Source organism: Lepisma saccharinum, chromosome 26 (assembly GCF_977018435.1).
Source record: "Lepisma saccharinum chromosome 26, izLepSacc3.1, whole genome shotgun sequence".
In the NCBI taxonomy this organism is placed as follows: domain Eukaryota; kingdom Metazoa; phylum Arthropoda; class Insecta; order Zygentoma; family Lepismatidae; genus Lepisma; species Lepisma saccharinum.
The window spans coordinates 37154788-37298966 of record NC_139254.1 but is presented as its reverse complement, the minus strand read 5'-3'; the positions used below and the strand labels follow the sequence as shown (position 1 = coordinate 37298966).

General features: G+C 36.9%; 1 protein-coding gene across 2 annotated transcripts; it reads left to right on the top strand.

Moving 5' to 3' along the window:
- The first annotated feature begins 84752 nt into the window (after nt 1–84752).
- LOC145979499 (uncharacterized) lies at nt 84753–135723 on the top strand. Of its 2 annotated transcripts, none has more exons than XM_083112433.1 (8): nt 84753–84873; nt 102555–102722; nt 108459–108550; nt 119537–119687; nt 122366–122562; nt 124766–124876; nt 129882–130029; nt 135364–135723. In XM_083112433.1, the coding sequence occupies exons 1-8, from the start codon at nt 84789–84791 to the stop codon at nt 135390–135392; spliced, it is 981 nt and encodes a 326-aa protein (XP_082968559.1). In that variant the 5' UTR covers nt 84753–84788; the 3' UTR covers nt 135393–135723. The 2 variants fall into 2 exon arrangements, with proteins under 2 accessions (XP_082968559.1, XP_082968560.1); XM_083112434.1 differs by lacking the exon at nt 84753–84873 and adding an exon at nt 92754–92842.
- The last annotated feature ends 8456 nt before the right edge of the window (nt 135724–144179 follow it).

The window sequence follows — 144179 nt, the reverse complement described above, 5'->3', positions numbered from 1 at the left end:
TAAAAGAAAGGGGAAATAATCCATCGTGCATGCCCTGGAGAAGACGTAACGTCAAACTCGACGTGTGTAGTCTAGAAGCACGAGTGACACGGCTGCAATCAGTGCAATGGAGTATACGATAGAGGAACTGGCTGATGTGTATGGACGAGCAAATGGGAACGGTAGGGAAGCAAAAAGGTTGTATCGGACCACGTATCCACGACGCAGACATCCAGCGCACACCATGTTTCCCAGACTTTTCCAACGATTACGGGAAACTGGGCAATTGTGACCTCAATTCCACGAGCAGGGAGGACGAAGAACTGCAAGGACACCGGACCTTGAAGAAGCAGTGCTGGATCGGGTGGAAGGACAATCATCCGTTAGTGAACGGGCTGTGGCACTTGAAATTGGTGTGGCCCATAGTACTGTTTGGAAAGTTCTGAGGTGCCAGCAGCTGCACCCTTACCATCCACAGCGTGTCCATGCCTTCCGACCAGCTGATTTCACACACCGCGTCGTGTTTAGTGAATTGTTAATACGGCGCTGTACACTTCAATCCCTGAAGATGAGAATGGCGTTAGTTCTCGAAACCTCGGAAGCCTATCCAGAAATCACCTGGCTGATATCCCGAGAGAACTTCTTCATCAGCGCTGTGTTGTCGACACTCAGTTTCATGCCTGTGTGCTTTTCACTGATGAGGCATGTTTCACGAGAGACGGGTTACTGAATAGTCACAATAGCCGTCTATGGGCCGATGAAAATCACCGTGCCACAATCGTGAAGAGCCATCAAGAAGACAGATTTGTTGTAAACATGTGGGCGGGCATTGTCGGCAAACATTTAATAGATCCGTATCTTTTACCCCCACAATTAGCTGGACCAGTGTAGACTGTCTTTATGAGAGACATCCTCCCCGAGTTATTGGAACATATCCCACTTCTCATTCGTCAACGCATGTAGTTTCAGCATGATGGGGCCCCAACTCACTTCGTAGCTGGTGCTTGTAATAATCTGACTCAGAACTTTCCTCAGCGGTGGATAGGGTGAGGTGGACCTGTTGCTTGGCCTGCCCGTTCACCTGATCTGCCCTCACTTTTTTTTTGCGGTATCCTGTGAATAATGTAGAGGTACTCTTGGCAAGAATCCTTGTAGCCTGTGATCTGGTCCGAACGACTACTGGGACATTAGAGCGGATGGGACAGAGCTTACTGCCTGTATCGAGGCAGGGGGGCGTCACTTTGATCAACTGCTGTAATAATGGCTGCAGTTACTACTCATTAAAGCCACTACAGTGATTCTTTGTGCTTGTTTTCCACTTCCCCAGACATATTTTAAGGTTCCCCTCCGCGTTATGCGTGGTTGCTTGTTCTTCGAGAGTTTTGGCTTGTAACTTTAGACTGGGCCATTTCCGGACCAGGGTTCCCTATTTTATTGCGTTCGTTCCCTTCCATCATCCCTGCAATGTGTATTACATAGATATAGATATAACAGGTAAACATGTAGTCTTTCAAGATTTGTCCCAATTGAATCAAATCTCCTCCAAACAATTGCGCAAGGCACAGCACACTTTTCAGGGAGACCCTACATCGCCTAATAAACCAACTGCAGCTCACAGCTATTCCCAATTTAAGTGCTTGTAACATTGGTACGGACAGCAATGTTGCAAGCAGTACATAATTTGAAAACCTCGATTTAGTACATCCAAAATGTTTAAAAACAGATCCCAACGACATCGGTCCTCAATTGGGGTGCGATTGCGTGATTATAAATTTGAATTTAAATTAGAAAATGGTTGTGATAATCAGGGGCAGCTATAAGGCCGAGCGACCCGGTCTCAGCGCTAGTATGGGGCCAAAACAGACGGGTCCTCCTTGATTGGCGCCAAAAACTTATTTATTTTTGTCTTTAAATTTGTTTTATGTCAACTTTATTCACAGAATGGCTAATCAGGACTTGGCCCAGAGTAGAAAGTGGGATCGGAAGCAGTATGTGCCTTTACCGAATGCATGGCTATTTGTTTTAAAAATAGTTAGCTGTATTACTGACAAGAATTAATTGAAGTTACTGCTGCATATTCTGTAAGTATGTTGAAACAATTTAAGCTAATGGAATACTGTTATTTTGGTGTCATTATTTAGTTAGTAAATATACACATGCATACAATATAGTGATCTTTGACATTAACACTGAAAGCGTTTTAGAGATAATGCTATCATTTTTTGGTCATTTAAACTGTAAATACGTTACATGTTCATGTGTTTAATGGAAGAAGGTAGAAACTGGCAGTACCAGGGTAGACAGATATGGAGGGGGCAGGGTGAAGAGTAAGGTGGCACCAAAAATCTTTCTAATAGACTGTTAGTACAAGTTGAACGTCGCAAGCAGCAACAGGGCTTTCTTAGTATTGTTGTCAGTCGTGTGGAAAGGTAAGAGCTTAATATCGAGCAACGGTGTTCAATAAAGTTTCATGTTAAACTCTGAGACAGTAACAAGAACACTTTTAAAAAACAATGAAGCTAGTCTGTGAGATCCTTGAATCAATTTCTGCAAATGTTGCAGGCAGGGCCAGGATTTCCTGACAACTTCACGATGTCTGACTAGGGACACATCTTGTTGTTCGAGAGAGTTAACAAGCCTCCACGATGGTGCAGTGGTAGCGTCGTCGCCTTGTAATCAAGGGGTCCCGGGTTCGATACCCGGTGGAGGCACAAGTGGTTCGGATCCCACTTTAAACTGTAGGTCCAGTCCCGATTAGCCTTACTGTGCATAAAGTGGACTTAAAACACCAAATCAATCCAATCCAATAGAGAGAGTTAACACATAGAATTGCCATTTCTGAAAAGCATAATAATTCCACCAGCAAAATTTGCCAATCCCAAATAAAATCTTACTGTGTCGAATCACCACATACGGTATGGTGCTGGTGCGTATTTCTTTCGAGACGCAAGTGGTTACGGTCCACCCCATTTCCCGATGTGGTGAGGTAGCTTGGCTGGCAAATTTTCCAGATCTAGCCGTTCCAGATTTATCCTTCTGGCACTTGGAGTGTCGAGTCTTTGATACACGGTCAGTGACAATCCAACATCCATGATGAAATCGCCGTTTTTGCTGTCGCTATTCTGTAGAATGCATTCCAGCGTAGCTTTGTGGCTCCGCTGCAGATGTTCTACAACAACGACAGCACCCCACCCACCTGCGTGACTGTCTGACAATTTTGTATTTGTAAATCTATGTTATATTTCGTATTAAAGTGTTTGACAAACGTTAAAATCCCGTGGCGGAGTGGTTAGCGCATCTCGCTTCGACGCCAGGGGTTTCGGGTTCGAATCCCGGCCTGGGCATTGATGTTTGTGAGTGTCCATTCATCAATTTCATCATAACACCACTCATCCTCGTCTTCGCAAATTAGCCAAAAATGGCACAAAAGCGAAGAAAAATAATGCAAATCAATAAAAAATAAATGTTATAATCGGGCGTCCCTTATGAACCAACGTGCATTATGAGGTTTCGAAGCCCAAATACGATCCCAAGATCAACATTGCATACATATTAACATTTACGATGTGCACAGTGAGAAGAAAAGCATAGTGGCTTACTTGACCTATCAAATTACCCAGAAACAACATTACGGACGTGATGTCATGAGAAGATTAACCTACTTGGCACAAAAGTTGTACCGGAGAGATTCCGTCAACAAAATAAAGACAAAAGTGAAAGGTGTTGATCAGAAACTTGTCGAGAGGCTTACCTTTGATGACTTTGAGAATTGTTCATTGAAGCATACAACTCTGTTGGAACTCGAATCGCATACAGTGTGTGGATCGGTAGCGAACGGGACACAACAACACATTCTTTTTTTATTTGTGGGAATAAGTCATGTACGCACCCAAATCGGAATTAAAGTTTTGGACATCCCAAATTAAAAACCTTTTAACTTTATTTGGAGTGGCGTGGTGCAATTAGGTAGCTGTCCTCGTCTTTCATTTCATTGGGAGTCTTCTTTAACACGACCTCTGGGTGAGAACTAATGGTTCCAATTGACTATTCGGAGCAAGAAGCAGTGTCGCCAATTCGTAGCTCCAGATCTTGGAGTTTCGAGAGTGATTGTAACGGTAACACTTTGCAAATTCGCTTCCCTTCGTTTTCTTTCATTCTTTTTCTTCTTCCTCTTTATTTTCTTTAATTATTTTCCGAAGCAAAACTTGTAAGCCAGTATGGCATATGAGAATAATCTCCTTCCGCTTGGCAAGAACTTTCCTCCATTACCGAATATGGCAACAATGCACATTTACAATCATTTATTTCTATCCATGCTGTACATTTTACAAGGTGAACATGCAGGGAAAACACTTAGGTCGAATGAAAATAAACCTGTAAACATGTAAGATATCTTAACAAGACTTGAAGAATATAATCAAATTAAATTAATAAAGAATAGGTAATATAAAATAATTTCAAAATATTTGCACAACATTTCACATAACATACCTGAATTGCTCGGAAAATTCGTCAGTCGCGGTAGGTGCGAAATAAATTTTATCTTTTAATAGCATCTTGAAACGTCATCGTTGGAAAATATTAAAGCAGCTTAGCAGGTGAAAAGATTCATCGAACCCACAAACAATCTGAAACAAATTGATTTCATGCTCAACTAATTCATTAGCTAAAAAAATAAGAAACTGTAGGGATACAGATTTCAAGGGTGACGTCTTATTAATTTAATAATAATATTAGCAGGCGCCTCTGCAACTGTTCCATAAGGTCAATGTAAGCAAGCAAGCCTTTTGAAAAGATTATATAATTCTGCAAGTTATCGCTTCCTCATGTTACTATCACATTGTGAGGCATATTGATTTTTGCACATTGCACAGTTCATTGCAAAGTATTGTTCAATATATATTTTGCTTACACTTTCTGTAATGATGTCTCTCTGTGTTCATACTGGACAGTGATATTCTCCAGGTGGATCACTGCGGAATGTAGTGTTCCTAACCTTATAAAAGTTCCCCTATTTCCAATTTCAACATGAAGAATCACAAATATGCTCTACCATATGCAGTTTCTGACTTCGTGTTATAAGCAAGAATGCAAACCTTTCGCCACTAACTTTCTCGGCTAGTAAACGAACCTGTAGTCAAGTACCCTCTGCTGGTGCCCAAGAGCGATGTTGCCATATCAACGATTTCTGGACTTTGAAATATTTCATGGAGGGTCAAGGTAACTTTTAGAGAAGTACACCTCTACATACTCTCTTCCGGTTTAATGCAACCAAAATATAACTTTGCATTCGAGAAACTAACAAACTAACAAAAAGAAAGTCCATTTGTCAGCCCACTCATCATAATTCAAGAGGTTTGTGGTATTGTTAGCATGTGCAAATTCGATTGCAAAGTGAACATTCTAATCCCTTGAACATTTTTTTACATAATTAGGTTGAGTCGATAAATAAGATACATTAATAAGATATTAGTTTCCTGTATAACACTAACATAAATATGCTATTACATACGTTACGGTAGCTGGTGAAAGGATATGAAAAATAAGAAGGAATGACAAGGTCAGGTTAGTCTCTGTGCTCCAGGGATTGGTGAGTTCAGTATCCTTAGAGATTGGGCAATGGCCTCATCGGCTTCGTTCACTGCCTACAAGCCTCCCTATCCCGCATCATAGCTATGCCACTGTACCTTAGCAGTCCAATTTGATATAATTTGAAAATCTTATCTATGACTATTGTGCTACGATTTAACGCAATGCTATTTAGAAAAAAGAAAGATATGCATGAAACACACAAATACATTATTATTTGCTCGTCGTGTGTTTTTGATATTATTATAAGTATAGTATATTTCTAGTCAAAACTATTTTTTTTTTGTTATTACAAGAACTCTCTCAATTCCGAAAATATTTATTGGGGGAAAGTTTTTGTACAAGATTTTTGATTGTCGCGTGCCTGCACGGGTAAAACAAATTGTAAAAAGCTAAAATGTAACTAACAGATGGCAGCACTAGATGAAGCATGGATTTCGTAGTGCTTAAACGATTTAAATAAGATAATGGGAAACGAAAACCAAATGTATATAGATATTTGATACTTGATTTTAATTAACCTGACAACAATGGATTATGATAATGGCGCAAGAAGGTAATGATCGCCGTAATAACCACGCGCTTTGGCGTCAGAAGATTAAAGAAGTCAGGAAACCATTTCAAATTTGTGTCCTTACTTTCTGGTTGAAAAGGAATTTTCCATTAGAATTTTTGGTTGTTTCCCCTGGTGGGGAAACGAGTTGCGCATTTTATTGCAGCACCGGGTTAAGGCGAATGCATGAGAGGACGTGAACCTTTGTTTGCCATAGTTATTCAGTAACGCAGTATTTATAAAACAGCGAACCGAGGAGGAGGGAAACTAGATAGTTGTACAGATGCCTAAAGACCGCAAAACCCGCGAAGCAGTGCTAGAAAGACTCAGGAAAGAGGGCGGAGATACAGGGTCTGTATTTTAAGTAATGAGAATAAATCCAGAAAACAAAATTTATTACAGATATCGCTACAAACCTTTAGTAGTCTTCAAAGTATGCCCCTTGAGCGTCAACACACTTCTGCAGGCGAGTTTTCCACGCGTCGAACGCTCCCTGAAAGTCAGCAACTGGAACAGCCTTCAGAGCACGTGTGCAAGCCGCTTTGACCTCATCCAGGGTTCCGTGGTGGTGTCCTTTGAGGGCTGTTTTGACTCTGGGAAAGAGGAAAAATCTGCAGGGCAAGCTCAGGACTGTAGGGAGACTGAGGAATCGTTGTAATGCGAGATTTCATCAGGAACTTTCTAACCACGAAGCACGTGTGACATGGCGCATTGTCATGATGGAGCTTCCAATCGGCAGCAATTTCTGGCCACACTCGGTTGACTCGTCTCTACAAACTTTTTAACACCCCCACGTGGAAGGAGCCATTGACTGTCTGTCCTAAAGGCGCAAATTCCACGTGGACCACACCTTTGTTGTCGAAAAAACACAATCAGCAATGCTTGGATCCTCTATTTGGACATGTGAGCCTTTTTTGGTCGAGGCGACTGCGGAGTGTGACATGCGGTGCTCTGCCGTTTTGTTTTGGGATCGTACTCGAAGATCCAACTTTCATCTTCGGTAATGACATTGTCAAAAAAACTGCGGGTTGTCTTCAATGCGTTTGAAAAGATCTTGCGACACGACCGCGCGGTTGTGCAATTGCTCGTTCGTCAAAACTTTCGGGACGAGCTTGGCGCAAATTTTTCTCATCCAAAGAACCTCGGTGATGATTTTGTGAACAACCGTTTTATCGAGTCCTAGCGTATCCGCGATCAACCGTACACCTCGCACACGTTGTTCGTTGTCTCTGGTTCTTGAGGTTGACGGTCGCCCTGTACAGGGTTTGGCCTCCACGCTCTCCCGGCCTTCTTTGAACATTTTGTGCCACTTGCGCTTGTGATAAACTGTCACTTGCCGAATCATTTCCAGCGTTGCTGCACCAGATTTTCCAAGGTGCACACAAAATTTGATGGTGTACCGCTGTTCCATGCTTTGCTGCATTTTGCTCTTGCACACACTACTTTGCAGACGTCCACGCCACGTGTGATCATGGCTCAACGGACGCCAGCAGGCAAATGCCGCTTGGAGCTCTTTCAAGGTCACACCCCCCCACTACAGACTCCAACCGGTCCCAGAGCGCTCTGACGTCTAGTCGCGGCAGAAAAAAAATATTCTCATTACTTAAAATACAGACCCTGTATTATCCAGCCACCAGTTTGGATTCCACATCGATTGGGCCTGAAATACAACACCGCTAAGGAGGAGAGCAAATTTAAACTCACTCCATTAGATACTTCGGAGATGTCTAAGGATATATATAAGGGTATCAAGAAGAGTAACCCTGAAGATCCCAGGTGTAGACAGGGGCAACAACAATAATAAGAATATCCATGTAAGTAGCATAATAGGTTGTTAGCGGATGTAACAACTAGAAGAAGTTTTCCTGTATTATAAGAAGAAGAAGTAGTATTCCTGTATTAGAAGAAGAAGCATATATGTGTATATATATATGTGTGTGTGTATATATATATGTGTGTGTGTGTGTATATATATATATATATATATATATATATATACATCATAGGTATAAGAAGTAGTATATGATAAAAAGAAGTCTCCCTGAATTATATTAGAAGAAGAAACCTTCCTGTACTACAAAAAGAAGAAGAAGTCTTCCGGCATTATTACAAGAGGAAGCTTATCTGCAGATAATAAGTAGAAGCCTTGGAGAATAGACATTGAAATATATTCAAATATATATGTAAATGTGAGAAGATATGTTTTATTAATGAATCATTGATATAGACAGCCTACAAAAAGTGGAATATGTGTATCAAACACGTGTAACTTGTTGATACAAGAATATATGAAGTATCACTACTCCCGGTTGTGAGTTAAATGTGTTGTTTCCTTTCTTACCTGAACGTTGTTATTCAGTTTTATTTGCCCTATGTATCTCATGTTCTACCTTGGCCTAAGCCGGACTGGTGTTACGCAGTAGGACGTGGCATTAATATATGGCGACCAACGTGTAGGGCTCGACGAAATTATTCCTAATTATACATAATATTATACATTGTTGTGTATAGAACAATTGCCCATATTTTTTTTAAAGTATGTAATCTTTCATACACGAAACTAATATTGCAATACTTTCTTGCTTTCTCCGGATAACTGTAGTACTAAACCTTTGTGGCAAGTAGACGACATTTTTTTGGAAATAATAATATTGACACAATAGGAAGTGCCAGTCTCACTTAATGTTTTCACTGTATGGTGTACATTGTCAGAGACATGAATGATGCTTGTTTGTCACACGAAATACAATTGTTGCTGTATGTATACGATGTGTCCAACTGTGAGTGCCCGTTTCAAGGGTTTCTCAGCATGCTTTGATGGACAAAGACGACTTTCAGAAAACAAATCGGAGGATGAAACACATCTTCTTCTAGTCTTCTTAAGAACTTGATATTAGTAAAATTGGCTCGACACATGCGATGAAATTTTTCAGCCGATAAATCACGCATCTTTATTTTCAATCAAAATTTCTGCTCACGGCAGCACTGTACAAAACTGTATATGTCTGTTGGTGAATGCATTTCCCCCACATATAATATAACTTCTCTGGTCCGTCTTCTGTTTTTACAGATTTTTACTTTCTTGAAAGCAGACATTTCGGCTGTAATAACTATAATCGAATATACTACACTTATGTTATGATGTTCTTCTGAACACTCCCAAATGTTAACCTCATTTCCACGTATTTCACCTCAGCAACTGCAGTCGTGGCCAGCACAATCCTTTGTAGTGTTATTTGATTTGAGATTTTATTTTAAAGTATACTTTATGCACAGATAGGAAATTCCGGAGTGGACCTACAGTCTAAAGTTGGATCCGAATCACTTTGTGCCTCCACAGGGTATCGAACCGGGTCCCCTTGATCACAAGACAACGACGTTACATTAATCCATGGGGGAGGCTACCTTTGTATGATTGTATGTATGGTCTCATTTGTATTGCTCATAGGAAGAGGTAAAGGTGGTATTATGAGCCATTCATGTATTATGAGCCCCCCCAATATCTGTTCATGGAGTGGCCTCAGCCTGGTGGCGATGATTTGAACTGCTAATTTAGTAACGCCTTTTGCCGCCAGAGAGTTCTCGTTCAGTTGCAGCTGATAGTTTATTAGTGAACGTCTTCTTTTTGTTTTCTCGATCTGAAAAACTTTGAAAGGTAAGTGTACTTATTCATTTAAATTCATCCTAGTGCATTATTGCATTGGATAAAGCATGTTTAAAAGATTGTTTTTGTGTAGATACTATGTAATTTTGCAAGTAACAAAGATTCGTTATGCATGTTCCAATTCCAATATGGCAAGGGTTGTAAAATGAGGCCCCATCGTGCTTGGTATATGAGCCCCCAAACTTTAAGGGGCTCATATTATATACACTACAGGAGTGGTTTCAACTTTGTCTTTTCAGATGGCACGAAAAGTGCTAGGCCGAAAAAAACAAGACCAAAAGAAAGAACTGGAATACTGAAGATATGGTTAAGGCTATCAAGACTGTAAGAAACGAAGATATGGGATTGAAAAAGGCATGAAAAATGTTTCTTGTTCCAAGACCTACTCTTCAAACACAAACTAAAAAAAAATGCAGTGAAACCGAAGCTTCATCAAGACTCAGATGAGGAATCCTGTGAATCAGATATCGATTCTGGGGAAAATGTCTTAGAAACACCAATCGGAGTAGAAAGTCCCGGTGATGAAGAAGCAGTTTGTCTGTTCTGCGAGGGTCTATTTTCGGCAGATGACCGAGGAGAACTGTAGGTGCAATGTCTCATCTGTGAAATGTGGGCACACAACGACTGCGCTGGATGCGAGAAGGATATTTACATTTGCGACTTTTATACAAAGAAACAAAATAAAACTTTTCAAATGGTTTCTTAATGACCCTTTCAATTAATTTTTAATTACCCTTACAATTGGTTTTGTAATGATTTTTTCAATGATCTTGTTATGAACTCTTTTATGGTATTTCACATCATAATATCTTTTTAAAGGTTTAGTAATGAATAGAATGTTGTTTGTATTAATTTGTCATACACTTTTCTAAACCAGGTATTCTATTACTTTTTCCTAGGGGCTCATATTACCAGCACAAAACTTTTTTTCCACAAATTGACTTGTTTTGTATTTTATTTTTTTCATATCCTTAAAGTTGCTCAAATTGGTTTATATTTTAACAATAGTTTTATGAAATGTTGTAGTTAAAGTTGTCATAAGAATCTGAACAAAAAAGTTAAAAATCAAATTTTGAAAAATACAAAACAAAATGGGGGCTCATAATACCACCTTTACCTCAATATATGTGCTGAGTGCTCCAGTACCGCCTCAGATTTTACCCTGTGTAAGGAGATTTAGAGACACGCATGGTGATATTTTATACATTGTAAGGGGCTTGGCCGCATATAATATGACGGGTGAAAATAGCCTAAGTGCTGACGCATACAAAATTTTAATTTCAATCAATCAGTAACATTCTTCCATGAACATAGGTAACAATTAAACAAAATTAATGGCTAGTTAATACTACAGCAACAAAAACAACTATTATTATTATTATTAATAATAACAACAACATAAATTATTATGATTATTATTAAATATGATTGCATGTATATAACAATAATATACTATTCAGTAGTCAATAACAGTTACAATACGTGTAATTAAATAGGACTGAGGACACATGCTGCTAGAAAAATTCGATGCACACACTACAGAACTCATTTGTTTTATATGAATTCTAAGGCTAAAACCAACAAGTGTAATATGCCAAATTAAAGAAAAGCTTTTACGCTACAATGTTTGTTTGGAACATTTTCTTCTCACATGCCTAGATTAATAATAAATTAAACATAAATATAACATTAATAGTAAAAATTACGATTGTCTTTTACTAATCCGTGATTAACTACTTAACGACTTAACGGTTGCTCCTATCGAAAAACTAAAGATATCATTAAATATAGAACATATATTACGCTTTCATTTAAAAATACGTTTGTTGAGATCGGACTGTTGGTTTCAGATATATAGTTATTTTTTCAAATGTCAATATCTGTCATCTTGGATTGGCCGCCATTTCTATTAGCTACATTTTAAAGATGGCAAGCATGGTTTTTTGGCATCCATTTATAACTATGTAACTGTGGTATAAAGGAAAATTAGTACCTCAAATTATACCGAATTCTTGGCTGGCCCATAGTCTATAAATCTAACACTTGCAATGCGCAGTTAGTGTGGTTGGTTCCTTGCTTAAAGTTAAAAACTAATCACTTATTTTAAATTCAGAAACATTTTATATATAAAAAGTACTAAATGAGCACATATTATGATTGGTGCGATGGTTCGATTCAAAAATTATGTGTAGACTAACAGGTAAGTGGCATTTCAGTGAAAATATTGGAACATTTTGCAGCCCCCATGTGAGCCAGCCACGGCGCACAGTTTGAGAACCACAGGAGTGAAAAATAGGGAAACGAGGAGAAACGCGGCAACAGAACTTCTGTTGTCTGTTTCTATTGAAATCGAATGTTGTAACGCCCACTATAGGGAAACACACGGAACCAAAGCACGGATTTTCCGTGCCAGACGTATGCAGGTTATCTTAACACTTAACACGCATTGAGACACGGAGAAACGTGGCAACAGAACGAAACAGGCCCGTTTCCGGTGTCTCAGAGGGCGATAACCTTTAAGATAACCTGCAGACTTCTGGCACGGAAATTCCGAGCTTCGGTTCCGCGCGTTTTCCTGTAGTGGACGTTACACCATTTCATTTCAATAGAAACAGACAACAGAAGTTTTGTTGCTTTCTGTTGCCACGTTTCTCCGCGTCTCAATGGGGGTTAAGCTTTAGATTTCTTTCCGGATATAATCGGAAATTTAATGCAGCACGGCCTTCAGATGATTGTCGACGGTGTTTTAAGGAGACGTATCCATCCCTTGTTTACGTGAAAAGGTGAATTTTAATGTAAGTAAAAGCATATGCTTTTCCTCTCAATAAATGGATCTTCAGTACATTGCTTCTATACAAAACTTTGCAACAAAATGGGCCAAATATAAGCATCACAGTTACCTTGGCAAATAAACTGGCAAACCATTCAACCTGCAGGATCAGTCCCATTCACATGTCTATTCACTTGATTTATATAATTTTCTTGTAGTGAAATTTTAGATTTTAACTTCGAATGATAATGATTTGTGTTCGGTTAGCCATAAAAAATACATTTTATGCAATCAACGTTCAATTTGTAAGCATACTTAATATGTAAAAAAGATAGGTAGTGCACGTGAGGTTTACATTATTGAAACCAGTAGTTCTGTAGAGCATTAGTCACACCCTGTTTTAATATCTAGGAAACATCGCTTCCCCATTTTAAATAGGAATGGTATCGAAATGAGACGAGTACAGGCTTGTCGCAGCCTCGTCTTGTCTCCATGATGAGGTCACTCTCGTTGCTGCTTGTCTCGGTCTCAACTAGGAAAACTGTCAAAACTTATTATACGTAGATTCACCTTATGCTCAGATAGGCCAATCCGGACTAGAAATAGAAAACTGAATAGAAAGATATAAAACTGCAAAAAATATACCTAATGAAAATTATATTTCATTTTGAAGGGATTCACGTATGTATAAACTGAAGGAAAATATAATTTAAATAAATAAGTAATTATTTGTATTTTTTATAATAATAATAATAAATAAAAATATGAATTAAATTATTATAAACCAACCAATCGACTACTTCTTTACAAGAGTTTACCACCCTTCTTACCCAAAGGGGCATTAGCCTTCAACGTGATTTCCTGAAACTTAAACTCTATTTTATCCCATCTTTCAAATTTATTTTAAACAATCTTCATCTTCATAAGAAGAATTCCAAGAGCACAGGTGAAAAGATCTAAATAGTACCACAATATGTGGTCTAGTAGAAAAGATTTACTGCGGTTTGAATTCTTTTGGAAAGGAAGATAATGTTTGTACGCAATATAAACTTTGTGTTGAGCTATTAGAGAATATTTACTTTTTACAGAAGAACCTTGTTTCTGTCCAATTATTTTAGGAGATACAAGGGGTACAACTTGGATCTACGAATTTACTGCACCTCCAAATATTTAAGAGGTATTTAACCTTCTCCATAAAATTAGAGGGTTCAATGTAGCCCTATGAACCTGGTTCCTGCGCCACAGCGTATAAATACGCCTTGTTCCTACAGCAATATAGAAGTACATCGATGATAAATTATGTGAACTTAGCAAATTTGCATTATAGAACAGCTGTGTTTACCGCACCACAAACATTGGCAGAGACCTCGTTGTGAGGAAGAGATAAGGAAAAAGGAGGGCTAGGTTGGTGACATTGTTAGTTTTTGTGCCATGTGTTTATGCTGAACTTTGAAAGATTCACAGGAACCAGAACCTTCTTGACTTTGACATGGAGGCTGATAAGTGAATTGTTTTTGGCAGCTTTGTTTTATTTTCGGACGGAGAAATAATGGTTACAAGAAACTTCTTCTGTAGATGTTGGGACTGAAAGGTCGAACAACAGGAATTCACCATTTCTCAATCACTTCGTTTCTACGGAACGTATTCTTCCATTACATGGAATTTATTCTCCAATCTTTCTTATACAATCTTCGCCTTAAACTTGTTCTGTTGAGAGGCATTTTATGAACTTCAAGTTATTTTTGTGTTTTTGAACCATGTGTTTCTCCAGATAAAAACAAACAGATGTGAAAAGCAGCTATAGTTAGACAAGTAATATTATAATTGGCCAACAACCTATTCTCTTAATACAATATTCATGCTATGATTACTATATTAACATTCCATCAACTTACTTGAGAACTTACACAAATGTGTGAAATACTTTCTCGCCTATTCACGTTTCCTTTAGAGAGTAAAGATGTTATATTGTACGACGTACATACGCGTACATACGCATACGTATTGTGTCGATAGTACAGACAATTGCTTCATTTTCAACATAGCCTTCTCTGTTTTAGATACAACTTCTTGAACCCTTAACAACTCTTGCATTCTAGTTGCTACTTCTGTTCATATGAAAATATCTTCCAGTGATTTAGAGATGTGATAATAAATGCCTGTGAGATCTGGGGGTGAGGTCTAGCTTTCGGACTAGAAATAAGGAGTTGAATACTCATCGAACACGGCAATCTACGTAGCCTATTACACATTTAACAACCTAAATTATTTCATGATCAAGCTTTGGAAGGTAATTCAATCAAAATGAACCCCAAATAATGATATGAAATTTGAAGTAGTTATAGTTAATATGGTCACAGTATAATTATAATTGGGACTACTGAAATTTGCAAACAGGTTTGATCCCAGAATAACACCCATGTTAATTACTCACGACCGATGATGCAGTAATTCAAGCATATACAGAGTGTCCGAAAAGCCACGCAATCTGGTGTTTACGACCGTATAACGAAATATCGAAACGGAATGAGAAGAAACGCTTTCTGCCAAGAGATTTCCCTGTATATTTGGAAAATTTAGAGAGACAAACATATGCAAGAACATGCATATTTTAATAACAAATAAACAAAGTGTTGCCAAAGGCGTAATTTTATTTTTTTGCAAAATGTGTGTATTGATGCACTGAACTCACTGAGGTAAATGATTTCAACATTTCACAATACCAACGAATAATCTGGATGTCCATCTATTGAATTTGACAGAAAAAGAACTTTGACGAAGGTGCAAAAAACATTGCACAAGGGAATACATGGGCTGTTCCAAAAATCGATGTTTTCACAATATTACGAGGGTCACGTGTCACTAACAGACGTGTTTCACCTCAGGCTATCACACTAAGGCACTTTTAACGACAAAGGAGAACGTTATGAAATGCAATAGAATATTCTCTTCTTAAGTCCACCTTATGCACAGGCAGGCTATTCGGGACTGGATCTACAGTTTAAAGTGGAATGTGAACCACTATGTGGCTTCATCATATATCAAAACTGCGCCATCTAGGAGGCCCAGCTATAGAATAGTTGATTTCATATTTAGCGTCGTTTTTCTGCAACTTATGGCTAATAGCAATGATGTGGATGTATGATGATATAATGAAATTGATGAAGGGACACTCACAAAGATCACCCGTCTCCAGGCCGAGATTGAAACCCTGGATCCCTGGCGTCGTACTGTGCTAACCACTACACTACGGAGGTCGATTATCATAGAATAATAAGAAATTATTATATATTTTAAATGCCGTTTCACATTATATCGAAAACCGGAATACTTTGTGAAGAATAATGAAGTTTAAAATATTTGTAAGTCCAGCACGGTGGGCGTGCGGTCTGGGCGTCATACTTTGGGCTCCAGCTATGGGACGCCCGCTGGTTTGAGTCTCCTAAGGGAAGCGTAACAACTTTCTCCTAAAATTTCGACCTGTGTAGGGAACCGGTAGCCACACACCATTGTGATAAAATTGGGGAGATACGAATGAGTAGTGTAACCCGGTCATGAAAACTTTCAACAAAGACTGGGGGTTCGTCGTGCTGACCACACATCACACCACGATATCCCACCTCGGGTGAGTGAATGTGTAGAATCAGATGGGAGTGAAGTCGGCAGTCGGTAGGTAGGCCCGGGCCCTCAATGGGCTGTTGCGTCACGGGTTATTTTTTTAAAAAATATTTTAAAAACATTGCACCTTACTTTCTTATTGGTGATAAATGGTGATACTTTCTATGATTTTTTCCTTTTTCATCCAGTATCAGAGAGCTAAATGAAAAGAAAACATACAAGAAAGAAAGAATAAAGGATACGGAATAACCAACGTTACATGAAGAATGGTCAGACATAAATCATGAATTATCTTGATGACAATGAACGCTTCGCTCTCTTCGTATTTCTTCGTCTTTTTTTATGAAGGGAAGGGGAGAAAGTTAATCATATTTTTCTGTATTGAATGCACATTAATAGAGTAACGAAAAAGATTTACTTTCTATGTATCTCTAATATAAGTGCAATCGTGTGAAAAAGAAAATGTTCAACTATTGGAACATCGATAGAGTAGTAATAACAAATATTCAATAACAATCAATTACGTGAATCTAATATTTACCATATATAATGTACAGTGGAAATCTGTTTGCTCAAGTTCTGTGCAGGATATAATCTTTCTCCAAGGATTCTTTATTTTACATTAGTTACACATTTGGAAATTGTATTAAAACTTTGTGCATAGTAGGGCCATTTAGGATTATTCATGCCCGGTTTCGCCCATTCCCCTTTCGCCCAGTACGGAAAAACTAGTTTTATTGGTCCAAGTAATAACCCGCGTCAGAACGGAAGTACCGTTTCGCCAGTTACCATTTAGCCCAGAGGGAAATGTGAAAGTAGAGCCAGGTGTCCTTTCTCTTTACACCCCACCTATACAGGGTGATTGGTAATTCGACCTATTCCTGGAAATGGGTAATACTAGAGCACATTTGCAACAAATTTGACCCTATGCACAAATATCGGAAATCAATGGGTTTCGAGATATTGCAGTTTGTAGATTTTCGTGACATATTCCGACTTGCGACCAAAAAACTACTAATTGTGAAACAACTACTACACCCTGGGGACTTAATTGACACGTTGCTAACAGCTGACGAATGAGTGACTACTGGGGAAAAAATCATGCCCAAAATTCTCATACCCACAGAAAGAAACATTGGAGCTTACGTCATGAAGAAATTTGGAAATTATCGTTTAAATCGAAGAGGATTACTCAAAAGAATGATAACACACTTAGCGTAACAATTACGGAAAAAACTTCCTCGTTTCATAAGCTCTCCAAAAAGATACAAATGTTGTCAACTGACACACGGGTTGGGGGAAAAATCTTAATCAAAAGAGGAGAAGGCGCGTTGTAGACCTCTTTGTAAAGTGAAAAGACGTTGTCGGTTGTGAGAAATAAATGAACGCAAATGAGTGAAGTAATAATGTTATTTACCATTCTCATGATTCCAGGTTGCCAGAATTAACTGTCACAAAAACTACAAATCCTGTGCAAATTGCCTTCCCGGTTACGTATGGAAGCACGCAGCCTGCGGCTTACTTCAGACACAGTCACTCGCGTTGACACACTGTCTCTTATGTATTGGGCGGCTGCCACAATTCTCTGTCTCAACTCTTCTTGGTGTACTGTAGACTGTCTTTCATGGGTATATTGATTGTTCACGACTGTATCCATGACAGTGCATGTTATTGAGGAGGGAGAGATCCTGTCAGAAGGATGGATTTTTGTCGATTTTTACTAAATACCGACACTGAAGACCCCCATCATCTGACAAGAAATCTGTGGACGGACGAATCCAAATTCAACTGCGATGGTATTACGAATTTTCTTAATGCGCATTTTTAGGGCTCTAAGAAAATCTAAAGAAAATTCTCACTAAATGTGTGGATGAGAATCATCCACAATCATGTGATTGGGCCATTCTTTCAACCACAAAACGTAAACGGCAAGTTTCTACGCAACACTTGGTACGAGCCCTTTTTTTTATGGATTTAACCTCAGTGGTAGCATATTTTGACGATTTTTTTGTTGATTTTATAGCGTTTGACGACTTTTCAGTGTAATTTTCACCGCATCTAATTTTTTTCCCACTCACACTTGGTACGAATGCCACGATCTTACGTGATATAACTTAACCTATTCATTTTTTTGTGCTAAACTACACGAGAGCCTCTACGTGCTTTGACCTACTTTAGAGTAGGTGGGTTGGTACGTTCTGGAACAGTCCTTTGACCTACTTTTTATTTTACGACGTTTTACGGACTAAACTAACCTAGAAAGAGAGAAAAGTGGACAGAAAAAGCTCTGGCATCACTTTTTAAGCTATTTTTTACCTCCTTCAATTTTGCTCTTATGCTAACCTCGCCCACCTCGTCCTTTGACCTACTTTTTGAAATGACTTACGACATTTTCCTATAAGTCTGTCTCCTCTTACTGTAAGGTCCCTCAGTGTAATCTACTACGACCTGCTCTCAGCGTAATCTGCCACGACCTAAAATACGATGTTTTTTTTTTTTTAACTCTCATGTGTGATCTTCTACAATGTGGCCCCCCACTGCTACGACCTAACGGGGGGAGGACTTCGTTCCTACGGATGTTTTTGGGCCCCACTGCTCCTCATGATGCAAAAAAAAATTGGTATTGTAGCGGTATTTGAAATCGACTGTGCTGCGTGAAGGGGGAAAAAAATTTCATGTTCACTGAACAAATAGGAGAGCGGAAGAGTACTTCCTGGCTTTTCATCGAAAAAACTGGGGGGGGGGCGATGATGTTCAGTTCAGACAATGGAATTGGGGGACTAATTTCTGATGCGGATTACGCCACCTTGCATCCCTTATAATCCGAAGCTCTGTGCCGTGGAAACTTCCATATCATCTAGAGCGACTGTTCTGAAGGCGATATTTTTAAAACTGTTCCGTCACCCTCTCGTTCTTCACGTCGTACGCGAAGGACTTCTCGGCGACCAGGATGACGCTGCACACGGTGTCCTCGGGCAGCGCGTCGTGGAACTCGCAGACGACCTTGATGTTGGTGCGATCGTTGACCACCACCTGCTTCCGCTTCGTCGTGTTGATGACGAACATGGGTCTGTGGGTTATGAATTCGCTGGGCGTGTAGTACATGTCCACGTTTCCCACGGTCACGCGCTTGTAAGCGGAGTACGCTTCGTAAAGTTTTAGATAATCATCTTTGGTCATGTCGACCTCTGTTTGTCAAAAATTCGAGATATTTGCAATTTAACGCAGGACTTAGAAAATTTTCGATTTGATGAAAAAAATTGGTTCCATGACGACCTATGTTTATTTTGGTATGGGAGGACAGAGGACACCGAGACTCGACCAACGTATTAAACCCGACCTTTCTACGACTATTCGTTCAAAAGTTACGAGTGACAAAGTTTTGGAGGGTGGGTTAACTTCTTACCCCTTGACCCCAGGACCACCAAAACTTTTTACACGTATTCTACACCTCCAAAATCGACAGGGGGTTATACCGGATGGGGGTGTTTTTCGATATATTTTTTCGATAACTCTTACCATTTTCGAGATATTTGCAATTTAAGATTTTTTTAACGCTGTGGACTTAGAAAATTTTCGATTGATGAAAAAAATTGGTTCCATGACGACCTATGTTTATTTTGGTATGGGAGGACAGAGGACAACGAGACTCGACCGACACACTAAACCCGACAGGTGGGATGCTTCGTTTTGGCGCAGCCCTTTGACCTACTTTTGAAATGACTTACGACATTTTCCTATAAGGCTGTCTCCCCTTACGATGTTTTCCTGTAAGGCATAGATCGTCTGTCAATGGGCCCTCAGTGTAATCTACTACGACCTAATACTAACTTTTTTTACGTTTCGCGGCTGTTTTATTGCAGTGACGAACTAAAAGAGCGGAAAAAAGGCTCTGAAAAGTGAGTGTCAAAAAACGTACTTTCAAGTATGCATGCTCCAGTAATGTAACTTTCTATATCGTGAGGTGTTTCTGCGATGATGGCCTTTATATGCGGCTGTGAATGAAGTTCTACTCTTAGAAGCAATAATGCTGTAACGCGGAAGAAAAACGATATAAGATTCTTGCAGTGATATGGCTGCATCAAAACAACTGCTTTTTATTCACCAGTTCCATCTGTTTCTGCTGTGATGTGATTGTTAAGTCATCCAACAACAGCTCTTAATAATGGTCGCGGATTGCTGTATCCAGATTGTCGTTGCATCTGCGGAAATATATAGATACTCAATCTATCGTAAACATTCTGTACAACTAAATTACATTCAATTCGTCCTCTTCATTTCTCAAAATTAAATTTCTGTATGCATCTCGTAAGGAAATGTGAGTCCATATAAAATGTTCAATTTGATCCATCCATCTAATTGGTAAATAACCTCTGGATATTTATTCTTCTTCTATTCCTTGGAGAATGGATTCCCAGGACCAGTTTCAAAACGACGTGCTACATGCTCAAAGTATTGTAAAATCTGATGACAGCAAACTGTCTAGAACTTATCTTGAATACACAATTTATTTCAAATCGTTCGTCAGTTTTTTCAAACGTCTAATAGATTCGTAGTATTCGCAACCAGCACCACCTTTTCGAAGGCACCGATTTTTGGTCTGATGCCTTTATTGTCCATGATTCAACACCGTGCATGAGAGAGCATCCCCGATTGCCTTGTAATCAAGGGGTCCTTGGTTCGATACCCGGTGGAGGCACTTAGTTGTTCGGATCTTACTTTAAATTGTAGTCCCGATTAGCCTTTCTGTACCAGTCGACCTCGTGACGTAGTGGTTAGCACCAATTAATTGATTTCGTTTATTTTACTTTTTTTCCGCCACTTTTGGCTAAACGCGAAGATGAGTATGTGATGATGATGAAATTAATGAAGGGACACCACAAATAACACACATACCTAGGCCAGGATTTGAACCTGGGACCCCTGCCTCAACGCTGTTGATTTCCGGTTCAGTGGTTAGCACATGATAACTTATTTTAACCAGTTTAAAAATTCAAATACTTAGGAGTAATATTAACAAATGAAAATTATATTAAAGAGGATATAAAATAAAAAAGTAGGCTTAAAATTTAGGAAATGTATGTTACTTCTCTCTAAGAAACTTATAGTTAAAATATACAAAACAGTAATTTTGCCTGTTGTATTATATGGATGTGAAACTTGGTCTGTCATATTGAAAGAGGAACATAAATTGAGAGTATTTGAAAATAAGATCGTTAGGAAAATATTTGGATTTAAAAGGGGTGAGAAGATAGGTGAGTGGAGAAGGTTACATAATTTAGAACTACATAAATTTATATTCATGTCCAGATATTATTAGATTAATTAAATCAAGAAGACTTAGGTGGACAGGCCATGTGACACGAATGGGAGAGGAAAAAAAGGAGTTTTACAGGATTCTTGTTGGGAGACCTGATGGTAAGAGACCTGTAGGAAAACTAAGACGAAGATGGAAGGACAAATATTGGGATGGACCTAACGGAAAATTTTGGTAGGGATGGAAAAAGAGTATATAGATCTTTCTCAAGATAGGGACAGATGGAAGGCCTGTGTTGATGCAGCCATGAACCTTTTGGGTTTGAGAAGGCTAGAGAGTTAGTTAGTTAGTTATGAAAGCACATGCCACTATAAAAAAATACAATCCCTGGCAAAAAAAATGAATTTAAAAAAAAATGAAATTTATTTCCATATAATGAACTTCAACCTATACAATTGTACATTTTATTTTAATTTTGCAGGATTTAAATGAAACAGACGTAAATAAGAATTGGGAACACGTACGTAATGCAATAGAATCAGCAGTTAAATAAAGTATAAATCAAGAAAAATAAGCCATGGTTCGCATAACCTAATAGAAATAGATTGATTGATTTAAGTCCACTTTATGCACAGTAAGGATAATCGGGCCTGGACCTGCAGTTTAAAGTGGTATCGCAACCACTACATGCCTCCACCAGGGATCGAACCCGGGATACCTTCATTACAAGGCGACGACGCTACTACTGCGCCATCTGAGAGGCACTAATAGAAAAAAAGACTTAGACGGTTAAAGAACAACAGCATGTTTTAGAAGATTACTTGAAAAGTAAAATTAACGAAATTGAAATAAAAGTAGTAGAGGTGTAAATGAATTGAGAAAGGGGTGGCAACCTAAAGTAAACTTGATATAAAATGGCTGACTATTTTAAATAGATGGAAGAACTACTTTAATGATGTTTTAAAAGTTCATGTAGGAGATAAATCAGAAATAAATTAAATACGCACAGCAGAATCTAACTTCATTGAAGTCAAAGATGGCAAAGAGATAAATTAGTCGAGAAGAAACTTGTTAATATGTCTGACAAATGTACAATTCATGATGGATTAAAAAAAAAAGAAGATGCATTATCTCCATTGCTCTTTTAATTTTGCCTTAGAATATGCTTCTAGGAAGCTAAAATAAACTAACGAAGTAGTTTTAGCATATACAGATGATGTAGACTTACTGGGGAATGATGTAAATACAAATTAAGAATAATGCTAAAATATTTTTTTCAAAGCAGCTAAAGAGAGATAGGTTTTAGAAGTTAGCAATGTGAAATCTAAAGATATGTGCTTACAGGCCGAAACCAAGTGATAACAACTTGTTTGAACCAGTTTTTCCAAATCCAAAATATTTGGGAGTAATACTAACAAATGAAAATGATATTAAAGAGGAAATGAAAAGAAGGCTTAATTCGTGTTACTTTTCTCTGTCTCCTCGTTTATATCTAAGGAACTAAAAAAACTTAAAAAAATATATAAATAAATCTTGCTCAGGATAAGGACAAATCGAACTGCAAGCATGAACTTTCGGGACCAGGAAAGGTAGAGAATTAATTAATTAGTTAATATTCAATGTGATATGGTTTCACGTATTAAACAAAAAGCAAAGTTAGTAATATGATATTCATATTGACAACAGAATTCTTACAATTTCATTCCCCTCGTAAATTTTGCCAATAGCATTTTCATCATCATGTGTTATTTCAAATGCAAATTATGCAATGCAAAAAGAAGAAGAATTTCCATGACGTGATAACATGAATTTGTACGTTGAGAGAAAAATGGAAACGAAGAGCTGTAAAAAAAAAAGCTTGACTGACGAGCGGGAAACATAATAGAAATCAAGGAAGGAAAGTATGAACAGAGGAAAGGGGATATTCAAAGGAAGGTGGCTCTTCCATGATAATTTTTACTTTCTCAATCCGAACAAATTCATAAACATTATCATCATTGAATGTTGTTGTTGTTGAGTTTGTGTTTTAAGTTCACTTTATGCACAGTATGGGTAATCGAGCCTGGACCTACAGTTTACGTGGGATCCGAACCACTTGTGCCTCCACCGGGTATCGAACCCTGGACCCCTTGATTACAAGGCAACGACGCTACCACTGCGCCATGGGGGAGGCCCCATCATTGAATGGTTGGTTACATTGTCCCTCCGAACGAAAGACGGAATGCATACAAGCCTGTGCCTCCTAAGTTCATCGTGGCTTGCAAAATGAAAACTTCCGATGATTTTTTATTTTTTAGAACATGCTTCGCTAGGGAGGTCAAATTACAAGTTCCGTAATTCGAATAACTTGTTGATTTAATTACGAACGAAGAAGAAATGCATGGCACTTAAAATGCTGTAGTATTATTACATCAGATCATCTTTTGTCTTACTCGCGTCGATTAGTCTCCTTACGTTTCTTCTTCTCCTTGTCGTTTTTCGTCCAGAATTGCTTCCATCTCTCCTGTTATTACATTCGCAACTTCTAGATTATCACTTTTTCTCTCTGTAATTTTATAAATATAGTTTTTTTTTCATGATCATCTAGAGAACACCAGATAAATTTCAGCAATATCGATCACTCAAATGGATATCATCATCTTTGTCCAATACAATTCTTGAAAAATTTTATATAGTACTTCCAGGAGTAGGTCGGTTAAAAAAAACGCGAGCCCGAAGATTCCACTTTTATCTTGTTCTGTCTTGTTTAACCGATTTTGAATTTGAGATTTTTTATATTTATTTTGCCATTCACAACACGTTCGACTATTCGTGACAATACGTTTCAACCTTTCTGTATTTATAAAATTACAGGGAGAAAAAGTGATAATCTAATCGGTCGAGTCTCGGTGTCCTCTGTCCTCCCATACCAAAATAAACATAGGTCGTCATGGAACCAATTTTTTTCATCAAATCGAAAATTTTCTAAGTCCTGCGTTAAATTGCAAATATCTCGAATTTTTGACAAACAGAGGTCGACATGACCAAAGATGATTATCTAAAACTTTACGAAGCGTACTCCGCTTACAAGCGCGTGACCGTGGGAAACGTGGACATGTACTACACGCCCAGCGAATTCATAACCCACAGACCCATGTTCGTCATCAACACGATGAAGCGGAAGCAGGTGGTGGTCAACGATCGCACCAACATCAAGGTCGTCTGCGAGTTCCACGACGCGCTGCCCGAGGACACCGTGTGCAGCGTCATCCTGGTCGCCGAGAAGTCCTTCGCGTACGACGTGAAGAACGAGAGGGTGACGGAACAGTTTTAAAAATATCGCCTTCAGAACAGTCGCTCTAGATGATATGGAAGTTTCCACGGCACAGAGCTTCGGATTATAAGGGATGCAAGGTGGCGTAATCCGCATCAGAAATTAGTCCCCCAATTCCATTGTCTGAACTGAACATCATCGCCCCCCCCCCCAGTTTTTTCGATGAAAAGCCAGGAAGTACTCTTCCGCTCTCCTATTTGTTCAGTGAACATGAAATTTTTTTCCCCCTTCACGCAGCACAGTCGATTTCAAATACCGCTACAATACCAATTTTTTTTTGCATCATGAGGAGCAGTGGGGCCCAAAAACATCCGTAGGAACGAAGTCCTCCCCCCGTTAGGTCGTAGCAGTGGGGGGCCACATTGTAGAAGATCACACATGAGAGTTAAAAAAAAACATCGTATTTTAGGTCGTGGCAGATTACGCTGAGAGCAGGTCGTAGTAGATTACACTGAGGGACCTTACAGTAAGAGGAGACAGACTTATAGGAAAATGTCGTAAGTCATTTCAAAAAGTAGGTCAAAGGACGAGGTGGGCGAGGTTAGCATAAGAGCAAAATTGCAGGAGGTAAAAAATAGCTTAAAAAGTGATGCCAGAGCTTTTTCTATCCACTTTTCTCTCTTTCTAGGTTAGTTTAGTCCGTAAAACGTCGTAAAATAAAACGTAGGTCAAAGGACTGTTCCAGAACGTACCAACCCACCTACTCTAAAGTAGGTCAAAGCACGTAGAGGCTCTCGTGTAGTTTAGCACAAAAAAATGAATAGGTTAACTTTTATCACGTAAGATCGTGGCATTCGTACCAAGTGTGAGTGGGAAAAAAATTAGATGCGGTGAAAATTGAACTGAAAAGTCGTCAAACGCTATAAAATCAACAAAAAAATCGTCAAAATATGCTACCACTGAGGTTAAATCCATAAAAAAAAAGGGCTCGTACCAAGTGTTGCGTAGAAACAATAAGTTTACACTACTACGGCATTACCTACGCAAACTTTCTAAGAGAAGATTTGACGACGCTGCTGGAGGATGTGCCGCTCGCCACAAGAAGGGGTATGATTTACCAACATGATGGCTGCCCAGCTTACTATTTCCGGGGTGTGCAACAGTGGCTGGACGACAATCGTCCCATGCGATGGCTTGGTCGAGACGGGCCCCCCTGGCCGGCGAGGATTCTGGCTTTAATGCCATGCGACTTTTACATTTGGGGTGAAATGAAAGAGTTAGTCTACAGTACACCAGTGGATTCCCAAGAAGAGTTGAGAGAGAGAATTTGCGACAGCCGCCCAATACATAAGAGGCTTGAATGTCAACGCGAGTGACTGTGTCTGAAGTAAGCCGCAGGCTGCGTGCTTCCATACGTAACCGGGAAGGCAATTTGCACAGGATTTGTAGTTTTTGTAACAGTTAACTCTGGCAACCTGGAATCATGAGAATGGTAAATAACATTATTACTTCACTCATTTGCGTTCATTTATTTCTCACAACCGACAACGTCTTTTCACTTTTCAAAGAGGTCTACAACACGCCTTCTCCTCTTTTGATTAAGATTTTTCCCCCAACCCGTGTGCCAGTTGACAACATTTGTATCTGTTTGGAGAGCTTATGAAACGAGGAAGTTTTTTCCGTAATTTTTACGCTAAGTGTGTTACCATTCTTTTGAGTAATCCTCTTCGATTTAAACGATAATTTCCAAATTTCTTCATGACGTGTGCTCCAATGATTGTTTCTTTCTGTGGGTATGGGAATTTTGGGCATGAATTTTTTCCAAGTAGTCACTCATTCGTCAGCTGTTAGCAACGTGTCAATTAAGTCCCCAGGGTGTAGTAGTTGTTTCACAATTAGTAGTTTTTTGGTCCCAAGTCGGAATATGTCACGAAAATCTACAAACTGCAATATCTCGAAACCCATTGATTTCCGACCCCCGGTGCATAGGGTCACGTTTGTTGCAAATGTGCTCTAGTATTACCCCTTTCCAGGAATAGGTCGAATTGCCAATCCCCCTGTATAAGCGTGGGTTAGAGATAGATCACCATCAATGCATCAGTGATCTGTTAGTTCGTATGAACTTTCCGCCCTGATCATTACCAGTGCGTAGTTAGAGATCGGTTAGTTCATTGAACACTCCAGCCTAATTATTGCCTATTTTTGTGGGAGCAGTAAAAGGTTTATTATCCATTTTGCCTTGACTCATCTCACTCAACAGGTCGCTAGGTGCCGTGGCTAGCCGCGAGTTGATAGCTTCCTGGAGATGAGGCTTTGCTAGAGAAAAGATTTGTTATCCAGATCACCATCAAATTCCACATGTCTGTGTCTGTGGCAAGATACTGTGTTTTGATGGTTACATGTATCGAATTCACTGTGTTTGTACTAACTAACTCTCTAGCCTTCTTAAACCCGAAGGTCCATGGCTGCAGCAACACAGCTTTCCATCTTTCCCTATCTTGAGCAAGATCTATATACTCTTTTCCATCCCTACCGATTTCCCTTATGTCCATCTCAACGTTGACCCACCATCTTCGTCTTGGCCTTCCTACAGGTCTCTTACCATCCGGTTTCCCAACAAGAATCCTGTAAACTCCTCTTTCCTCTCTCATTCGTGCCACATGGCCTGCCCACCTAAGTCTTCTTGATTTAATTATTCTAATAATATCTGGACATGAATACAATACAAATTATGTAGTTCTAAATTATGTAACCTTCTCTACTCACTCACCTGTCTCCTCATCCCTTTTAGGTCCAAATATTTTCCTAAGGATCTTATTTTCAAATACTCTCAATTTATGTTCTTCTTTCAATGTAAGGGGCCAAGTTTCACATCCATATAATAACTGTGTTTGTACTGTGTATTATTATGTACATGGATCTGTATTTCTGTTATTAATGCATTAAACAATGCGCCAAAGCTTCCCTTTGGAAGCCACACCTGATTATTTGGCTTTCTACTTTCATATTTCCCTTCAGATTCAAACCATCTTCTAAAAATTTCTTTTGGGCGAAACTGTACCTCCGATCTGACGCGTGTTATCACTTGGGTCAATAAAACAATTCTTTTGGTACTGGGATAAAGGGGAATGGGCAAAACGGGAAGACACGTTTAGGATGCAGAACGGAAACAAAGTTTGTATGCAATAAATCTCAGGTTGAATTTTTCCATCAATATATTGTCCCAATTCTGCCGAGAGCTGTACCGAAAGTGATGCGAAAGTAAATACAGTTTTATTACTAACTTACATCGGTTGTTCACATTGAACACACGGATAGAATAATTCTTCTTGCATAGCAATTGATACAAGGGTCGTTCAAGGTTGACCAGGACTTTCGTGCGTAAAATATTAATGAATCAATGTAGCGCTGCATTACTAGGGCAGGACAGACCATGATTCCTTGCGAGTAACCATGATCCTTTGCGACATATTTGGCGCATGCGCAGTAGTGTAAACAAAGATGGCGGCAAGTAGTGTATCTGTTGCTGTGGAACAGCGGTGTAAAATGAAATTTCTCGTGAAGGAGAAGGTGAAACGTGCTCAAATTTGGCGTAGGCTGCAAGCACAGTATGGTGAACAAACACTGTCACGGTCAAGAGTGTACGAATGGTGTCATAAAAGTTCCCCTCCACCCAAGAAAAGCAAAGCGCTGCCGTCTGCCGGTAAGATTTTGGGAACAGTCTTCTGGAACATGAAAGGTGTTATCCATGTGGATTTTGTGGAGAAGGGTGCCACAATTAATGCCAAGTATTACTCAACACTGCTTCACGGTGCTGTACGTGGGGCTGTTTGGAAGAAAAGACCTGGAATGTTGTCGAAACACGTCATTCTTCTCCATGACAATGCCAGGCCCCACACGGTCCATTTGACTCAAACAACACTGGCCAGCGTGCACTGGGAGGTTTTACCACACAGTCCTTACAGTCCAGATTTATGCCTCAGTGATTTCCACTTGTTTTGAGCTCTTAAGGAGCATTTGGGCGGGATGCACTTCCAGACAGATGAGGAACTCAAGAACGCTGTCCTGCAGTGGTTACGACACCAACCTACTTTTTTCTACGCCAAAGGCATCAAGGAACTTCCACAACGACGGCAACGGTGTATGGATGTTCAGGGGGAATACTTTGAAAAACTAACATAGTTTGGTGCTTCTATGTATGTATATTTCCTGTCTAGAAATAAAAGTCCTTGTCAACCTTGAACGACCCTTGTAGCAGATTTGAATGCACGGTCCAGTGTCCAACGAAATGTGAACCTCGCTTTCATGTTCTACACCCCTTTCAGATCAACGAGGTTCTGGCGTGTGGACCTTCGGCCAGTATAATCTTCTGTAAGGCCGTGTTTTGTCCACATGTGTGCTGAGTGTCCATTTACAGCCTCAAATTTTAAAATGGTAAAGAGATTTCAGTCTTCGGTGATAAGTGTTCATTTTAGGGCCCCTTATAATGTAATTGTGCAAATAATCCAAGTGTTTATATGCTCAAAAAATTATTTGAATTAATAAATAGCCGATTCTAAGGGAATAACGGTTGAAGTTGCTTTGACCAATTAGAAGCGCCACATTTCCCTCCCTTTCAATCAGGAGAGGATGAAACGTTGGCGTCAGGGTTGTATCGAGGTTTGTGGAGGCACCTGGACAAAATGTTTTGTGGTGCCCCCATTTTTTTATTATTTTCTACTAGGAGCTTTATTAGCTCAATATGTTAACTACCAATTTTCAGTAGTTGAAATGGTAGACCTGATTTTAGAATCAGTAGTCATTCACAATCGAACATATCGCAGATAGGTTTGCAGGGAGAATAGAGCAGTAAAATAAAGTTACAGGACGAAAATTATAGCGCTATAGCAGCAGTCAAATTCTGCGTCTAAATGTCTACCGTAACTACAATATGTAGTAAATACTAAGGGGGTTCAGACGGAAACAGAGAACTGAGCATTTATTATAAATGATATTATTTACAATTGAGAGTAAACATGTCACTACATATGCACGGTCCATCTACTGGACAATTACCGACAGGTTGAAGTAACTACACTTTCTTCAAGAAAATTTCCAAAGGCTTAACACTTATAGTAGACACACTTTTCATGCTCTTTTTCGCCGAAAATTAATCTACTACATTGTCGAAGTCCAATTCACTAAGAAGTTCATGTTCAATGCTTAATAAACAAAGATTGAATAAGCGATCCTGTCCCATGGCAGCACGAAGCCTGTTTTTCATTAATTTCATTTTTGAGAAAGATCTTTCTCCGCTGCATTTTGTTACCATTAAGACCAAATGCATGAGAATTTCGACATTGTGAAATGTACTGCAGAACGGGCCCTTGCATACAATATTATACATAGACAGTTCTATTAGGATGTCTTTCTGATGTTTGACATTGCTACTGCTTACTAGGTGTGCAAACTGTATCAGCTCATACTCTGGCAAGGGTTCCACATCCTCCTCGTAGATGCTCGGAAGGTCGCGAGCTGCAGATGTAATTTGTGATGGAGTCAAGATGCGAAATCATTGGAGACTGGTGGGTGGAGGAAGATTATTACACACACACACACCGAAAAATATACGATTATATTCGTGTGTATGTGTAAATATATAATATATACAGAATGTAACAAAAGTCCGGGAACACTTTAAAAAAAATGTAGCCAAACGAGTAACATTACAAAGTAACAAAGTACATCATTCCAAAGAGTAGAGTTGTAAGTTTTTTCCTCATTCCAGGTGTTACGTGTAGTTCCATATATCGTCGCTAGGTGGTGTCATAATCAAGATGGCGCTTTCTGGAGCTGAGAAGGCTTTCTGCGTGCTAAAATTTGACAAAACAAAGAGTGCAACGGATGTCCAATGAAAATTTAGGATGAAGTACGGGAAAGCAGCACCAACCAGGAAGGCAATCTACAATTGAGGGGGTCAGCGCAACAGTGGTTTAAGCCACATTTTTTAAAAAATAGAGAAACTGCAAGTTAAAGTTAGACAATTGTGGGGTTTCTTGGAATTTGGAAATCCCATTTTTTTGGTAGAGGTGTGTGCCATGATGCTTGGTTAACTTAACTACAATGATACATAGTGTTTTGTTAAGTAGTTTTAGATATATTGTAATTTTTATGAGGAACCTGCAACACCATTCCTTGGTTAGACCACTGTTACACTGACAAGTGTTTGTACATGAGAAAAAAGAAAAAAATATATTTCAAGAAATGTAGTGCAAAGAAACATATTTCCAACTTAATATTTTGTTTATAAGTTTTAAAATTATTTAAAGTGATTACATGGTACACAATGTGGTTCTATTAATAAAATGTTTAGAGTATACACTTTATCATTACGTGTAAAAGCATAACAGTTTTGCATACTGTTCCAGTTTGTTTTGTGCATGATTACACAGTACTACACATATTTAGGAATGTCAAAAATGTATTCACTATCATCCACTATCATATGTTCTATATTTTCATCTTCCTCAGTTCTATTTTGAGATACCAGACTATTGTAAAATGAATGCTGAATGGGTGGAACATATTTCAAAAGGTCGTGAATATCTTTAATTTTCTTAGGGTTTATTAGTCTTGGATTTGAATATTTTGGTATTAGCTGAACATGTTTTAGTTCAAGAGTATGTTTATCTCTACTCTTTTGTCCTTTAACAATATTCACATATGTACCTTGCTCTAGAGCATCTGAATAACAATAATTGACGCAACATTGTTTTCCTCCTTTTCATTACTCGAGACATCACTTTCACCCTGAACATCAGCCATCTTTGATGTTATTACACTGACCTCTCATTGGCAGTTTGAGGTTAGACCAATTTTGCACTCAAACAACACGGAATTTTGTTCGGGGACAAAAATAAGTGACTTCTAACCAAGATATAAATGGTGAATTGATCTAATCCACACGGTAGGGAGATAGTTCACCTCGATTGCCAACAGATGGCAGCTTTATCTCATTTTGCCTCTTGGAGAGGGTTAGACCACTGTTGCACAGAGCCCAACCAGCACCAACCAGGAAGGCAATCTACAATTGACATGTAACGTTTGTTGAAACTGGGTGTTTGTGTGTCAAGAAGAGAAGTGGTCGGCCAGGTGTGAGTGAAAATGACATTGAGCGATTTAGAGAAGCTTTCACAAGGAGTCCGAGAAAATATATACGCAGAGCTTCACGTGAGTTGGAAATGTCAACAATGACTGTGTGGCGTGTTTTGCGAAAAAAATTAAACATGATACCGTACAAGACTACAGTTAGTGCAAAAGTTATATCCTAAAGACAAAGATCAGCTACAGAAAGCGCCATCTTGATTATGACACCACCTAGCGACGATATATGGAACTACACGTAACACCTGCAATGAGAAAAAACTTGCAACTTTACTCTTTGAAATTATGTACTTTGTTACTTTGTAATGTTACTCGTTTGGCTACAATATTTTTTTGAAAGTGTTCCCGGACTTTTGTTACACGCTGAATATATATATAGCTATATATTTATATATGATTTATTATGTTACATACAGATATATTATTATATGTATTTTGTTATATATATATATATATATATAAAATAATTCATTTTATACTTTTATATATCAGATATTTATAAAGCAGCAAAGTAATTCATTTACCAACTGGTCAAAAATGTAAATAAATTTAAAAAATAATTTAAATAGTTTCATTACATATAAGTTTACTTTCTAGTAATATAAATTATTTAGATTTCATACTTTTATCTGTCTTGCATTCTCGTTTTACTTTTATCTTAGCGATTATCCAAAAGTGGCAGAAAAGCGAAGTAAAATAAAGCAAATAAATCAATCGTTTTATTTTATTGTTCATATATTGTTAATGGTTTAGATTTGTAAAAGAGAGAGTGAAAACATGCAACACTCACAAACATGTTTTTGATATTAACATTAGTAAATTATGTTTGAACTCTCCCCCAGACACTTTTCGTGGGGGGAGTTTTGGCCCAAAATGGTTGATGGGGCGAAATCCCCCCTGTCCCCCAGGATTTCGCACCCTGGATGGAGTTGCCACTTCAAGTTCATTTAGAATACTGAACCTCTTTGCGACAGTTTCAAAGGAAAAATTCCTGCCTGCGAATGATGAGGTGATTTGATCAATCATTGGTAAAAAACGTTCCACTCTGAAATGTTCACTAGGCGAGAGGTGGATTTGAGGTTCATTTTCATAGTCAAGAGGATTCAGTCGGATGTTTCTCACCCGCTGACATTTTTTTCCCTATAAAAACTCACAGTTCTAATACGATGTTATTAACGAAAGAAAATTATGTACTTCGTAGAATTATTTATTATCTTAATCGTATCTGAGAATTGATTGTTTGAATAAGTGTGCCTTATTTTAACACCACATCCAAATCAATCCATGGTATAAAGTATACTGAGCTTTAGATATCTACAAACAGATCGACTGAGAGCTGAAGATTGTAGACATACGACAATATTGAAGTTTTTTTTATTTTTAAAATAAAACTTATGTATTTTCCAAAACCTTAGCCAACTAGTTAATTTTCTTTTGGTGAAGGCCCTTCACAGCTTTCTTTTGGTGGGGGCCCCGGGGCAATTGCCACAGTTGCCCATAGGTTTATCCGGCCCTGGTTGGGGTATTTTTACGATCCAGAAAAGAAGACTGTTTCTCTGGAATGACACCACAGCTAGTCTCCTAGTCTCAAGAAGTTCATGAGACAGAAATCTGCACACGCATCGTGATAGGGGGAGGGGTTGTATTACAATGGCTTTATTCTTCTTGATATTCTGGAATCTTGCCGTAACGTAACTAGCAAGTGATACATTCAGACATTCAAATAAGCTTTGTAATATCATTAGTTTTAAGAGATAAAACCAGAATCTGAATGTATTCACATTTTCCATTTTGATTTTTTTTTATTGAAGGATGTGCATTTATGTATGATATGTGTATATTGTATTTATGGTATTTTACATTTAATTGTGTGTGCATTTGACCCACTATGCGACAAATTAGTGTTCCGAAGTTCTATATTTTCTTTGCAATTACATTTCTAAAAGGAGACATTATTTTGTTATCATTACGCACAACGAAGTTTATTCATTTTTTTCCCCTTTTTTTCTTTAATAGTAGTAACTGATAAAAAGGTAAAAAAAGGTAAAGTGCTCCCCTGTGCTTAGCACCACGCCATGAAGTCGTATAGGGGGTGTGAAGGTAACGCCCCTCACTTTCTTAATCCGGTCATGAGTGGGGGTGATGTGATCAGCATCACGTCCCTGGCCGCCTTTACCCCCCAGGATTTCCCCCAGGTACCCATGTTATTCGACGCTGGGTGGGCGCCGGGGCCGCTTCCAACGTTAGAAAAGTTCTCGGATTTGAACCGGCCGGGGATCGAACCCGGGACCTTGAGAATGGAAGTCAGACGCGAGTAACTGATATATATTATAAAATATATTATTGTATATGGTGAACTAGAATAATATATTTTATATTATTCAACCCGGGGATCGAACCCGGGACCTTGAGAATGGTAGTCAGACGCGAGTAACTGATATATATTATAAAATATATTATTGTATATGGTGAACTAGAAGTTATGGCCAATGTACATAGTCTGTGCATAGCAACAATTATGCATCTTGTTTATGTGTCTTATGAATGATTTAAGTTTCAATAATGTAATCGACCTTGTTACAAGTTTTAATATATTAATCATGAAGTTCCAATCTTGAGATGTTTATTTTTGTTTATGTCATAAATATTAGGACATAACAGTAACATTTTTGTCGCAATACTAAAAGGGCAAATAGACGAACAAATATTAAAGTCACAAATAACAACAATGAACTTGAAAAACGGAAGTTTCTAAAAAGTTGATTTTTTTTATCTTCACCGACACATTTTAAAATGATACTATCAAGAATGAGCAATTAGGCCTACATTTAAGAGAAACACCTCGTTGCACCAAAATACAAAATTATTCTGTTAATGAAAATATAGTCGACATATACCTGCTCACTTTAATCACTTTGATGTAGATATTTGATGAAAATGATGTTTTAAGTCCCCTTAATGCACAGTAAGGCTTAGGGGCTGGACCTAGAGTATGAAGTGTGATCCGAACCACTATGTGCCTCCACCGGATATCGAAACAGGGACTCCTTCATTACAAGGGGACGAAGCTACCACTGCGCCACCGGGGAGGCTGTATGTGTATATATGTGTGTATGCATCGAAAACAATGGATTTTACATATTTACTTCAAGATTACTTGTACAGTGAAGCATGTGATGTACAAATGACATAACTGACTATTTAAAAAAACATGACGTTTAACGTGAACTTGAGGAATCGAACGAGTTACGTCACAAAATGAAATGACATAAGGGTTATCATTGTTTGCTTCATTTTTTTATTATCTTGGAAACTTCTATGCTTGAACAGTGGCAACGGTAATTAATGATTCACTAATATTTCTGAGGCAAATACTTAAAAAAAATATTTTTTGTACTTATATTCGTTAAATTGCATCCTATACTCTGTCCCTGGAATCTCTGTAACCGAAACGAGTCCTCTGCGCAAGTGGGCCGAGAGAGCTCTACCAATGAGCGCGTGAGAGCGAAAGGTGCGGAATAGGAAGAAAAGAGGCTGCAGCTACCAATCGTTTGCAGAAGCACGCATTGTTTCACACCGCACACTCGCTTTCTTCCCTTGTCTACTCTATGCGCGGAGTCGCTCCATAGATTCCCATTAGAGAGTATAGTGCCATGCCAAATTATAACTCAAATATGCAGACTTTCTTATAAACACCTTTATGGTTTTAAGTCATGTCCAGTCCATATGTACAATTGGGAACTTCGTTATATTTTCTCTCCATTCATTCTTAGCATGATAATATACCAAAAAGCAAATCTCGAAATCTTGTCTGTTACATTTTATGTTTCTGGAACCACACATATTATAGTACTACATTTAGTGAAATTCCCCGTCTTCTTGTTTGACCTACTGCTAAACAAAGCAATCAATAACAAGCTACTTACATCGTTAACCCTTATTCAAAACACCTGGGTCCTAGGACCCAACGGAAATTTATTTTGCCTTGCATTACTAAGTAGTTGCCGGCAATGACATGACAGTGGTCATGACATGACATGAAGGCCTTTCTTCTCTTCGAGTGAGTGGAGTGGCTAACGTTGGGAGTTTATCAATTATGCAAAAACCAAATAACGTTGGGTTTCCAAGACTCAGGTGTGTCGTTAATGTTAATTTTTGTGTAAACATGATTTTTACAGCGACCAAGCACATATCGAGCATTGTGTACAAAGAGGACATCGTTGTAATCTTGAATAATCCTGTAACAGTTACTGATAATATGAGTGGTGCTGATAGTGAATAAGAGGTTAGTGAACATGAATCAGATAAAGGGAAAGAATAGAGGAAGATGGTAATGAAGGTGAATCTGCCAATGTAGAATAAGATGTATAAGAAGCTGAATATGGCAGTGAGACTGACAAATCTAATTTATTTTATGGTAAAAACCGGTATAAGTTGCCTAAATTGTTTTCAAAAGTGAGGCAAATGACCTAGGGAAAAATACTATGTCAGCACTCACGCTCTGAGGCTTTGGTCAAACTGTAGTTGCGTTATTTGTCTTATTCCTATGTTTTATAATTAATATAATTAATTACTGGAATCTCACATATGAAGGTTGGAGTGAATGATGCAGCTAGTTCTTCAGATATTATCATTTCTATTTGTGCATATTTTGGCATGCAGTAAATATATTTATCAAAAGGTACCTATTTGTTTCAATGTGAATATATCTATATTTAATATCAAATTACTAATGTTACAATTAGAGGAGTGTGGGGACAATTGTAACATTTTTCACAAAAGTGATAATAGGAGATGAGCGTTACCTCCCTGGATCTTACCACAGCACGACAATAATCTTTGAACCTTCCTCTAACGTTTGGCAAAGATACGAGGTCACTGCTTCTCTATAAATATTAAAATACGTGTTTGAAAAGGTCAATGCAAACGTTACATTTTGTCCCATGGGTGGGGTATGTTGTAACAGACAAAGGGGGTAAAATGTAACAAAGGCATAGAATATGACCCATTGTTTACTCATAACAAAATACACAAAAGTGAAACATATACAAACGTTAATACGCTACAGAGTTTGATATGAAGGCAAGTATAAGATAGATGTGTCTAAGTTTTCGTTATATGATATAAACCTCAGTTTAGCAAACAGTTATCATCTAAATAACAACAGTAAACATAATGAAAACCTAAAATTAAACTTTCTTCAGTGATCAGGAACAATGATAACATAAACATGATTATAACTGTTCGCAAACAAATTAGTTTAACCTTTAACTCACTTCTTAGTTCTAAATATCATAATGAACTTTATATAGTAATGTGGAAATTCAAAAATGAAAAATATGGCCATATAGTATGTTAATATATAAAAATGGATGTATGTGTGTAAGTGTGTATGTATGTTTGTTCCAGCATAACTGTCGAAAGCCTGGAGCGATTTCAACCAAACTTGGAACACGTATCACTTCCAATTTGGAAAGATATACTGTGGGGGTGAGACAGGAGTGCCAGGGGGTGACGTGTAAACATAATCGAAAACGTTCGATGTTAATGTGGAATCCATTGTTTTCGGGGTCGATAAAATGAATAGTGACACTCCCAATGCCGTTCCACTCCAAAACAGCCCTGACACCCCTAGGGGTGGGAGTGGGAAGGGGGTGACATGTAAAACGACCGATATTAGTGTGGAATCAATAATTTTCTGGATTGCAAAGATGAATAGTGACACTCCCAATGCCCTTCAACTCCAAGACACCGCTGGCACCCCTGGGGATGGTGTGGTAAGGGGTGACATGTAAAAATAATCGAAAACGACCTATATTAGTGTGGAATCCATACTTGTCGGGGTCGCTAAGACTAATAGCGACACTCCAAATGCCGTTCAACTCCAAGACACGTCTGGCACCTCTAGGGAGGGGTGAGAAGGGAGTGACATGTAAAGCGACCGATATTAGTGTGGAATCTATAGTTTTCTGGGTTGCTAAGACTAATAGCGACACTCCAAATGCCGTTCAACTCCAAGACACCCCTGGCACCCCTAGGGCTGGGGATTGGAATGGGGTGACATGCAAAAATAATCGAAAACGATCGATATTAGTGTGGAATCCATAGTTTTCGGGGTCGATAATACGAATAAGGACACTCCTAATGCCGTTTAACTCCAAGACAACTCTGGCAACCCTAGGGGTGAGGGTGAGATGTAAAACGACCGATATTAGTGTGGAATCCATAGTTTTCGGGGCCGCTAAGATTAATAGTAACATTCCCAATGCCGTTCAATTGATTTATTCTTACTCTTGGAGGTGGAACTAAAAATGTTGTTCATAAATTGTTGTCAAATTTATATTATAGTGCATTTGTAAAATATATTACTTTATAATTTGTATACTGTACTTGTATTTTTAAATACCTGTAAATAAAGTAAGTTACATTTTACGCTATAGTTAGAATTCATTAAACACACGGGCAACGCCGGGTAATCAGCTAGCATGTTATATATATGAAAAGGAGAAAATATCAAGTTACAAATAAACTAGCAGATTGATATATAGACTAGCATAATTGGGTTACCAACTGCTAAAAGATAAACATTCTTGACAAAGAAGAACCACTGAATGAAACAAAGAAATGGCAGATATGTCAATGCAAAAATTAAAAATCATTCATGGCGATTCATAATCATCATCTGGATTACAATTGTCACGAATGTATTCCCCCTGTCCATTCCCATTCGGTGTACAAATATGATAAGCCCACATTTTACAAACACGACATTGCATCCACTTTTCCTTTGGCTTGCTATTCGAAAATAGATCACAGCAAACAAGGCAAACAGATTCCCCTTCAGATGAATCGTTTTCAGGGAACAATTTTGTAGCACTTTTCTTGACCTTCTTGGAATTCCTATTTTTCTCCTGGATGGAGTGTCTGTCAGTACTTCAAACTCTTTCCCATGTCTTGCTCTACGATTCTGTAAGGTTAGTTTAGGAGTTGGTCGTACAGTGTCTGGAGAAAAGGTCATTTTGTCTCTTGCTTCGTCCCTAGAGGGTCCTGCAATGACTTCTGCTTCTGTTTCATTCCTTGGTGGAGAGTCTTCATTAGATTTGGTTTCATCTTCAACTGTTGTTGCTGCTTTCACTACGAATTCATGTTCATCAAATATGAGTCTGTTAAATGGATAAATACCAGCACACCGAAATCCAGATAAAATGTTGTTGGGGATCATGGATAGTGGCAAGGATTCCTTTACAATACCTGAAATGTCATTTATGATCATTCTTTTTCCAACATTTCTAGTCATCCAGCTGTTAGAGGCCGCATGCACATACGTTTATAGTGTACCATATACTCCTCTGTCCAAAGGTTGTAATTTATGAATACAGTGGGATGGTAGGGACAAGAGGATAATACCTTGTTTGCGACAAAAGTCGATTGCGTCCAACGTCAAGTGTGATTCATGGTTATCGAGTACAAGCAACACTGTATTTTCCTGACTTGCATGTGCATGCTTAGCAAAATTATTAAGGAACAAAGCGAATTCATCCTCTTTCATCCACCCTGACCCATTAGCAGCTCCTATAGATCCTGGAGGTCCGTCCCGAATAAAATTATCGCGTAAGTTCTTCATTCCTGGTATCGAATTATCCACAGCATTAATTGCGTAACAAATAGTCACTAGTGTTCCTCGTTCCCCTGAGGTGAGTGACCCAACCTGTTTAGCACCTTTACGTGCAACAATTCGTTGTGGTTTTTTGACAGTTGTAAATCCCGTTTTATCTGCATTATATATATATTTTCACATGAAAATTTGTAACGATCATACACATCACTTAGATTATTAAAAAAATTCCCCACACTTTCTTTGTTGAATCCAGTGTACGAGCAAAGGTTCCGCTTAAGAAATGCCAGCAGCCAATCATTTCCAGTCATTTCTGTGTCACACCATGCATTAGGACAATCAATACCAAACTTCTTGCAACACTGATAGACAAGTTTTCTGATCTCCTTGAAACTTAACCCATACATAACATCAGCACCAAATTTAATGCAATCACTCAGAATGTTTTCTTGTTCAGGTGTGAAAAGTCGACGGTGATATTTGTAGCCAACAGTTGGAACTTCATTCTTCTCTGTCCAGTTTTTGCAAATCGGTAAAGAGACACATAGCAAATATTGTAGTGCCTGGCAACAGCTATTAATTTGCCTCCTCTTCTTACTTCCTGTGCAGCTTGCACAAATACTTCTTGGAATATTCTTCCCCGATCAGTTTTCCTTTTGTAGTTTCCTGCCATCTGCAAGAGAAGAAGATAGTACACAATGCATGCACCGTAAAATGTCAGTATTGCTAATTTAACACTGTTACATTTAACCCCACCCATTATGTTACAACTAGCCCCACACCCTCCATATTGACTAATATCAAAGTTTCAGCAACAACGCTGCACTTACGGAGTGCCACATTTATCTGTTTTATACCTGAGACACCCACGCTTTGTTACATATTTTTTGTTTCTCGTTCCTCTTATGCATTTCGATCGCAGAATAAAAGAACGAAGATTTCAAAAAAATACTCACCCTGCAGAAAAATATTTTTATATTTCCACACCTTTCCAGCTGCATTCACTGGCTGTTCGAAGTGTCGCACAAATACCCGCCTGCAACGGCGCATGCGCTGTGAGAAACTTGTTCCTGCAGCTGACAGCATAAACGTGGGTGAGGCACTGTTAGCCACTGTTACAATTGTCCCCACCCTCCCCTGCCAATTAACACTTTTCAAGGTAGCATCAACAGATATTGTATAACTTTTCTGTACATAAAAAATAAAATATAAAGCTGGGTCACATCGATCCATGTGTGTCTTAATTATAACTTATTTTGAGTGCGTCGGTTACAGGATAATCTGCTTTTGCGTAACTTTAAAATGTCATCTTGATACACTAAGGTCATGGACGTCCGCAAGTTACTTACTAATGAAAAATCAGGTTGGCTGCTCTGAGGTTTCTTTCAATATTTATCAAACTAAAATAAATTAGTAAAATTTTTAGTGTTTCATATGTACTGGCAATATGTTTTTTTTTGTTCTTATATATTCGTTTATCGAAATCACGAAGATTAGTCGTGTTATCACAATTATGTTTTCTTGGTACAATATAAAATAAGAAAATACGGTACGCTTATACTTTTAATTTTTCAGTAATTATTAAGCTTACCTGAAGCATGGAAGGAAATTATGAGAAAATATTTAAAAATATTATCTTGCAGAGCATAGCATAAACATGAATAATTCAAAGTATCAAATACATTTTATCCACCATCATCCAATTTATAATGTTTTCGTGTGTATCTCATCTAAGAAAGTGCAAATATATATTAGACAGATTCCTGATTTTTTACGTAATTAGATGGGATTTTGAAAATGTATATTCAATTGATATCCCAGCCTTCGGAGTTTCACTGCTATTTCCATTATACATATTTATATTTCTAAGAATGTTAATCCGATTGCAAATTATGAAATAGAGAAGACGATCGAGAGGAATGATAAAATAAAAAATAGAAAAAATGTACGTCTAATTTAACTATGCGCTTGTGGAAGAATATAGTTTGGTTTATAAAATTAAAATTCGGCACCAAGCAAGAAATATTGCATGTAACGAAACAAAAACAGTTCAAGTATATGAAAGCATTGAATGACTTTTGATATAATTGAAAAATAATTTATTTCATTATTATTATTATTTATAATTCCTAAGAAAAAAAAATTACGGATTGCTTTGCGGTGTCGCTATTCTTGCAGACGAAATTCTCGTTTTTGGGAATCCCTACTTTCAGTCTGGTAGAACAAAAATCACATTACAGGAAGCAACACTCAGGGTCACCTATGGTTGCGAATTAACCAAGTGACGTTCTCTCCGTAACCCCTGAAGAGAAGGTGCAGGTTCAAATCTATTGCTCAACATCGATTATCTATTTAATACAAGAACGTACGTGAAATTATTCATTTAATACTCTTACCGTTACTCTTATTGTTAATAATATATGATGTGATTATATTTTGTAACTTGATTCAACAACACATATACAAAATACTACTCTAAACACGAACTGGCATATAAAACTAGTAATATCAAGGTTGATATACTTTGATTTGATTTTGAGCTTTTTGTTTTTAATCCACTTTCTAAACAAATATGCTAATCGGGACTGGACCTACAGTTTAAAGCGGGATCTGAACCCGTGGATCAAAATCGGGTCCTCTTGACTACAAGCCTATGACGTTACCATCGGAGAGGCCCCTTTTCAAACTCTGCTGTTAGTCCTTGGAATGTTTATAATAAACTTATCAGAAGTTTCAAACCAATAAGTCAACACACAGCAACCAGTGTTATGTTTAAAATATAATTTCCAAATTTTTGCAAATTGCGGTGAAAGCAATGGGTCGATTTTAATATACTTTCATTATAAACTACATCCATGAAAATCTGAAAAATAGAAAACTACTGGCTGAGAGGAATTTCGAACACCCGATCAAACTACCAGCAGAGTTTCAAAGTCGCATGTCCTAAGCAACTATCGCAGCTTCCTCTCCTCACTAGGTTGTTCAGCGCTCACAAATACTTGAAATGTTGAAATGTTCCGTCTTGTCACTTGTTCCAACTTCAAATTTCAAGATATCTCGTGATATTTTCCCAACACAAGGTAGAGTGCAACCATGAATATTTTATGCCAATTGAGGAAATAAAAGCAGTTGCTTGGCTAGCCTCCCACAAGTCAAAAACTGAGCAGTGAAGACCGCCACTATTGGATTCTAGATGATATGTTGTGTTACTGACTGTGGAGAAGTCGCCCTTTTTGCTGTGTACTTACCTACATTTCCTGACATGTAATAAAGAAGAACATATATGTTATTTATGTCAAAGAAACCCAGTGTTCATTATGTTCAATTATGGCGATGAGTTTCGATTTTGTGCGTCTTTACACAAACGCGTGCACACTCAAAATTAATGTCATGAAATAAATTAGCACACAAACTTTATCATGTTGTGAATGAACTGTGTTACCGATTTTAGAGGCCGAATACAATACTTCCTTAATATTGTCACCGAAATTCACAAGACTGATCTTTCAAATAATCTTCAGAAATAGTAGTTTTGAGACTGAAGAAAAAACCAAGAATATTTCGTGAAATTAAATTACGTAAATATGGCTGTATTATCAATTGATCGACAAAATAAAATAGAAACCAAACTCCTGTTAAGCCAGAATATCGTTTCAAATCGCCCTTGTTTTCTTGCTTTCGAATCCGCAACTGTTACTTCCATGGAGCTTCCCGACTGTTCCCACGATGTTGGGCCATCACTGACATTTTGAGCTTCTTAACGGGAATCGAGTCCGGGATCTCCAAAGGCGACAGCACTAACCACGTGGCTACAGGAACTCAACAACAGAAAATACAGATTTTAATTTCGGGGAGACTTTGTCATGTGTTGTATTGTAACTCTTCTACACTTAAGGTTTGCTATTAGTGTTGCCCACGGGACGAGACGGGACAGGCTTTTAAAAATTCGAGACGAGACGAGATTGACCATGTGTCATAAGACAAACGAATATTTTCGAGACGAGACTCCACGAGACGTGACAGGCCAAAGTCTCGTCTCGTGGGCAACACTATTTGCTATACTGTCCTGCCATTTTGTCGCATCCTGTAGATAAGGGCTTGAAAGAGAAAACAAAATCTGCAACTTTACACGTCTGTACCATAAAGGCACCATAGTCCTATGTAAAGAATATATCCGTATGTCGTGATTTCCCGTAGTAATCGTAGTAACAAACCCAAATTTAAATAACTTGATACACTGCTTAACGTCACAATTCGGACATTTGCAAGTATGTTACATGTTGCACTTGGAAAATCATCTGGCGCTTTGCCGACATTTCATTTTTATATATATCAAAACAAATGTTTGAAATCGGTTTCCTCTTTCCACTCCAAAATAAATCATTATTTTCATTTTAAAATGCGCATTTTGGATGCAAATAGTTTAGTGACATTTCTGTGTATTAATTTTGTACATAAATATCCTCTTTAATTCTCTTATAAAGTAGTTGAAAATCTGCTATTCAAAATTTATGTGAACTGCTGGCCACCTTAAAAATTTAAAAAGACATGATGTTAATATCGCATGCCAGTTTGAGTGTTCCGACACTTCCTCTTTGGGAATAGAGAACAAAGGATTGAAACTTGTTGCTTCAGTGCATAGCGTATGGAACATGAAGGAGTCACGCTGGTTTGAGTGTGGCACATTTGTGTAAGTAAGGATTTAACTTTTCATTTGAAGGGAGTATAAGCAGATCCACAATTGAATCATTTATTTTAGAAAGGACACAGGTCACATTTTTTAATTTTTTCAGTAGACACAAGAAACGGTTTAAATTAAAGACAGGTCGTTTGGTTTCAAGTCGTCCTGTGGCATCTTGGGATCAAAATACACTTTACACACGAGTTTCAGATTTGTGGCATGAAAAGGGTGGTTTCTGTTGATGTTTGTGTGTTGTGGATATGTGCCCTTTCTAAACTAAACGCAGGAAAAATGAGAGAGAAAACAGTGGACATGGTACAAAATTGGACACAATTCATTTTTAATGAATGCATTAATGAAAGATAAGTGTACAAAATAGTGATATACATGGAGATATGCATTTAAATTTCTCCGTTGGCATTACTAACTTTGCTCTGCATTTTCTTGAGTTGTAGTTGGCCACTTCACAATGATCTCGTAGAAAGATTCTGCCTCTTTACTTACGTATTTGAGAACTTTTTTGATGTCTTCAATTTTTTTGACATTAATAGGGTTGTTGTTTTCAAAAGCTCGTTCAGTGGGAAAAGTGATAAGTGTTACATTAGGTTTCTTAAGAGGAAATGTGCTTTGATCCAGCCCATTGATAAACATGCTTCCTTTAACAGTTCCTTTGCCCATTGCACAGTAGTATAGCTCAGATACTTTAAACACCTGTCTGTCTTTCTGTTTTCTTATTGACATTGTTTCAGTTGAAGTTACATACTTTCTAAAATACGGAGGCCACCGGGTATCAAAATTCAATATGATGTTACTATCTTTTAATAACACTGTTTCAATTTTACCTCTCGAGCCTTCGTTTTTCAGTGTTGCATACTCTTCTGGGGTGTACACTCTGTCTTTTTTTCAATAGCCCGTTTGATAACTCCAAAAGTACGGTCGCACGGTAGGAAACTGTGGCCCCGTTGAGGAAAGTATTGCATCATAGGTATATTACTGTCATGTGATATAGCTAGTAGGGTTCTTAACACTGTGTGATTCCTGTTTTGCTCAGTACAAGTATCTGAGAAGACGTGAATGGCTTTGGCAGTTTCTGTTTGTGGATATAATGGTGAATAAATTCATTCTTAGGGCCTCCCGATGGCGCAGTGGTAGCGTCGTCGCTTTGTAATCAAGGGGTCCCGGGTTCGATACTCGGTGGAGGCACATAGTGGTTCGGATCCCACTTTAAGCTGTAGATCCAGTCCCGATTAACCTTACTGTGCATAAAGTGGAGTTAAAACACAAACTCTTGACTCTTGAATAAATTCATGAATAAACTCGAAAATAATCAGGAGAAACTAGCTTTAACAAGCACACAGTACCACCATCACACAGGAATGTAGGTCAGAAAACACAAACCGAAGCGTCACTTGTTGTTCACGCATGCGCGAATGTTGCCTACAGTGTAGTGAAGAAAGGGCACCACATATCCTGGATATGTGCCTGTTCTAAAATAAACGTGTTTTTCTAACCGCCATAGCTATGAATGTAGTCGAGTTCGGAATGTGTCTTTTCGAAACTAAATCCGGCTATCCCAATAGAGTATATTTTTACCAAAACATCAATTTCGAAAAAAATGTGATCTGTGCCCTTTTTAAAATAATCGATTCAATTATTTTGGGGAGGAGCACAGAAGAATAAAGCCAGAGTAAGTATATCGTAGATATAACTTTGGAAATACAGTGTGTATCATTTTCTACATATTAAATGGAGCCGCTGCCGGCCACGCCCTTTTTCGCCACTTTTGCACGCGCACTATGCTAAGTCATATATACAAACATGCTTCCTTTTTGTCTTTGCCCCCCAGGTTTTCGAACCCAATCGCCGCCACTGAATTGAGCTATACTATCCTATATTTATTTTTTTTACGACGAAAATTTCCCTGAATTTTTTCATTCTTTTTTAAGTTTCCTTTGTGTGAACTGGAGCTACAGTTATAAGTAGGATTGAACGCACTGTGTCATGCACCTTCACTGGAAATTGAATCGAATCTTCATGATCTCATGAGACCTCTTGATTATAAGATGACTACGTTAGAAATTCATTGTGAAGTGGTTATACAGTGTTTGTTTTGAAGAAGAAAGAATGAAGTTAGAGAATGTAATTATTAATGCAAAATGTCACGAACATCGGAAAGACATATGTGTATATGTGTGTCTGTGTGATACAGGGGGCTTCTAGATACATCATCAATATCTCCTCCAGTGTCAATTTCTTTATAACTTCTCTCCATACTTTATTTTTTGAGGGCCTCCAGTATGTCGAATTGTCGAATTATTAACGTGACCAGAGGCGCCAACTTAAGATAAATTTGGGGGGACAAGATCGTCATAAACAATACTTTATATCATAAAATGTGTCTTTCTACGTGAATTTTAGGGGGATGCCTATAAACGTGACATTTATGTAATCACGTTATACTAGATTTCATTGACAGTGGTGTACATTCTAGTGTACAGCAAATGTAGTTTTGATTAGCTTATTGGTGCCATACCTTGTTTTATTAATTGGCTATCTGGAAAAAAATAGAACCGAAAGGGTTATTGAAAGATTTCATACGATATTCTAACAATTTTTGTTTATTTGAATATAATGATAGCCTATAATTACTTCCAATAACATTTAGTCTTTCCTTTTGGGAGAGGCACATGCCCCCGTGCCTTCCCTTTAAATCCACTACGGGGGACATAATCAAAAATAAAAGTATCATCGAGGATTATTTTGCTAAATAGCTAGTACATTCGTAAAATCATAAAAAATTCTCGTAACGTGTTTCTCAGGTTAACAAAAGTACCATTTTGATAGAAAATTTTAATCTCGTATTTGAAAAAAATGAGGAAGTCCAGTGCATTCTAAAGCGTTGCAACTTCTCTGACCAGTGAAAGGTCAAGTTCGTTCAACTAGATCCGGGTTCTCATTCAGCTGTAATTATTGGTATGTAATAATTATTGAATTCACAATATATTTGAGTGAGGTTGAAATATGTTTCTGACTCTTTTGTAAATGCGGAAATCTTTAACGAGTGACGCTTTCGCTTACATTAAAGTTCACCTAACACAACACCATAAATCACACGTTAACAATCATCATGCATTTAATACATAGACGGAAAAAACGTGTCTTGAAACCTTCTATTCATATTTTCCACCAAAAATTAAGAAAAATTGTTTTCGAACGTACGGTTTTCCTTACTCCTGAACATTGTCCTCATACACGGTGAATCAATTATATTCAATATTTCAATTTCTAGCTTTGCTCTAAACCATAAATTATTTCAGTGTTGCATATATAATGATAGTAGTTTCAGTACTTTTAAAGCGTCGCAAAGTATAGCAAATACCATTATAAATTACTATTTAGACAGTCCATCAAACTTGGACCTCTTACGAGTCTATCAGGGACCATCTGGACTTTTGTTTTACAAAAAAACTCTGTTGATTTCAACAAGCAATCGAACAGGACTAAACGACGCAGCAACCCAACATGCCCAACATGTTAAAAACACAGTTTATGATAGAAAAGTACTTACAAAGCACAAGAAGTTTGAGAAAGAACATGGCATCTAAAAAAGATACAGCCAGGGGCGCCAACTTTTCAAAATCGTAGGCTGGGTCGGGACCTCCGAGTGTATACTATTAATACGGGCCGCAACCTGCGATGTTAAAAGGACTGATGACGTCAAAGGATTAGTCGCGTGTTTTCGGGAAATACATGTATTTGAATGACTGAATTGCTAAAAAAAGAGTTCCTGTATTTTTTTTTACATTTCAGAGAAGAATAATAATTATTATCGCAAATTAAACATAGTTATGCCCTATCGAGTTACAAGTAAATTTTTGCTTTTATATGTAATACAACATTTAATTACATGTTAGTAAAAAAAGTGTGTTCAAGCGGTGTGAAATTCGAAATTTAAGAATTTATGTATGATAATATTAATTAAAAGGATGCCGAACTTGTAACTGCTAATTATAATCCTTTATGTAACACGAAAAAATGTTGATAGTTATTCATATGCTCGAAAGTTGTCTGAAATTGTGTAGTTCAAAGTTCGAAACTCACGTCTTAAACATCTTATTTACTTTCTAACCACAGTAGAGGATATTCACTTAGGGTAGCCCGGGGCTATTTCTATCATTTCAGATTCAAAATTCAATTTCCTCCAAAAATTTAAAATTTATTAAACAATGATTGGTTTACACATTACATTATTATCCACATTTTACGGAAAATAAGGAACTGGCCCTTTGAAATTGTGATCGTTGTCGTTCGGTTCAAACGTGTTATCTCGAGGCTCCCGTGCTCCGTGAAGCGTGAAGTGTGCGAAGATGGGAAATTCCTTAGAGCAGTGGTGTTGTGCGATCGGTGCTTGGAATGCATCGGCCAGGAAGTTGCCAGTGACAAAAGTGGAAGCAAAAACTGTTCTCAATCTAAGCGGCTTGTTCTTCCTGGGATTGGTGATCATAATGACATTGATTATTTCGGGTGTTGAACAGAATCACGGTCCATACACTACTGATGATGTTATCCAAAAGTTGCAATCGATTGACGGAAAACTTGACAATATGGCTCGAACAACATCAAACGTCCAAGATGACGTAAGGTCGTTAACAATGGAACTACGAGAAAAAGGTAGAAAACGCCATGTTAAAGGAAAAACTGCAGTTTTGTGAGTACAAATTAGACGATCTCGAAAACCGATCGAGGAGAGATAATTTGATATTTAGAGGGTTCAACGAAATGCAAGGTGAAACGTGGGAATGCTCGGAACGTCTAGTGCGGGATGCTTTGTGGGACCTATTGGAAATAGACACCGGTGATTTCGATATAGATAGAGCTCACAGGCTAGGGACTGGGTCTAAGAGACCAATAATAGTTAAATTTTCTAACTATAAACTCAAGCAGTTGATTCTTGCAAGGGCTCGCTTATTTAGAGGAACAGGAATTAGTGTGCATGAGGATTTTTCAAGGGGCGTGCGCGAAACCCGGAGGGAATTGGCGAACTATTTACAACAGGCAAGAGATCAGAACCTATATGCAGTCATGAGGTTTGATGAGTTGGTGATAGAAGGCAGATCGTACACTTTAAGTTATTTGAGTGAAAATGGACTTCCGTGTGCAGCGAGTGACGTAATAAGTGAAAGTGTTGCCAATTCTCAAACTTCAAATCATTTAGTTAATGACAAGTGTGTCGTCTCTCCTAGTGCCGGTCGAGAAACTGAACATCTCCGCACCCAGCCCCTTCTCCCCGTTGAATCGCCTACAGAACCAGCAACATCGTCATCACAGAACTTTGTTGATCAGCATCCACCCCCTTCCCCCCAAAAAGCTCAAACCAAGAATAGGAAATCATACAGTGAAGCAACAAGGAAACTAGACGCACCACAATCAGCGATGCAGAACGGCGCCCGTAGGTATGCAGCAGGAATCGAGGACAGAAGAATGTTCAATCCTCCCCCTCCCTCAACGAGTCACAATAACTTACCCCCGAGGCACAATAGAAGATTTACCTCCGCGTACCAGGCTAGAGGTCAGCAAACCCGGTGACAAAAGAGATTTCACCAAAAATAACGGCCAAGTAAGTACAGGCAACTCCAAATGTATTTCAGAAGAACTTGACACTTCGTTGTTTCAATTATGTTACCAAAATGTTAGGGGTCTCCGAACCAAAACAAAAGAATTTTACACGAATGTCCTTTGTAATAACTTTAGTGCAATAATGATAACTGAAAGTTGGTTAGCAGATTCCCACGAGAATAGTGAACTTTTCGACGAAAGATATGTTGTATATAGGGGGGACCGAAGCAAAAAAGTGTCTGGTAAAACAATGGGTGGTGGTGTAATCATTGCAGTGAAATCAAACGTCAAGAGTGATATAGACTGCATTTTGATTAAACTATGGCTAAATGGATTAGGAACTGTATATATTTGCGTTGTGTACATAACACCTGGTAGTAACAAAGACACATACACTTTATTCTTTAGGTTCATAGAAAAGCACTGTCAACCTGGTGACGCTAAACTCCTGATAGGTGGGGACTTTAATCTGACAGATATAACTGGTAGCAATTACGATCTAACTAGTTCATCAGCAACAACGTATTTGGATTTAAACAACTTTATTAATGTATATCAACTAAAAAGCTTGAACGACATTAAAAATAGCAATGGGAAAACACTCGATTTGTTTTTGATAAATGGGCAAGGAATAACAGTAACACGAAACACACAGCCACTAGTTCCTGAAGTCACACACCATCCCTCGCTGCTAGTAGATATTAATTATGTCAAAGAAACCCGCGACAAAACTTGTCATAAGCTACAGTACAACTTTAGTAAAGCCGACTTTCCATCCATCTATCACAAGCTGCTTAACACGAACTGGGATGTATTGAAAACAAAGAACGACGTTGGTCTAGCTACAGACGTGTTTTATGAAATTATATATCAAATATTTGATGAATGTATCCCCTTAAAGAAAAGCCGCAAAAGACAGTACCCGTGTTGGTTTACGAGCAGCATTATTAAAAATATAAGTAGGAAACATTATCATCACAAGAAGTGAAAAAACATGCGGGAGACTTTCGATACCACTATAATAAATTTAGCGAATTTCGAACAATAGTGAGGAAGGAAATTATTGATGCATACAACAGTTATGTTGCCAATTCGGAAATACATATTGCAAAAGATAGCACCCAGTTTTGGTCGTTTGTTACAAATAAACGCAGGAAAAGTAACATAGATCCTGTACTGTTCAAAGATAAAGTGTTGTCAGACCGACTATATGTAGTCGAAGCTTTTGCACAGCATTTTCAGTCGGTGTATAAGAAAGATCCCCCTAGATATGACATGAAAGTATTGCCTAAACATAAACAATATGAAACTTTGGATAATCTTAATATTACAGAGATACGAATTGAAGACGTAGAAAAAGCAATTAAAAACTTAAAACCTAAGAAATCAGCCGGACAGGACAAGATACCGCCCTATGTAGTCAAAGGTTGCAGTAATATATTGAAATACCCGTTATATCTAATTTTCAATTTAATTCTTGCAAAACGCAAATTTCCTGAAAAATGGAAAGCCACGGCAATTTGTTCACTTCCCAAAAGCAATAACACTAACGACGTACAAAACTACCGACCAATAAGTATATTATCAGCCCCAGCAAAAATATTCGAAAAAATCATGCACTGTTACATATTTACCCACGTAAAACCTGTAATATCATCGTTTCAGCATGGCTTTGTACCACGTAGATCGATGTTGACCAATCTCTTCGATATTACCAATATTATTAGTTCAACATTGGACGAAGGAGGTCAGGTTGACGTAATATATACCGACTTTTGCAAAGCGTTCGACTTGGTTAACCACGATATTCTATTAAGTAAATTAGCATGCTTCAATATTTCTGAACCACTGCGTCAACTGTTCGCTTCCTATTTGCAGAACCGTAAGCAGTACGTAACGTATAAAGGCCACACATCCGACGAGATAAGAGTCACATCAGGAGTACCTCAGGGGTCTAACCTTGGGCCACTTCATTTCACATTACTTATTAATGATTTGCCGGATTCATTTGAAAACTCACACAAATTGCTGTTTGCAGATGACCTGAAATTTTACAGGAAAATAAGCAAACAAGATGACAGTGTGCAACTTCAAAATGATGTTACAAAGTTAGAAAGATGGACAAAAATCAATGATTTAACACTAAATATCAGTAAATGCCATTATGTAACATAAACTCGAAAGAAAAACCCAGTTGAATTTCAGTATCAAATATACAACAATACTCTAGCAAGAAATTTTACAGTCAAGGATTTAGGGGTTATTTTTTATTCAAATCTTACTTTTAATAAACACGTTGAACAAATAATTAGTGAAGCGTTCAAGAACCTTGGGTTTATTCTTAGAATGGCGAGGGATTTCAAGAGTATAGAGACACTAAAAGTTTTGTATTATTCATATGTAAGACCCAAACTCGAATATGCATCTGTTATATGGAATACAGACACAGCAAAGTACAGTGTAGCAATTGAAAGAGTCCAATCGAGATTTCTTAGATTTTTAAAATACAAATTTCAGAAAGTTTACCCCACATTTGAACACTACGACAACCTAATATATGAATGTCGGTTTACAAAGCTGTGTCACAGAAGAAGGTTACATGAAATAGTATTCTTGTGGAAATTGTTAAATCACGAAATAGATGCTGAACATCTACTCTGCCAGATTAATTTTCGAATCCCGTCGTCGAAAACTAGACTAAAGAATGAAGTTTTTCTTATAAAGAAGGCTAGATCCGAAATTAAAAAGAAATCTCCATTGTGGAGAATGTGCACCAGTTACAATAACTTGCTAATCAAGAATAACACCATTGACATCTTTTCTATGAACCTAAGGGACTTCAGTAAAGCCACTATTAACACAATGGCTTAAGCGTAAACACATAAGTTCGTATTTAAATTGTGTGATAAAGTGTATATATATATAAAATAAATATTTTAATATATTATATATATATATATATATATATATATATATATATATATATATATATATAATTTCTATCTCTATTACAGAAATATATGTAATTGTAATGACTATGTATCCTTCATATGGGCTCTGTAATTAGGTATGTACCTGTTGAGTTCAATAAATAAATAAATAATAACCAAAAAGCCAAGTAGTTGCACAGTGCGGATTATTGGAAAAGTTTGTGGTAATTATGATCACGTTTGGGGCTATTGTGATCACTAGAGCCCGGAAGTTCAGGCATTTATTTTCGTTAAAATAGGCAAGCAAAAAGGCATTTATAATGTGGAAAATAGGCACTAAAAATAAAAAAAGGCAAAATAAACCAAAAAAGGCAAAATAAACCGAAAAAAGGCACATTTGGAAGTCGCTTACTTTTATCCATAATTTCTGGCAAAATGTTAAAATCTACATTGGGAAGAGCATTTCAATTTTCTCCGTCTGGATTGAACATAACTACCAGGTGTTTTTTAAGTTCTCAACATTCATTGATAGTCGTCTGTCAGAGAGAATGTTTTTCATAATAGAAAATGATATTTCTACTTCGACAGAAGTTATTGGAGCATACATAAAACAAGCTAATGTAGCTGGACTCATTTTGGTAACAGCATTTTCACCTTTTAGAATATCGTATCAATCCCTAAGATTGTATGTTTATTTTATTAAGTCTCTCTGAACGCTTCATGTTGACCAGGGCATTCACTTGTTTTTCTCTCAGCTGTCTCAAGCCTCTTAGGCATGTTTACAATGCATTGTGTTGTGCCATGCAAACCTCCTGAGCATTCAGGAACAGGTAACACTTCTGGTTTTAGAGTCAGCGGTTTGCATGGTAGCAATTATAATAAACACGATTCGGCGATTCGGCATCGAGGAAGAGCTCGATGGCCAGGGAATATAGAGGTGAGACAAGCTGGGAAGTGACTGGACTTTGGGAATTGAGTTGGTAGAGAGAGGAGGTCAGCAAGGCAGGAGGTCGATAGTGGAAGCACGCTTTGGTCAACAAGTTAGAAGCTTACAGAGGACTTCGCTATTTTGATTCAGCTCAGAGACTTCAGTTAGACAGGTAATTATCCTACACCCAGCCATGATACAGGTTCAACGGTTCACAAAATCCAACGAGTTGCCATTGTCTTTTCAGTAGTTTAATTCCTTTGCGTAATTTGTACCTTTCGCATGCCAAGCAATAACTCGTCATGTCAATGACGAGTGGTCTCATCAAGAGGATGAATGATGAGTAGTTTACATCACCCCATCAATTAACTGGTTCAGATCCCTTCATTCTATAGAATGACATGTGGTAGAGTTGCGGGCCTTTTCATTTTTTTTTCCGAAAATGAAAAGAGTTGCAGTTAAATTTTTAACCAGTTTAAATTCAACCCCACCCCAAATTTTGTTACATGGTTTTAAATTCAAACCCACCCTAAAATCTTGCTCATTTATTTAGTTTCGTTAGTATGTCCTTGCCATATTTTATTTTGAAAATACATAGGGCTTAAAGCTTTTGCATTTATGGGGGGAGAAGAAGTTATTGGTGCCATGATAGATGTCGAGCTTTCACCTTGCTGATGAACTCGACGAAACATTAGATCAATTATTAGATATAGCACGAGGGACTACAAGTTTTACTTTAGATGTCAGCAGTCCAGCTGCAAGTTCCACCCCCAAATTTAAACGTAGCCCAATTTTAACTGGACGCCTTCAGCGAGAATTATTGGAAAAACAGAAATGTGAACCACAATTAGAGCAACAGGATCAGGATTTTAGAGATTTAGACCAAACACAATTCGCAACAATGGCTCAGTCGCAGTTTGTTCCCCCAACTATTTTAGAGGGTATCCCATTTCAGGGGATAGCCGGGGAGGACGTTTCAAAATTTTTAGATAAAGTGGATAGCCTTGCCATATTAAATGGATGGAATAATGCCCGTAAACTGGAATTATTTCCAGCCCTTCTGGCCGGGCCAGCATTACGATGGTACCAGACCTGGAAAGATGGTACAGAAGATCAGGAAGTTACTTACGAGGAGATACAGAAAAAATTTAAAGACGAATTTACAGGGTCCTTGGATCAACTCCAGATCGAGGAGCAAATTCGATATAGATTACACAAAGAAACTGAGCCAGTTACGAATTATGTTCGGGACAAACAATTACTTCTACTCAAGGCAGACCCCAAAATGAGTATTCAACAACAGATCAAACAGATCATATTAGGCTTACAGGTGGATTACATGAAAGATATCCACCATAAAGAGTATGAGTCCGTGCATGGGTTGCTTAAAGATTTAAAATCCTTTGAGAAACTCCAATTTTTGATGAGACAGCGCAAGCTGAAGGAATTGAGGTACGAAGAGCAAAGAGAGAGTTTATTCTCTCCTTTGCATAATACACCAGCACTTTCGCAACAGCAGCAGATTTTACTGCAGAGTAACAATCTGGCTACTGCTGAGTCAGCGCAAGCGCGACCCACTTCAGACATTGAGGCAAAATTCAAAGCATTGCAAAAGGAGGTTGAGGAACTAAAATTATTTAACAATCCTCACAATACCAAAGCTCAAGTCCAGGCTCAGGAAACTGGTCTGGAAGCGAGATTAGCCAGTCTCACTTTGAGATTGGATAGCATGGAGGATCAAAAACAGAACCCTGGCACCGACTCATCTACTCCAAAACAATTTAGAGAACCTTATTATAAGGATAATTATCAGTCAAGTAATAATTATAGAGGCTCTTATCGGGGTAACAATAATAGACGACAATACAATAGGGGGTACAGGAATGGACGTAATAATAATGGTAACAACTCAGATCGCAATAGGCGATATGGTAATACCCAACAATGGCGAGGACGTGGAAACTTCCGCGGACAGAACTCGCGGGGTTCCTCGTCTTCAGCAGGGCGAGACCAGGAAAACAGGGAAGAGCAACGGGGGAGACCACGCTGCTCAATTTGTAATTACCCTAATCACACAGCAGCCACTTGTTTTCAGAACACGGAGGCTTTAAACGAACAATGACTGCCCATAGAAGAGACGTATGCGCAGATTTCGTTGGCAAACAGATATCAGTCTCTACTTTCCCCTATGAGGAATTAATTTATATTAACGCAGTATTAGGGGGACAACGTCAGAGGTTTCTCGTGGATTCCGGAAGCCAAGTATCCGTCACCAGTGATCGAGGCATTCCTTCAACCGCCAAACGTTTTAAAATTCATACGGCCATAAGGGGAGTAGCCAAAGAACAAATTGAAATTAAAGAGATTGTCCTATTAACTTTTGCAATAAACGGCCGCAATTTTACCCATCCTTTTCGGATGATTCCAAATTTTGAACATGGGACAATCCTGGGAAACGATTTCTTAAGAGCTCATAAGGCAAATTTGGATTTTGATCAAAATCGACTCACATTGAGGAGATTTGGTACTCCTCCGCGAAACCAGTTAAGGACGGAACACCGAAAGACCTTTGACGTTTCCATAAAAGTTGCTAGTCTGATCAGGGATTTATATGTGCCGGAATTTGTAACTTCCAGACAAATTAGAATCAAACCTAGATCTCATTTGTGCATTCCTGTCAAATTGACAAATTCTAGTAATCAAAATTTAACTTATTTGGAGCCAGATTTACAGTTTCAAATGGACACAGGCTTAATGGTGCCTCGAGCCATTGTAAATCCGGAGTCATTTTTAATTTGGATTACTAATCCAAATTCTTACAAAGTTAAAATTAGGAAAGGGGCACGCTTAGGTACCGCAGAGGCATGGCAAAATCCAGTACCAGCTTCGCGTCATATTGCAGACGACGAAGGACCTAACGTTATGGTGACCAAGGAGACTGGCACCGTGACAAAACCAGTGCACGACATTACTAAATTTGACATAAATCCAGCATTAGAACCCGATCAGAAATTGCAACTTAGACAATTATTAGAGAAGTATGTAGATGTATTTTCTTGGTCTGAGCAAGACATTGGTTGCGCCACTAATTATACGCATCGTATAAAGTTAAAGGACGATTCGGAATTTCACGTCCCAGCCTACCCTATACCAGTTCACCTGCGTAAGGAAATTAACCAGCAAATTGACAACTTGCTAGAAGCAGGGGTTATCAGTCCTACAACATCACCGTACAATTCACCAGTTTTTCTTGTCAAGAAGAAATCAGGAGCTTATCGCATGGTGCAAGATTTTCGATTACTGAATGCCAGGTCCGTTTTCGACGCAGTTTCAATTGGAAACATTTCAGAGATATTGCACAATATGGCCGGTAAGAGCTACTACTGTAGTGCTGACTTGAAACAAGGATTTTTTCAAATACCATTAGAAGAACAATCGAAAAAGTACACTGCCTTTACTATACCAGCCAGGGGACAATTTGCGATGAACTTTACACCTATGGGACATGTGACTTCTCCTGCGGCAATGACCCGATGTGTTCAGCTCGCTACAGCGGGGATGAACGACAATAATTTCGCTTTTTATATCGATGACATGTTTGTTTTTGCCAATACATTTAAGGATATGTTGGTCAATTTAGAGAAAATGTTTCAATGTTTACGATCTGCCGGATTGAAATTGGCTGTACCTAAATGTTCATTTGGATACTATGAGACAATTGCCTTGGGCCACAATGTGGGCAAATATGGTTATCGGATAAGCGATAGAATACTGTCATCCATTAAGAATTATAAGGTTCCCACCACCACGAAGAAGGTTAAAATGTTTTTAGGTCTTTGCAGCTATGTGAGGAAATATGTCAAGAATTTTTCTGATATTGCATCACCATTACAGGGTTTAATTCGTAAGGGCAAGAAATTTACATGGGGTCCTGAACAACAATCGGCATTTGAGAAATTAAAGGAAGCTCTAATTACTGCACCTGTTTTGTTACCGTACGATCCAGCGAAGAACACCAAGGTTTTCACCGATGCTTCATCTCATGCGGTCAGTGGCGTATTAATGCAGCCCAATGCAGAAGGAGAGTACTTGCCATGTTCGTACTGCAATAGAACGTTGACCGACACTGAAAAAAGATTGAGTGTTATTGAGCAAGAATTAACAGCAATTTTATATGCTTTCAAATCATTTAGATTTTATCTTGTTGGGCGCCATTTTGATTTATACACGGACAACAAAGCAATTACGTACATTAGGACATCCCGTAATTTGAGCTCAAAGCTTCTTCGATGGAGCAACCTTTTGGAGGATTTTTCATTTACACCGATCCATGTTAAAACTACGGAGAATATCGCCGATCCCCTCAGCAGAGAATGTGGAGAAAGCGTAGAGGATGGCAACACTGAAGAGGACATTCCCGAACCCAGGACACTTACTTTATTTGATGCAAGCACAGATGTCGCAGAACATCAGAGACAGGATTCATTTTTTGGCCCAATTATTAAAGTTTTGGAGGACCCAGACAGGGACGATGGAACATTACCTTTACACATCCAGAGGCAGGTCTATCATCATGTGTTGGAAGATGGATTATTGTATAGACAGCAGAAATTAGGAGCTACTACCAAGAAATTATTATGCATTCCAATGACATTACGTGATTCTGTCATTGAGACACTCCATGCTTCACCCATAGGAGGTTCTCATCTTGGATTTACCAAGTGTTACAATGTGGCCTTACCAAGAATTTATTTTCCAAATATGAAGTTATTTATACAGAGGAAAATTAGGGAATGTATAACATGCCAGCAGAATAAACGCCGTCCAGGTCTACCAGCAGGGGAACTGTGCACCTTTCCCGCACAGAAGCCATTCCAGAGGATTTGTCTAGACTTTTCAGGCCCATATCCTCCTTCATCCAATCTTCGTCATCGATACATAATCGCTGCAACAGATTTTGGGACGCGCTATTTAATAGCCAAACCAGTTGCGGATTGCACGGCCAGTACAGCAGCAGAATTTGTGTATGAAGAGATAGTGTTACGCTACGGAGCCCCACAGGATATCTACACGGATCGCGGATCAGCATTTAAATCTAAGCTTTTCCAGGAACTTGGCAATAAATTGGGAATCACCATCAAGTTTTCACCAGTCGGTCTACACAATTCGATAGGTCTTTCGGAACGTAACCACGGGGTATTACAGAGTATAATGAAGTGTTATGTCAACTCAAAACACACTGATTGGGTCCAATATTTACAGCCAAGTGTATTTAGTTACAATACTATCAGGAATCAGAATTTGCGGTATAGCCCATTCTTTTTAGTACATGGATTCCAACCTACTTTGCCCTGGGAGCTTGCATTACACACACCAAGCTGTGAAAATGTGGAGAATGATGTACGGTTCCGAGTATTGGAGAAAGCAAGAACCAATGCTACGGATAACTTAGCAAAACGACATGTTGAAGTGAAGAAATATTATGATCAGAAGAGGAAACAGATCAAGTTTCAACCAGGCGATAAAGTATTAATTTTTGACAGCACCCAGAAAATTGGAACCGCACGGTGATTTTCAGGTATTTATAAAGGCCCAGCTACAGTTATTCGAGAAGAGAATCCCAATACATACCTGGTGGAATTCCAAAACAAGCGCGGAAAGACAGTAGTGGACTCTATTGCGGTCCAGAGACTCAAAAAATATTATGCGCCAGATGACGGTGAAGGCGAAGAGAATTTGGCAGGTGAAGATGAAGATCAGCAAGAGGACAACGCGGACTCACGCGCGGACAATGGTCACTAAAATTGAAAATTTATATAAGTAACAGGTTTAATATTTTAAATTCACTTGCGTGACATAATAATAATTTATAATAAAATAGCACTAATAATATTAACAATTAAAAGCAGACTTATTATTTAATAATGTGCTTTAGGCACAAAAGTTTTTGCAGTATGTAATAATCCTAGCTCAGCGAATACATCACTAGAATTTTATAGTTACTCTTCAGAAGAAGGTATATGATTATATTAGCAATGTTTATTTTTATGCGCCAGTTATGAGAATATTTATATTATATGAATATGTAGACGTCGACGTCAAGATTTTATTGCGCTCCACTAACAAGTATTTTCCTTCGGATATTGGATCATGACCAAAATCCTGGAAATCCATTCTGCCATCGCAGAATGATTATGAGTAAACCACAACGGTTTTAGTTTCTAACTTTGCCACAATAACATGCTAAGCATATTTTAGAATGAGTAGAGGGAATTAAAGATTCTTCAAGTTTTAGTGATGTTAGTATTTTAATGCATTTAAAGATCGCATAAATAATAATTATTATTTTATTTCAGGTAGTCAGGAGTAAATCAGACTCAATTTTTTCTTATCTTGTACCTTAGTACGGTTCAATTAATTTTAAGTATTTAAATATAACGTTAACACCTGAAATTAAAATAAGATAAGTTTGCAGTAAAATTCAAAATAAGATAAGTTAAACAGTGCTAATAAATTTAGAGAATAAAGAAAAAATATTAAATAAATAAAGTACGCAGATAATTTGAGCCTAGAGTCAGAAATAATTAAAAGTTGAGTTAAAATATCTACTAATTAGACTAGGCAGGCTTAAAGTACGTGTTAGCTTTGAAGAACTGTTTGTTTTGATTGCCTAAGCAACATGAAAATCATTGCGATTTTAGTTATTTTAAACGGATTACTTCCACACGTAAAAGCTTCTAATTTTATTTATCTGTTGAACAAGTCCTTTGACTATCCTTATAATATAATTACAATTTTATTATTAACAACATTTATTATTAGTATTTTTATAATTTTCATAATCTGTTATTTTCAATGTCACCGCAAGAAATCTATTACTTATGACCATGAGTGTACCAACGAATTACCGTTAAGCAAACTTAATGATTCACCGCCCATTGAGCAGATTTACGACGATATTGCACCGATTGTTGAAGTGGTACCATTGAAAACAAGTCACCCGCCAATTCCTCACTCTTGCCTCAGTCCATTATTATTCAACCTAGGGTACAACTAGCAGTTCAAGATGTAGCCAGAAATAGTTTAGTCACTAAAGACGACAGTATAGATTTGCCGAAGAATATTTTATCCGTTAAAGATAGAGTTCAGAAATTTGCCGTAAGCAAGGATCCTAATTTCGTTCAAATCAGTCGCAAAATGGAAAGTGAATTGCCTATTTCACACTGTGTTCAGCCAGTTGTAAAAGTTAAAGAGTCATTTGCGAATCAGTCACCAGTAAAAGTCGAGAAAGTTTCAAGTGTTACTTTAAAAGCAGAAAGTAAGCCAAATTTTCAGGTTCCCGAACCTGTTGTATCATTTACAGACCATATTTTTTACGACTTCACGTTCGCCTAGAATTTTATATTAATTACGATTTAAATTTTAAGTATGATTCATTTTTTACGTTTAATTGTACCTTATGCAAGGTTTATTAGTCATTTAGTTTGCTAACAGCTTCCCAACTGTTGTTATTACAAGCACGGAAGTGTTCAAGTAACACGCTGTCGTAAGCGCAACGAAGTTTTTTTTTTCTCCATCCAATTTATTACGTTATTTCAAAGTCCTTGACTTTATTCCGAACTCCCGCAGCGCTTACTAGACCTTGTTCGTAGTAATTTAAAGTTTCGTAAACAGTTACGCGTCATTCAATGTATCAGCGAACCATCGCCTTGCATTTTCTCTCTCCGTTCCTTTGCCCGCTGCTCGAAGCAGCGACTTTTTCCCTTCCACCTCTCCGACCGCTCCCCGAACGTACCCGAAGATGTCGACCGAACACGACAAGCGAGCCTACGATTTTCCTCGCTGTAGAGAAATTAGTTCAGTCCTTACAAGCAACGTCGGAATGCAACGATAAGCAGGAATACATCGCAGCTGAATTTGCAAATTCCTTTCTCCACACTGAAGCTCTCTTCCGAGTACTTTGAACACGCTGGAAGCTCAGAAAACACTTACCATAGGCTTTGCATATTTTCTCGCATTCAGTGGCGGTCGTCCATTAAAATTTTATGGGATCAGTTTAGTTACGCATATAGCCATTAGAATTTGATTTTACGATAGAAGTTCATGTCAACAACGTTAGGGATATTTTGTTTTACATAGGTAAACTTTTGCCATAAAACGTCGCATTTATGCACTTCAGGTTAATCACGACCAATAAATTTACAAAGGAACAACAAGATGAATTTTTGCGTTTTTTCTCGCAAAATTTTCCCGTTTTTCATAGAGATATTTCTAGTAAGTAAATTTTTTGCGAAATCGACGCACATTTGGTTTAAATCTGGATAAAGTCAAACGAAATTTCGATAAAATCAGGGAAATTTCTACAAAAGGGCAATTTTAGCACTTTATGCACTTAAGAGTAATCAAAAATTGTTAGCAACATGCCAAGGCTAAGCCTCGGTGATGAGCACAGGCATGTGCAGCAAAAGTCGCCACGGCATCGTTAGCCTTTCCAAAGTTTAACAGTGTGGTTTACCACAAATGTTAGAATTTGAGAAATTATTATTATTTATTATTAGGAAGTTTAGTTTATCTACCCAATTTGCACCTTATTCGACAATGCAGCAATAAATTCATTACTTCTTACTGATTAACTTCATGTTAATGTTAGTACAGTAGGTAATATTAGTAATTTGTACTTATTTTGTAATATATAGCATAACTATTCTCTATCTATTTTGTTTAAACATACCTAAGGAATTGACACACCATTCTTATATGAGTCAAGTATACCTTTTCCGCGGCGGGTCTGTTTACACGACCAAGTGATTTGAGGTATACGGCGGACTCAAGAAGTTTTGAGTGGATACATTTCTTTTGTTTAAAGGAAATTTGAAATTGAGAAAGTTTTTATTATTTTTATTGTGTTTCAAATTTGAATTTCACTTTTTAATTCCCTGATGCTATATTTTGTTACCACCTGGAGTTTCAACGAAACTCAGAAGTAGCATTTACTGAAATTTTGTTTTATATTGCATTATATTGAACCACGGCAAATTGCACCGGCCTATTGCTTATTAGGAGGCCATTAGAGGCTTGTCAAAGCAACCTCTTACACTAATAGCTTGCTTTGCGCAACTCAAATTTTATTTATTTATTTTAAGGGTTCACAACATAATAATTCATTTTATAATTTTCACCAGAATTTAGAACATGCTTGCAACTCTTATTTTTGTTTATTAATTCTACATTTTGTAATTTTGAAGTGAAGTCTATTACTGACAATAAATTATTTCAGTTTATCAGAACACGCAATGCTATTTTAATATCAGGTTCAGGTCAATTTACTGTCATTCAGAATTTGAATAATAATTTGAACACGCACAGATCAGTTCAGCTTAACGAAGGCCAATCTTTATTTTTAATTATCAGGATTTTTCGCAAATTATTGTGGATCAACAAATTTTACACACAAGAATGTTAGCTTTTGAACAAGTCAAAATGAAGGAAATTGAGTTACTACCTAATATTCCCAAGAATTTATCCGATTTCACTATTCCCCAATGGACTCCGCTTGAACTTGCTTTAAAACAACTTAATCAATCAATTAGTAAGAACATTTCATTTCAAGAATTAGTCCTAAACCCTTTGCCCATGTCGATATTAGTTTTTGTTATTTGGAATGTGTTATTAACCGCAACCCTAGGATATTATTTGTATAAACATTATCAGCTTTCTAAACAGATTCATTTAGAGCAGCGCAGTAATAATTAATAGGTTAAGGCAACACATTAATCATGGACATTAATATTTTTAATTTTATTTAAATTTTCCTTATTTATTTTCAAAGAGTTATGGCAATTATTTTATCTATTTATTTAATTTATTTTATTTTGATGAGACAATTTAATTTGATTTTAAAGAAAAGGCAGTGGAAATTAGTTGGTTTTGTGTACATGCATACTTGAATTATATATACCCATCCTATTGCAATTTCCTTTCTTTGTCATAATTTTCCCTTTATTCAACCTAACCTGTCTATACGGAACGCCATGGACAAGCAATGCCTACACCATCCTTGGGCATTTTTCATGACGGACATCCGCAGGCAGTCTACTATTACCAGGCAGAAAGACTGAGTATCATTCTACGAGGGAGACATGCAGACATTTTAAGTACTATTTCAAGAAGAGACTCGTCACCACCAATTTGAGGGAGACATGCAGACATTTCTACTTATTACAGCACGGAGACTACCTTTTACAGGAAGGATGTACAACCATACATTTCCCAGTATAGCGGACTACACATTATCAACAACACCTAGTGATGGAGCTAAATAAAATTCCCCTCCACACTGTTTGCAGTTAAAACAACAACTTTTCCCCATCTCCCAAGTTCTACGGGTAATTTACTACATTTTTACATTGCCCCAATGCAGTCAAGACGACAAGCAATCCAGAAAGAAGAGGAAGCAGAGAAAACATACATTCTACAACCAGCAGTTCTGGTCACAAACAATAATTACAGAATTGTGCTACAGTGTTTCTACACATACACATGTGAGCTCCTATCATGTGTATCTATTTGGTCATTTAACATGCATTATGGGAAACAGTACTTTTCCATAGTCCTTATATACATTTTCAGTTTTGTGTCATGCATAAGAACTAGTTTTATATGCATTTAAGTTTACATTATACTGCAAGGAAGCGACAAGCATCAGTGGTGTCAATTGACCAGTGCATCAATTAGTGCCTAATTTTTTTTTTACGATGAAATTTTGCACTTTGAATAATAAACGGACATGCAAGCAATAAAAAAACATAATTACAGCACTTTCGAACATTTTAGAAAGCATGCTTTAGTGACAATATTTTATGCATATGTTTATTGCATGCAGATATTAGTGTGATATATTTTTTTTTCTTCTCACCAACATGGAATATTGAAAGCGACACATTTGTTCGCAGAACATTTATTTGATATTTAAACTCAAGCACATAGTTTTGTCACTTGGAAGATTATTAATTTTGTGTGCAGTCATACAAAGGTATTCACCAAGCCATATATATGTATACAGTGTACAGTTTAATGTAGAAGAGAAAATGGAACGCTATAATTAAGTTTTTACCAGCGACAGTTTTCAGTGTAACTCACTATATGCATTGAATATTGTATAATACTACCTTGGAATGTGCAACATAGCCGTGCAAGTTCATATATTCAACGATTTTAGGAGTGCAGTGGCTACGTAGTTCGTAAAACATACGCACTTTGATATGATCAGGTTTTCACACGGACAAAACAGTGAGATGTGACAATGTTTTACATGCTTACTTACGTGTACTTACTTGTGCACCTTTTTAAGGTATTTTTTATTTTTGAAGAGTCTATATCAAGTGCAATATAAACAAACATTGTGAATTTCGTTCTATCTTGCAAAGACGCTCCAGCCAGCCGTTTGCCTCGCGGAACAAACAGAGTCGTTACCGCGTGGCGAGGCATCACAGACTCTTGACTAGGAGCAGGTTGATGAGCAATTATACATAATACACATTACGTACACGCACATGTGATACATTAATGGCCGGTTCGCTCAACGCGCGTTAAATTTTAAAGAAGCGTTAAATCAAGTTAACGCTACATTAGCACATTGAGGCATTTCTCCAACCTTCGTTAAGGCTAACAGACCTCTAATGTCGTCGTTAAATCTAAAGACACTCTTTTGCTTCATTAAAGTGCTTAACAGCGCGTTGTGTTGTGTCGGAAATAAGATGGCGATATTGCGTATGCCAGCTGTTGTGTTGAAAGGTTATCCCAAACCGATTTGAACACATTATTTGCATACCATCGCAAAACATACACTAGTTCGATTTCTTTCTACAGCAAAAATAATTTTCCCATTTCGTATTTCATATTATAAATTCGTACTGCAAATCAGAAATCACATGTAAGTTAAATGAGAAATATTGTATCAATGTACTTTTTAAAGTTTTGTCAATAATGGCATCGTGATCATCTCACATTATTCAAATTTTATTAATTTTGCCTGTCTAGCCAAAAATATATGCTTATAGTTAATTATACGAACTTGATGTTTTTAAAATGCATATTGGGCTTCCACCTTCAATGCACTGTAACCATAAACACAAAATATCGCATGACTTTTAAAAATAATGTAACCTCCTTTTACATATTTCAATTTGTATAATGTGAAGTTATTCACCAAAATATTCGGTGTCGTCGTCCACGCCGTTTTCCAGTGGATCACATAGAAACTGGAGAAAGTCGTGGTTTCTTGTGTTTATGCTTATGTCTGCTTATTCCAATTTTATGTTGTTTTTAAACTGAAAAATGTCAGAAAACGTAAGAGATAAAATTAAAATGAAGCAACTGTCCTAGAAATAGGCAATACACGTCCTGTACTCTCATTTAGTGTAAAATAAATTTGTGACATTAAACAATGTAGCCTGCAATCTTTCAAAGTAGTAGGGAATTGTTCCTTCGAACTTTTCAAATTATTATCCACCTATTCCAATTAACATAATGGGAAAAAATGATTTTGCAGTGACGAGAATGCTCGACACAAATGTTCATCATTCTATATTCTGAATCACAAGCGGCTAGGGACAGCTGTAGCAAACTGGAGATGCTAAAAGCACCAAACCTGACCTACCTAACCTAACCAAGTACAGAAATAAAGAAAACCTGCCTAACCTATTTACTTATTTAGCTCGTAGCTGTACGTAAGTACTGTAGAATAAAACATGTTGTTTAATATAATGTGAGTCTTAATATAATCACAAAATCAAAACAATTATTATGCAGTATATTGAAAATGGGCTGACATATAACGGTGCAAATGGAAATTAAATCGTATTCATAACAAACTGAAAGAGCACTTAAAAATTGAAAAAAATCATCAACCGTTACATGTACAAGGTACATTTACGAACGACTACCATCTCATCACGTAATATAGCTTACATATGTTGTTTCATTAAGAAAAAAAGCTTCGAGGTCCTAAGCAGTTTCAGGTATATAGTTTCGTGCATGGACATTGTAACATTTTGACATTGTGCAGTGACATAAAACACACTACCATCCATTCGGAAATTATTCCTTGTACATACGTACAAGTGGTAATGATATTGTGTGAGTGCACTTGTTATATTTTTTACCAGTTACGATAAATTAAATGTAAAATATCATATTAATCAACCGTTCCATGTACAAGGTACATTTTCTGAATGACTACAATTTCATCACATAATGAATAACCAAACATATTGTAAAAAACCGTACTACACATGTATGTATGTTTCATTAAGGAAAAAAGCTTCAGGCCCTAAGCAGTTTAAAGGTATTGTCGTTTCGTGCATGGAAATTGTAAGAGTATACATATTTGTTTGAATAACACACTACCATGCATTCGGAAATTTTTCTTTGTACATACGTACAAGTGATAATGGTACTGTCTAACAGTGCACTTGTTTTTTTTGTGCTTTTTTACCAGTTATGAAAAATCAAATGTAAAATATCATATTAATCAACCGTTCTATGTACAAGGTACATTTTCTGAATGACTACAATTTCATCACATAATGAATAACCAAACATAATGTAAAGTATTACCGTACTACACATGTATGTTTCATTAAGAAAAAAGCTTAATCCTAAGCTGTGTCTGGTAATGTAGTTTCGTGCATGGACATTGTAAAAGTATGCATATTTGTTTGTAAAACACACTACCACGCATTCGGAAATTATTTTTTGCACGGTACGTTCGTACAAGTGGTGAGGATACTGTCTAACAGTGTACTTGTCCTTTTTACCATTTATGATAAATCAAATATAAAATATCGTATTGTATTGTATATTTTTTTCTTTGAAAAATATTTGTACAAAACAAAAACACAACCATTCAGGAACGTCCCTTGTACATACGCATGAATGGTAATCATACTGGTAAACATTTTACGTGCCTTCTTTTTTTGTCAGTGATTATTTGGAAACAGTAGATTTCTTGTTTGCAAAGCCACATTCACATCAATCCCAATAGAAGTGACTTGCAATATTTACATATTATTTAATTGCCATGGCACAGTAAGTAAAGTTATGCATGGTGTACATTTCGTGAAATGTTCTCTTTTGTTGAGGAAAATTATTATACCAAACACACGTTCATTTCCACCTTTAGGCCTCTTTTGCAATGCCATTTTCATATAATTAAATTTATCAAACTTCAAACAGATTACCCTAACCTAGAACAGTAGTTTTTATTTACATATTTTTGATCTTGTATTGGCAGTCGGTAGGCACTCATTTAAATCTAACTTACGAAATTACAATGTAACTGTTAATCCTAATACATAACATTTTCGGTGTGCGGACGTAAATACCTAACTAACATTCATTTCTTAAACATATGTTTATGTGTTACACATTATTTATTTTTGTTCCTGGGATTTCATACAAAAAAGCCCAAATCCGCTTATGCACAGTCTACTGTCCACGGTGCAACCAATGAAAACGTTGCATTTCTCGTATCAAAGTATGAGAATAGCAAGGCATCAAAGCAAAACGTCCCTAACATGTCGTTAGTTAACAGGCCTATAAAATCTATTGAGCGAACATTAAAAGTTTAACAGGCTGCTAAGATTTTAGTGGTGCGTTAACTATCAACTCGTTAAGAACGTTTTAAAGATGGTTGAGCGAACCGGGCATAAGAGTTTTATCGCTTAACGACACGAACGTTTGTGATTTCTAGTCCTATAATAGTATATATTATTGTTTTTTACATCGTATAAACATACGAATTTGTTAGTATTAAGGGTATTATTCATTTTAGAGTTTAGGGAATAAATTTTTTTTTTTTCATTCAGGCTACGGCAAACAAGGGAAAGTTATGTTTTGGTGGATTTTTTTTGTATATTTGGTTTTTTATGAAAATATATGGAATTGGCGAACCTGAGTCATGTCAAGCTTTGCGATTTGACTTTTAAATTTTCAAAGGAGAAAATTTTTCCTAGGAGGCGCGAACGTATCAATCCCTAAGATTGTATGTTTATTTTATTAAGTCTCTCTGAACGCTTCATGTTGACCAGGGCATTCACTTGTTTTTCTCTCAGCTGTCTCAAGCCTCTTAGGCATGTTTACAATGCATTGTGTTGTGCCATGCAAACCTCCTGAGCATTCAGGAACAGGTAACACTTCTGGTTTTAGAGTCAGCGGTTTGCATGGTAGCAATTATAATAAACACGATTCGGCGATTCGGCATCGAGGAAGAGCTCGATGGCCAGGGAATATAGAGGTGAGACAAGCTGGGAAGTGACTGGACTTTGGGAATTGAGTTGGTAGAGAGAGGAGGTCAGCAAGGCAGGAGGTCGATAGTGGAAGCACGCTTTGGTCAACAAGTTAGAAGCTTACAGAGGACTTCGCTATTTTGATTCAGCTCAGAGACTTCAGTTAGACAGGTAATTATCCTACACCCAGCCATGATACAGGTTCAACGGTTCACAAAATCCAACGAGTTGCCATTGTCTTTTCAGTAGTTTAATTCCTTTGCGTAATTTGTACCTTTCGCATGCCAAGCAATAACTCGTCATGTCAATGACGAGTGGTCTCATCAAGAGGATGAATGATGAGTAGTTTACATCACCCCATCAATTAACTGGTTCAGATCCCTTCATTCTATAGAATGACACGATATCACAAATTGTTTTCAATTGTTTCAGGTCCTCATTTGTACTCACTAGCCATTTGCACTTTTCCGCAACAGCTGACCCCTTTTCTCCTGGCACTTCCATCAATTGCTGCATAGATTCTTCGTAGATTTTAATGGATGCTATAATTGTAATTGTCTCTGGCAATGCACCATAATGTGCAAAAATAAACTTGAATAGCACAGGAGGTTTTCCACTTCAAGAATTGAAGCCGCTTCATTTTCTGGAAGAGCATTTATCACCTCACTGATTTTTTTCAAGGTTGTTAGCATAATATATAGCTGATGATATCCAGGTTCCCCATCTCGTCAAGACTGGTTGCGGAGGTAAACTAAGCTCAGATGCAACTTCCTTAAATTTTCGGGTTCGAGAGGGAGATTTTAGAAATATCTTCTTTGTGTTCGAAATCAACCTGTCCACTTCATAAGTCAATCATGCAGAAGGAAATGTTAACCGAAAGGCAATATCCTAACTGAGCATGAAATACAGTTTTATCACACTTTTCTCCTTCAGCAATGTTGAAACATGCGTGAGTTCAATATTACTTAAATAAGGCGAAAATTATTCACATAATAAACGGAAGAAAAATAAATGCCAATAACGTTTTTTTGGGAGAAAAATAATTTATATACACATTTTTTTTAAAAAAATGGTCAAATTTCATTGAAAAAGGCAAAAAAAGGCATTATAATTAAAAATAGGCAGTGGGGTCCCAAATAAGCAAAATAGGCAAAATGAAAAGGCTTCTAAAACATTCGAAACAGCATAAGAAACGTATATCCGGAAAAATTTTATCGATATATGCAGTAGATAAAAAGAGGCATTTTGCCAAACTTCCGGGCTCTAGTGATCACTAACACAGTCGGATTTTTCAGATGCACTTTCCACATGTAAATTGCTTTCTGCCGAAAGAGCGAACACAGATCTCGTGGCATTGTATCAAGTCTCCTTTTTCTGCACTTTCATCCTCTTGTGAGATGTCACTCGTAGATTCTTTATCACTGCAGGAGACTATTTTCTCCTGACTTGATTTTTCTTACGAGGCCTCACATTAAATACAGTTTTCTCTTGAGCCAATATGGTCTTCTTTTTTTCGACTACCTTCTGGAAAACATGATCAGATGTCAAATGGCATTGTACTAGTTTCTTCCTGCATTTCCGGGACACTGTTTTAGTAGGGATAGGAATGATTTTTGAGAAGGGAGCTGTTTTGTTTGGATCAGGAGATTTATGTGGAGTTGAAGTACCGGGAATGGAAAGGACAGGCATTGTTTCTGAGGTAGATGGGCTGGCTTCATCAGGAAAAGAATCATTCAGAGAATGTTAAGAAAAATCAATCATGTATTATTATCATTTATATAAGTTATTTTAAACATTTACAGTTCAACGTAATACATTAAGTAGTAATAACAGGCACTGTTTTCATACCACACTCCTGGTCTTACACATGTATTAATCTAAATGCGAGAACTTATTGAAATCTCACATGTTAATATATAAAAACACCAAAAATAAAAGTTAATTTTCCATATTTAAAATGTTTCCTTGTTATACATTTTAGTGTACGAACAAGTATGTGACATACTGTATACGTTTCAGTTTTACATAACTAAATATCGATCACAAACAAGTGATCGGGAAAGCAACGTAAATACTGATCGAAATAGCCCCAAACGGCAGATATTTTTCTCAGGGTTGGCGGGCGGGGAGAAATCTGTCTCCCTAGTTAACACAGCAAAGCAAGTCGTACAGGAATACCGATTCATTCAAGAGCTACAGCTTAAGTTTCGTGGCGTAAATATATAACTATTGAAAAGTACAGCGTGCCCATTAATATACTGTCATACTTTAAAGTGGTATTACGTCACTTTGGATAATCGTATTTAAATGAAATTGGTGACCTTTGAAAGAAAAACTCAAATATTTTATTTTACAACTCATAGACATTGAATGTGGCCCCACGAGTGGCCCTGCAGACATCAAGGCGATATTCCCATTCATGCCACACACGCTCCAACATATCCACAGGGATGGACTGGATTGCAGAAGTGATGCGAATTTGCAGTTCTTGCAGGTTTTGAGGCAATGGGGGTACATAGACACAATCTTTTATGTAACCCCATAAAAAAAAGTCGCAGACCGTCAAGTCAGGTGACCTTCGGTGGCCAATTGTAGAAGACATTATCATCATTTCCGACACGTCCAATCCATCTTCCTGGAAGCCGCTCATTCAGATGTTTCCGAACATGCAAATGCCAGTGAGGAGGTGCTCCATCTTGTTGAAAAATAAATTCATTGCCTTCATTTTCTTCCAATTGTGGAAATAACCATTCAGTGAGCATGTCAAGATAAGCTGGACCTTTCACAGTGGCCTCTCGAAAGAAAAATGGGCCATAGACTTGACGTTTCGATACGGCACAAAAGACATTCACTTTAGGGGAGTCTCTTTAAACTTCCAAAATTGCATGTGGATTCTCACTCCCCCAAATCCTTACATTATGTCTGTTCACTTTTCCACCAACGTGGAATGTTGCCTCATCACTGAAAATTATTTTTCCTGACAGATTTACGTTATCCTCCATTAGTAACATAAAATGTTCAGAGAAATCTAGCCGTTTTACAGGGTCATCAGGTTTCAACTTGTGCACTAATTGCAGTTTGTAGGGGTGAAACTTCAGTCGCGTAGAATACGCAGGATTTTAGATACGGTGGATTTAGGAATGTTCAACTGCTGACTAGATCTACGTACAGACTTCTTAGGACTACGAAAAAATGCCTCCCGCACTTGTTCCACAATTCCCGCATTGACAGATGATCTCCCTGAATGGCCTTTCCTTTGATGACATATGGCCACGATCCACAAAATCCCGGTACCACTTCAAAATTGACGTGTGTGAAGGAGCCTGATTTTGAAACCTTCGCCTATAGGCACGCTGAACCATCACGAAACTCTGCGTGGAATGATATTCTAAAACACACCAACTACGTTTCTTATGAGGTCGCCATAACCACTTCAATCGCACGCTGAACCTTCACCAAACTCTGCGTGGAATGATAAAACACACCAACACGTTCACCAAACTCTGCATGTAATGATATTCTAAAACACACCAACTACGTTCTTAAATCTTCTGTAATAACAACACAATTTTAAAGGAAAACATTCACATGTAACCTGCCTGCCTGCTAAATATCCAAAAATGAACCCGCATAATCCATTGTTGTCAGGAGTGAATTTATTTCAGTTTCTATGTTTGATCTCGTTCATTCTTGTCCATTGCTGATATTGGTGTCCATTGTTGACATGCACGAAAATATTTGAGTTTTTCTTTCAAATGTCACCAATTTCATTTAAATACGATTATCCAAAGCGACGTAATACCACTTTAAAGTACGACAGTATATTTATGGACACGGTGTACAGAGTTCTGGTGCATACCTTCACAGACAAAATCCAATGCTAGAGCTGAGTCAACGGTAAAATCGCCGTGCCAATACAAACAACTTCTTTTCACAACACGTTCCACTCAATTAATGGTGTAATGGTCGCCAAGCAGCGCAAGATGCATGCGCAGCAGTGCATTATACTTCTTTTGATTGGAATAGCACCTTGGTCGAAATAGGCCCGGCGTACCCTACTTCTTCAAGCTATGTTCCGGTTTACAAGAATTATGATCTTGATGATATATATTACGTGAAAAAAATATAACTAACTAACTCCCTAGCCTTCTTAAACCCGAAGGTTCATGGCTGCAGCAACACAGGCCTTCCATCTTTCCCTATCTTGAGCAAGTTCTATATACTCTTTTCCATCCCTACCGATTTCCCTTAGGTCCATCTCAACGTTGTCCCTCCATCTTCGTCTTGGCCTTCCTACAGGTCTCTTACCATCAGGTTTCCCAACAAGAATCCTGTAAACTCCTCTTTCCTCTCTCATTCGTGCCACATGGCCTGCCCACCTAAGTCTTCTTGATTTAATTATTCTAATAATATCTGGACATGAATACAAATTATGTAGTTCTAAATTATGTAACCTTTTCCACTCACCTGTCTCCTCATCCCTTTTAGGTCCAAAGATTTTCCTAAGGATCTTATTTTCAAATACTCTCAATTTATGTTCCTCTTTCAATGTAAGGGACCAAGTTTCACATCCATATAATACTACAGGCAAAATTACTGTGTTGTATATTTTAACTTTTAGTTTCTTAGATAATAAACGAGAAGACAAAACTTTATGAAGAGAGAAGTAACATGCATTTCCTGAATTAAGCCTACTTTTTATTTCCTCTGTAATATAATTTTCATTTGTTAATATTACTCCTAAGTATTTGAATTTGTAAACTGGTTCAAACGAGTTGTTATCAATAATTAGATTTTGATTATTACCTAACACTTGGTTTCGGCCTGTAAGCATATATTTAGTTTTCTCTTTGTTAACTTCCAAACCTATCTCTTTAGATGCTTTGAAAAATATTTTAGCATTATTCTTAATTGTATTCACATCATCCCCCAGTAAGTCTACATCATCTGCATATGCTAACAACTGAGTCACACCATTTAATTTTAGTCCTTCTTTAGTTTCTTTTACCTTCCTAACAGCATATTCTAAGGCAAAATTAAAGAGCAATGGAGATAATGCATCTCCTTGTTTTAACCCATCATGAATTATAAATTTGTCAGACATATTAATACCCACACGAATTTTACTTTCTGTTTCACTGGTGCATAATTTTATCATACTAACAAGCTTCTTAGGTATTCCAAACTCTACTAATATATTATATAATTTATCTCTTTTGACCGAATCATATGCTTTTTTGAAATCAATGAATAGCTGATGGACATTTTGATTATATTCCCACGTTTTTTCAAGTGTCTGTCTGATGTGAAATATTTGATCTGTAGTTGATCTGTTACGTTTAAATCCACATTGATAATCACCTATAATTTCATTAGCATATGGGGTTAGTCTTGTTAAAAGAATGTTAGATAATATTTTATATGTTGTTGAGAGTAGAGAAATTCCACGATAATTATTGCAGTTCATTTTATCACCTTTTTTAAACACAGGAACAATTATGGATTCTATCCACTGTTGAGGGATTTCTTCTTTATTCCATATTAAACAAATTAATTTATGAATTTGACATATTAATGAATTTCCACCATATTTAATTAACTCAGCTTGTATTAAATCAATGCCAGGTGCTTTGTTATTTTTTAACATTTTAATAGCATCTTTAACTTCAGTCAAGTTAGGTTCTGGAACTAAAAGTTCTGCTGTGTGTACTTCATTTACTTCTGATTTATCTCCTACATGAACATTTAAAAGGTCATTAAAGTAGTTCTTCCATCTATTTAGAATATCGCTTGGGTCAGCTAGAAAATCACCGTCTTTATATTTTATCAAGTTTACGTTAGGTTGCCACCCCTTTCTAAACTCATTTACACCTTTATATAAATCTCTGATATTTTTATTTTTGCTGTTTGTTTCAATTTCGTTAATTTTGCTTTTCAAGTAATCGCTTTTTTTTTACTTCTAAACGTGCGGTTAACTTCTCGCTTTATTCTATTATCATTGTTTAGATTTGTATCATCAGAGTTATTTAACCACCTAAGTCTAGCCTGATTTCTTATTTCTATTAGATTATGACATTCATTATCAAACCATGGCTTACTTTTTCTCGGTTTATGGTATCCTGGTTCTATTGCATTACGTATGTGCTCCCAATTCTTATTTACGTCTGTTTCATTTATATTTTCATCATCATTTAAATCCTGCAAAACATCAAATCTATTTGACAGTTTAATTTGGTAATCTTTCTTAATTCTTTCATCAGTAAACTTTCCTGTATCAAATTTTAGAACTTTTAGAATTTGTTGCTTATGATTTATCACTGAGAGTCTTTCTCTTAATTTAGCAATTACTAAATAATGGTCACTGGCACAGTCAGCACCTCTATGTGTACGAACGTCAATTATACTAGTATGCCTTCTCTTATCAATGAGAATATGATCTATCTGATTATGAGTTTTATCATGTGGAGAAGACCAGGTATATTTATGGATATCTTTATGTTTATAAGTGGTACTTTTCACAATTAAATTCTTTGAGGTTGCAAAAGTAATCAATCTTATACCATTATCATTACTTAATTCATGAAGACTTTCTTTACCAATCGTGGGTTTAAATGTCTCTTCTTTGCCAATCTGTGCATTACAGTCACCTAACACAATTTTCATATCATACTGAGAAAATTTATCAAAGACCTGTTCTAACTCTGTACAAAAATCAGCTTTAGTATTATCATCTTTATCTTCCGTTGGTGCATGTATGTTTATTAAAATAATTTTACACCACTTACCCTGTTAAACTGCATATGATATCCTATCATTACTAAATTCTACTGTTTTAAGAGCCGAGATAATTCTATTATTTATGAAAAAGTCTGTTCCAAAATTATGATTTTCAGTACCACCATAGAAAAAAGTATAATTTTTAGTTTTACAATTCCCTTCTCCTGGCCACCTAACTTCCTGGACAGCTACTACATCTAATTTATACTTAAGTATCTCATTAACTGTACACTGAAATGCCCCAGGCCGGTAAAGGCTCAGAACATTCCAGGTGCCTAATTTAATATCCTTATTCCTAACGTAGATCTTATCCTTAGTCCAGGGACCTCCCAAAGTAGTCCCCACCCGGAGATCCGAACGGGGGACTATTTTACCTCTGGAATATTTTACCTTGGGAACATCCATGGCCTTATATTGCTGTTTCTTGACATTTTTTTTACAGTGCAGAGTTGTCAGCTCTACGCCTAACCCCCAATATGAATGGAGGAACTACTACACAAGACAAACACAAACACATTAGACAGCACAATTACTACATAAGACGAACACAAACACATTAGACAGCACAACTACTACACAAGACACACACAAACACATCACAACTACTACACAATATAAACATAAACAAACTACACACCACAACTACTACACAAGACAAACAAATTAGACAGCACAACTACTGCACAAGACAAAACAAACATACTAAACAGCACAACTACTACAGAAACATACTAGACAGCACAACTACTACAGAAACATACTAGACAGCACAACTACAGCACAAGACACATACATACACATCACCGATACTACACAAGACAAACAGAAATACATTAGACAGCATAACTACTACATAAGATAAACACAAACACACTAGACAGCACAACTACTAGACAAAACAATCCCAACCACACTAGACAGCACACCTACTAGACAAGAGAAACCCACATACAAGCACACCACAACTACTACACAAGACAAACACAAACACATTAGACACCACAGCTACTACACAAGACAAACTCATACACTACACAGCACAACTACTGCACAAGACACACAAACACATAACAACCACTACACAAGAAAAAAACAAACGCACAAAAAAAATGCAGTCCGAGAATTTCATGGTATAAAAAAATACTTTTGTTTAAGCCTACTGGGTTCAAAATACATTCAAAAACTTAACTACCATAAAGAGACAGCCGGAAATTTTATGAATGTCGAGAAGAGAAAGCAAGAAGATGTTGCATATGTAGACATTTTAGGTGGAAATTGCAGGCTCTACCAGGACCCGAATCAGGGCTCTACCAACTGAGCCACCTAGCCATCTTTGACTTCAACAGATTTTTCATTAAAATGGCTACATAGTACATGTCCTGTGTATATCAAATCGTAAGGTGTTGCCTGTATAGTGAACAAGCACACAAAATATAGGAGAGACAAGAAAACTGAGGAGCATTCCCACCGGTTGAGGAGAATTTTTTCTTCTGTGGTCAACAAGAGCTACTACTTCGAGGTGATAATGACAATGGCCTAATAAGGGAGATTTCACACCGTGACATTCTTCTTCTTCTTCTTCTTTAAAAAATATAATGTACATTAATAGAATTTTACGACTTTGTTAAATTTTAATAATCTATTTCACAAATACATTGTGGATATTTTGTACAGTCACGGAGACTGCTGGGTTGTAACGATTCCATTGAAATTCATTACAACACAGCAGTGTCCGTGACTGAGTAATGGATGTTATATTTTCCTTTTATCGATAATTTTTGTCAAAGACAGAACTAAATCTTTATGATTATTCCGATGTAGTTAGCAAACTATATAAAAATGTGTACTTGCGTCATCAGCATTTAAGGTAATTGGAAATGTAGAACGAAAATCTGTAGACAAAGTTGCTAATGTGAAAATTTACTAGTATATAAAGAATAACATTTCGTTTCGTACACTTGCACAGTCAGTCATTGTGATTTCATGTAACCTATTTGCTCTATTTATGCTCCGTGTAAAAGTAGGAAAGCGAGATTTTTTCTCAACCTGTTCTAAATATCAAAAGTGCAAGGGGAAAATACAATTATCAACATATACGTTCGCGAATTTTGCATGGTGCGATTTCAATTAATGTCCAGGTACAATTAGTTACAAGTAAATTGTTGTTATGGGTGAATGAAACACGCTCTGATAGTCCTAAAACTTACCCCGTATCCTAAAACACAACTTGTCTCTTGATTTTTACCATATCTAGCTTGCCTACCGAAAAAGGGATATAATTATAAGGATTTTAGAATACGTAATACTTCTAACAATATTCTTCTGATAGAATATGAAGTTTATTGTGCTCTCCTAGTTTGGACTTCTTAATTAAAATATGTTGCTTGCATTAATATTCTCATTTTCCGTGTGATCGTAAATCCCTTTTCATAGCCCTGAATTAGCGTTAGATCGTTTAAGATTACTGTTCTTAGCATCCAGGTATTTCGAATAGGTTAGACAAGTACGTTTGTTGCATTAGTGTGTGTGTACACTTTCTCTCTTTGCTTAATGCAAAATTTTTAATACGAAAAATCATTTTAAGAAATTGTAACCTACAACCAAACCAGTCAAACCGGTACAGCCAAATATTTACCAGATTTCTAGAAAAATTAAAATTTATTCAAATTACACACGGCAATTAAGTTTCCAAAATTGCAAAGTTTATTTTAATACGAAATTCTAATCTTACAAGCTTTCCTCAACCTTCAGTGCGCAACCTTTTACAAAATTATCCTGCACGCGTAACTTGAATCGTAAGTGTTTATTCCACAACAATTCAATATCAATTATATACTAACGATGAAAATTCTTTACGAATTTAGAGTACCTTTCAAATGTAGGATAACAATTTATGTTTGTCGCCTTTTTTACTTTGATAATTTGAAAAATAATGGTACATTTTGCAGAACGGTAAAGATAACATTTTAAATGTTCTTGAGGTGAAAGCAACGTTCTGAATGAATAAGAAAGGACGATTCATTCAGAAAATATAAATTTTATACTCTTATAATGCACTTTGTTAAATATTGAAAATGGACTATACTTGACTAATCTTGTGACGTCACGGAAGCTGATGTGAAGCCCCACATATAAGTATCTCGGAGGCACAGGGTGAGCTCAGAAACTAGAATTATAAGTTCGTAAAAAACAAACATGCTCCCTTACATGCATTGTGATATTAATGCCCACCAACAACGCATCCTAACTTTTTTAATCTGATATTTACTGACTTCAATAACTCCATCATGATAACAAAATAATAATAATAACAACAAAATTTTGGGGTGGGCTCGGACTCTACGGGTCGCTTCATGTTGGCGCCAATTTAGTACACAGCCGCCATAAATTACGTAACGAAATTTTTGTATGTGGAAAGCTTCAACTTAAGATGGTTCAAGATGGGGGGGGGTTCTTCCTATCTCCCCTTAACTCTTTATCTACTTACGGTACTTTAAAGTACCAGTATCCTAGAAATCAATTGCAGGACGCACAACTTGTTAAATCCTGATGGTACTCTTGTGTACCACGCTTACGTATGTCCTCTATCGGTCCATATATGGTAGAGTGTTCTTGCGTTTGATAATTACAAGCATCTAGCCTGCAGTTGGTGGTGCTGACAGGCAGCCATTTTACAAGAAAAACTTTTTCTGACGATTAGCATTTATATTTAGCCACCAAAGTATGGTAAATGTTCCATATTTTTTATTGGTTTGTATATATTTTGTATGTAATATGTGCAAAAGAGGTAAGTTTCTCTCAAGATATTATTTAAGTGTGGCCTAAATTACATTTTGGTACTTGTAAGTACCCTCAGGCGTCTAGACCATGCTACATTTGTATTTGTGAATACAGTGGCGTTCTAAGGATTTTTGAAAGGGGGGGTATGTATATTCGTTTTAGTAGTTAATACATGATCTTGAAGACATTCTTGTGAATGAAGAATTAAACTTAAAAGTGATAGAAATTACAAACATGGGATTACAAATTTTGATATAACGAGTAATCAAAATGCGTAGTGGACTTGGTGATACTTCCAAGTTTACCAAAAATTAATTTTGTAATTAAATTACAAAGAAAATAAATTGGATCATTTTCATTCATTTCCTCTACTTACATATGCAACTAGTAGTCTAACAAAAAAGATATTCATGCCTCTGCATATCTTATATAATAAGGATTATAATCGCACTATGCCTTAAAATTAATAATTGATGCATGTTTGATCGGTACTTTCACATTACAAACTTACGACTTTCCGTTCCGTAAGATTCGAAATCAACCAAGAACGAGTTCTAGAGCTCTTATATAGGACATCAAGACATTATTTGTTTTAATATTACATTGAATGAAATATTGTATGGCTTCATTGTACAACTATTAAGATAACTATTAATAATAATAATAATAATAAAATAATATGTTTTAAAGTTATCTGCTTTAGAATCTGTTTTAAAATAAACGTAAAGATATCTTCGTTCGTCTCTTTTCCGTGTTCTAGCGCAAGGGTTTCGAATCCGGCTTTGAACCCGGCCGATCTTTATCCTGTCTAACGTATGTATATGCATTTTATACACATCTATACATGTACAGGAATTTACACAATTCAATTGAAAATAGTTCGTAGGAATTCTATCATGTTCAAATCAATTAGCATTATGGTATTCCGACGAAAAAATACTTAACAGCAGTTAACCTCATTCTCCTTATCAAATGTCTCACAGTTCTTCTCCATCACATAGATGTAGGTCAAGGCTCATTCCTTTGTTAGATCTTTCCTTTGAAAACGTAGTTCGAAACCCATGTTCATATATCTACATATGTGGAAAATTATGCGAATCCCATGAGTCATAAAAATAAATCTCTTCTCAATGCGGTACGATGACCCAACCGTGCAAACAACATTGAGCACACCATTGGCAAAACAAGGAAATTCTTTCGCCACTATCTGCTTTGTCTTCCTGATAGAGACGAGCCACCCGGTAGTGAATAGTGCGAAATAACGAAAGCCCAACCCAAGTTGACTACAATAAAAAGCAGGGTTGTTAAAGGTCCTGGAACCCATAAGTTCTAATATGTTCTATGCATAGGCGTGCACACCGGGGGGAATGGAGGGCAGTTGATTCCCCCAAATAATTTCACTTAGTAAAATTTATCGTTGTAACGAACAATATTAAACTTTTGAAGAAAATTACCATGTAATTAGACATTCCATGGACGTCCGAAAAGGGGGACAAGGGGGGACACGCCCACCTGTAAAGTTAAATTTAACCACAAATTCCGTATTTCACAAATAAAATTGAATTTGTTACAGTAATAAGTGTTAATTATTGCAAGGGTGTTGAATGAACATAATAACTTCAAACCGAAGCAATTCTTTCGAAGGGACACTAATATTAAAGGAGAAAATGTGTTCTGTATCAAATTTCTTGTTATTATTAACTCCCACATACTTTATTCGTTAATGTTATATCTCTCGTTAATGTTTTACCTCTATGTGGCTGCAGAATAAATTACTCTGAAAATTAATAAATTCTGTGTCTTTGTTTCGAATCCACAGTGAGAAATTATATTTTTATGTAAAGTAGTTGCTGAACCACAGACAGGAGAAATAATGGGGATGGGTGACAGAGAACATTAGTGTCACGAAAGTTGGTTTGATTGATTGAGTTGGTGTTTTGAGTCCATTTTATGCATAGTAAGTATAATTGGTTCTGAACTTACAGTTTAAAGTGGGATCTGAACCACAATGTGCCTCCAGCGGGTATCGAACGCGGGACCCCTTGATTACAAGGCGACGATGCCACCACAGCACCATCGGTTAAGCTATACGGAAGTTGGAATTCTTCTAAGATAGAATAAATCCATCAGTGTCGGATGGTGGTGTCTCTTCTTCCAATGAGCTCTCCAAGTGAAAATCGACTTCCAGGGGAATGGCTTAACTCAACTATTACCTCAATACAATTTTCTGGTTTCTCCGTAACGAATTGTTGGTGTGATAGAGTGTTCTCTACGATGCATAAAGTATCTGATGTTGTCTTATGTTGGGCAAAATGTCGCTGCGCAGGTTTATGACATTGTGCAGGAGTTGTATAGGTATTTATAGGTACCAACTGAAAGAAGACAAGAGGCCAAATCATAGAGAAATCTCTATTCTGCCCGTTTTATACCCTTCAATACATTAAAACGGCGTATCATTAGGGGGTTTGCCCGCACTAATCAGAAAGTCTGCGCACGCCTATGGCTCTATTAGGTTCCTCAACAGGACAGGAACCTTTTTTCTCGCACAATTTAAATTCTTTCCAAGTTGCGTATTGTTTGATTGAAAAAAGGTTCCTGGACCGTATTTAAATTCATCCGGAAGGAAAGGTTCCTGGACCTAATTCAAATACTTTAAACATGAATAAGTTCTTTACAGTCTAGAACCCATTTACACTTGCTGATTTTCTCTCCCGGACAGGAATTGAATTTCTTTACAATTCCTGGACCTCTAATACCCTCCCTCCATGGGATTGTAAAAGGATCAGTAACCCATACATTCTAATGGGTTCCATTGGGTTCCGTAACTTTTATCTCGCACACTTTAAATTCGGTCCAAGTTGCGTATTGGAAGTGGGGGGAATATGAACACCTTAAAGCAAAATTGCCAATAATTAAGTAATTTATTGAAATAAAAATAAGTTTGATGTTGCAAAATGAAGATCAGTCTTTTATCTGTATGTGGTATTACACATGACTAAAAATCTCTTTCTGTAAAGGAACAATAATGGACCAGCAAAAGTCTGCAAATACCATATTACCTCTACTGTTGGGGGTAATATGGGCACACTGTGGGGAATATGGGCAGTTATGTTTGATAGATATGTATAAGGACATGTACACGTAAAAATTAGTAACAGGATAGTACTGAATGAATGCATGTAAGGGCCTCCCGATGGCGCAGTGGTAACGTCTTCGTCTTGTAATCAAGGGGTTCGATACCCGGTGGAGGCACAAGTAGTTCGGATCCCACTTTAAACTGTAGGTCCAGTCCCGATTAGCCTTACTGTGCATAAAGTGGACTTAAAACAACAAATCAAAATAACAAAATGCATGTAATAAACAATGGGTGCGCACGGGGAAACAAAGGAGGCAGTTGCCCCTTCCTAATACTCTGATTTGGAAATTTCGTGTAAAGAAATCTTATTACCGATATTCAACAATATTATTTTCTTTAAAAAATAAAATATTTTCAAGACAACGAAAGTTTCAAGCAAATCCGGCGGGTTTATTTTCTATGTAATTAGACTATCTCACTTCATTCTCCAGCAAATTACTTGTTCCTAAGACTGACACAATTTATTCATTACCCTAGTTGTGTTACGCGTATGTGTTCTCAGAATAAATTGATCACACATTGGAAAATAATAAGTTACGTATGTGTAGTTGTTTTGAATCTACAGTACAAAATCATGTTTACGTGTCAATTAGTCTGAACCACAGAGAAGGGAAATAAACGGGAAGGAGAACAGAGCACTTTTGTGCCACGGAAGCTGGAATTCTTCTAACAGAGTGATTTCCGGTATGTCTGGACACACACTATATATGCTACTGTTTAGTACCCATCAATGAAATAAAACAGTGAGATGGAATGAAGTGTTTCTTACTCCCACTGAACTTTCATCAAGTCTTTTGCCACCCATAATAATATGGTCTCTGCTCGTCTATGATCATATACATGTCCTGCAGTCTTCAAATTTCCTCATCCTTCTTACAAGTAGCCGGCCCCGCGTGGCTGAGTGGTTGGTACATCGGGCTATGACGCCAGGGGGCCCAGATTCGAATCCTGGCCTGGGCATGGGTCTTTGTAAATGTCCATTCATCATATCATCATTCATCTCCATCTTCGCAATTAGCCAAACGTGGCACAAAGACGAATTAAAGTAAACTAAATCAATCAATCTATCAAGACCTTACGAGTAGGGCAGACGAAATGTAATTCTTCCTGTATACCAACGCAATGATTACGATACCGCAAGGAACAAACGTGAGAACAAATCCACTCCACACCGCGATGTTAAGGTTTGCATAAAGGGCACTAACTGTCGTCGTTAGGTACATCCATTAATGGAATGCAACGACAATTCGTTAATGTTTTCCAGAGGACTGAAAACATTACTAACAATTTGCAGGTACTTTCTTTCGTGAAACATTTCCATGGTCTATAAGCAGTTCTGTTGTACTCATTATTCATAAGTTCAAGAGCAGAAAGAACAATTGTGGAGGGCAACTTTTACATCTTTTAAAGTTTCAATCAAAATAATATATATCATGCGTTTTTGAAAGAATAAATACTGAAATATACTAAACGCACAGGCATGCTGGATGCTCTAAAGATTTAATGGGTAATATCGTTTACATGGAGTTGATATGTTCACTTCAGAAGAGGATGCTGCGTTATTTACTGCATCTTTGTACGTAAAATTCATGTGGGCAAAAGTTTCGTTATCGTAAATAAAAGAAATAATTCGAATTACAAATCTGAGAAATAAGGATCTAAAATGTTCTCAGACAAAATTCTCAATTAATTTATGAAATTTTCTTAACACATTTAACATTTCGTTGGAATTGAAAAATGTTGAACGTTTTACAGTTGGCCCCTTATAAGAGGGGTCAAACAATGTTTGGGGAACGCCCCCCCCCCTTGTTTCGGCGCCCATGCCTCAGATAACCCTTCAGTAATTTCATGTCACTTCATCTCATGTCCTAAGTCGATCTGCTTGTGGATAATTGAAAGAGCCTATGTCGGACGAGAAATTATGTTTAATTACACAGGAAAGGAAAGCTGAGAGGTATTTACTACTAGCATGTTAGGATATAAGAGCTTGTTCTCAGACTATGAACTTGGTAATAAAAGTATGTATACAGACAATATTGAATTTGTTCGCGGATGAAAGATATGGTGGCATGATGCTTCTTTCGAAGGAGTAACTTTGATGCGATGCAGAGGAAATAGTGTGAAGGTCAACTTTTGACCCAGTATCCTACATAACGGTTTCCATATCTCAGCACGACGCATGCCATGATACCAAAGGTCAAGAATTTTTTTCATGTCGCAGAGCCGAGATAAACCAGAGTATTCCTCGAATGCAATTTGTGTGGTGTCTTACTCCAGGACAGACAGGATTATCGGAGGTAAGTGTAACTATAGTCGTTTGAATCTAATAGTCAAATGTATAATGATGGTCTGCAGTTAAAAATCGTAGGTATTCACAATAAGTAATTTACATGTGAAAATCAGTGTTATCGTTATTTTATATTTCTTTTCAAACCCCCATATTAAAAATTTCATAAGAATAAATTATGAATAAGGGAAAAAGTGTAGCAAAATAAGCATACAATTTAATATTAAGCAGGGGGTCAAAAATGTAATTTTACAGTAGTCACTGTCTTTTGTTAATTCTTTTAAGCAAACATTAAGGCATGATACAAACGTTGCATCATCACTGCTTAAAATCTTTACACATTCCCAGAGTAAAATTACACTTATAATATTTTATTTAATTAAGTCAGTGTAAATTAGTGAAACCACCAGAGTTTCGTAGTTTAGACTTTTCCCGAACACCCTACAATTGTTTTATTTAATAGTAGACGATGTTGAACACAAATGTGCAGCAGGGTTTTATGTATTAATCCAGGCGAGAATGGAGCAAAGCGGTAAAAATAGTGTTAATTTATAATGTCAAATACAATTACATACATAGATTACATATCCGTATTCAGGGCGTGGTGTAATCTCTCATCACCGTCAGTTTCAGAACATGTCCTTAATTCCTTAGTTTCTGTCTCCTGGAGATTGTTACCAAAGTATATATTTTCTTGCGTAACAGTTTCCATTGCTTCACAGCATTATTGGAGTATTTATTTATACGCTTATTCAGTCTTGGCATCTTCAAATGTTATCAACACTTTTATCGTCCATATTGCGAAACACAGCCACAAAGGAACATGCACAACTTTCATATTAGAGTTCAGTATTGATAGGCAATTCTTTTCCAGCTACGTAAAATTTCCATAGCTTAAGAGTCATTATTTTGAAATTCGAGCAAAAAAGTGAAATTTCACCACCCCTATAGAAAATATGTAAGTTCAAGGTCATACCACACACAAGTGTATTACACTCTGTTGTCATACCATCTATTTTTCATGAAAAGTGAAATGTGAGTAAGTTCGAGGTGCTTCATCTTTAGAAAGCAAATCAACAACACCCCAAACTTATGTTTTCATATGCTGTTAGTATAACCCTTCTTGCTTATGAACATTCACTTGTTAAAGTTTTTTCGGCCATTAATATCTTAGTTAAGCAACGGTATCCCAAAAATTTGTTTACTGGGTATGGAAGCTCACTATTAGGACAAGCTAACTCACGTGGCACTTTACTTGGACATTGATGCTGCTAGGAGATATTGTGTACACTTTAAACACTCAAAAATTGCGAAATCTGCAACTTTAGAATTACGCTTATCTGAAAATAGCAGCAGGGAAGGAAATAAACTAAGTATACCATTCTGTAGCTGAGTATATGTACTAACACAAGGAGATGAATAAACATTGAGTCCTCGTTCCATTTTAGAGAAAAAAAATAAACGTTAACAAATGTCAATGTAAATTGCCACACTTCCTCCCCTATTAAAAAGTTGAACAGTCCTTTCTCCTCCCTTTATTTGTTCCAAATAGAACAGTCCATGTCTTGACAGGTTATGGGACATTTCTTCGTTTTTCTTTCGTTGATGAATAGCATAGTGGTAACGTCGCCTTCTTGTAGGCTAATCAAGGGGTTCCGGGTTTGATGCACGGTGAAGGTACAAGTGGTTCGAGGTGAAGATACACCCACTGTCCCCAGTTCCTTCTAGCATGTACATATAGTGTGCTTAAAACAAAACTCTATCTCAGAAATATATGGGAAGAAATAAACTTTGTATTTTTGTTGATCTTACCCCTTTTTTCGTGCCAATGTACGAATGTTACATTGTAGATTGTAGATTTTCAGTAAAATAGGTTTATATTTAAAGGCCGCTCAGACGCATTGAAATATCGTATTGTATGAAAATGAACACAGGAGTGCGATTAAGAATAGAGGTACTTTACATATTTTTTATATCTACAGAATCCAAATATTTATATTTATTACATCAAAAAATGAATGACAAATCAAGTACATAAAATACATAACACTTTACTTCTCAGTTCTGAAATTATTTGTATATTTGTATATGGTACTATCACTGGCAGGCGGTTTTCTTTACATTTCCAGATACATCTTGTCAGTTTTCTGTCCCAGTACCCCTCCCCCGCAAAATGTCCTGAACCTTAGATTTAAAAGCTTTTTGTATGTTAGTCACTAGCTCGGAGCGGATAGTTTGCTTTTATCATGTTATGGACGAGAGACTAAGTGTAACATTTTCAACATTGCGACCAAAACTTTGCAATGTGGCACTTTCTTCCAAGGTTGATTTCTCTTTTTCCAACCTCCGTGGCAAAGTGGTTAGCACGGCGCTTTACAATACCAGGGCTCTGGGTTGGAATCCTGGGCTGGACATGCGTGTTCCTTGTGAGCAGTGGCGCAACAACAGGGGGCAGGGGGTATTGCCTCCACACCCAACCTTCGACGGAAGTCAATTCTAGAGGAGGGTAATGGCGCCAAACGTTGATGGCCAAGGGCACCTGCACAGAGGAGCAATTGCCCCCATCGAATTCAAATTTTATGCAAATAAAAGGTAACGTTTCGTAAATTTTTCTACTCGCTTCGCTCGCATTACCTACTTTTCTCACAATCATCAAGTTCAGAACCATAGCTAGGGGGCAGTAGGAATCCGCCTCGGATGCCGAGCGATCTAAATGTAAAAAATTGTAAAGGAGAGAATACCACGGCACCCCGTGAAATTATTTGCGCCCTAATAAATCAATATTGTTTTCAGTTGCAAATATTGGATCAAAAAATTTTCTTCCTCGCTTCGCTCTCAATATCATGGTTTTTAAATGTATTTAAATAATATGGGTTGTGTATATGTATTGAATAAACTTTGAATACTTACACAATTTAGTGTTAGCATGTTGCATATGTATTTCTTATTTTATGTCGCTCCATGTTGCATTTGTGTAAAATATATCTTATACATGAAAGTTATACATGTTATGCATTATGTACAAAAATAATTATCCTCGGAATGTATCTATCATTCATTTTCTGCCATTCAAAAATACAGTTTGTGTGTTTCATTTCCATTATTAGCTAATGTGAAATTGAACACGTTGGAAAAATATTTCAAATCGATTGTTCCAAACAAATACTTTAGCATCGACTTCTACCCCCTTTTTGAGTAATTTATGAGGATAATAACGTCTTTGATACTACTACTACTACTACTACTACTACAACTAGTAATAATACTAATAATGTAATTATTGTTATTGTTGTTATTATTGTTATTATTATTATTATAATTATTATTGGTACTTTTATCCTGGTACTTACCCCACCCTCAGACAAAAATTCGTGTTTGCTCCTGTATTTGGGAGTGTCCCTTCATCAATTTCATCATATCATCACTCATCCTTAGCGAAAAATGTCAGAAAAGCGACTCTAAATGACAAAATATCAAATGAAATTAAGGGTGCTTTTCTGTCACTTATATTTCGCCTATCACGAGTGGAAGCTAGTTTTGTTGTGATAATCAGAGGCGTAATTGTACTTGTGCTTCTATTTTTTTCAGTTCTCTGCCTTGTCTATTTCAAAAGAGTCTCAATATCACTACTATCATCAACAGCTTCGACGCAGGTTTACATTGTCTGTTCAATTACTTTCCAACATGACACACGTACTCGAACTTGTATAAGCAGTAGTGGACGTCCACTGCTCTTCTCTTTCCATTCTCATCATTTCTGCCTTCTTCCTCTTTTCATCTCTCAGTTCTTTATTTAGTAATGCTTCTGTCTAGTTCCATCGTACAGCCCTGTCGGCCTTTATCTCGTTGTCCAATAAGGAATTATCTGCTCTAGTTGAATATAATCATGTTCATGGCATAGAAGAAGTCGTCTAATTTATCAACGAATGCTGTTTCATCAGGACGCCGAGTTTCACACGTTCGTTTCTACATTTTCTTAGTTGCCTCCACGTATCGAAAAGCTTTTCCAGTTTGGCAATAGAGTTTCGTTCATCACGAGTAGAAACACGCGCCTTTGAAAAAATGATGCAACTTCTCTTACCACAGCTCGTGAACTCTCTCGAATAGTCTCTCTAGTTCAGAGTTTTATGGTGGTTAAAAAAATTACTTAGGATTTGCGATTACGTGGGAGTTTACTCTATTTAATTTATCTCTTATGGCGTTCCTAACAGGTATATTGCCGTACTCTGATTTGTTGTAAGTGAACGGTCATCTTCAAACGCGTCTGAAAACACTAAAATAATAGGGCCTCCTCGATGGCGCAGTGGTAGCGTTGTCGCCTTTTAATAAAGGGGTTCCGGGTTCCATACCACATGGAGGCACATAATGGTTCGGATCCCACATTACACTGTAGATCCAGTCCCAATTAGCCTCACTATGCACAAAGTGGATTTACAACACTAAATGAATCAATCAGTCAATCAACACTAAAATAACATAATACGTAAAGGCAAAAAGGTAAAGTTCCCAGTCCACATAGCATCGTGCTATGAAGGCACATTTAGGGGATGTGGGGATAGACCCCACACATTCTCTATCTCCGCCATTTTGGAGGTGAGATTATCAGCACCACCACCACCTTTACTCCCCAGGGATACACCAAGGCACCCATTGAGTTGAGGCTGGGCCAGGTCTAGAGCAGATGTATGCAGGGGACGAGGCCGGAAAAAATTACGACCTTGGATCACTCACTCCGGGAATCGAATCCCCGTCTCCCACGTGGCAGTCGGACGCCCTACCGACTAGACCACCTCTGCTCAAGCGTCAAATAGTTCGTTCGCACGGGCAACGCTAGATGGCACACAGAATTGATAGTTATTCCGCTCGAGCAAAAAACGCTCGAACGAGCAGAATACACTCAAACTCTCGAACCCTATTAGCAGGCGTATTTCTCTATTGTAGTAAGCTTTCAAATATGGACCGTGAAGTAAAAGATGAAGTGATACTGAAAAATAAGTGAACATATACATCATCTGCATGTTAAAATGCAGTTGTGGACATACGAGTATATCTTACCCAGATATGTGCAAATGAAATAGATGATTGTGTACTGAAACTACCAATACTGACATTTTATGTTTGTACGATTATTGTCCCATTAAAATGACGTTCGGTTGAATATTATTATAACTGCATTTTGTTATATCCCAGAATATGATTATCCTTTTTGGTAAGTGAACAATGATGTAATCGTACTTCTTGCACTGTGATATGATATTTGTAATTGCTTCGGCAGGTATGTCAGCATGTTTATCCATTTTACGTTTCGGTCTGCAGTCACATGTGTTGTATTTGAGTCTTACGTATTAAGATACAGAATTATGATTTACATTTGTAATTGCACAGAGTGGTTTCCTTCCATGTATGGGTTTTAGATTGCCAGTGCTGCTTATTAGGCTCTGAAATACTTAACGTTGTCAATAATTCCACTACGAGTGCGGTACGCTCGATCGTGGTACACTCGAACGAGTTTGAGCGAGCGAAAGTTGTCCCATGCGGTACTCTAGATCGTACACTGTTTAACTTGCAGAGATGCAAAACTTTTAGCATTATGCTCTTTTCACTTTATTAATATTTAGGATAATGGCACTATATATTAGACAATACATTATACATTATCCTTCATCTGTCCATTCTGCTAATTTGCAATAGAAATTCAATAGCGTTGCACGGCCCCTTAATGTTATTCGATTGAGCTGAAATTTTGAATAAATAATGTATATGTATGTTGTCAAAAAGTGCGAGAGTGAGACGAAAGAGAGAAAGTTGAAACTTTATTTTTTGAAGCACCACAATATAAAGAAAATCAAGCAAACCTGGGGTACGCTATTAGTCTATGCTTGCAAGGCGAATCACTCGAAAATATAAATCTGTGTCTGATGTCTTAAAATTTCTTGAAAACAATAGCGATCATGACAACATAAGCACGTTGATTTTTTGCTTCCATAGACCTATTTGAGATTGATTGCTTGATATTAGGTTATTTTACGTCGCTTTTCTGACACTTTTGGCTAATAGGGACAATGAAGATGAGTGAATGATGATAGCTATTGTGAAATTGATGAAGGGACCCTCACAAAGAACACTCATCCCCAGACCGAGATTCGAACTCCTATGGCGTTGTAGCGTGCGGTGTACTGGCGTACGAAGAGGGGGCGCTGAAGGAGCAACAGCCCCCTCCGAAATTTTGAGAAAATTAACATTTTGAAAAAAAGCAGTGATGATCTCTGGGAAAACATGCACAGTCCCCTTATAATGAATGCGATTGCCATTTGGAGAGAGCAACATTAGAAAATACGAAATATCTCATTTTGAAGGCAACACCACCCCCCAGGTAGCATCTATGGACTTCCCACCTTTACAATTCCAGCCCCTCACGAAAAAAATCCTGCTGACGCCAGTGGTGCTCTGCTAACCATTCCGCCACGGATGTCGGCTTCTGTGCCTATCTCAATTGAAATTGCTTTATTTCGGGAATCTTGCACACACGATATAGTGTTACAAGTACAGACTTTTACAAGAAACTTAAGTTTTCTTTAGTACAATAATGCAGAATCTTCTACAAACAATATCCTCTTAATGCATTAATTCCATAAATAATTAAATATATATATATATAATATTTTATATAATATTTATGTATATATAATTTTGCACAGAGTCTTAAAATAATTTATGACATTTCCATTACACAAGTAATATTTTCTTACGAAATGAAATCGTGTTGAACGTTATACATTGGATTCCTTATAGGGGGGTCCAAATGAGAACTGTGGGGGTTGGTGCGGGCCCACTCGCCCTCCCGGTTTCGGCGCCCCTGGTAGTGTATGTGAAGTGAAAACTTTGCTCATAGACGGAAGGAGTTCCTGACGCTTGTCACTTTGACGGAAACCTCCGTCTGGCTTGTCACCTGTCGCGTGTCTTTTCTGTCTGAAATCTCCCTACGTGTACGATGGCTAAAGAGTGGATGGGAGACAGAAAAGCAAGGTAGATTCTATAAACTATCTAGCTATTGGTAATCAACGAACTTTGTTTGAAAAACTAATATCCTTATGATTAACGAATCATATTTATTATCACTAAACAGCGAGGAAAATGATTTAAGATTTAACCAATTTTCGAGAATAATATTTTGTGATGTCTTCCAAGTGTTATCTTTTGATTTGATTTGATTTGAATTTAAAATTTTGGGAGCGTCAGCACTTAGGCTATTTTGCTCCCGTCACATTATACGGGGGCCAGCCCCTTATCATTACAAATAACAACTCTAGCGTTGCACAACTAAAAATGTTAAAATGTTCTGACTTCTGTTAAAAGCTGAGGCCGTAAACGGGCACTCAGCACACACAAGGACAACAAACAGGACAACACATACAAAATTATACTGGCCATAGTGCCAGTCGCCAGAGCCTCGTTAGTCTTTAGTCCAGGGCGCACTACGTGGAAGTGAGGTTGACTTTTGAGCGCCTACGTGGAAGGTCACCCCTTACACCCCAAGTGTTATCTTTTGTTGGCATAATATCCTGCATTAGTTTTGCGAGACGAGACGAGAAGAAAAGAGACTGGACAAAACTCTTCAAGACCTGACACCAGATACTTTTCTTTCTCTTCTTTTAAATTTGAAAGTTTGTATATTTTACCTGATTAACTTGTGTGTGTTACATAGTCTAAATATATGCCTGGTCGCTTAGCTGTCTGTCTTTTAAAGTGATTTAGGTGCCATTAAGTTACGGAAATGTCATTCGTATGTTCACTGATGGCTCATAAAATAACTGACGTAATTTAAAACTAATTTACGATATCATGTTCCTTTCTTTAGTCAAGGCACCGAGTTTATATCATTACGTAATTGAACAGTTACACACTCTCAGTTTAGTTACGAAACAGTTCTATGTCTAAAGGGTTTCCAATGTTTCCAGAATAAGTGGTAACCAGCTAAGGTAAGAGCCAGTGTTAGAGAGATTATCAAGTTTATATATATGCACATGGAGGTTTTGATAATGGTTAAAGGTAAAATAGAATAAAGAAAACTTTCACATCCACAAATGAACTGGAAATTGTATAATTATTAAAAATCGTATCAGATGCATAATTGCATTGTGATATCAGTTGGTGCAATATATTTGTCTAATTCTGACCCAACTAATCCACTTATCTAATGTAATGTAATGAATGTATTTAACCAAACCTAATGTAAACTAACCGAAACTATAACATATCCAAGAAAAACATATTAAATTAAAACAAAGCAATAATCACATTTGCTAAATCCTTTGATAAAATAACTACACTTCAATTTGTATTCAACTTTTAAATTAGAAATGCAAGTTTATGTAGAAGATGCGTAGATAAAGAGGAGGATAATTAATAATGAATGTGTGGGAGGAAGGAATATATTAAATCTAATTAGAAACCAAGAATTAGAGTGTGTAATATTATTTCTTATATTATTATTATTTTAAGTGGAGTTTCACTTAAGCTTGCAATTCTGTTTTTACCTATTTAATAACTATATACCTACAGCTTTTTGCCTTACATACTAAAATTGTATTGAATTATATAAATTGTGTTACCCCACACCCCCTATACGCCTTCATGGCGTGGTGCTAAGCACAGGGAAGCACTTTACCTTTTTTTTAAAAAAAATGTACATGATATAAAATATGCTTCAATAACTGAAATTATAAAGAGAGTTTTAAATAGACTATAGCATAAAGGAAAGAAGATATGTTAAACGTTAGGGATGGAAGAAGTGAGGGTAATGAGAAAACAAATCCGAAATACTAACTAACTAACTAACTCTCTAGCCTTCTCATACCCGAAGGTTTATGGACGCAGCAACACAGGCCTTCCATTTATCCCCATCCTGAGGAATATCTGTCCACTATTTTCCATCCCCACCGAGTTCCTTTAGGTCCAATATAATGGAAAAATGTTAATGTACTATGAACGACTTAACATATTATAAAATTATTAATAAAGAAGAAATGCAGAGATAAAACTGCGTAAATATGGAAATAGTCACGAAATTAAAAATTAATTAAATCCTGCCATGGTAATACAGTCTCATAAATTATGATTATGAATTCGTGACATTGGAGTAATTTTGCAAAAATATATCACAAAGTATACTTTTCAAATATTTTTTTGTGTAAGAGTGCATCTAGGTAGGTGATGCTCATTGTTGTCCACTTGTTCACACTTACTACATTCATTCCTCATCGCGCTATGATGCCAGGGGTCCCGGGTTCGAATCCTGGCCTGGGCATGGATTTTGTGAGTGTTCATTCATCAATTGCATCATATCATCACTCATTCTCATCTTCGCAAATTAGCCGAAAGTGGCACAAAAAGCGAAGTAAAATAAAGCAAGTCAATCAATCAATCAATACATTCATTCCTTGATAGTCTTTTGATATCATGTGATCGTACATTTGTGAGAACAATATCATGTATCATGCTTGCTTCAAAAATGGATTTATGAAGATTCTTTCACATAATTGTCTTCTTAATACGAGCAAATTCTTTCAATTCTAGTACTTTTGGAGTATAATTGATTGATAATGGAAATTTGATGTACGTACATAATTTGATATGACTTACTCCTATAGTGTAATGGAAAATAAACATAATTCAATTCCTTAATAAAAGCCCGTAAATACAGAAGACCACTTGGTAAAAAGTAAAAGTATTTATTTGTATGTTACATAATTGTAACCCACCTGAACTTTCCGTTTGACATAAAATCGGAAACGGAACACGTAAAAAGACCCATGTTCAATAAATGAGCCTACTGCTGAATTGCCGAGCGTACCCTTCTGTTACATGCAAAACGTGGGTAAAATTAAACAATTTTCTGAACACATAAATGTGGTATAAAATTGAATTGTAGTTCTCTCATTTGGTAACACTGCATATGTACAGGGTGGGTGAACAGTAAGTAGGCATTGGAAATTTGCTGTAGTGTTTGTAATGTTTAAGCAATTTCAATTAAATTTTCTGTACATGTACATTATAGAATAGAATTACAAAGTATGTGCCAGCTCAGAATTCGATGTAGTCATCGGCGACATCCACCAGCTTCCTCCAACGATGGGATGGGATTCTTCTGTTGGAATTCCTCCGGGACGTTTGTGATAACATCCCGAATCTGTGCCTCCAGTTGATCCATAGTGCGGGGTTTTGGGTCATGTGCATTCGTTCTTTTCCAAGCGGTACATGAAAAACTCACTGGGCGCGAGGTCTGGACTTCTTGCAGGTCATTCGTGAGGTTCTCGTCGTCAAAGTGAACGTCCCCGAAATATACCATGCCCGTTCGATGGAGGAAACTGGTGGGTGCCACCGTTGCCTGAATTCTGAGCTGGCGCATTTGTAATTCTATTCCATAATGTACATGTACAGAAAATTTCATTGAGATTGCTTAATACTACAGAGACTACAGTAAAATTTTCAATGTCTAGTTGCATCTCACCCACACTGTATCACGTGCCGATAGAGAAAGCTTTTGATATTGTCACATTAACTCCACTTGCTGCAAAACATACCTAGGTACAGCGTGTAACGAATTTTGGGGTTGCGCATGTGAAAGGTCATCGGCGAAAGCGAAAGCGTGTGTTTCTAAAAATGCATGCGTTGTATGTAGGTATGCATGTATCAGATAAGTAGGTTCAAGGTCAGGGCAAACAATGACATGTTCAAAGGGCACCCTTGGGGAATGGATCGTGTCATATGAATGCGTTGCTTTTCGGTACTTTTTCCTTCATTTGATTTTTAGTGTAACTTTTCTGACAATTTGGCGAATTGTGACGACGAGGATGAGTGATGATGTGATGAAATTGATGAATGAAGAAACACTCGCAAAGAAAATCCATGCCCAGGCCGGAATTCGATCTCCGAACACCTGGAGTCACAGCGCGCTGTGATAACCACTTCGCAAAGGAGGTCGACACTTTTCTGTACAAGCCTTGTCATATAACTATAAGAAGTTAATATTAGAGAATCGGCTTTTGATTTTGATCACGTGCGTCGGATTCTGTCCCAATCATGAAGACATAATTAATTCTACGTTCTACATATTTTGTCCATCAACCATTATGTGTTATTTCAGCATATTTTGGCATCAGTTTTCTCAAAATCCGGTCTTCTTATATTATTTTTTTTCTGGAAATATACTATGTCATACAACCAGTATACTAAATAACTGTACAAAATTTAATAATGTGATAATAATGGGATCCGGAAATGGTAGATTTAGTTTAGTACAGGTTAGGTTAACTTCCCAATGAGACATGCCTGATCTTTGGAATAGCAGTAAAATCGTAGTATGCCTCATTCTCACTCACTGGATACCAGGTGTCTGGATTCGCTTCTAGGGTAAACCCTTCCTACAAGAGAAGGTAATGTAAACAGCAACAACCCATCTCTTCGTATTTCAGGTAGGCATGTACGCATCCGCTTATGTATGCATGCATATGCGCATATATGATATGCATGTACAGTTACGGACAGTTGTGGATTGTAACAACACCTTTCACTTTCAATGGTGTCATAACAACCCAGGGGTGTCTGTGACTGCACATGGGATAGACATATGAGAGACGATCAATATTTAATAACTCATTATCAACCAACACTGAGATGGCTCTTACGTATTGTTATAGTAGATCGAAACAGCAAACATGGATCTTACGATTTTTAAAATATCAGAATTTCATGCTTCCCTTGCTAAGCTGAAATACATTTCACTTCTGACAATAATATTATTAAAATAAGGTTCCAATATTTCTGCAGGTCACCGCAACATTTACAATTCGCGAACATAGGCTATTTTTGTTCATTTTAAGCCCCCTTTGATATGGCGCTGACCCTCCCTTTAAAGAAAGAACTCACGGGCAGTGCAGCCAACCGGAATTGAAACTGACATTACGGAAACAATGAATAAAGTGTAGTGCAATTTTTACAACATACAGAGAATCGTTAATACAAAGGTACGTACTTATATTATATTATTTATATTGTAAAAACAATGCATTTGATTTAATTTTTATTATGCATCACCTGTACAATGTATTATTTTACAACTAATATTATTAATCAGTAGTTACAAATAATATTGTTCAAATCTCATATTATAGCTACAGTATATCCAATGATAATTAAGAGTTTTTATTATCATGTGCAAAGTAAATGAGCGACGTCCAAGAGCTATAACCACGACATAGAGGCAGAATAATTTAAACATGTTTATGTAAAAAGAAAAGCCCATTATGAGAAAAGTTGGGTGAATGACACCCCATATAATAATATTGCAAGTTACTCATTTTAATTAGTAAAACGATTAAACTACAACACTCAAACAAAAATTCGTAAAACTTCTCAGAGCATAAAACGTAATAGACCTAACCTCACAAAAACAGTAGAACAGAATCCCTTATTCCTTCCTTCCAAGCCTTACTTATTTTTACATCTTAATTTCTAAACTTTAAAAGACCATGATTTAAATATTTCCTTGCTAAAGAGCTTCGAATGTAATTCCGAAATACTAGCACATAAAAATAAAGGCAACCCACACAATTATTGGAAACGTTGCAAGCAGCGCATGATATCTAAAGTTTGCCTTGTGATTTCTGCTTATTGCCAGTTATTTAAGAACAAATTTATATTTTTATTGCAACTGCATATTTTCCACTTACTTTGTAATGTCAATCTTCTGTCCAAATTTGGAAAAACAAGAACATACGTATAACTCAGATTCCGTTGTATTTTTTTTTTTAAAAAAAATCAACATCAATTTCGCTATTCGCGCCATGTTTCTTCGCTATCTTTCCCACCCGGCAAAACAGGGTTGCCAATTTTCAGGACAATTTACATGACCGAAATGTTTTACCCATCATCTACCTCCATGAGTAAAAATGTAGGAGGAACTTGTTTTTGAAGAATCATTTTAATCAAAATGATCCATGTACGACTTCTGTAAATATATACTGCAGAGTGCGAATCTTCTGTTACAGCAATCATTCTTCCGTATGCGGTCGCTCCGCTACAAACACCAGAATGTTCGTCGGGTACTAGAGGTATACTGTACGTACGAAAACATACCAGTGATCTGCACATTCTACACATCTTGTGCTCAACGTGGGATTCATGATAAGGGAGTTCGCACCACAGTCATTCAATAACGCCACAACCCTTGTCGCACATTTCACCCACCCACTTTCGAAAAAAAAATGTGTTTCGGAACTTTTCACTTGATTTGACCAAACACTATATATGCCGTGGATCCATGTAAAACTGTACTGTATATAAGTCAAATATCAAAGAATTCTGTCGCTGTATAGACGAGTTTTTCTTCCCTTTTATTGCTCTCAGTTCACAAATGTTGGGTTTAATAGCCCTTGTCCTAATATACTTTTAAGGTAATTTGATAATTCTCTGAATGTTCAATTATTCTGCAATCTTAATTGGACGTTATCCATTAAAATAGTTCGTTTTATATACAACACTGGGTTTATAGCGCGAGCACATCTTCTCTCGTCTTCTGATGAACAAATTTATTTTTGACGCTGGTGGGGATCGATTCTATAACAGACCTGTGGTTTTACTAAAAATCTGGCGAATTAACCAAATACTTCACGGAGACTTCGGAATTCTGTACTAATTTTTATTTCACTTATGTTACTGTTTTAACTTTTGAGGAGAGGGGACCCTATTTGATTGAAATCTACGCTAGAATGACGTACAGAGTTTTGGGCTATTACTAGGAAGTTTGCTTCTTTGCTTCCAATTTTATTCATTGTGTTTTAGCGTTCCACTAAATTCCTTGTGATTTATTCAACGTAATTTAGGTTATTTCCTACCTCTCTGTTTTACTTTTGCATGTGCACGGCCTGTGCCTCAGCCGCCAGCACAGAAACATTTTATGTTGCACTGTAAGAAGTATTTGCAATATATGTAGTAACGAGTAAATTGCGTTCAATTTAAGTTTCGCAGTGGTAAACGTAACGATTTAGAATATATAATATAACTCCATGGACTCCAAACATTAGCTTTGCACTATCCCGATCCCTTCGTTGTAGTGTCACTCAACACACAAATTTTCAAACAGCGTACGCAAGGTAACTTAATATACTATAAGGTAGCGCCATCCGAAAATTGCCGATCATGCACGAACGCGTGACGTCATGTGGAAGGATCGGTTATGCTCGGTGCCCCTTCGGTTATGTTCGTTCGGGGCTTGGCAGAAGCAAACGGCCGCTATCATTTCTATGCGAGTTTCAGAGAGGAAAAGTGTTTCATTACTTTGAAGGGTAAATATTAATTATCATACTTCGGGATGGTATTGAGGTATTCCTTTAATGATTAGTAACATAATTAAAACATGCTACTTTTAAAAGGGAAAATTGCACATGCAAACATATTGTAAAAAATCATGTTTCTGAAACCTGATAGATATATTACAAAGAAGGTTGTCCGTGTTCTCATTAGCATTTCAGATTTCATCATTTCATAAATCGTATTATGATTTTAATAAAAAACGTTGCATGCTAAAGAAGAATTGCGTAGTGAAAGAGTTACAAAGAAATAATTGATTGACAGATTTGGCTTATTTTTGCTATTTTGTCTTCTTTTTAAATATGAAAGGAAAACCAATAAGCGGTAGTTACCCCCTCCCATCGATCTCATTCCTTGTTTCCACACGCCGGCCTCCGTGGCGTAGTGGTTAGCACATAGCGCTTTAACGCCAGGGGTCCGGGTTCGAATCCTGGCCTGGGAATGGATGTTTGTGAGTGTTCATTCATCAATTTCATCACTCATCCCGATTTTCGCAAATTAGCCAAAAGTGGCACAAGGAGCGAAGTAAAATAAAGCAAATCAATTTTTCTTTCCACATATACTATCACATTTACTAAATTCTCAATTTTCTCATTAAGGACAAATCAATATCTTACGCGATTGGCGTCGTAGTGCGCTGTTCTAACAACTCCCTCACGGAGCTCGACAGAGGCCTCCGAGGTACTACGGGCCTCACAGAACGTCACAGGAGTATTATCGGATTATAAATTATGTATATTAGAGTTTGGATAATAAATAAATAAAACACCCGTTCTTTATTTGTAGAATTTCAAAGAGAGCGATAGTTTGCCAAACTAAAAAATATCCTATTTTGTTCTCACGACGATAAAAATAGATTGCATAATCGAAAAAAAAATGGTAACTATAGATTGACACAGAATTGAATAAGCTGATTTTTGATGTAACTCGTTTTTATGTGGTTCTACTGGTTAACTTTTAATTGGAGTCCAAATTTGAATATCCGTAATTTTTAATCCGATAGTAGTCCGGTATAATCTGTTTACAAAATTTAACACAACGCAGTACAAAAGCCTAATAGTTCGTTTTCTGACTGAATCGTTCCTTCTTATTCATTCAGAACTTTGCAATCATTTCCAAGAACATTTCAAATTTTACATAACATCAGAAAATATTAAAATAATACTGATATACTTTAAATCCAATCGTTACCGTTCTCCATAATGTAACTTTATTTCTCAAATTATCAAGTGAAAGAAGCAATATACAATCTAGATAAAATTTTACTCTGCATTTGAAACTTACTCTGAATTCGAAAGAATCCCCAACCTTCTTCATATATTTATTTACTGTACAATAATTTACGGATCAAAGTTCCACATGCAAATTTTTTTTGGAAAGTTTTATGTGGAGGAGGAATGACGAAATAGTTTGTAAGTTAGTAGTTTCAGACTTTGAAAACGCAATTCCAGTTTGTATTTGCAGATATTTTAAATTTCTCTGGTTCAAATTTGGCTGTAAGTTATCGTTGTCATAGTTCTGAAAAGTATTGTTTCGTATTAAGAATTTTACATACAAACGCGTGCAGAAGACGAGCCAAAGTGTACAAGTACTAATTTAACTAACTTAACCTACTCTAAATACTTGATGAGTGCTAGGAACATCAAACTTAAATGTCTTAACCTACTAAATTCAAGCCTATAGAAATAGATTTATGATCACACGGTAAATAAAACGCTTTGAGAATATCGATGAAAATATCTTACTTCTTAGTTTAATTAAACAATAAAGGAGAAAAGTTACATGAACTCACAATGATTGACTGTGCAAGTGTACGAATTATTATTCGTTAAAGGACTTTGTCCGCAGATTTTTCATTTCCATTTCCATGTGTGTCTGAGTTGTATAACCGGAAAATATACTCCAAGGCTGATATGCGACATACATTTGTACATTAACGAAGTAACTTGCATTACACTAATCTTAGATCTTACTCTTTTTGACAGAAATGTACTACAAAGAAATAATGTAACATCCATTATTTTATATTGAGTACAAGGGTACAAAATTATTTACAATGCATTTGTGAAATACCAAAATTGAACAAAGTTGCAAAAATTTCAATGATGGGTGTAATATTCACTCATGAAATATTTACCATCGTGCATACAACTCTATGTAACTCGAATTGAAGATGTACGAAGTGAATTTAATTTCCAATAGCGTGGAAGTTAGTACGCTATCTTCGAAATGCGCATTTTCGGCAACGTTTTTCACAATAATGTGAACATACAAATCACAATCAACATCGGTTTGTGTTAAATAAATGAATTTGTTAGTAATTATAAATCCGACTTACATAAAATGTACATAACAAATCAGTTAGGCTCACTACGTACTTCGCACTAGTTGAACACATTTTCAAGATATTGATGACTTTTCTTGTGGTACTGTCGGTTAGGTTACGTTTTAGATTTTGAACTTCTTTATTTAGTTAAAGCAGGTTGATAGAGGTTGTTTGTAACCCTTAATTTATTTACTTCTGAATGCAGACGTGTGTTTCTCCTTTGTAAACGATCGAATATGTTTTCCAACTACGAAACATTGCTTGCAGTTTGTGTATATACCTATATATTTTTCTCTTTTCTGGCAGCAAGTCTTTAGCTTGTTTAGGGCACGTCTTCCTCGATTTTTTGGTACTAAAGTAGGTAAATTTCTTAAATTGGGTGTAATTTTAGCGATGGCACTGCAGTTGGCTTCACCACGTTCTTTGGTGGAAAATACAGAAATTCTGCTTTTAGATCTCGCACATAGTCTTCTTCACAATAATTGGCACTGCACACTTGCATTTTTTACATTTCGTCTACAAGCATGAATCCACTGTTTATTATCGACTGGAAATCTATGATATTTTATGTCAGTTCCTTTAGTTTTCTGTTTATAGTTTTCATAGCTTGCTACAGCACAATTAGACATGATTGCAGTCTACAAGTACAAAAATACAATAAAAATAAATCGAACGCTACAAAATCAATAACCTGCTTGTTCCGATTTTTGCGACGTGTTAGTAGCTAAATGTACACCAAACTTACTGCACATAGCAACGAGCACCGTCAAACCCGATCCTCCCAGATGATGTAATGCATACGTACTTCACATAGCAACGAGCACCCCCTGCAGCGTACGGTAGCATCCAGTATGAAGCAAAAGTTGTGTTGTTACTATTGATGGGTAAAATATCTGATGTAAAATAATTCAAATATTAATATAATAATTCAATGCAAATCGATGTATCTTTTTTAATAAAATGTTATTGTAAAAACTTTTGTACTTTACCCGTAGAAAACACCATGTCAACAATCACAACTAATAGATGTCCTGAATCGATAGTCAGTAACAGGAAGTCGGTTTGCTACGAATCAGGGTCTTCGGATTCTGAAATCTCCAACAACTTTGAGGACGATGAGAATGTTATGGAGGCTGTGGAGAAGCTGAGAGAGTTGATAAAAGGTATGTACCATGTAAAGCCCTGTGATTGCATTGTAGTTGTTAGTTATTTAGTTGAAATATTATGTGTGTTCGTTTTTTTTGTTTTCTTTTAATTTGGCAAATAATTAAGACCTCACAGGCAAGTAGTATTAGATGGACAAATATACTCAGTTAAATATGTCGACCTGGCAACATGTAAGAAACCGATAGATTTATGAACAAGAAGAAAATATCATACCAACAACATAACTGGAATATATAAAATCTAGAACAATACTGATGTGTGTATTGAAGTTTCTAAGCTGTAGCTAAATGCATTCACGAAGATTAAACCTTTTTATTGAGGTTAAACGACACGAGTAGCGAAGGGTATTCCTGAACAGACTCAAAGCTACGTAAGCAAATCATTTCCTTTATTTCGTTTCATAATATGTAGTATATATGGTTCTTCAACTCGTCAGACAGTGCGGGCCACATCAATAATTTCAATTACGCTCGCGGGACAGCAAGCTATACTGCCGTACTGATAACCAGTGGCGCAGGAACGGGCGAGGATTAGGGGTAAATTGCCTCCCAAAAATTTTTGAAGGGGTAAAGTACCCCCCTAATCCGTAAATCCGAGTTATACCCCATGTACCACCCTAAATTAATTTAAAATACTCAAGGTGCTGCTGTAAGAAGTACATATTTTCTAATAGCTCAACACAAAGTTTATATTGTTTACAAACGTTACCTTCCTTTCAAAAAATTCAAACCAATGTAAACCTGTTCTCGTATATTCTGGTACTCATAGTTTACTTCATCTGGATCCTTGGAATCCATTTTGAGGAGATAAAAAATGTTTAAAAGACGTTTGAGATGGAATATGTATCATTGATTCACTAATAATCTATAGACATCTGAGAATAAAGTATTTCAAACAAAAATTGTAGCGTAGACACTTATCTTTAATTTGACACATTGAACTTGTTGATTTTGACCTCAGAATTGTCACACAAAACGAGTGAATTATGTAGATTTGTTTTTTTTATTTGATTTATTTTATTTTACTTCGCGTTCTGTGCCTCTTGGCTAATTTGCGAAGATGGGGATGAGCGATGAAATGATGAAATTGATGAATGGACATTCACAAACAGCCATGCCCGAGAGGGATTCGAACCCGGAATTATGTAGAGATCGAGTACAGAGAATGTTTCTAGCCGGAGGTGTTCTTCGTTCTTTTTCATTACACCTACTGTAACTGGTATTCAAGTCCAAATAGTATTAGAATAATTAAATCAAGAGGACCTAGGTGGGCAGGCCATGTGACACGAATAGAAGAGGGAAGAGGATTCTTGCTGGGAAACATGATGGTAAGAAACTTGTAGGAAGGCCAAGATGAAGATGGAGGAATAAATGTTGAGTCTGACTTAAAAGAAATTGATAAGGATGGAAAGGTTTGAATTGATCTTGCGTAAGATAAGGACAGATGTATACCTTTGTTGCCTCCACTTTTATCGAACCCGAAACCGATTGATTAGAAGGCAATTACGTTATCGTTTAGCTATCGAGGAGTTCCCTTAGCAAAAATCAAGACCAGGTAATCTAGAAAAGGTAGTATAATTTAGAATACATCGAAATCTATTGAACTTCAACCAGGGGATTTCACTATGATCAGAAATAGTTCTAAGATTGACAGTCAGATTCATAAACTGTTCAACAATTTGTGTATTGGTCCATTTCTTCTCAATAAAATTAAATACAATTATGCAATTCTTTATACCCTGAACCAGCAGTATTATGAGAAGATGAGCTTTTCTGTTCTTTGAATATTGAACTGTTCACAAGGAAGAGTGGTAGTGATTTGCTTTATTTTACTTCGCTTCTTGTTCCACTTTTGGCTAATTTTGCGAAGATGAAGATGAGTGATGACATGATGAAATTGATGAATGAACACTAACAAACATACATGCCCATGCCGGGATTGGAACCCAGGACCCCTGGCGTCGTAGCGCGATGTGCTAACCACTCCGCCACGGGGGCCGGATCACAAGGAAGAGGAATCAACCCTTCTCTCTAAGAGAATTAGCTTTTTGTGAGTAGATTATGTTTATTATTTTGTGCACGTGAATATTGTATGTTCTGGTTTGTTGTTAACTGTTAGACAAAAATCTGATTGTTATAGGTACGTCTTTTTTATTGTCAGATGATATTATGCCGTTTTCAATTTTTTTTTACTTATGTCCATAACCAACTCATTGTTCTATAAATGAAAAGTCTTTCTCCATGTTTCGTAGTTTTCATTTTCCTGCAGGTGTGAGGGAAGTTGTGACCGTTCCGTGCATCTTCACAATATGATTATATACGTATTAAAATTATTGGTTTATGTTGGATAATTCATTTTCTATTAAACAATGAAAATTGGTATAATAATAAGCACTTTTGTACAACGTTACTTATATTTTATTTATTTCGCTTAAACTCTAAAACGTTTTAATATTGAATCCTGAGGTTGTTATCTGCTAATATATAAACTCACTGAAGTATGATCTTCAATTTCGTGTTAGCTTTCAAGTTGAATTATGAACAAAATCAATTGTGTGAAAGTGATTAAGAACTGACCATTTTGGAGGCTGAGTATTTGTATTAACCAGTGGCGGCAAGTCAGCAGTTGCACCCCATTTTTCTCAAATTTTGCCCCCGCACTATCTTTCTACAAAGGCAAATATACTGTCCTTGTTCCCCTCCGTTTTGGAAGCTTCCCCCCCCTTACCGGTCTAGGAACCGAATCGCCGCCACTGTTATTAACACAAGAAAAAGAAAGATAGGGAGGTTTTTGAGAACATTAAGAAGAGCTAATGTCAATGATCACACTTGTTCTCATATCAGTGAGTGGAAGAGTCTTTTTCTCGTCCTCTTCTTTGTTCCAAATTTAACAGTCCATGTCTTGGTAAGTTGTGCGACTGTCTTCGGTTTTATTTCTGTTATGTATGGTGTAGTGGTCTCCTTCTAATCAAAGGGTCTCGGGTTCGATACCCTGTGGAGGCACACGTTGTTCCGATACAACTTTAAACTGTAGGCCCAGTCGTGATTAGCATTGGTGTGTATTAATTCGACTTAAAAAAAAAAAACTATTTTTTCTGTTGCGATTCATGAGATAAGAACATGTTTTTGTATATATTCCATACTTTGTTAGAAAAGAGACATAACTTCTAGCTGAAAGAAACTTCTTTTATAAAAGTCTATACTCGTATCATTATATTGTGTGTAGTATATTCTAAAAATAAACTAATTTTAATTCAAATAGGCTTACCTAGGTAGAAATGGCCTAGGATATGTTCAACATCCTTGCTATTGTTACTGTTAAAAATCAACGTTCATTGTTGCCACTGTTTTAAAGAAACTTTAAACATCATACTTATACACGTATTTCTCAAATATTAAATTTATATATTCGAGGTGTTTTACCATGCAAAGAAAATGCATATGTAACTCCAGATGTCCTTGGAATTCTTTGAATTGAGGCGCGGACAAGGCACCAAAAAGTGATCTCTGCCAAGTGCTTCCCAGTATGGGCAATGGGATTTAAGTGAGCACGCTGACTACTCCATACGCTTGATTCCTTCCTCCTGTATCATGTTGTCTATCAGAAGTGTGAGGACACGTATTATCTTTCATGAAAATGAACTGATCACCAATTACACCTGCGTACAACGGTACAAGACATCTCAGTATCTAATGGCTATCAAACTGCTATTTCGGATAATGTGGAGGCCCTTACTTCCACCAATACTGATTCCAGCCCACACCATATTGGGATTTCCTTGCACAAAACAGGGTTACTGCGAGTTCAAGTTTCATCCAAATTAGGGCACATAGATTGTAACGCTGGGGACTGAACCGCGACTCATAGGAGCACAACAGCCGTCTCCATTCGGTGTGACTCTAATTGCAGGTTTGTTAAAGGTCCAGGAATATTAAATAAATTTCATTCCGGTCCAGGGGAAAAAATCAATAAGTGATTCTGGACCTAATAGAACCGTTTTATCTGTAACGTATTTCAATTCGGTCCATGAACCCTTCTTCCGGATCAATTTGAATATGGTCCAGGAACCTCTTTCTCAGATCAATTTTAATACGGTCCAGGAAACATTTCTGGATCAAATTAAATACGGTCCAACAACCTATTTTCAGGATTAGTTTCAGTAGGGTTCAAGTTCTGTATTGAAATGAAACAATACGCAACTTGGACCGAATTTAAATTGTGATAGAAAGAATGTTCCGGTCCTGTTACGGAACCCAATAGAACCACTAGAATGCATAGGTTCCTGAATCTCTAACAATCCCAGGATTGGAAGGGGGTTTACAAATAAAGTAAATTCCCGTCAGGGAAAGAAAATCAGGAAGTGTAAATGGGTTCCAGACCGTAAAGAACCTTTTTATGGTTAAAGTATTTGAATTCGGTCCGGGAACCTTCTTGAATTTGAATTCGGTCCAGGAACCTTTTTTTCGGATGAATTTTAATAAGGTCCGGAACATTTTTTAATGAAACGAAATTTGGGCCGATTTTAAATTAAGAAAAAGAAAAGTTCCGTTCCTGTTGCTGTGAGGAGGGCAAGTTGCAGTTCAGTTGCTATTCCCGCAGGTTCTTAACAACCGCTTGTCTCTTGCTTTTTGTTGCTCGCGAACACCTTGAACTTGCTTCGTCGCACATTTCCCGTCGGAATCGAGTCCACAGGTGGGAATTGACCATGAGACACTAAGGGCTACTGCTTCCTCTCACGGTCCAACTTCCATCCTTCCTGTGGCTCTCTAAGAGATCGATTCTTCAAAATCAAGCTGTTTCAGCATCGTACCACCTGCGCACGTTCCTCCACGAATTCGTACACTGCCCAAGAACTGCTTTGTCGTTTCCACGAATGCACACTTCTCCCGTTTACATGAACTCGGAAATCACAAATGCCTGAGTCAAGTTTCTACGTGCACAAATCTTGCTATTTCACGTCAAACACCTATATCACGCCATTTCTCCTTCATAATGTCATTGACGGCATCAACCTCCGGATGTTTTCGATCCCATAATTATTTCGAGCAGTGTATTACAGAAGTCCGTTCCTTGTTCTGTGATATCTTACTGTAGGTCTACAATTAAATATTGAAATTGTGGTGTATAGACTTGTAAATATACTTGAAAATATTTGCTTTGGTTGCTATAGGTCCTTGCTACTCTTACGGTGGCCGGTCCTCATGCTCGCAAGGAAACTGGGGAGCAGGGAGACCAACCAGACAACAGAGGTGGCTCCAAGAATTTTCGATGCGGAGGTAAAAATTATTACGGGTAAGGGAATAGGAAGTACTACGTGCACCTCGTTCTACAGGCTGCAGCATTTCTTATCAAGATGGATTGGTCACTTCCCTGTTCCCCACTTCCCTTGTGAGCATGAGGATCGGCCGTCGTAAGAGTAGAAAGGACCTATAGCAACCAAAGGAAATATTTTCAAGTATATTTACAAGTTTATACACCACAATTTCAATATTTAATTATATGAATAAATATATTTGGCAAGTGCATAAAATGATCCTAATTTGGAATTTACACTGAGTCTAGAGGAAGAAATTACATCTTTCAACTGTGTATCTTCAACATTCAAAATAAAAGTAATGTTTGTATTCTTTTATATTTTGTAAAATATCGGTTCTTAATTTATTACCAGGTCTTGAATTATTTTGAAGTCATAATGTCATTATTGTGAAAATAATTTATTACTTTAATTTTAGGGGAGAAGAGACTTCATGTTGGAACTGACACTCCATACCTCATCAATTGCCTTTTGAATTCTGAAATGATTCCGGAGTTAACATTTCAACGAGTAAGTTTCTAATTACTTTCTGTTTGGTTGAATGCTTATGTTAGTATTCCAACATATTATATTACTTCATTACGATCATAAAACGTTAAATTATTTATCTTTTCTTGTAAATCTCATTTCACAATTATTCAAAAGCATTCCAATGATAAATAAAACATAACTGGGTAAAGTTAAAAAAAATTGAAGTAAATAAGCAGAAGATGTGTAAATGAGAATGATTCATGCGTATTAATGTTATCTGTATAATCGATACATTAAATGTACTCTCCATACTCGTGAGCATTTCTACGCGCACAGCATCACGTAGTTTGGCGGAGCGTTGTACGCCTGCACCACTCGGGGTCTATATACATGCGAACAGATGCACTCCTACTATTCCAGACCAGGAAAATATGGCAGGGGCATTCATTGAAAAAGTGACCCTGAATCTTAGTTTTTAGAATAAAACGCAGTGTTGTAATTTTATTCTGTCTTGCGAGTCAACAATCTAAAATTACTTTATCTAGCAAAGAAATAAAATTTTACTCAATTTATTTTTTTACTTTCATTGAGTTTGAATTTGGTGTTGGGAGTAGTATGTGTCAACGACCTTTTTTCACTAGGAGTTGTATCACTGTAGGTCATCAACTGTTAGCTTTGAGTTGTTCGTATCAGGTCGTTTGCCCAACAACTCAGTTGCCCGACCATTCAGTTCACCGACGCCGTTTCCAGACATGTAGGTTTTTTATTCACCACTAGATGGCAGTACCTGCTGTTCTTTTCAACCGTTCTTTGTATTCCACACAGTCGGCCCACGTCAGTGTGAGACCACGGCTTTGCCTCGTGTTAGGTAAATGAGTCAGGTGGAGAAAGGTAAGTGTAAAATGGCTCAAGTGTGCGAGCTCATAGCTTCAAAAACGGTCAATTCCAATCGCTCATTTGACTCATCTAAAGGAAGATTACTCCAGTGTTCAACATCTTCTGCAGGTGGTAAGCTATGCTGAACATCAGTGGTAGGTAATCGGTGACTTTAAAATGATTGCATTTTTGATGGGCTTACAAGGGGTAAACACAAAGTATCCTTGTTTTCTCTCCCTTTTGGATAGCAGGGATAAAGGTAGACATTTTGAGTGGCCATTAAGGACGGAGTTAGAGTTTGGACAGAAAACCATGAAGTGGGAACGCCTTCTCAAGCAGGAAAAGATCCTAATGCCTCCCCTGCATATTAAGCTTGGTCTCATCAAGCAATTTGTGAAAAGATTATTACAATCAAATATGGAAGCTTCCAAGTACCTCCAGACTGTTTTCCCCAAACTATCAGAGGCTAAGATAAAGGGTGGAATTTTTGTGTGCCCTCAAGTGAATAAACTTCTTAACGCTGACGACTTCATCAGAAAGCTTCGATCTGTTGAAAGAAATGCCTGAAATAGCTTCAGGGACATAGTGAATCGTTTCCTGGGTAATCACAGGGTGGAAAATTACAGAGATGTAGTATAGGGTCTTCTGAATGGGATGCAGAATGTCTTTAAAGGTGCATGTACTCCACTCACATCTAGATGTCTTCAAATCCCATATGGGTGCATACTCAGAGGAACAGGGCGAAAGGTTTCATCAAGACTTACAATTGTTTGAAAGAAGGTACCAGGGACAGTATAATGAGCGGATGCTAGGCGATTACATCTGGGGACTGATCAGAGAAGCTGATGGACATCTCAATAGGAAAAGTAGGAAAACAACACATTTTTAGAGACCTTATTATCTTTACATGGAATGTACAGGTCTTCATGTACTGTAGCCCTTTCTTTATATTTCTTCACTCCATTTTATTTATTTACTTCTTCTTTTGGATGGCGAAGTTAAGGCACAAGCCTTTTCTTACACTTAACCATCTATTTCACATTTTACAAATTTAGTTGAAATATCTAAAAGTTTGCGAAATATAAAAGATCAAAATACCAAAGAAAATAAAAAACACAAAAAGAGAAAAAACAAAAAAGAAAGAAGAAAAAACACAAAAAAGAAAAAAAAGAAAAAAAAGAAAAAAAAGAAGAAAAAAGAAGAAAAAAGAAAAAAGAAAAAAGAAAAAAAAGGAAAAAAACGAAAAAAAAACACAAAAAGTCAAAACACAAAAATGCAGACATATGCTGTAAGAAACGTAAAAAATGCACGTACAGCATGAACACACACATAACAAAAATACTTAAAATACAGAGAAGTCGGTCGGTGTTTGTCCTGCAAATTTAGATAAAGAAAGGTTTCATTCTATTTTCTTTCCTTGTTTTCAGCACTGGTAAGTTGCCTCCAGAAGATGCTTTCTTAATTTTGATTTGAAATTGCCGAGAGAAGAAGAGTTTCTTATGTCATTGGAGAGGTCGTTCCACGTTCTGGTGGCAGTGACAGTTAAGGAATGTCCGTAAAATGCTGTCTTGTGGGAGGGGATGGTGAGCAGGGAGTTGTTTCGTGAACGGGTAGCAAAGGTGTGTGCTGCGCTTAGGGGTTGAAATCGTGAAAATAGGTAAGGGGGTTCACTTGAATGCACTATTTTGTACAGCGCTGTAAGAGCATGGAAGCGACGGCGTGTTGAAAGGTCAAACCAGCCTAGGTCTTTGAAAGCCGGGGTAAGGTGGTCAAAATGTTTGATGTTATAAATGAAACGTACACATGCATTTTGTATTCACTGTAGACGTCTTGCTAGTTCACCGTTGAGGTCAACATACGTCAAGTCGCAGTAGTCTATTTGCGACAAAACTAGCGATTCCACGAGTGTTTTCTTTACCTCTTGTGGTAAGATGTTTTTTAGGCGGTACAGTGAGTGTAATGCTGCGTAAGATTTCTTGCATATGGCCTTCACATGGTCACTCCAGGTGAGGTTTTCGTCCACAACAATTCCCAGGTCTTTGACCGAAAGTGATTGTGATATGGGTTTTCCGTCTACAAGAATGTCCGGGATGGAGGACTTCGCTGTTGTGGATATGAGGTGCCTTGAGCCAATTAAAATACATTTAGTTTTCTCAGCATTTACTCGTAGACCGTTTGCCTGAGACCACTTGCAGACGTTCATAATATCAGCGTTTAGGGCTTTGATGGCCATATTGATGTTTGTTTTAGGGAACGATAAGTAACATTGGATGTCATCAGCGTACAGGTGGTAATTCGTTGATTGAAATGTTTCCGATATATCATTTATGTACATGGATAACAGTAGCGGAGACAAAACGCTTCCTTGGGGAACACCGCAATTTATCGGCAGCCATGACGACTTATTTTCAGAAACTAATGTGCATTGCTGTCTGGCTGCTAAGAATGATCGAGTCCAGTCAACAGCGGGTTGGGAGAAGTTGAAATAAGATGACAATTTTGCCAGCAGGATATCGTGGTCGACGGTTTGGAAGGCTTTGTTGTAATCGAGGAGAACCAACACTGTCAGATATCTCTTATCCATTGCTGACCTTACATCATCCACCACTTTAATGAGCGCTGTGCTGGTGCTGTGTTGTGGGCGGAAACCGGACTGGAAGGGGTTTAACATATTTTTCGATTTTACATAATTAAAAATTTGCTCGTGCACGATGTGTTCAAATACTTTTGACAAAGTGGGGAGAATACTGATCGGTCGAAAATCTTGGGCGCTTACTGGGTTGGTGATTTTAGCCAGGGGGCGTATGTGAGCGAGTTTCCAAATATTTGGGAACGTGCCAGTATACAGGGATGTGTTGAAAACGTCTGCAATTGCAAACGAGATGTGGGAAGCGATACATTTTAACATGTTTATAGAAATTTCATCTGCTCCGGTTGCATTGGATTTGATTTTATTAATTGCAGTTTGAACCTTAGCATGAGTTATAAAAGAGAAATCAAAACAATTTTTGTTTTTGCTTTTGTGAACACTTATGGAGTCGATCGTACGTTTCTTAATTTTAGGATTTATGTCTGATGAGTTCTGAAAATGACCATTTAGTTCTTCAGTGGAAATGCCAATTATTTCATTTCTATCACGTTTTTTCCCAACGCCGAACATTTTAAGTTTGTTCCACAGCGATTTCGGTTGCGATCTATAGTTTAAGAGTTGTCCGGCAAAAGAAAACTTTCTCTTTCGTATTTCCTGCGTGCACCGATTCCGAAGAATGCGGTATTCTTCGAAATAATCACGCACTGACTGCAGGTTCGATTTGAGTGCGGACTTATATTGCCTGTATGCTGCATCCCTGCGGGACATCAGCTGCAGGATCTCGGGGGTAATCCACGGGCTGGGAGGTCTCGCAACTCTCTTTCTTTTCACGGGCGCGTGCTTGTCGTATATCTGTAGGATGAGGTAGTTCAGGAAGTTCACTTTCTCATCCACCGTTTGAAAAGAAGCGACCAGGTGCCATGGCATATTTTCTGCTTCGATATTCAGGGCTTGAATGTCAAGTCGTTTAAAATCTCTGAGGGAGATTACTTTTGGTTTGTATTTATATGTTTTAAGAGAATAGGACATAAAAATAAGATCGTGCTTCGATATGCCTGGGACTGGTAATTGTCCTAAATTTAGAATTTTTTGTGGGTTAGTTGTTAATATGTGGTCAATAAGAGTTTCGCTTTGTTGAGAACGATGTGTAGCTTTTAACGGGCAGACTGACAGGTTGAGAGACGATATGGTGTCTTTGTAATTCCATACTTCCGGTTTGGAGCTCAGGAGGTCGAAGTTTAGGTCACCTAATATAACACAATGTTCGTATAATGGTAAAAATTTGGATATTTCCTTTTCAAAATTTTCAAAAACTGTTTTTGGGGGTCGATACACTCCGCTGAGGAGGATTTTCTGGTTGTTTATATTTAGCTCAAGTATCAAATATTCCGAACTACCCGAGTATTCTCCTTGAGAACAAGAGAGGATTTTTACGGGAATGTTTTCTTTTAAATATATTGCGCAGCCCCCTCCCCTTTTGTTTATTCTGTCGCAACGATAAAGCCTGTATCCCTGCATTTCGACCAGGTGATCTGGGATCGCTGGAACAAGCCAGCTCTCAGATACAAGAATGGCATCGAAGGACAGAGGCGCAAATATCGTCCGGAATTCGTCGTAGTGGGATAAAAGACTCTGCGAGTTGACGTGCGCTGCATGGAATGCCCTTGGGTGTTTGACTAGCTCCTCCTTCCGTACCGTTACAGCAGGGTGAGAAGGGCAAGGAGAAAGTGAGGGAGGGGAGACAGGGGGTTGAGCGCTGGACTCGCCTTCCATTTGGCATAGCTGCCGAAAATAGACTGTGGTTGGACTTAGTGTTGGCATATCTTCTAATTTGTTACCCAAACACGGCGCGTCTGGCCTGGGAGAGGGGGAGAGAGAGAGAAGAGAAAGGAGATATATATGTATATATTGTTGGACTTACCAGTACTGAAACCAGGATTCTTTTGCGACATGGATAGAAGTAGACGTCCACTGGAGAACACACTCATGTTGTTGATTAACATTTGCACAGATTTAATATATATGTATATGCTATACATTTTTGGAGGGACACACACAGACTCGACACAAACACATAAACTTCTACGAAAACACATACACATACATAAACACATACACTTAGATACGAAGACACAAACTAACATATAAAAGTAAGCAAAAACACGCGAACATAGATAAGTATCTGGCTTGGTGGCGATTATGCAGTTCATCATTGCACTTGGCTTCTTCTTCACCTTAGCGTTACAGAAGAGTTTCAAACTCGCGAGCCGTGTTGATAGTTTTTCTGCCGTTGCTGCCCTGGATGATGATCCGGTCATCGGCGGTCCAGCAGTTCCTCACCCCGAACGTCTCCTTTGCGCGGCGTAGAAGATGTTGTCTCGTCGCCGTCAGGGACTCCGTTATCAAAAGGCCGGTTCCTTTTAGTTTCTTTTTGTTTTTATACACGTGTTCCCGAGTTTGGTACCTCAGGAACTTAACGATGATGGGGCGGTGTCCCTGCTGCACAACTTCGGCCGACGTCCGAGTACGTTTGGGACCCAACCTGTGCAGGCGATCCACATCGAAGGCGTTAAGAGTGATGCCGAGTTTCGATGAAAAAGTGTCCGTGACAACCCTCATCGTGTCGTCATCTGGCGTTTCCGAGATTCCATGGAGGAGAAGGCAGTTTCTCCTGCTATACTGCTCAGCAGCGTCTGTAGCTTCCTCCTGTGATAGCATTCTGCTGTGCAAACTATCCATATCTGATCGCAGCTCCAATATCTGGTTCTTAAGATCCTTGATTTCTTCTTGGAGGCATTCGAAGATGGTGCTGTTTGAAACTGTCTCTGCGGCGGCCGTTGTTACCGTGGGCTGACACTGTGGCAGGGACTTCAAAGCCTCCGACACTTTGGAGTCCAATTTGCTGAGAGTTGCCTCCAGAAAACTGCATCTCTTGTCCAGGCTGCTGCTGTTTTTCTTTTTGGAGGCCATGCTCGTCCGTAGGTAGCAACACTGAGTCGGAGGATCGTGGTCACCGTTTGAGGACTGTGTTATTCGGGCAATCCGATATCTTGTAACTGGTAAAAAAGCTTCTTTTTATGGCCCTCGGCTTTCAGTTAGACAGAGTTTGTAGCTCACATGAGTCTGAGGGACTCTGGTTGTATTTTAACACATAGCACTGATTGAAAAGTCACGTTGTACCAGAGAAATGTGGAGGTGAAGTTCCGCACGATACTAGACACAGCCGATCCCGTCCGCCATTGACATGTGTTCAATCTTGTTTATCAATGTAAACAAGTTCTCATTGTCCCAAATACATGCATTTACTAAAAAATCAGAAAATCATTGTCATTTCATTAAAAACAATTTCCCACATGTAAAATTGTGTTTTTCTAGTGTTTTGTAGTAAACTGCATCAGAAACAGGAAATAAAATTCACTTAAACAAATTTTTGTTACATGGTGTTATTCAAGAAGAAACCAATGCTGTCCCGGAGCAAAGTCAAGCTTCAATGCCTAGTCGCCAAGCTCTACGTCAAGTTATCAAAAGAGCTCGTAAAGAAGCTTTGCCTCCACAGCCAACTACTTCGGAAAATATTGATATTCCATTACAACTTAGGACTATTGGTAAGGAAAACTTTCTAGTGAAGGACTAATCCTTTAACAATGAACGCATACTATTGTTCACGAACAAAACAAAATGTCGCACTGTTGAAAGGCGCCCTTCATTGGATCATGGATGGGACATTTAAAACTGTTCCAACACTTTTCTTTCAACTGTACACCATTCACGCTCCTGCTGAAAATGGTGAAAATGCAAAAGTACTTCCTCTTCTTTACGCTTTAATGACCAGCAAATCAGAAGAGTGTTATACTCATTTATTTCAATATTTGAACGACTTCGCAGCTGAACATGACCTTGAATTAAACCCTCAATTTATTATCAGTGACTTCGAAAAAGCAGCAATTAATTATTCTAGGCACGAATTCCCAGATGCTGCTAGTAAAGGGTGTTTCTTTCATTTAGGACAAAGTTTGTGCCATATTCAGTCATCAGGGCTTGCTAAAAAGTATGGCGAAGATGAGACGTTTAGTTTGAAACTTCGACATATTCCAGCTCTTACTTTCCTCCCATTTGGTGATATTCCATCTGTATTTGATGAGATAAAGCCTCTTTTTCCTGATGAAGCGAATGTAGTGTTACAGTGGTTCGAGAATAATTATGTACATGGTAAAATCAGGCGGACTACGAGAATTGGAAGAATTACTCGAAGCCCTCCTTCATTTCCTCCAGATTTCTGGTCCGTATTTGATCGAGTAAATTTTAGTATTCCAAGAACACACAACCGAGTCGAAGCATGACACAGACTTTTTGAGACACTTGTTGGAAAATCTCATGTTGGTGTTTACACAATGATTGATGAGCTCAGAAAGGAACAGTTACAATTGCAACGTAGGACAGATGATATCCTTCGTGGGAGAGATCTTTCGCCAACTCGCAAGGAATACGTTGAAAGAGAAAAAAGCATCACCACTGTTTTCAACGATAGAATAAATCGAACAACGCTGGATTTCTTGCGTGGTATTGCACAATATTGCATTATCAAGTATTAAGAAATGCTACTTAATGCATCATCGACGAACTAAGAAGGAATTTGTAGCAGAAGAGTAAGAGTGACGGCTAATAATAATAACATATTTTAATGCTACCCAGAATGAACTGTAATTCTGAAAGGTCCCAAGTCCTTAAAAAAGCAGAGGGAAAGATTACTTCTCACTATTGTTGTCTGGCAAAATGTACCTGTCGGGCAAGTGAGTGTCCGGCAAACGTACCGGACCCGAGTTGTTGTGTGAAGTTTTACAAGTTCCTCAGTGTTATTTCTTTAAAATTCAATTGGTGCTTTGCTTGAAGAGGTCAGAATGTTTCTGTAATCTTTCAAATTAAACTCTGAGTTTATGATGTCCCCCCACCCGTGACTTAAAACATAATTAAGTTAAGATAGTGAAATATCTACTCTGAGGTTATGGATGAAACAACACAGAAGAGAGGACATTCTGAACTTGTTTTCATATTAAATGCATTTTTGTAGTTAAATGGCAGGTAATTATTGATCATATTTTTTTTATATATCTGTCCCACCCGTGACACTTTCTAGCTATAGCGAGGTACATATTTGTAAAAATTATATTATATTGTTTTCTTTAGAACAAAGAGTAATTCATTCCTCTTTGAGCTTACAACTCTGTACTTTCAATTTATAAAAGTAATAAGGACTTTTTATTATTATTATTTAAATGTAATTCTCACTTGGTGTTATCCTGTGATTTAAAACATCTAGAAACTTAAGATGGTGAATTACCTGTTATGAGAGAGTGTATAACGCTACACAGTAATGAGCAATGTTCAGTGGTATTCATAGACTACGTTTTAATTTGTGCAACCGACAGGTAATAAAATGATTTTATATTTTCAAGGTGTCGCACCCGTGACACAATGTGAGTGTGGTGAAGGATAAAAGCAGGCTTGCCTTTCTTACTTTATTGCAGGGATTGGCCGATATGAAGTTTTGGTCGATACCGATAAAGTACCGTTATCCAAATAAAACCGATCCAATAAAAAATTCCAAATTGTTCATTGACACTGGATTGACATACCTTATATTTCCTTTGAGCAGTTTGTTCTCATTTGGATAGAAACTCAAGTATTATACAAAATTTAGTTAATAGTACAAGGTATTTTACATTTTGTTTGCTTGTTTTAACTTTTGATTTACTTTTGTGTTATATTGTGTCCTACCCATGACATCCTACTGTCCCAACCGTGAAAACAAGAAAAAAATAATTTTCCCTTTAACTGTTACAATTCCTCTTAAACTCCACTAGGATATTCAAAGGTTAATTACTTGCTCTCTTTGTCATAAATATTTTATTTTCCTCATTTGAAAATTAACAGAAATTAAAGTAAAGTTCTTCTGAAATAAAAAGGTAGTGTACTTTCTGTCCCAGCCGCGACACAAAATTGATCACCTATAACTATAAATCTGGAAAAGTATTCTAAGGGTAATTATGCTTAATCAACAGTGTTTAGTTTCGTAATTCATTGAACAGAAGCTGTAAAAGTAATGTTGGTTAACTATTAGTAGAATACTCCCTTTAATGTAAGAAAAATGTAGTCTGGGCGTCCCACCCGTGACAATGGAATGCCCCAGCAGCAGATAAGGTACAGTCAACACAAAACATTCTGGAACATGTTAATAGACAAACCGGGAAACTACTGAAGAATGTCTATGAACACCGTTGGGACCAACTATTCACCTCGCACTCTAAACTAGACAGAGTTCTGAGGAATAACAAGAAGACTATCATAGAAAGACACCGACCCACCACCGATCGTTTATGGATAAAGAGTACTAACCTTCCAACCCAAGGAACAGGTGAAAATCTTCGAGGACCAGTAGGAGGAGCAGTTTGCAGTCTCGCTAGAACTGTGCAATGGAGCACGTCCAGGGCGCAGTAAAAACCAGAGAAGAATATCTACCAGTAACTACAAGTGCTCGCCTTCCCAGCAGAAATATCACTTCCTATGCGCAAGCTACCACCGCAGAAAGTAGTAGGTCCTTACAATATCGAGACAAGACACCTCAAACATCTGCCGTGGAAGACAGTCGTCTTACCAGGATCTTCAAAGCCATGCTACCCTCCGTCCATTATCCCAACAAATGGAAAGAGGTGAAACTCATCATGATACCCAAGCAGGGAAAGAACAAGATGTTTCCGCAAAGTCACAGTCCTATTGGCCTGCTGAGGCATGTAAACAAACTATTCGAAAGAATACTCCTACGTAGACTTCGGGCAATAGCAACAGGACGTAACATCATACTTAGCCTTCAATTCGGATTTTTACCAACACAGTTATGATGAGCCAAATACTTAATTTGTGTCAGCGTGGGTGTATGTTTACTGTTTTATGTTGTTCTCAGTATTTAAAATGCTTTATTCATTTCTTAGGAATTTCTGTCGATCATTTCTATCATTTATTACATTTAAAGGAAAGTATATAAAAGGATAAACATTATCATCAAGTCTAAAATAATTACGTAAAGATATAAAATATCCTAGGGAGGGAGCGTCAACCAAACATAGCAAGAAAGTCTTGGATATGCGTGACCTTGAGGCTCGCAATTTCGTGTTCGTTTCTAAAATCTGTTGTAAATGTATGGCGTGTGTGTCCAGACCACCAAAACCTGTGCCAATCTTGTGAGGAAAGAGAATATTTAAAGTTTGATTCTAAATGTGTATTTCTGTTTGATTTCCTCACACTCAAATCTGATTCACTTCATTTAGAATTTCCATCCTTCAGTAACGTCTTGAATGAAATAACTTATAATTGTTTTAGTTAAGTGAACTAGAAAACTTTGCAAAGGACATTCTTGCTAAAATCAGGTACATTTTGACAAATAATGGGTAACAAAGATATTCTATGGATCACAACTGTGATCCGCGTGACCAATGGCGTGTAATTTTTTCCGCGCTACTACCTCAGTGTTAATGTAAGAATTTATGGTTTCTTCCATCTTTCAGATCGTGACAGTCTACAAGGGGAGACTCCATTACGCAGACTACTGCTGCAAAGGCGATCCCGCCAACTACTCTCATCTGATGAGCCTGGGCATCGTGCAAGTGCTGAGGGAGAGGGACACCGACGGCCGACTCATAGCCGTGTATCAGCAAAGTAAATGAATTGTATTCCTTTCTCATCACTGATTATGATTTTAAACTTGATATTGCATGAAATAAATTCCACATAAGATTACTTTCATAAATTAACAGGAAAACATGATCATTGGTGCAGCTGATTGTTTCTATTCCGAAGAAAATTACGCTCATTTGGTGGAAATAATCGAGATAGTATGACGCAACTTAGTACTCGTGACGTAAGAGTAAGCGAAGGTTCAAAGTTGCCTATTCGCTCCGTAGAGGATACTGACAAAAACTAACTTCATTGCCACTTAACAAAACAAAAACATCTTAATGTCTAGGCAGTACCAATTTTCTTTATTACTTTTATTATTTAGACGATTACTGGGTTTAACTACTTAGAGTACAGGGCATAGTAAAACTTCTCACCTCCATTTAATTCAGTGAATTCATCTTTTCGAGTTCTATAGTTGAATTTATCTTCTCAACACAGGCACGATTCTCACAGTAGGAAACTAAGTAGACAAATTTTATCATTTTTTAAGAACTGCTACAAATGGAGTGACATCCGTAATTGCCATTATACAGGTGACTCAAAAGTACCTTCAAATCACTACAAAAAATAATGAAATTACGCTGGGGACAATTGATCATGATAGGAACATGATACGCTCATTAGCGCTACGGTGCAAAGCATTGATGAGAGCATGCTGAAACGTATCTGGATGGATCTAGACATGTGCAAAGTGCAGAGTAACGAAGAGTGCTCACATTGAGCATTTGTGAGTTAACTTCGCGATAACCATTGACACTTAAACTTGGTGAAATTATATCTAATATTGACAATTTATAAATAAAATATAATGAGTTGAAATCGTTCTCATCGTTTTGAAACGCGGTGTATATAATGCAAAAAAATTTTAATGAACACATTCCGATAAATTCACCGTGTAGCAGATATTATTGTACTAAATATATTACAAAACGCGCTGATAAAGATAGATTTACAAACTCAATCTTTCAGGAAATGAAGTTGGGAATCACCCCCCTTATCCCCTCGACGTTCCGTCCTTGAAGTGCACTTTTAGTTGACAACTTTCAATCAATCTCCGTCAATCCGTTGTTTAGGATTGGGAGCGTCATTCTTGATAACAGTTCAAATGAAATGGGTGGCTTCGTATATGTGAATGTGCAATGTAATGTGTTATGACTCAATGAATCCACCCGAAGCAAAAGGATAATCTTAATATTGTGGTGGTTAAATATCAAATGTACTATTATTTGTACGCTTTATTGAAGCTATCACCGGAGACAATGTATAAAATATATACTCACTATTTATATAATGTCTACTCCGCCACACAATTACTAGATTGCAAGGGCCTGATATGTTACTTAATGTTAATCATAGTCCAAATTTTAATCACCCCGTTTCATTTTCTGGTTCAACGTCATTGCTATGTTTTCATAGCACTGTCATAATTCAGGCGCAATTCACGCAGGGTTTTTATTTTTTCAAATAGTGTACGTTATAGACATTCACTGTATATGCTGTACGTTCGTTCTAAGTACAGAGCACGCACGCATTTCCACTACTACCACTGAAGGCAGGATGATTGAACCTGGAATTGTATATGCTGTATGTTCATTATGGAGTCTTTTCATTGGCTAAATGCAAAACCACAGGGTGTCAGTCCGTTACTGTTATCGAAAGTGAGATATAGTAAGTAAGAAATAAGAGTAAGACAGAACATTATTGTATCATCTGTTTTAAAGGGAGTAAGACCACCACACAAGAAAGTTGCGAGACTGCTTTCTTTTTTTAAAAAAATCCTTATGCTACTGTAAAGTATATTAAAATATTTGACCAAGAATCGTGTTGCACCTAAGCATACGAACCATAATCACTGTGGTAATGTTTAAGGCATCGATAGAAGAAATTAAAATCTTTTATTTTCCTGGCCTTCTTCATCTTTAAATTAATATATTCGGTTATTTATAGAACCTGCAGATACATTGTACAGAAAACTTCCAGAAAGTGGTGCACTGCATCTGAAATAATATTTTTCGTGCGAACACCAAGCTCTGTTTTCATCTTTGAACCAATTTGATAAACGCCGAAGTAACAGAGAGCTGGTTCGCCAAATTATGAAATATATGAATAGCAAGTATGGAAAATAAACACTGTTGCTCTAGAGCATGAGCTAGGGACGAGGTGGCCACATCAGTTGTGTTTTCTTGGTGCAAAGTCTATTAAATCTTATTATTGAAGTAAATTGCACGTGTTTCCCCATTGCTGAAGCTAAAGGAGCAAATTTGTAGGGAGCACCTTTGATTGCCTTTGATAGATAGGTAATAGTGGATAAAGTGCCTTCAATGTCCTCTTATTCTTCTAATTTATCCCTTCCTTGTCAATGCAAACGAATGTCTGCCAGTAAGAAATACTGCTAGTAAGAGATGTTAAGGAGGAGAACTTAATCCTGCGCTAAAAATTTCTCTTCGATTTTCTCGTCAAATAAGTTTCCAAAGATAGGGTTTAAAATGAAAATATTACTATTTTTACGTGAGACTTTTATGCCCCTCCCCCCCCCCCCGTACACAGAAATTTAAATTATGCAATAAGCATGTTATATAAAACAAATATTAAAATATTATGTTTCAAATACTCAAGCTGATGAAACTTGTGTTAAGAAGTGTTACTTATTTCCAAAGGTAAAATTGACCCAAGCAAGATAACGTGCGAAGAACTTGGATTCGTTGAAGACATCTTCCTCCACTTGGCAGTGCAGGACGAGAGAACCATGAGAGCAGGAGGGCCATTGGTCATTGTCAACGGTGCAGGGCTCAGGTGGCAAATCATGAAGTGGTTCACTTGGAAGAACATTAATGCATACGCAAGGAAGGCTCAGGTATTTAGGTATTAGTTTTAATTTACATAGCAGTGAACAGTCATGCCGTGGATGGGTGAGAGTCTAGCCGATGTATCATGTCAACAGATTGTACAAAATAAAATCTTGAGAGAGAACTAGATTTTTCAGTGACCAAGCGATGTGTGAAAAAACAAATGTTTCCGCTAGTGGTTTCAGTTCTGCACTTGGAATAGTTATTAAAAAAATAAGAGATGTTTATGGTGCTTAACCTCGATCCGCACACATTAGATTTAAACGAGGACTCCTCAGAATATTCCCCCCGCCATATTCAACTGCTATCGAGAGCCAATATTAAAATTTTGACAGAAATAATTTACGTATATTATAATAAGTATCATTTTGTGGTTCAATTTTTTTACAATAATATAGGGTGTCTACAAATGATTAAACCGGTTTCATGATGTTATTGTACACGTATTATTGGGCGTATCGTGAAGTAACTTTACAGTTTTGTAAAGAAACTCAAGAAGATTTGTGACACATTTCAAGTGTACGATATGTTCCCCCTTTGTGATTCTGCAAACATCAACGCTATAATCAAGTTCTTCCCAAAGGTGATGCAGCACGTCAATTTGCTCAACGATTTCACCTTACAGAGTCATCCTGTACCAGTGAACTGTTCATACCATCGTCGTATGGAGTTTGCACTGGGTAGATATTCACTGAACTTCGTTCTAAATCATCGTTGAATCGTTGTTACTGTGCGACTTCCATGAAATTCGAGAACATCATATGCTTCCTCGCTGTTTGTTGCCATCTTATCTACTGCTGCGCTCTAGAGGGGAGGAGGCTGAAAAGTACAACACCCGCAAAAGGAAACAAAACTTTGTAAGATACTGTACTCAAACATCACATTCCAACAAATTACATCTAATACTATAGTATTAAATAATTAAATAATTAAATAAATAATATTTTAAACAGCTCCAATCATTTGTAGATACCATGTATAACTTTAAATGGAACATTGTCATTATAATAAAATGTTAACGATTGACAGTATTTTAAAATATTCTTAGGAAAGTTGCTATTTTCTCAACTTTCAAATAGTATGTAACTTTTTCTTCTCTTACAACGTACATAGTGACCAAGAGGAGGGAAGAAATGCAGGAGGATCCAAATTCTTCGTATTACAGATTATTTTGTGAATGAAAGTGGAAGCAAAATTACCCAAGGAGTACCTCTAAAATATCGAATGTAAAACATAAACATAAAATATGACATGATTCATTCTTGGATTAATTGGGGAAAACCCGAACAATTTACCTTAACTAATATATTCGAAAATGCAATATTATAAATGGTATAGGGTGTATTTATATGGCCATGCTCAATACAGAGTCACTTAAGCAAGAGTAAACTATAGAAGAATGATCAGGAATTTTATGACCGCCTTTACCCCCCAGGGTTTCCCCCAGGTACCCATGTCATTCGACGCTGGGTGGGCGCCGGGGCCGCTTCCATCGTTAGAAAAGTTCCCGGATCGAACCCGGTATTTTTTTTTTAAGAGTAATTCGTCAAATTCTTTCCCAATAATAAAGGTGATGATACCAGTTGAAAATCACTTTCTTCTCTTTTGTTCTTATTCGGAAAGGCTAAAATAAACAAAATGGATACTGAAAATTTAATCTCCTGTGTGTGCCTAATTTAAAAAGAAGTAACATCTCTGCGCTGGGAGGATCCAGGCAACGTCGACGTCTACAGTGTTTCAAAGGCAACATATCCCGTTGCAGTAGCACTGACAGAGATGATTCCACGCAGGTAAAACAGCGATACCAAAAAATCAGGCTCGGTAGTTCAGTGGTAAAAAAAAAAATCCGCAGAAAAATTCTATGAAAATTTAATGTATTGAACATCATTTGAATTTCACATTGTCAAGTTTTGACTGACGAAAATGATGACAAATATTTCAAATATGGGAAATAGATTAATCTTTTTTGATTGATTTAAGTCCATTTTATAAGGCTAATCGGGACTGGACCTACAGTTTTAAAGTGGGATCCGAACCACTATGTGCCTCCACCAGGAATCAAACCAGTGACCTATTGATTACAAGGCGATATCGATAGATCAATCATATTTCCCAATTTCTCCTTTAATTGATTTATCGTTAGATTCCATCACTTTGTATTCGTATTTTATATATTTTGAAGTAGATATTTAAGGTAATTTTGTTTTGCAGATATCTCCATTTAGGAAGCTGATCATTCACTTCATCAACACTTCGAGTGTCCTGAGTGCAACGATTTCACTTGTTTGGCCAGTGATCGCTTTGACCGAAGCTGCGAAGACTGTAAGTTGGGGAAACTCCTCACAATTTCTAATTTTCTACTTTAATACTTTAAACTGGGCATAATTTCAGTAATGAAGACCTCATGCTTAGAAAAGTAGAAAAGTTATTTCAATACGTGTCCGTATATGTGAAATTTCTGGGTGATAGGAAGTTTATTTACTGAATTTACGACACAATCTGACTTAGTACAATTCGGACACACGTTGAAATAAACTTTTTTCCTCACGTGTAAGGAAACCAGTCATGAAGATACGCAATATACGTGTATTGGAAGTGGGGCTGGGGGGGCGGGAATATGACCACCTTAAGGGAAAAAATGATAATAATTAAGAGATTTATTGAAATAGAAATAAGTTTCATATTGCAAAATGAAGACTATTCTTTGCACTGTATCTGGTAGCACACATGAATAAAAATCTCTTTCTGCAAAGGAACAAGAAATGCACAAACAAAATCTTGCAAAACCCATATGATAGGGGTAATATGGGCACACTGGTGGGGAATATGGGCAGTTATGTTTAATGGATATATTTTAAGGACATATACACGTAAAAATTAGTCACAGGTTAACACTGAATGAATGTGTATCATATACAATGGCGCACGCATTGGAGGGCAAGGGGGGCAGTTGCCACATCCATAATACTCTTACTTAGAAATTTAGTGTAGACAAATCTTACCGTTATTAAACAATATTATTTTCTTTAAAAAAGTATTTTCGAATCAAAGAAAGTTCCCAGCAACTACCGCTGGTTTATTTCCTATGTAATTGTACTATCTCACTTCGTTTTAGCTCAAACTACTTGTTATTATGACTCATGCCTTTTATTGGTTGCCTAGTTGTGTTATACGTGTGTGGTCACAGAACATATTGGATTTGAATAACTTATGTTTGGTTGTTTTGAATCTGCTGTACGAAATCATGTTTACGTGTAAATTAGTCTGAACCACAGGGACGGAAAATAAAAGGGGAGGGGAACAGAGAATTTTGTGACACAGAAGCTGGAATTTTTCTAACAAAGTGATTTCCGGTATGTCTGGACACACACTATATATGCTACTGTTTAGTACCCATCAGATCATGAACATGTCTTGTAGTCCTCAAATTTCCTCTGAAAAGTATTTCTTCCTGTATGCCAACTCAATGATTATGATACCGCAAGGAACAAATGTGACAACAAATCCATTCTTCACCAACGTTTGCACTGGGCACTGACTGTGTCGTTAGGTGCATCTGTTAATGAAATAGGATGTTAGTTTGTTACGGATCGTGAATTGTTACGAGTAATACGTTTCTTTTTGTCAATTTATGAGGTTTGAAAACGATTACATGGGATAGAAGCTTATCTTTCTGAAGTGCCCATATTACACTGAATTGCTGTGGTCATTTTTCCCCTAATTGCAAACTTTTATGTAAGTTGGTACTACTGTGTCAGGAGGAGACACAACACCATGATGAATTTCGTAGTGTGTGAACCATTGTTCCATTTATTGTTGGTACATCCACAGATCAATATCTCATATAATATTCTGCTCAGAACGTAACTGCTAGTAGTCAAAAATAACATCAGCTGTTCATTTTAGCACAATTTCGACAAGTACTTTTCTTTCAAAAGGACCTTAAAGCTTATTTTCGCCTGCTCAGATATGAACTCAGTTGCACGTGACAATCAAGACTCCTATATGGATGTTGAAAACCTAGAATTGATTTTTTTCACCGCACACAGCATATGCTGTGACGCAACAACCTTAAGTGTGCCCATATTCCCCCTAGTTCCCCTATGTGTATCAGTGCCGGATCTACAAATCTTGGGCCGCCCCTTCACACACACGCGCACTATCTATCTATCTATATATCTATAGATATACAGAGTGTCATTTTAATGACGCACACGGACCACAGAAGCGTATAGAGGACAAACAACATTTTTCTCGTTGGTGCGTCGTTTAGGCTCTACAGTCGTTTAAGAAAGCCAGTTTTGCCGCCTGAATGCGGTGTAGTTCTTAATCTCATGTTGACAAAAGTAATATACCTACAAGAGCCTACGGGTGATTCAAAAGTCCCTTAACACCCCCATATAAAAGGAAAGGGTGTTAGGCTGGATCTGGGCCTCCGAGATAATTATATACGGGCCTCACACCAGCATCCGGGACGTCACAGGATTAGTCCAGTACAGTCCATTTACAACATTTAACAAAGTGCCTTATGAGAGTATAATATTTATTTTTCTGACAGAATCGTCCATTCTTATTCGTTCAGAACGTTGATTTCACCTCAAGAACATTTCAAATGTTAGGCTATACGGCATTAGAAAATAAGTAAATAACATTGCTAAAAGTAAAATCCAATCCTTACCGTTCTGCATACTGTACCTTTATCTTTCAAATTACCAAGGTAAGAAAGGCGATACAGATAAAATGTTATCCTACATTTGAAACTTACTCTAAATTCGTAAAGAATTATCATCGTCAGTATATAATTGCTATTGAATTGCTGTGGAATAAACACTTACGATTCAAGTTATGGTTGCAAGATAATTTTGTAAAAGGTTACGTACAGAAGGTTGAGAAAAGAGCTTGTAAGATTATAATTTCGTATTATACAAACTTTCCAATTTTGGAAACTCAATTCCCGTGTGTAATTTGAATAAATTTTTAATTTTCTAGAAATCCGGTAAATATTTGACTGCACAAGTTTGACTGGTTTGGTTGTAGGTTACAATGTTTTAAAATGATTTTTCGTATCAAAAATTTTACATCAAGCAAAGAGAAAAAGTGTACACATACTAATGCAACAAATGTACTAGTCTAACCTATTCGAAATACCTGGATTCTAAGAACACTAATATTAAATAATCTAACAGTAATTCAGGGCTACGAAAAGGAATTTACAATTACACGGAAAATTAGAATATATGCAAGCGACTTACAATAATTAAGATGTCCAAGCCAGGCGAGAATAATAAACTTCATATTCTATCAGAAGAATATTGTTAGAAAAATTTTGTATTCTAAAATCCTTATAATTATATCCCTTTTTCTGTAGACAAGCTAGATATTGTAAAAATCAAGAGACGAGTTGTTTTTCAGGATAAGGCGTAAGTCTCAGGAATATCAGCGCGTGTTTCATTCATCCCTCACAACAATTCACTTGTAACTCTACTTGGACATATATTGAAATCGTACCATGCAAAATTCGCTGGCATATAGCCTAAGTTGATAATTATATTTTCTCCTTGTATTTGTGATATTTAGAACAGATAGAGATAAAATCTCGCTCTCCTACTTTTACACAGAGCATAAATTTAAATAAAGCAAATAGGTTAAATGAAATCACAATGACTGACTATGTACGAAACGATTCGTTATTCTTTATATAGCCTACTAGTAAATTTTCACATTAGCAACTTGTCTACAGATTTTCGTTCTACATTTCCAATTACCTTATATGCTGGAACACAAGTAGGCTACACGATTTTATATAGTTCCCTAACTACATCGCAATAATCATAAATATCTTCCTGTCTTTGACAGAAATAATCGGCAAGGGGAAAATATACAATACTGAGTATAATGGTACAAAATTGAAGACTAAAATTGGTAAACGCTGTAAGTGCCACAAGAATCCAAACACCGTTTTCCGCGTTAAACTGTGAAATGTGCCATACTTTATAACGTTGTAAACGTGAAATCTGGCTGGTAACCCTCTAAGTAGTTCAAAGGGCGTGTAAAGGTCTCTAATGTGAACGTTCTTACGGGCTGATGTGCGGAACGATGCGATTTCACGAACACTTTCGATTTTGGCACTTAACAACGTTTACCACTTTTAGTCCTCAATTATCCACAATGTATTTGTAAAGTAGGGTATTAAAATTGAACAAAGTCGTAATATTCTATTGATGTACATTATATTTCTTTCACGTGAAAGCCCAATGCCCAATTCATCGATGAAATATCAGTGCATGGGTGCGTGCGCGCTTGCCTGTCTGAAGTATTAGTAATAAGTACAGATATAGTATGACTGTTGAGTAAATGAACACACTGCGAGCGAAGCGAACAAGAAAATTTTTAGAACTATTTCTTTGCAAACTGATTATGCATACTATTAATTAAACATAGCGACAGTATCCCACGATTTTTACCCTTTACAATCTTGCTTCGCTCGTTCGGCGTCCTCTTTACCTGTTCTAGCTTCAGTTAGAAAATATGCATATATATATAATGAATAATTTTAATAGTTCTAGGTTGCGACGACCAGAACATCAAATTCTTGCAATGAATGTTGGAGAGAATTTCTGAGAGACAGATTCAGGAAAATATTGCAAATAATAGTTGCATATTATTCCACATTTTGACCTGAAACATAGGAAACCACAAATATCACTTCCGCTTTTACTTGTATTTCAAAATATATGTGTCAGAGTGAATTAACATAGATTCAGTTACGTCTTTGCATACAATTTTTTAAACACTTCCACAGTGACTCAACATTTAGCCTCGCTCAATATTTATAATTTTTGATGAATTATGACAAGCCCTGGAATTTCTTTATAAGACTTTGGTCTATAAATAAATTTCATTGTTAAGATTGGTCCTTAAATTCGTCCGACAGTTCGTTATTAATAAAGTAGGAAATGTAGACTATTTGTTGTGTTGAGTTGGTTCTTTAAACAAATGATGTATTTGGAATGAATTTGTAATTTGAATCTTCTACCAATATATGTTGAAATGCACCTTTCACAAACAAGATGTTCCTTGGCGAATGCATTTCAGAGGTTGAAATACCTGTTTATATATCTTCCAAACATATTTCATTTCAGATGGTGTGGCCTCCCCGATGGCGCAGTGGTATCGTCGTTGCTTTGTAATCAAGGGGTCCCGATTTCGATACCCGGTGGAGGCACATAGTGGTTCGGATCCCACTTTAAACTGTAGGTCCAGTCCTGATTAGCCTTACTGTGCATAAAGTGGACTTAAAACACTAACTCAAATTAACTCATTTCAGATGTACTTCCATTATCAAGATGCGTCTTCTCTGCACAAACACATAGATCCTGCAATTTTACCGAAAAGTCTTTGTGGTTATTTAGAAGATTCAGAAGCTTTTGTTGATCCAGTAGAAATGGTTTCATTAAAGAGAGATAAGTTGAAAGGTGAGATTAAATTTACTCTTATAATTATAATTGAAAGAACATTCCTTCTTTTGAATGTAATTTTAATCATCAGTTCTGAAGCAGATATTCTGCAATATCAAGAATGTTTTGACCATATCGCGCCAGTATATTGCTGGTTTAGAGTAGTGACACGTTAAATATGTACTAAATTTTACTTTACAAATTCAATGCTTTAAAAATTTTGAACTTTTTAAAGTGTTTTAAATCTCAGTAACCGCTAAATGAAATCGTAAGTGCACAACTGGTTAGACGGAAATAACATAAGAGAATGGAGCTTTACTTTTTCAATATCCAAGGACTTTAAGTGCTCTCGTCAAGTTTTGACGCAGAGATAGTTTTAGTGTTCGATTATCGATTGCAACTAATTGTTTGATTAATCTAAGAAAAGTAAACAGAAACAAAGAAATTACTCTATATGAATTGCTTGCAACGAGTTTTCTTTTAACAGAGCATATGAAATCCCAAGTTCTGTTTTAGTGATATGATCCAGCATCAAGTATTGAGAAAATCAGTAAATTAATGACACTGAATGTACTAAAATCTGTATTTGTTTGTCAGAAATACATGCATAAAATTATCGTTCCTGATAATAAAATATAGCCATTTCGGCTTGAAAGTATCTATTTTATTATATGACTGAAATAACACCGTAACATTATTCTCATTAACATGGAAATGTGAAATACAATCAATTTCATAATTTATTTTTTAAAATTTAACTTAGTCGTTCATCGTTCTCTAACTAAGAAGTAGGTAGTTTACTGGAACCTCCAAACTTTCCAATCTTGCTCCTCACGCTTCATGTAAGTATAAGACTCAATTCAATAGATATATGTACAGCGTGTTCCGCTTAAAGGGATTTAGAAATAAATGCTCACCGTTTAAAAACAAAGGAACATATTGTTCTGATTTTCATTTTACAAGACACAGAAACTTTCCGAGTGTATACATCAATAGTGAATACACGAGCTTATTCATGCGCGTTAATGTCCAATGCGGGAACAAGTCTGGTACCACTCAGTACAGCAATGGACACGTGACGCGACGGTAAGAAAATGGACTATTGAGATGTCTGCAGGCAACTCAAGGAGCACACATCGAGTTGCATTGAGCATTTTCCTAAATTCGGAGAGTTTGTACGTCAAGGCATGTAAAAAGGTGTGTTAATTAACCATTAATTACAATTACAATTATCAATTATTTCTCGATCATTCTAAGCGGAACACGCTGTATGTCATCGGATATTATTTGATCAGTCCTCTTTTAGATATAATTTTAGCAAAGGCGATTTTTTACACACTTACTGTGAATTAAAGACTAACCTTGAAACTATTGATTTTTCTAATGATCTAGATACTATTGTCGAGTCCTTACACTCTTCTATACTAATAGCTGTAAACAGAAATTTTCTTAAGATGGTGTATCATAAAAAGGAACGTTGTTCTCCTTGGATAACACGTAGTATAAAACGTATGCTTAACAAGAATAAAAGGTTTTATTATAAGTAATTACATTAAAACCAATAAACTTACTTGGTATGCCAAATTTTATTTATTAAGGAAAAGACATTAAGGGAATGATCAAATATGCTAAGTGTAGTTATTATAATTATTTATATTCCTGTTTCGCTATTGACAAAACTCGTTTTTGGAGACTAATTAATGGGTCACCTCCTAAGCTGTCTACTCTTGTCACATTTGATAATAAAATATTGCATGATGAGAAGGAAATTTCTGATGCATTTATGAGTCATTTTGAGGGTAATTTTTCTAAACAGAAAGACACTGATCTTCAGGAATCTGATTGGTATTTTAATCCTATATTTCCTCCTGTAATCTGTGAGAAAGATATAATTGATGTCTTCAAGAAAATTAAGGCTAGAAGTAATTCTGGTCTCTACGATATACCGAACTATATTTTCAAAGGATGTAGTGATATACTTGCACCTGTCTTGTGCTTAATTTTCAATAAATCATTAAAAACTGGCATCTTCCCCAAATTATGGAAGGAAGTAACTGTGGTGCCAATTCAGAAGATAACTGGAAACAGCAAAATTTCTAATTACAGACCGATTACTATTGTTAATATTTTTAGTAAAGTCTTCGAATCTCTTATACACAAATCTTTATATTTTAATACTAAAAGTATAATTAAGGAATGTCAACATGCGTATATACCAGGAAGATCTACAAGTACAAATCTATCAGTGCTGATAACTGATGTTTTTCAATCGTTCTGTAACAAGAGTCAACTAGATGTTATATACCTTGATTCATCCAAAGCGTTTTATAGCATCATTCATAATTTATTAGTGCAGAAGCTCAACAATTATGGATGTGTTACTAGATATTGTGCTTGGTTCATGAGTTATCTTTGTAATAGAACATTCTGTGTAAGGATTAAATCAACATTTTCAACTGCAGGTAAAATGCAGAAAGGAGTGCCCCAGGGATCTCCATTGGGACCTCTTCTCTTTGCTATCTATTTGAATGATATTTCTAAAGTAATCAAGCATGCTAAGTATATATATTTTATGCTGATGACATCAAGATATTCACTGAAATAGACACTGATGATAGACATGTTCAGTTTCAATCTGATCTTAATGCAGTCAGTAACTGGGTGGCTAATAATCAACTTGTAATGAATACAGAGAAATCCTTTATTACCACTTTTACAAAGAAAATTCAGTGGTGTACTTATAATTATCAATTAGACTCAAATGTAGTTAAAAGAGTTGAAGTTATTAAAGATTTGGGTGTCGTTTTAGACATGAGGCTTGATTTTAGAGATCATGTATATGAAATTGCAAGAAAAGCTAGAAAGAAAAGCAGCCACTTAATTAACAAATGGTCTAATTCAAACAATCTATTATTGTTAATTCAGTTATTCACTTTGTATGTAAGGCCCATTTTGGAATACAATACAACAGCATGGAGTTTTGCATGCAATAATAATATGAGACATACTTGAAAATGTACAGAAAAGATTTTTCTCAATTTTATATTTTAAATTCAGACGATTTAGGTTATATTATGAATATTATAATTTGTTAGACAAACTTAATATTTCGTGCCTCTTGGAAAGACGAAATATAAACGATTATAATTACATTTCCAAATTAATTAATGGCAAACTTGATGTACCGTATTTATTATGTAAAATTACACTAATGACACGTCAATATGTATTCCGAAACAACTGTTCTGCAATTTCTGGCACTTCTTATTTTAGACATAATAGGTATTTTAATTTTCTTATATCCCAATACGGTCATAATCCACTGGAGCCTAGTAACCTTTTATTATGATAATAACATGTGTAAATTTTACTTTTAACGTGTTTTTTAACATATGTGATTACATTGTACGTTTTAAATTTGTATTATCTTTATTTTAATGAAATTAATCTTCTCACTATATTTTTTCATGTAGTACCTACACATTTTTTTATTGTAATATTGTGTATATGTCATATGTCATCACAAACTGCTGTATTAGTCATGTAAGCTGTTTTTCAGCACTAAAATCAAATAAATCAAATCTTCTTCACCAGTTTTTTTTTCTCGTCAATCATTCTTTCCAACTCGTCTTTTATCAGGCAGTTCTTTCTTAGCCTGTGTTCCAGCCAATTTCGTTCCTTGATTACTTCCAGCATTGAAGTTAGTTGACAAAACCAGTCCAATACAATTACATTTCTTACATTATCTGCCTATTTTATACGCTTCATTCTCCGCATTAAAGAAATTTCCAAACCATACTCCCCTTCAGGTTTCTGCACTATACAACGTTACAATGAAAAAGTAGTCCTTCAGTTCTCTGCTCAGTGGTCCACAAAATACACTTGCCTTCTATTAAAATCTCCTGTTGCCATGCCCGTACATCCATTGAACTTCTGCAGTTCTTCATTTCTTCCCAATTTCTTGTTCATGTTTATTTTCATCACTAACTAGTAATCCACTTCATCTCTTCTATCGTCCTTCTTTCTGATTATTGTTGTTGCACTAAAAAATACTCAACCTTAGAATACAGTGCACGCAATGGGATCTTTCACGAGTTGGATATCAGCCTTATAAACCGATATAAAGTACATTTTATATTGTTGCTTTTTTCTGTAGGGCAGTTATGATACTCTCTGTGGAATCTTGTATCCAATCGTTTTTCTCGTAGATTTTATTATATCAGCGATCAGCGTATGATCAACTTCATTTGCTGTCCAAAACACTTAATTGGTTTGATATGGATCTCAGCTGATTCTGCTACCTCGCCATTCTACATATCTTTCCTATAAATTCAATATTCCTTGTTTTGTCTGTAATTTCATCATCTATGACCTCCATTTCTTCTTCGCAAAGTCCAAGCAGTTACTTTAGTATTCATCCAATCATACATTCCCCTTTTATCTTGATCCCCAATTTATTTACATTTCTACCTTCTCCATTCTTGTCTTATTACTTTGTCTTCTTAGATCACTATTTAGTTTCGTGTAGTTTTCTCCTCCTTCTACATCATTTCCTTATCTTCTCTCCTTAATATTTTTCAGTAACTGTGGTATGTGCCATGGGGTCTTAACATCTTCATTTTACTTTATCCTATTTCCCTACTGCTACTTTCTGTAGGGGGATTTTAGAAACTTCAGAAATCGTATGACATTTTCTAGCTCTGTCTTTATATTTAGTGGCTCTATCTCTTTCTTTCTCGGATTCATTTATTTTCCTATTTCATGTAGTTCCTTTATGCCAGGCTTTTCATCATCTGGCATCTTATCTTCTTTAAGCGGGCGTTTATTTCACCCACCAGGATATGATCTTAACTTAGATCATATACTGCGGATATGTCTGCATCTTTGAGACATTTTCGGAAACTTTATTGTACCAAGCTGTAATTTAACTGCTTATAATTAGTGTATTTTGGAGATGTCTTTCGTGTATCTTCTTTTATATTGTTGAAATAGTGTGTTTCAAGACATCATCTGCTCATACTTCCCTTCTATGCTGCCATATCTTTCCAATTGGGTTTCCTTTCTTCCCTTCTCCTGCTACACACTTCTCGTTGCGTACGAAAATGCTATTCTCTTACAACTTTCTCTTCAATTTTGTTGTACTTCTCTTACTTTAATCCACCGTATGACACGTAAATATGTACAAAGTCCTTTTCCTTACTTTCATTCTCAACACTATAATCATACAATTTGCAGAATTCATTGATGCTACTTTTCATTTCTTATTTTTATTTCGACGTACATGTTGAGAAATTATATGATATGTTCATTAAATTATGGCAAAAAGCTATAATTTTTTCTTTCTCTTTCTAGAGATGCTTACGCACCATTACGATTCCTGATGAAAAGACCTTGATTCTTCAAACAAGCACACATTTTTGGTAACAGAATTGGCATTTCGAAAATATTCAGGTAAACCAAAAATTTCGAAAGGGAGGAGTTGCATCATCGATGTTTTTTATTATAACTACACTGAATGTAATATACTATACTAACTATAGAGTGTGTGTGTGTATATATATATATATACATTGTTACCATGCAATTATAATTTTCGAACATTAAAAGTTTGTATTCTGAAAGAATTAATTCATTTTTGCCTGTTCAATTCAGATCAAGTGTCATTATGTTGTATTATGTATTGGACAAATAAATTATTATTAATATTCACAATTTCTTCTTTCACTCTAAAATTAATAGCAAGAAATGAACATTGAAAAACAGCTGCAGACAATAATACATACACACATATAGCCTATGTGTACAATTATTTTTCGTGAGCAATAAATGAATATACATCATTCAAATAATCTACAATTGCCTCAGTAACAAATGAACCAGTTAAAAATTAGAATAGAAATATTGAGGACTGTTGTGAAATAATTCTGCAAATTTTCTGGTTTGAGTTTAGAAAGTTTGGATAAAATATAAAATTATTAAATTTACTATTTACAAAATCTTTTTTATTAATGGTTTAATATGAATATCAAAATATACATATTACCTAAGTCCATGATCTGCTTTCTCAAAAACTTTTTGATGCCTGAGAAGGAATAATGTATGTGGCCGCGCCAGAATGTATTGCGTGAGGAGGGAGGAAGGATATTTTCTGGAGGGTTGTAAGGGATTACCCTTCCACGCATTACACCCAATTGTCAACTAACGAGTTTCTGGCGTCTGGACCTGCAGCCAATATAATCTTCTATAGGGCTGTGTGTGTTGTCCGTGCTATCTTCATATGTATGCTGAGTGCCCCTTTATAGCCTTAGATTTTAGCCCAAATAAGACTAATTTAGTAATCTTACGTTACAGTTATTTTATATTAGTTAAACTTTAGTTATGGTAAGAGTCTGGACTCCTTATAGTGTGACGGGTGCAAAACTGTCTAAGTGCAACAAAAATTTCAAATTCATTCATTCTTTCATATTTTCTGGAAGCAGTCAACATTAGTCTACATGAACATTTTATTTTATTTATTTATGTATTTATTTTATTGAGAAAATTTAAGATACAGCACGTAGCCATTTTACACTGAAATCAGTTACAATGAAAATAACAAAAATAAAAATAACAAAATAAGACAAAATATTAATATAAATAAATCAAGATAGCACAATCAAATATCATTTAGCAACATATGTTCTGATGGTTGACCGAAAGGAGTCCTCTGTGGAAAATACGTACATCAGCACTTGATAGGGGATCGTTATATTGAGTGGGAAGTCTCTGGAAGAGCGATCTTTTTTGAATTTCCAGTCTAGGCTTTTTTGTGTGAAATAGATTTGTGTTGCGTGTTGAGCGCATAGGCACTCGAAAGTGGAATTCCTGGAGGAGCGTGTTGCAAAGGATTTTGCCATTCACAATTTTGTAAAGAAACTAAAATCATTCAGTAAACGGCGCTGATAGGGAGTCTGTAAGTTTAGAACGGACAGGAGATGTGGCGTTGAAAAATTGCGTAATGCGGGAACCCTGTAACGAACTATAGCATGGAAAAAGTTAAGAACAGAATGGATTCTGGAGAGCTGAGTGTGACATACCATGGACTAGACGGGAGAGCAGTATTCTATTATTGGGGATATGAATGTTTTGAAGTACAAGGTGAGGTCTGAGATGTCACTAATTTCGGTGAAACGATAGAGTAATCCTAAGAGACGCATGACCTTTTTGTGGTGCATAAAATATGTTCCTCAAATGTGAGCTTTTGGTCTAAAACAATGCCTAGGTGTTTGTGAGAGGATACTGCTTTGATATTATTGCTAAAGATGGAGTAAGATGACTTTAACAGGTTCTTTTTGAGAGAGATGGTGAGAGTAGTACATTTCTCAGGATTTAATGTAAGTTTCCATGTCAGGCACCATAGAAAAACTTTGTTATGTTATTCTGGAGAAGATGAGCATCGTTGGAAGTGGAGATTTCTCTGAAAATCTTACAGTCATATGCGAAGCGAATAATATGAACAAGAGGGGTCTTAGAACATTGCCCTGTGGTACTCCAGAAAGGACGGGAAGAAAGTTAGATAGAGTTCCTGGAAGGACCACACGTTGTTAGCGATCGCTAAGGTAATCTGTGAGCAAGTTAAGAAAGTTACCATGAATGATGAAAATATTGCATAATTTGTGATTCAAAAGACGATGACTGACAGTATCGAAAGCTTTGGCTAGATCGAAATATATAACGTCCAGTTATGAATTGTTTGAAATACATTTCATAGCATTTGAGAGAAAAACAGACAGGTTCCCAAGACAGGAACTACCAGAAAGAAAACCATGTTGATTTGAGCTAAGGTACGGAGAAACAAATTTATATAGCCTGTCTTTGATGATTTTTTCACAAATGATGAACAGCGGAGAGAGTAACGAGATTTTCCTATAGGAAGAAGCAAGGTTTTTGTTGATGTGTGAATGGGAGTGATGTTAGCTGCTTCCAAGCGTGAGGAAGGACGCCTTCCGAGAAACATATATTCAGAAAAATGCAGAGGGGATAGGAAAGAGATTCCCAAGTTTTCTTGAGGAACATGGTGTTGATATTGTCCGGCGCTAGGGCACGGTGAGCTGGTAAAGACGACAATAGACTTTTCACTTCATCGGTTGTAGTGGCAAGCTTTGTTAGAGAGGAAGAACAGAGTGATCTTACTTTTGGCAACGTTGCAAGGAAGCAGGCGGACAGAAGTTACCGTGGAAATAAGCATTTAAGCGTTCGGACCTTCGGTCACCTTTCGCACTTTCACCATTGTCTGTAATTTCAAGAGGAATTCTGCTGTTGTTTCTTCTCGAGTTTATTAGACTGAAGAAGTTATTTGGATTTTCCTGTATTGTTGCATTGATACTGTTTATGTATTCTTTGTATTTGTATCAGACTTGGTACTTTGAGTGCCGTCCAAATACAGCGAAAGTATTGTAAGTGTGCTCACTCGGAAGTCCTTCTGCAGCTCGACTGCAACTACTTGCTAGCCCTCTGCTGGGCACGTGGGACTTTTGAGACTCCACGTGTGCTTTTTCAAGGGTAAAGACTAAAATATATATATATCGGTGTCACCAACGGTTGAAATATCTTATTTTGATTTATTTTCTATAGCATCGTCATATTATAACCGATTTTTTTTTTTAATTGGTCCTAAATATAATGCAACTTCGTACGGGCACTTGGGGCCCCTGAGGACCCCAATGAATATTTCGATATATATTGTTTCTTCTCTGTATGACATATACCTAGGTATAATAACATAAATTTAAGGTGAAAACACTTATTTGAATTACAGTAATGATTTGCATGCAATGTATTAACCACCAATTTCAATGTCCTTAAAACATAACGCTAGGGTCTTAAAGGACAGCGTATTATTTCCAACGTGCCCTCAGAACGTCGAAAGCTTCCACACATGTGAAAGTGACTACATTCTTGACTTCATTCGCACAATAAAATGTATTTTTTTATCTATGGTAGGCTAGGATTTATGATTTATGTAACACAAGATAGCTAAATAACAGCTCCATGTCGAACTTGGCACCCGTTAAGCGCTGAGAAGCCAGAGCTTCAGCTTCGAACTCTAGTCAAGGCATGGATGTATCATCGTGTTTGTCCGATTCAACCACCACTGTTCCACACCATGACCCGCCACTGTAATTTATTATAACTTCATTTGCTCTTTTGCCAAACGTGCTTGCTATACTGGAATACATGAGAATGCATCCAAATCACTGAAGTTTTCCCAATTAGAAATGATGAATTGCAATAAAGCGTGGTGTTCTAAATTTAGCATGCAACGAAGCCTAGCTTCCTTGCCTTAGATGTATCCATAAAATTCCTTCTAACTTAGCATCCAGAGAACACGCATACATTGAAACAGAATTGCCAAATTTAACTCTTTTCACCTGTTACAGATATAGAATTGATATTGCAAAAATATGCAAATAATATAGTAATATAATATAAGACATAAATATTATTTAAAATAATTAAATATAAATAATTTTATGCAAGTTATTGACATGAAAATATGCAAATAGATATTTGACAATAAATGAGTAAATTCTGGCTAACATGGCGATTGTTACAAGATAAGTACTACCCTTAGTGCAATTCCAGTTCCAAATAGCACTTACAAATTGTAATATTAGTATAACTTTCAGTTACAATACTGTTACGGATATGCAGTTCAGATGTGACCATGAACGTAGGTAGTATCTAGCACTTAGTTAGAAACTGATACGACAGACCACGTAGGGTCGTACAAGTACACTGTTTCCAATTAAAATTTAAAAACGAATGTTTCTTATTCGTGTTCTTAAATTTCATCGTCGATATCTTGTTCGTAATACTCAACAATCATTGTATTTTGTATTGTCTCTGTCTCTTTCTGCATCGACAATAGTTCCATTGTTTCCGTGTATAGTTGCCATGGAATTGAAATTTTCCTCACGAGTATGAAATAACTTTACCACGATATGTATTTTAATATCCTGCCAACTCAATCTTTCATTTGTCAGAAGAATACCGCTCGGTAGATACATCTTTATCTAGTAGAGGAAAGTACAGTGTCATGCTAAATGTGCAGTCAAATAGAATGAGTATATTTTACTTACGTGAACAAACCTAATCCAGGTAAGTATAATACTTTTCTATTCATGAACGTTCGTTCTCTCGTTTAATAACAAGGAATTTCAAACCTGAACATTTCCGAAATAGTAAATGTGGTCTCTTGGGTTAGAAGGGGAATATGAATTAAGAGTGTTGAATATGAAAAGAATTAGAACTAAGAAGAGACGAATAAACAGGTTAGTGCATCATATTCGTATCCGTGGGCCACATGACGCGGATGGGAGAGGAAAGCAAGACAATTCAACAGAGGTGTTTCAATCGCCAGAGCCTGCTTAACCGTTGATGCGGAGATGTTGGTATTTGAGTGTCCTTAACATGTCATCTCTGGCACCCTGCTAATCACTTTCCGGATAGTAAGTGATGTCTCTATTTCTGTTTACATAATGTATCCACACATTCCCAACCGCCTGGGAATGTGTAGACATATTATTATTACTAAGCTTCTCACCGAAGGAAATGACTCATTCAATTTCAAGGGATCTCGTATCTCGAAGGTCATGCACAATGCACCGAATGCGTGAGTGTACATGAGGAGAGGTATGTAGTGCTCCAATAGATTAATATAGAAGCATCTCTTGTATTCTTCACAAAACGCTCTTCCCTTTCAGCAAGAAGAAACACAAAGACCTCAAATGAAAGCTCCTCGACAGCAGCCTAGTGGATAAGGCTATAGCCTTGAACTCAAGGGTTCCCGGGTTAGAACCCGATGGAGGCTTCACATCTGTTTTTGCTTTCAGTATTTTGTTTATATTTGAATCATAATCGTAAATCATTCTTGCAGTAACATTTGTGTTCTACATTAAATTTCGTTGCATTGAAATATTTGTATATCTGAGCCATTCCATGTGAAAATGGACAAACAAGGTTCATTTTTATTATTCAAAGTATCACCTATAATGTATGAAATTAAAGGTAAAACGGCAGAATTTGGAATTATGGATACAAACATTAGTTTCATGGCTTTTAAATAACATATTGTTTCAAGCCTATTAGTTTTTATAGTGGAAGTGGGATGTTTCCACTTCATTTTATTTCATTATGATATAGCAATATACCATAAGTAAACTATATTAATTGTAATTCCGTTCTAGTCGTATTTGTCTCATGTTCTATCTTGAGCTCTTAAATATTCTACTTCATTTCTGAAACATACGTTAGTTTGAAGAATCTATTTATGATAATTTTGGTAGCCATCGCATTGTTCCATAATCCTCATGTGCATGGTGAAACGGTGTCATACTCTCTCACTACCGTCGTCTTAAGTTTACCCATAATGCTAACTCTTCAGTAGTCGGGGCATGAGATTCAAGACACTCAAGGTTCGGGTATATGTTACCAGTTGAAAGGAGTAGCCCAAGGCTTGACCAGAGCGATACACAAGGATTGACTTTAACATATCAAATTTTATTCATCAACAAGGTTTAGAAAGAAACAGAAAGGTTTTGAGTTTAAAGTACGGTTACATTTGGCATGGGGCCAACACCCCCACCCTGGGAAAAATTATTCCCGGACGGAAACATCTGACGACGAACTGGCGAAAGAAAAGGACAATGATATATGGAACTTGGAATGTAAGGAGTTTAAATAGAAAAGAGGTAGAAATTGGCTCTGAAATGAAAAAGACAGGAATGAAATACTTGGCAGTAACAGAAACTAAGAAGAAAAGACAGGGATGTATAACATTAGAGGATGGATATATGCTAATATATAGTGGAGTACCAAGATCTGAGAGGGCAAGAGCAGGAGTAGGTTGTATCATTCACAAGGACAATATTAAAAACATAACTAACTGGACAGCTATTAACGAAAGAATTATGATAGTATCCATTAACGACGATAACTATGAAAGGAATTTAATAATAGTGTATGGACCTAACGAAGATGAAACAGTTGAGAAAAGAGAGACTTTTTATGAAGAACTCCAGAGTACCATAGATGATTCACAATAGGAAATATCATCATTCTGGGAGATCTTAATGCAAGAGTAGGCAACAATCCAGAAGAGGCTGAGATGGTTATTGGCAAATACGGTGAAGAACACTGTTCAGACAATGGACAAAGACTGATAAATCTTTGTATTGCAAATGACCTTATAATTACAAATACAAAATTCGACCATAAAAAGATACACCTATATACAAGAGCTGAACCCTCTAAGAACGAAAAATCAATAATCGACTACATAATCATAAACAGAGACCAAATGAAATATGTAAGAGATGCAAGAGTTTGGAGAGGCCCGGAAATTGGCAGTGACCACTATCTTCTTACAATGAAATTAGTAACACAAGTTAAAGAAAAGAATCTTAAGACAAAGAAAAAACATGTGTCAGAATCCCTCAAAAGTTATAAGTTGAAGGAGAAGAAATATCAGGATATCTATAAAGAGAAAGTCAAGGATAAAATAGAAAAGCTAGGGACAGGAAGGGATACAATAGATTTGGAAGAAAGTTGGATGAATTTCAAGAAAATAGTGCTAGATGCAACAAAGGAAGTATGTGGCACATACAGAATAGGAATAAAGAAGAAGAGGACCCAATGGTGGACAGAGGAAGTAAGAGAACACGTGAAACAAAAGAAACAAGCATGGCATAAATATTTAACAACAAAAGACAAAGAAGACTACCAAAAATACAAATTGGAAAGACAACGTACTAAAGAAATGGTCATTCTTGCAAAGAAAGAAGCATGGGAAGAATTTGGTAAATTTATGGAAAATAATTATAAAGAAAACAAGAAACTGTTTTATAAAGTGTTAAAAAATATGAGGAAAGATAAAGAATGTCCACTGAAATTCATCAAGGATAAAAATGGGAAAATGTTAACAGAAGAAACAGAAGTTATGGATAGGTGGAAGGAATATTTTATGGAATTGTTATAAGGTACAAATATGGAGGAACAAGCTGATGAAACAACTCTAGAAGTTATATTGGAAGAATATGACACAATTAAGGAAGAAGAACTTAATAATGCCTTAAAAAAGGTAAAAATCGGTAAAGCTGCAGGTCATGACAGGATTACACCAGAAATGGTTAAATATATGGGAAGTATAGGAAAGAAATTATTACTCCATACTATTAACCTTGCTTGGAAATACAAAAAGACACCAAAAGACTGGAGAATTGCAGTGATCACACCAATATTCAAAAAAGGAGACAACCGATTATGTTCAAATCACAGAGGAATTTCATTGTTGAGTGTCCCAGGTAAAATCTATGCAAGAATATTGGAATACAGGCTCAGGCAAGAAATTGAACACCAACTAGAAGAAAGCCAAAGTGGATTTAGACCAAATCGAAGCTGCCAGGACTTAATTTTTACACTAAGACAAATATCAGGAAAAGTGATAGAATATAATAAAGAAATTCATATGTGTTTCATAGATTTGGAAAAGGCATTTGACAGGGTACCTTGGATTAAATTATGGGAAGTGCTGCAAAGAAGAAAAGTGAATGATAACCTGATCGCTAGCATACAGAGCTTTTACAATAACTGTTGTACCTACATCCGTACAAGTAACATAAAATCTAATGAATTTTATACATCAACTGGAGTAAGAAAAGGCTGCATTTTAAGTCCACTTCAGTTCATAATTTTAATTGATGAAATTACAAAAATTTGCAAAAGAAAGAATTAACCCTTTACTGTTAGGAATTGGCTCATGAGACCTGTACAAATATCAGAACTAGCTTTTGAAGACGATCTCGTTTTATTTGCAAAAACTGAAAAGGACTTACAATATAATTTAGATGTATGGAACAGAGAACTACAAAAGGTAAATATGAGACTTAACACCAGTAAAACAAAAACAATGATAATAAGTAGAGAACATAGAACTCATACCATTAAGATAGAAGGCGAGAGCTTGGAACAAGTAACAAAGTTCAAGTATTTAGGCTCTATAATAAGCAGCAGTGGGAAAATAGATGAAAAAAGTAAATAATAGAATTGCTGCAGCAGGAAGATTATATCATGCTCTAAATAGAAACTTCATAAATAAAAAGGAAATTACGAAGAAAACAAAGTTGACA

Bases quoted from the DNA above. Each gene is read 5' to 3' on its own strand.
- LOC145979499 (XM_083112433.1), top strand. From the start codon at position 84,789: ATGTCGCAGAGCCGAGATAAACCAGAGTATTCCTCGAATGCAATTTGT. The intron at 119,688-122,365 runs GTAAATGAATTG...TTATTTCCAAAG, and splicing joins CATAGCCGTGTATCAGCAAA to GTAAAATTGACCCAAGCAAG. The intron at 122,563-124,765 runs GTATTTAGGTAT...TTTGTTTTGCAG, and splicing joins CATACGCAAGGAAGGCTCAG to ATATCTCCATTTAGGAAGCT.